Here is a 144,179-nt window from a genome sequence, read left to right on the forward strand (position 1 = left end):
AATTCCTTTGTCTCAAAAAAAATTTTTATTTAGTAAGGATGTACCTTAGATCATAGTTGTTTCTTCTCTATTTCTTAACTCATCAATCTTTTAGAAGTCCTAACTTCTGGACCAAAGGAGAATAAATAACTGCAATGCCAGAAGAGTAGTGGGTGTCAAGATGAAGGATCACCTGTTCTGACTGCAGTGGTGTGGGGATGATGAAGTTCCCTTGTTAAAGTCTTCTGTCCCTGTTCATGTTCATTTCTGCCTTGAATGATCCAGGTACATATATCCACCCTCCATATTGCTGTAAATCTCTTCTCATTTAATATATACCAGTAGAATTCTTTTAGCCTCTAAGGTCACAAAATTGAAAATGAAAGTATCTAAAATTGTGTTTGCTCAGTGGGATTTTGGTGCTAACAATTGTGTGGGCCACTATAAGAATGGACACAAGGAGTGAGATGGTGGCACAGGGGTGAGTATAGCTGTTTTCAAAGAAAGAGCACAGATTACTTGGAGAGGGCTAAATCTCACACTGGGGAGAAGTGGGAGAAAACATGTATATAATATGAAACAGTGCCCTCACAGACATCAAATATTTCAATATGCATCCCCCTGCCCCTGGACCGTGAGCAACCTCAAAGAGCATTGTAGCTTAGCAATGTGTGGTATTCCAGGATCTTTCAGTTCATTTCATTGTACAAGTCTGTCTAGGATATAGCACTGTCTGGAAAATTGTAAGTGATTCTATGATAATGGAAACTTAATACAGGGCTAGGTGCAGTGGCACACATCTGTAGCTCTAACACTTGGGAGGTTGAGGGAGGAAGGGTATCCCAGTTCAAGGTAAGCCTGGGCTACAGATAAAGACAACCTTATAAACAAAGCAGAAAGCCTAAATTATTATGAAAATGCTAGGGTGGGGGGCATGGGGGAGCAGCCTCATAAAAGCAGGGGGAGGGATTAGGAGCGTTGTGGAGGGGAAACTGGAAGGGGGATACATTTAAAATGTAAATAAATAAAATATCCAATAAAAAATTAAATTGAATGTGTTAGGGGAAAAGAGGTCAGAGGTTGGGGGTACAGTACAATCAAAGTTGTAGTGAATCTGGAGAGCTCTATGATATTTTCACACTGATCAAAACCTTTTTTCAAGAGGTTAATAGTGTATCTTTGTGTCTAGTGAAGCCTCTTCTACTCCCCAAATGCAATTCTAGTACTTGGCTACCACCCAGACTATCCCTATAGTAAAGATAGCAGCCCAGTGGAGGGAGGATGGACCTTGCTTCCCTGGGCCCCTCTGCTCACTCCTCCTGACCATCCTTTTTTTCATGCAAGTCTGTCAAAAAAGAATTCACTAACAAGGTATATAGGTGAATGAAGAAAAAAATTAAATCTCCCATTTTTAAAACCTTGCTAATAAAATTGAGTGTATTAGTAATAATATATTAGTAACAAGTATATCACTAACAAAATTAATCTAATAGTTTCACTTCTGTGTCTCAATATTCTGGGTGAAGGTAGGCAAAGTTGACCACGTTAATAATTTATCTTTTACCTGGACAAGTGCCAGTATCTTTCCTATAGTTTAACATGTAAGCATGAAAATGTGGAAAACTAAAAGTCTAAATTTCTTTAGATCCAAAGGCAGTGGAAATATAAACACACCTATCCCCTGTGGTATCAAGGTAACAAATATATACACATGCATACATACATTTATGTAAATAAATAAATACATCTATATCTATCTATCTATCTATCTATCTATCTATCTATCTATCTATCTATCTAATCTATCAACTACCTATAATTTATAATATGTCTCTATCATTTATCACCAGTCTGTATATTAATGTTTCTGTAATCCATTTTCTATGTATTCATATATCTAGGTACATATGTATGTATTTTTGTCTGTCTGTCTGTCTGTCTGTATGTATGTTTGTATGTGTGCATCTATCTATCATCTATCTATCTATCTATCTATCTATCTATCTATCTATCTATCTATTTATTTATCTATCACCTATTAGTCTATATCATCTAACTATCAATTTACCTTTCTACTTATCTATCTGAGTTTTTCTATGATGCCCTGCCCAATCTTAACTGTTCTATATCCCAAGTCAAAATTGATTTTAAAATAAACAATACCATTAAAAAATTTAAAAAAAGAATAGTTTACTAGTATTTGGATTCCTTCTGTCCTTTTCGTTGTTCATACGGCTTAATTTCATCCCTCATCCACTTTTTGTACTGGTTTTAATTGTTTTTTTCTTGTTTTATGGGCTAAATATAAAAGTGTGATTAAAAGTTGCAAAAGTATTTTCACATTTATGACCACATTTTATAACTCCATACCTGCAACCTCAGTCTCATCTCAGATTATCTAAAAAGAACTCTAAGAGAAGTTCTGAACTGTGCTTAATGTGCTTAAATAACCTATAGAAGGTATCTTGTAGTCTGAGTTTGTAACTAAGGGGCTTTCCTTGTGATGTGGGCATTATAAAATCCACCTGTTAATTTTCTATTTCAGTACATCTATTTGTGTCTTTTATGTATAAATCAAATTCCTGCTATGTCCATATTTTGTGACAATTGACCTATCCCCATTAGCTTTTCTTTTACCCACAACACATACAACTTCAACCTAATGAAAAATATTCTTATTATCACTATATTCATCTTTATGATTTTGCACTTACTTATTCCTCATTTTCTGACTAATTTCTTAGAAAATTTCACATTTATTCCTTATGAAGTGTAGTTCCTGATCTCATTGTGAGGTACTTACCCCTCCACCTCATGGAGTCATGAAGTATTCCTGAAAGAATGGAGGGATTTCACATTAAAGACAGGAAGAATTTGGAGTTTTCATCTGGAGGCTCCCATCAAATAGATCTTCTGACTGAAGCATGTGGGTCTGATCAAAGAGCCTAGAGAGAGAAGTATGCTTTATGCCTCACAGAGCTTAAATGTGACTATTATTAGATAAAATGTCTGCATGACATATGATCATTTTATATCTTTCCCTCTCATTCATGCTTCCATTTTCCCCTCCCTCTAACTTCTCTTCACTGCATTGTTAGAATTCCCACTCAACAAATATGGGCTTGTCTACACAGCCTAAGAAGGTAAGCACTCAGAACACATCTGATGTATCTCTTCATCTTTGTCTGCAACTAGAGCTTGCCAGTGACAACATCAAGGCTGATACTAGTTTCCAATGTCTCTGGTTCTAGCTAGAGGCACAGTGCGGAATCCTAGGAAGTTTTAAGTCCAAAACTAAAAAAAAGACCTTGCAGCCAGAGCCTCTCTCTAGGCCGACAAGACCTCACAGATCAGCACTAGAGAAACACTGCTTTAAAATGTGACAGTATTGCACTTTCCCCCTGGCTTCTTGAAGTTCAGACAGGAATTGAAGGAATCTGTTCAGATGTTACTTTAGGCATTATTGAGTAAATAGAATAGGAGGTAGCTCATGGCTTCTTTGGGCACAAGTTTCTAGTTTTAAAGCTATAAATTTTAGCCATTTTAATGTTTGCTAAAACTTGCTGAATTATCTTTCCCTCAATTATCAATAACATCTTTTATTCCTACCTACGATGTTATATCTAACTAAATTATTTCCTATTCAATAATCTACTTAAAATATATTCTTCCCCTAGATCTCTGTATTCATAGCTGAAAACTATCTGGGTTCTATATGACACATGTACTGTTGTACTGTTTAGCTTTTCCATTGCTCACTCCACGAGGAATCTAGCGAGAGAGGGAGAGAGAGAGAGAGAGAGAGAGAGAGAGAGAGAGAGAGATCAGAAGCCAGCTCATCACATTTGCTTCTTTTGCAGAGAGATGATCTCTACTCTTCCAATAGCACTGACTCAGCAAAAGAAATCACAGGTACACAGGTAGGTCTCTGATTTTCTGGTAAGTCCTGGAGTCTAGACACCCTTTGGTACCCTCTCGTTAGAATCACTTACCAAGAACTGGAAGCATGATTTCGGGATCCATGGATGCTAGAGTTCTGTCTAGTTTCAGAAGTAGTTATACAGCCAGAGCTTCAGGGACCTTACCCACTGCAATGCTTTCAATTTATTGTCTTTCTAGCTCAAAAGATCCTCCTGGGAGAGATGAGCAGATAGGCAGGAAAAGAAGTAATACATCCTTACATTGGCTGTCTGTCCTACAGGGATTAAGTCCATCTCCTGGGTGAAGGGCTTGTAACACATCTGTATGTGCTCAGAACCAGGTGTACATGTTCACTTGGGGCCTTCCATGGAGTCTACAAACTCAGTTTGTATGTTATTCCTGCATATGCCTATCATATAGGTAGACTGCCTAAAACTGCATGACTTAAAGTTAAACTACCACAATTCTTTTCATGGACCTGTTATCAAAAAATGTAAGAGAAAAAAAAAAAACAAACAAAAAAACTTCACTGAGGTATCAGTATAAGCTGCTCATTACTCAATGGAAATGTTTTAATTTAATGAAATAAAAGACAATGCTTTCCTTTCTTCGCCGCTTAATATGCCTTGAATTCCATTTGTCATTTCAGATACTATACTTGTCACCTATGGAAGGTATTGTCTATATTTTAATTCTTTTGAATATATAGAATGAAATTCCAGCAATTATCTCAACCTTTGAATCCTCTAATTAGAACACCATTGCTAATTTCAATTAACCAGTTACTTTTGTCATGCTATTTTGGATCATATTTTGTAATTATTCCTATATCTGGTAATTTTTGTTAATTGTTATATTATACTATTTTTGAGACAGAAATTCTCTATACAACCCTGGCTGTGCTAGAATTTGCTCTGTAGACCAGATTAACATCAGAGGTGAGCCTCCCTCTGCCTCCCAATTGCAAGGATTTAACACTTGTGCCATCACTGCCCAGTTAATAGAAATTTTGGAATGTTGCTTTTTGGGGTACCAAATCTTATAAATGTCATTTTTATAAGCATTCTTAGGACTAATTATGAAATGCTAGTGCGTTTTTGAGAATAATTTGCTTTTAGGGTATTAAGGTATAATCATTATTCTTAAGGTTTGTTATGAAAACCCAGAATAATTCTTAACCTATGACTACTTTTGATTTATTATTGGGGAAAGACTCTTTGAATACCTCCCAAGTACCCAGAGAATTGTCTTCCTTTCATATTGTAATGGATAGCTACCAGAACTGCTTAATCTTAGCCATAATGCTTGACTCTTTCCTTATCTTATCTTAGCTCATGAAATTTCATTATATAATATATTCACTGGAGGTAGATTCTCTGTAAACTTTCAAACTTCTTTCTCCATGCACTCCTTTCTCTTCCAAAGCTCTGGTTTCTCAAATGTAGCAGTTTTAATCTTTCTAAACATTTAAGTACCCTCCTCAACTCAGAGACTCCACTGATAAGCTCCTCCTGCATTCCTGTCTTCCTGTGTTTACCGGAATGGGAACTTTTGCATAGTAGCATATCTATCTCTATGGCTTCTCTCATTTGTTATCCACATTTTATATTTTCTGTATTTCACTGGTGTTTTCAAACTCATTGCATAATATATTCCATGCATGGTTGGACATCAGACTTTAGTCTCTTCTGTTTCTTCTTGAATGGACCCTGAAGCCTATGAACACATTAGACTGCAACCTTACCCTCCTTCAGAATTTGATGTAGCTTGCCTTGAGTAATGATCACTAAGGTAGCATGGTATAAAGGATTCAATATGTTTTATGATTTCCTTATCACAAATATAAGGTTTCTCTTGGTTTTATTTGAGACCAGATTGTATTAAAATAAAAGTCTTTGAATCCATGGTCATTAGCTAGTAATAATTTTATGCTTGGTAGTGAAGTAGTTTATATTATTTTAAATATTGTAATCAAGGAGACCCAGTGGAAACAGGGTAAATTATACACTGAGAGAAACAATGAATGGCAAGTCATGGAAGAATAAAATGAAAGAGGAGTTATAGATAGTAGTTGGAGGAGTGGCCAAATAGGTCAGACTGTGTATGGTCCTTCCAGCCATTGTTAGCATTTCTTTCTATTATGAGTGAATTGTGATTCTATGCATAGTAGACATATAACTAGGCTGACATGGTTTGATGTTCTGGTTCCAATATATGTTCCAGAATATGTTCCAATATAGTCATATTAGACTGCACTACAGAAAAAATAAAAGGAGCTAAAGCAGAAAGCTTCATTCGTCTCCCCTTAGGTCACTGCATTCATCCAAATGGAGATGAGGTGGCTTCAGCTTGTACAGAGGTGACAGCAAAACAAAACCAGATGACAGTAAAGGTAGGATTCCAAGGCCAAGAAGATATGCTGGAAGGGCAGCTTTCATTGTAAGGGAACTTGGGAGACACAGGAAATTTAAAATTTGACCTTATGAGATAGCAAGTGTGGAGTTTCATTAGCTAGGATAGGGAAGCCTTTGGGAATCACCCATTTCCAAAAAGGAGCAAAAGGCTTTAACGCTTCTTTGCTATGGTCCATGGTCATATAGTTTTCTGGCATATTCTTCTGCATCATACAATCTATCTATACCACTCTTTGTGGTTAATTTTTGGTAGTTTGTAGAGAATCAATACCCCTTTATCTTAGGGCTTTCAACATCTCTTATGCGTTTTAATTTAATCTTTTTTTAATTGGGTATTTATTTCATTTACATTTCAAATGCTATCCCAAAAGTCCCCCACATGCTCCCTCACCCACTCCCCCACCCACCCACTCCCACTTCTTGGCCCTGTCGTTCCCCTGTACTGAGGCATATAAAGTTTGCCCGACTAATGGGCCTCTCTTTCTACTGATGGCCAACTAGGTCATTTTCTGATTCATATGCAGCTAGAGACACGAGCTCCAGGGGGATACTGGTTAATGCATTGTAATATTCTTGATTTTTTTCAAGTTTCTGCATTAGCCACTAGACTATATTTTCCTTAGAGCTTCATTTTTGACTAATATATTGGTCACAAAATGACCTTCAATAAATATTTTTGAATGCTTGAAGGGATGTGTTGATTTACATGTGAATTAAATATATTAAAAGTTATTTTATTATTATACTTATTCTTACAAATGATCATACTGTTTTCATCGTCCATCAATCTTTGTTTCTTTGTTTTTTTGTTTCCTTCCTTCCTTCCTTCCTTCCTTCCTTCCTTCCTTCCTTCCTTCCTTCCTTCCTTCCTTCCTTCCTTCCTCTCCCTCCCTCCCTTTCTTTCTTTCTTTCTTTCTTTCTTTCTTTCTTTCTTTCTTTCTTTCTTTCTTTCTTTCTTTCTTTCTTTCTTTCTTTCTTTCTCTCTCTCTCTCTCTCTCTCTCTCTCTCTCTCTCTCTCTCTCTCTCTTTCTTTCTTTCATTTTTGTAGACTGTATGTGAGATTTATTACTGAACCCAATTTGATGAAGTATAGGAGAGCACTCTGGGAGTCCTTGGGAGTGCAGGGATGGCCACTTTTCCCACTTGTCCAGGAGACTACATACAATAAGACACATTTTTGACACCACAGCCATCTGGGACCATGTCTTCAAATTCATCTTCATTAAACTTCCTGAAGCCCAACATCTTTGAGATGTATATTGCCTGGCAGGAAGATACTCAAAGTTGGTTCTAACAAGGCTTCAATGGCATGTTCTTATTCTGTAGCTAGTTGAACAAAGGCATGATGACTTGGCGAATGTGCAGACTGGCTGCTGTTACCTGGGGTTTTTCAAAGGCACCACATATCAGTGTCTTGAGCCTGTCATTCCTAGGATAAGACAACATCTTGTCTTATGCATACTTGTATGCACAATGTTTTTGTTCACTGTGTAAAGGTTACCCCCGTGTTATTCAAATACTAATTTCTCTGCCCTCATATTTTGTTTCAAATCTGGACATGGTATTGCAATGTCAAGAATCTCCTGTCTCAAATTTGGGTAAACAATTTTTTCCTGTAGGAAAAATTTTTTTGCAACCTACTTTTAATAAGGTTTAAATCTCTCTCTAGCCCCAAAGCCAGCAGAGGTAGTAGAAGAGAAGTTATTAGGACAGAGATGAAGTGGATCTGTTCAGCAATAGTATTTCCAGTCCAATATCAAACACCAAATATGATTCAGCAGCTGCAGACCAATCTCTAGTCAGGCTGATACAATGCTCAGAACAGCAGCTACATTCTAGTCCTTTCAGCAAACCAGCAACTGTAGTTCAATTATAAGAAACCACTGGGTTCACCAACTGTCCTGAGATGAGGCTGCATAAGAGACAAGCTCCTGCAGGAACCTCAAAGACGTCCTTTGGTGAGTTTCTCTTAACATTGGAGTTATCACACATTGAACTCAACAACACTATATAAGGTGAACCAATACATGCATGCCCTTAACAAAGAATAGTGAGGCAGAGCAAACCAAGGTTCAGTGCTCCTCTCCCACTGTCTGCAGGGTCATCTTTATACTCCTTCATCAAGCATCCTTTCATCTGTGTCTGCTATATCTCAAACATCCTTTCACCTGTGTCTGCTTCAGGAAACAGTCTTTCATGTGTTTTCTTTTGCAAAGACTTCCTTTCAGTTGTGTGCCCCAGAAAAATCATCATTTGGCATAACTAACTTTCCAAAGAACAAGAAGTTTCCACTTCACTTACTGTTTATTCTCTGCTTTGTCAATAAGTGTGGATCACCCAATGGCTGTACAGAAGAGAGAATAGGGCAGGACTTGTGCCAGTGAGGGGAAGGAAAGGAGGAATGAAGGCAGAGTTCATCAAGTCCAGCTGGACAGTGGAAGCGATCATTGAAAGAATTGGTATCTTAGCTGAGAGGCGGCCAGATTATTTTAGGGTATTAAAATAGACAACCTAAGTATTGAATTAAAGCTCTAAAATAAATCTTGGGTTTTTTTTTTCTATGTTGTTATGTTACTGGGAGCTAGCTAGAATAAAGTTATACAGCCATCATATTAATCTACTACTTACATTTATATTACTTACACTTACTCAAATATGAAAGCCATCCTTGCCACAACTGTTCATTATCTATTTCTTTGAGGGGCAGGGGGTGGGCACAAATAATCAACTTCCAGGGCTTTGGAGTAAAGTTGCTCATTTCATCTGACACAATGTGGCCATAAAGTGGGAATTCCTCAATGTTTATCTTCTTCCTTCCCAAGTCATAGATTCAGATCTTGGCAGCAAGCACAAGTATGACTTGTGAAACTGCTCATGCCAGGTGGTATAGTGTCCCATGATAATACTTGAGGCCTACTCTGGCTAGGGAGTGAACTGATGTGGAACACAGAGTCAGTGGAAGACTAAAGATTGATGATCCGTGGCCTTGTATCTTATTATTTGGGATTTAGTAAGCACTGTTTTCTTAGTATTTGAGATTTAATAAGTGCTGGGTTCTTTCTCTTACCATCTTGTGCTAATAAGCATTGATTCCTCTCCCTTTCTCTTTCTCTCTCTCTCTCTCTCTCTCTCTCTCTCTCTCTCTCTCTCTCTCTCTCTCTCTCTCTCTTTGTCTCTCTCTGTCTCTCTCTCTTTCTCTCTCTCTGTCTCTGACATGTCATTGGCTAGGTGAGAAGCTAGGAACCCATTAATGCTTTGTGAGGCATAGAGAAAATAAAGGAGAAGAATTAGTATCCTTTACACAGGCAGCATGGACAGACACATACATTCATATACACACATATTCTGGTCAGGTCTGACTCCCTGTCTAATCAATTCAAGTGTTCATGGATACTTTCACAATAAACTTCACACACACACACACACACACACACACACACACACACACACACACACACACACAAGTTTGGTAGATGGAGCAATAGCCTCCATGAGCAAGTTACATTGAGCAAGCACCAGTGCATAAAGAACACACTCATTCTATTTGAAAAAGGAGCTCCATTTGCTATTGTGCAGAGAAAGAAAAAGTGCCGCAGACCCTCTGGGCCCCTGTGCCTGCGTAGAAAAGAGTCTCTAGCGTAAATGGGCAAAGCTTAGGACGTTACAGACAGACAGACACACACACACAAGAGAGGTGTTGAATCTGAATGTAATTTTCTGGTTGAGCTTAGACTAATTATATTACAGCGAATATCATAAAGTGTAAAACATAACAGATACAGTACATTGAAGTTTTCCAGGTGCATGAGGAGTGACTACAAAAAGAATTTTCAGGAACCAGATAAATGTTTAGGTTAGAGATAAGTATCCCTCCAGATGCAAGAGGAGTGACTTCAAAAGGACTATGTTTACTTAGAGATTAGAGCCTGTTTCGAATCAGCCCTGCCCAGGCAAGAGTTTTACACCCCAGCATTAATTGGGCTAGGGGGATATAAACTCTTGCCTGGCTTCAGGAATAAAGTAGTGTCATGAACCTTGGAATTCTTAGGCCTTGTTAATTCTTATCTATGCCTGGAGAATTCCCATTATTCAGTATAGTATATTAATTTGCTCTTGGCATGGAATGTAGTCTGTAATAAGAATTTTTGTCTCAGTGAGAATTTCAGACTCTTTCTGTAGACAACTGAATTTATGGCTAGTGCTTAATTGTTTTATGGTAGAGCTAAATTAGTTACTGAATAGGTTAAACTCCTTGCTGCTATCTGGAATCTAAGAACACTGGGAAAAGGCTTTAGCTATGTTAGAATACAATCTTAAAAGGCATTACATTAAGGTAATACTAAATAGAGTGCACGTGAATCTATACATTAGGCTAATGTGGGGAGTGGAGAATGGATATTATGGTTTATAAGGATTATGGGAGAAAAATGCCAGACTCTAGGAAGAAAGTTTCTTTGAAACTCATTGCTTAATCGGTCATCTTCCCAGCTTTCGCTATGTCAAACTGACTCAACTAAAGTACATGGCAAAAAAAGCTTCTACCTTTTTATTGCTGAAGTCAGTAAAAAGCTCCTCAGTAAAGAAAATAGACCAAATCTCAATTGGTGAAAGAAAAAAGTACTTTCCTTTTTATTTTTGGAAGAAAAAAAGCCCCTCTCTTATTGTTGTTCTGAGTTCTTATACTTTCTTGGGATAAATGATCATGTGGCTTTCCAAGTATCATTACATTCCAAAAGTTCATAGCAAGTTTGAGACATAAAGTTAAATCAGAAATTGAATAATGAGTTACAGCAGAAATGTTTACATGTGTTTCATTAAGACTAGTATATAACTAAACATTCATTATCATCTTCTATCTTTATATGTTCATTAAAAGTTTAAAGCAATAATTTTTGTTATACGTCAGCACAGATTTGTCAAAAGGCATATCATCTGCCTTGTGTCTCATTAGTTTTGAAGTTTTATATAGGTAAATTAGTCAATATTTTATTTTCTGCCCTTGCATGTACAATAATTTTTCCATTCCCAGTTTATGATGTTCAGTTATCAGATAATGGTTTCACAGCTAGCCTAGAAGGAATGTTTTCCCTGATCATAAATTTGTGTCAAGCTTGCTTTCTTATTCTAGTACAATTAGTCCAAGACACATGTAGGTTTACAGAGACCTAATTGCAGTTTTTCAGGGGACTGGACATTACTTGTATAAATTTAGCAATTGTGTAATTACCGATGTGTCTACATAGCATTACTCCAAGAGAGTACATCTTCATTGATCTGGAGGAAATCTGCCTAATAAAGTGGGCTAATATCCAGGAATCATTAGAATATGTAATAATGACAGGAAAGGTATATCAGCAAACAGAATCACTCCTGAGATGAGATCTCTGAAGGTGCTGCAATTCAGAGTTTACTCATCCCAACCATGTAAAATGATGGGCCATCTCCAAAAATGTCACCTGCATGTCTTTAGCCTTTCCTAGATGGGTTCTGACATTCCTAGATGGTTCTTAATACGAGGGTATTAAGTGGCATTCTGAGGAAAAGACCTAATTCATATTTCTTTATGTGAATATTAATTTTTTCCATTGTCACTGGTTTTCCTTGTGACTTCATCAGTTATAATTGTGTTTTGATGTTTGAGTCTAAAACAAAACAAAACAAAACAAACACCTCACAGTCCCAAATTTTGTGTTTTCTGGAAAAGTACACTAGAAACCATTAGAAAGAAAGTTTATAGCCCATATTGTCAGCCATGTTCAGAAAGAAAATACTGTACTTCTGTCTTTTCAGTCTCTGCCTTTCAAGGTGGTTTTGAGCATTCATCATGGGAACGACAATATGGGGACTGATCCCTGGGAGAGTCTAATTCTCCTCTCCATTAGTTTAGCCATTAGTTTTCTGCAGTTCTTTAGAGGTGGAACCCTGTGAAAAGTTTCCCCTTCCACATAAGCATGGCTATTGTTGTGGTGGTGGTCTTATTTGTGCATACAAAGCCATTAGACCTGGAATTTTAAGAGCTGTGTGTTGGTTACAGGATCCTTGGCCCCTGTTTTGAAGAATAATCTAAAAAAAATCCCCTCATTTGTATTTTTCCCCCAACACCTATATTCATATTGCTTTTCATTCTCTTCTCCAATTGCTACGTTTCTTTCCCCATGTTAATCACCCCTCTCTGCCCATCTCCTTCATGTGAGCATACAGAGTACCTTCTCAGAGCATCAGTAAGATTTTAAAAGAACTTTCACAATGATCTGAAGATCATTGCTCTCACTGTGTAGAGTAGATGCACCAGGCCCAGAGGCTTGATAATAATTCCTCTGAAGTCAAATTAGAATATAAAGGAAGTTATATGAATTTCTTTTAATTTAAAAAAGTATTCAATCTAACATCAAACCTGTTTAGCAGGAACTGGAAAGGAGAAGGGATTTAGAATAATGGATGATGAGGGGAATAGAGAAAGTCGTTCAGTGGATAATGGTGCTGTCATTTTCCTCCACCCTGGGAGCTTGCTGCTTTGAGTTAAGTATTATACACTGGATGGCTCTGGGCTGAGTGATGGGAAGTTAGAGAGAACATAGAGCAAATGGAAAGAACAGAATCATGTGTGTCCCCAAGACAGAAGACAATAAGATGGAAAGAGAAGTTCCTGAAATTAGTAAAAATGGAAATGAAAGTAGAAGATGATCAAGCAGACAATAGTGAGATCAAAGCAATGGGGAGCTTTCTTTCTGTTTCAAATCTACATTCTGCAACATACTCTCACAAGGACTCAAAGACCTTATGAGTATATGAGTACAAGTTACAACAGACTGATCAAAAGGTCCTCTATCTGTTAAGTTTGTTCAGATCCTTGGATCCTTATGTATAATCCAAATCCTCCTCAAAGAGTACATTAGTCTAGTTTAGAGTTGGTACAATCTCCACCTTGCCATTTACTAGCTCTCTTTCACCAGGAATCTGTCTAATTTTCCTTCAAGAGTTTCTTCCGTATGCCATTCTCACAACTTTCCCATGTGTAAGCCTAGCTGTAGTCCCACTGGTATCATGGAGATGGCTTTATCCCTTTATTTTTCCATGAGATTAAATTTAGTGGATGGAGATAGTACCTCTCACAGGCAGGAATAGTTCTGTACTCTGTTTCTTAGAAAGGAAAATTTCTATTACAGTTCAAATTCCTTCTGTTCTCTGGAGAGATACAGCTTGCTTGCCATGAAGAAGTTGGGAAATAGGGAACACAGTATATTTTAAAATTCTTCATGATTCCTCTTAGGTTTTTATATTCTGTGATTTACCAAAGTAGGGTCACTATTGCCATCAAAGTTAGAGTTAATTTCTGCTTTTGACATATCTATTCATTGTTCTATCTTATTCTCCCCTCATCTCATATTATTTCCATCTTATAGACAGTTACATACTTTTAGGTCATATATCTTTATTTACAGATGAATCTCAACTTCATATGAAATAAAACAAATGATATTTGTTTTTCTTAATTTGTTTTATTTCACCTAAACTAATGATCTCCAGGACTGGGGTATAGCTAAGTTGGTAGAGCTTTTGATTGGCAGTGGGTAATGAGTAAGACAGAGACCCATAACTATTCAAAGTGCTGAAAAATAAGTGATTATAAGTACTCAGAAGTAAAAGGAAAAGTATTGGCTCAGGACCCCCCAAACCAAGTTCTCAGCACAAGAGATCTATTTTACCCAGAGGACAGAAGGCAGAGAATAAGCAACAAAGACATGATGAGAGAGAAAGGGAAGGGAACAAAGGAGAAGGAAGAGGGGTATTTGTCCTGATAAGACAAAGACTTGCCTCTGGGTAAGGAGAAGACAGATATGACATATAGGAAAATGACAGTTTATAAAGGTAAAATGAGAAACCCCATGTTAGAATGAATGGTTTAATTTTGATTGGGTATGTTACTTAGGGGAGTCAAAGGTGGGAGATGATTGCTGGACTTCAATACTTTGATAATTGGACCTTGTTAGTCAGCTTTGGGAGGAGGAAATGATCAAACACGGGAATAGACCTTGGTGGCTAACTTTTGGAATGTAATCTAATTTTTTAAAATTACTTTTATTTTCTCACAGTTCAGTTGTTACCTCCTCCCCAGTCACCTCTCCCACAGTTCCTCATCCCATTCCTCCTCCCTCTTGTCTTTAAGAGATCCCCCCCAGCCCCCACTGCCAGGTCTCCCCACTCCCTGAGGCCTCAAGTCTCTCAACGTTTAAGCAATATAATGGTTTTTGCAAGGCAGAGAGAATGGGAGAGAAGGGCAAGGCCTGCCTGAGCTGGCCAGAGTCTCTTCAAGTATGAGTTGGACATCTATATTAATCTGAAATTCTCCCCTGTCTCCAAATATCCCAGAGCATCCCAGAAAGAGTGTAAGAGCTAAAGGATATGGAAGAGTATGATGAAATATCTTCTGGACATGATACAGCTGCTGTGAATATGACCTCACAACAGTTATGGCTGCATGCACAGGACTTTCCCTAGATCAAGCCATTTATAAAACCCCAACAAGGATATGGGAGATGCTGCTGAAGTCCTACCTCTAGCTGAAGTGCTATTTGTCAATTCATGATTGTTTGGGGTGAAACCATTGGTAGATTGCCCACTTCTTAGAAGATGACTCCTTATCAATATGGGTAGCATTAATTGGACTCAATGGGTTAAATTTGAAAAAGGAAAAAAATGAAGTTGGAAAGGAGGCATGTTGGAGGGCAAAGGATGAATATGATTAAGGTATATTGTACATATGCTTAAAAATTTCAAAGAATAAAGAAAATATGATTAAAAGGATAAATCTACATACACCAGGAAAGGCAGACATACTGTGTTAAGTATACAAAATTCCAAATGCTTTGAAGTTCAATAGGATTCAAACATTTTTCCAGTGTTTTTGAGTTCATAGCATCAAATTAATTTTTTGTTGTTTTTTTTTAAACATTTTGTGGGCAGAAATATTGAAGCTCAAAAAGGTTTATCTAGATTTTGTTTGTTTGTAGTCTTCCTTCCTTCCTTCCTTCCTTCCTTCCTTCCTTCCTTCCTTCCTTCCTTCCTTCCTTCCTTCCTTCCTTCTTTCTTTCTTTCTTTCTTTCTTTCTTTCTTTCTTTCTTTCTTTCTTTCTTTCTTTCTTTCTTTCTTTCTTTCTTTCTTTCTTTCTCTCTGAGCCAGGAGCTCATTATTGTAGCCAAGACTGGTCTGGAACATACTGATCTTGTGTAGCTTAAAATCGGCCCAGATGTGATCCAGTCCTCCTGCTTCTGCTTCATGGAACTTGAGTTCCAAGTAGTCACACCTACCTTCAAAGACTTTTATTGTACTTTTGAGGTCAAACTTCCAGAAAGGGCCAGACTTGAGGTTAAATCAATATATGTTTTATGACATTTACTTCACCTTTTACCACTCGATTCTTGGTTTAGATAGTATTCCATGCCATTTTTTACCACTAGAACTTTGGCTATGACATTGGAATATGTGGGAAAATGCCACTCAAGGTAATTAATGGGCACAAACTTTTTTCCAATCCTCTTTTCTCTCCCTGGGGATTTTATGCTGTCATAAAGAGTTTTAAAAAAGAGTTTTGCTGTACCTCCCACAGGTTGGACTAGAGATAGGACTTTGGAATCTTTATGTAATATCTTTGGATGGCATATACTAACTTATGAACCATGGAGGGTCCTGTAATGGGATTGGCTTTTATGGTGATAGTGAGGGGACATGAGCAATTCTTTTCCTCAGAATTTATTGTTCACTTGCTGTCTTGTGGAAATTTAACAGAATGGGTTTCTAATGTTTACTTCTGACTGGACACCATTATTTTATTATTGGACTGTTATGGAAGATCTTGGAACTGAATTTCAGTGCATCTTAGGGTTAAGCATTCTTAGTACTCTTTCCCTTATCTGTTTTGTCCTGACTCCATAGATAACAGGGTTCAGGGCAGGAGGAACAACCACATATAGGTTGGCTAGAAGTATGTGGATGTAGTGAGGGATATTGTGGCCAAAGCGGTGTGTCATGAATGAGAAGAGAGCTGGAAGGTAAAATGCCAACATGACACTGACATGGGAGCCACATGTACTTAGTGCCTTAAGCCGAGCATCCCAGGATGGAAGGCGGAAGACTGCTTGGAGAATCCGGATGTAGGAAAATCCAATCACAGACAGATCAATGTATCCCACTGAGAAAGCGACCAATCCATAAATAACATTGACCTTGATATTGGCACATGCTAGCTTTGCCAAACCCATGTGTTCACAGTAGGTATGTGGGATAATCCGGACACCACAGAAAGGCAACCTCAAGATCAGAAATATAAATGGAGTCACAAATATCAAAGTCCTGACTATGATGATTACACCCAGAATAGCTATCACTTTGTTAGTGAGGATCATACTGTACCTCAGTGGGTAACATATAGCAATATATCGATCTATGGCCATAATTGTCAGCACCACAGACTCCAGGCCAGTGCATGTATGGATTATATACATCTGAGTGATGCAGGCTCCAAATGCAATCTCCCTGAGATTGAACCAGAAAATACCCAGCATCTTGGGGATAGTAGCTGTCGATAGGCCCAAATCAGTGCATGCCAACATTGCCAAGAAGTAGAACATGGGTTGGTGGAGGCTGCGTTCAGTTTGGATCACAAATAAGATGATGATGTTCCCCAATACAGCTATTAGATACACTGCAAAGAAGGGAAAGCCAATCCACAGGTGCAACTCTTCCAGCCCTGGGATCCCTATCAGGAGGAAGGAGGAAGGGTGGTACTGGGTCTTGTTGGAATGAAGCATGTTAGTATGAACTCATCACAGATGTATTTCTTGCAGTTTTCTGGCTTCCACTGAGAGACCCTAACTTCTTTCATAGTATGTTGTGTAATTCTTTCAAAAGCAGGAAACCCATTCTTTAATTCCATAATACAGCACATGAAACCTACAGAGGGAATAGAAGACACTTTAACTTTGAAAAATTTGCCTCATATTTATAGAAAACCATGTAGAAAAATTCAAATTCGCAACAAACATGTACTTCTGTCTTTTATCTCTTCAGTCTTTAAGGAAGGACTTATATACATTAATTTAGCAACTATTTATTTATAATTACTCTTGCTAATCAGAATGTAACGTATATAACCAATATGGAGTTTCTCCGTCCCTCCCTCCATCCCCCCATGTGTGTTTATGTGTGTGTGTGTGTGTGTACATGTACATGTACATGTACAGTGTACAATATATAACTGGACTGAAACTAGGAGATGGTGACTCAACAAGTTGTTGGGAATCATACATTTCTTGCAAAACAGAAGAGAAATTGTTTTTTGTGGGAGTGGAGTAAAGGGCATATATTAGAGAGACAGTGGTTTGGAATTAAACTATGGACTGAAATCAAGGAATTTAGATACAACTGGAGATGATTACATAATTTGGTAAAACAATGCTCCCTCTCAGAAATAGAAAATCCTGCCTTAATATTACAATTATTACACAAATAGCTCTAGATACTCAGAAATTTATTTCAGACCTTTTATGATTCATGGTCTTTTAAAGGTGGAGCAATATGACAAGCAGTTACTGACTTCCATTGTGTTAACACTTTATCTAGTTTTTCAGATACAGTATGTGGTGATATTTAGTTACTAGCTAGCTGACTTCCAAAACTGAATTTATCTGTTGCCTTGTCTTCTGGTCTGAGTCATAACTTGTAACATGATGAGGTAATGTATGTGAACAAATTAGCCTATTACCTAACTATTAACCACAGGGGGTGAATTTTGTGGTAGATGCTGGGTCACAGGTAGTAGCCACACATTGGCTGGACTTGTTGGGTCTAGACAGTGATGTCTCTACAGCAGTGCTGTGGGTTGTGTTGTCTTGATGTTCCTTTGAGTACAATGAATTCTAATTCGGTGGCTATAAAATTGTCTTCAAAAACTGTGTTGGAAACATGGTATGTCTCATTTAGATTGACATGTGCCCATATTATATCCCATTTCCTTTACTAATATACTATGGAATTATCTCCAAATATGTGTTATAATTAGTTATTTTGTGATTTTTTTTTCACATCAAACTCAGTATCGGTAGCTTTCATATTCACTTACCCTTCATTAGATCTCTCTTTGTATTCATCCCTAGCCATAACCTCAGCATATAATAGACCAAAGAGTTCTTTTAATTTTACTTTTAACTGAAAAGAATAATACTTCAGGTTGTTTTTTAGGAAAAGAGGACTAGGTGACATTTAAAGAAATTTCTTAGTGTTTAAAAGTATTATTTAAATATCAAAACATAGCTGAGATTGGTATCTCTGTTCCCATTTACAAAGGTGGTAAATGAAGGTCAGGTTAAGACTGTCTATCTATCCACATACATGCATCTATATTATAAATACTGAATACATGTTATATATGAATCAATAGTTGTAACAATTTTTAAAATACATAGACTAGGGGTAATAATAGCGATTCCATAGTTGGTGAAACATACATGAATATTCTGAAAGCTAGAACCTATAGATTTGTGGTATGCTTACTCAGTCCTGAATATGGTTTTAGTAGCTGTAATAACCACCACCACCACCACCACCACCACCACCACCACCACCAATCATCATCACTGAGATGATAAGGAAGAGGAGAGATATTTCACCAAAATACCTCTTTTCATCCACTCTCCATTTTCTGCATTTAAATTTCTATTATTTTTTATGTAATGCTTTTTAAATCTATATTAATGTGTAGTACATTTTCAGTTTCTAAGATATAATATTGAATGAATTTTCCTTCATCTAAATTATTTTGTCTTGTTTAAATACTATGACATGTTGAATCGGTTTTTAAAATTTTGTATATATTTTATATTTTAATCTATATCTTAATGTCTACTTTTCCTTATTTTTATAGGTTGCTGATTTACATTTTATTGTTAATGGCATTTACTGATCAACATTGTTAGTCTGAACTCTTACAGAATTGTCTGGATTGGAGTTTCATTTTCATGTTTCCATCAGTCTACAGCTTCTAGAAAGACAAACCACAAAGGCCAATGTACTACATGTTTCCTAATGGTAGAACACAACTGTATAAATTCTGATATGTTTAAAACACAGGCTCATATATCATGATAATATTAGTTCTATTAATGAGAAAACTACAGAAAGAATTTTATTGACAGAAAAGTCAAAGAACAGAGCTAACTCATTTACCATGTGTCCAAAGTTGGTGAGATAAATAGCATCATAGGATTAGTGGACTGGTACATACACAAACTTCAACACTTGGGAGGCTTAAGCAGGAGGATCATGAGTCTGAGGATGCCTTTTGCAAAGGCAGCCTAGAATCTCACATCTGGCATAAAACTAAAGAATGTCACATGTCCAGGTCATATAACAAAAACGCAAACATTCTGAAAGACTATGACAGATTTTCTCCCCATAAATCTATCCATCCTAAATAGTCTCTAATGATAATTACTTATATATTCATACAACATATAGCATTTAAAGCAGCAATGATAAACAACATCAAAATTCAAAGCATTTGAAGAAGACAAAAACACCTATCTCAATGAACATAAAAATAAAAACAATAAATATCTGATGTATAAGAAAAAACAAAAACAAAAAAACAAAACCCAAAAAATAAACATTAAATGAACTTATGAAGACAATTTTGGATTTGAAAACTAAATTCAGTAAATGGAAATATTGAAGAGAATTCATGTTGAAATGAAGTTAGGATTGAAAAACCTCGATAAAGTAATTAGAAAGTTCAGAGGAATGTCTTTTAAATAGATTGGATCAAATAGAAAACAGAATATCAGTACTTGAAGGAAACAGAGGAAATGAATCACTACGGGAAAATATATCAAATATTTAAAAAAAACATACAAAAGAAACATGCAAGAACTGTGGGACACTGTGAAAAGACCAAAACTTTGAATCATACACATAGATGAGGAAGAATCCTAGGTCCATGACATAGACCAGTTATTCAACAGGATCATAGAAGAAAATGTCTACATATTAAAGAAAGACAAATCTATACAGATAAAAGAAACACAAAATCCCAAATAGACAAGCCCAAAGAAACTACTCATGGCATATCATACTTAGAACACCAAGTATATAGAACAAAGAAAGAATATTGAAAGAAAAATAAACACACAGACACACACACACACACAAACAAACACAGAAACTTCACAAAAAGAGGAAAAACTATCAGAATAATAGCTGATTTCTTAATGGAAAAATTTAAAAAGCCAGAAGAGCCTGGTGCAAGGTACTTCAAATTCTAAAAGATCACTGATATTAACCTAATTTACTCTACCCAGCAAAACTATCTATCAAGTTGAAGGAAGAAGAAAAACTTTCCATGATATAAGCAGCCTACTTAAAAATCAAAACCAAAATGAACAAACAAAAAAACCAACAACTAAATAGAAAATAAAAAATGTGCATCTGTGAAAAGTAAGTAAAAGAAGTAAGTCTTTGTTTAATTTTACATTGCTGTGGTTTTATGTGACTTTAAATGCCAATTTTCCTTCCCATGTAATTTTCAACTTAATTATTATTCTTTTTAAACTTCAGACTGTACTTCTCATTATATGAATTGTATTTTCTAAAATACTACCTCTGGAGAGTTGTAAAGTTTGTTAAAAATTTAAAGTAATTTGATACAATTTAAAGTAAGTTTGATTTTGATACTAAGATTACTTAGCCCACTAATTTGGCCATCAAATTACTTTCTCCTGCCACCCATGACTAATTGGTAATTTGGCCTCTTCTAAAAGACAAGTGGAAATGTATAAGAAAGAAAAGACGCCATCTACTCTAGCTCACCTCTTTCCATGGATATTTCTCCTATGTATACAATATACTACTCTTTTTTATTGGATATTTTCTTTATTTACCTTTTAAATGTTATCCCCTTTCCTGGTTTTCCTCTCTCCCAGAAACACCCTATCACATCCTCCCTCCCCCTGCTTCTATGAGGGTGTTCCTCCACCCACCCACCCATTCCCATCTCCCAGCCCTCTATTCCCCTATACTGGGGCATCTATCGAGCCTTCATAGGACCAAGGACCTCTCCTCCCATTGATGCATGACAAAGCCATCCTCTGCTACATATGCAGCTGGAACCATATGTACTCCTTTGTTGATGGCTTAGTCCCTGGGAGTTCTGGGGAGGTCTGGTTGATTGATATTGTTGTTCTTCCTATGGGGTTGCAAACCCCTTCAACTCCTTCAGTCCCTTCTCTAACTCCTCTATTAGGGACCCCACGATCAGTGCAATGGTTAACTGTGAACATCTGCCTCTGTATCTGTAAGGCTCTGGCAGGGCCTTTCAGGAGACAGCCATATCAGGATTCTTTCAGCATGCACTTTTTGGCATCCACAATAGTGTCTGGTTTTGATAACTTTAATATATACTACTGTTTGTTCATGTGCTTCTGACTGCACACACACTTCTGAATGTATTAAAACTGCATTTTTTTTCTTGTCACTATGGGTATTGGTGTCTGATTTTGAGTGATGAATCTGAGCAAGTTGTCATATTGATCCCCTTCCCACTGTGCACCGTGTTATCTATCAACAGAGTCTGCAGTCACTGACTCACTCGCTGGAGCTCAGCTAATGCTTGGAGACCCTTCTATCAGCCTTATTGGAACTTACCCACCTCTGACCAACATCTGAGAAGTCATTTGTGAAGAACTGGGTGCCATAGACTGCAACTTGTATGGGATCAAGTTCTCAATAACCAGAGTCAGGAAGTTAAAAGAAGATCTCTAATTCTCAGAGGAGAGCCTCCTCCCAATGAGGACCTAGACACAGCACAGAAAATTCCCACATCTCTGAGAACAGATTTTTTTTTCTGTTTCTGGGTACCAATGGTCAGTTATCTGTATATCACCAGGGAGCACTCTCCCATGAACATGTCTCAGGAGGCTAGTTGCTCAGAGGCATGATGGCTTCACACTAATATTGCAAATCTCACTGTGGTGATAGGTGACGTAACTTTTGGCAGAGAAGTAATGAAGAAGGAAAAGAGCATGGTAGGAAAACCCCAGTAGTTCTACTAACTCATCGCTGAAACTTATAAAATTAATAAGTAGGAGAGATTTATTTCCAAACCTGGATATAGACACAGACATAGACACAGCCGGAAACACACACACACACACACACACACACACTTAGACACATACAACTGCATGTATTTTTGTGAACATTTGGTGCCCCTTAATTTTATATATTAATTAAAAAGCAAAAATAAATACAATAGACATTTATGCCAAGGATAAAGTACAGTTTAAGGACATGACATGATTTTTAATTATAATTTTATCGTATTTGCTTTTTGAAAAATCACATATGTATGAAGTGCATTCTGTTGACACTCATCCTCTACCTTCTCTTATCTTCCTTCCACCTCTGTCAAATTCCTTTCTTCCCTACAAGTATTTTTTCTCTTTCATGTCTTTTTGTTTTGTTTTGTGATCCACTGAGCTGTAACCAAGCCATTTGTGTAACTCTGGGTTCAATGGAGCCTGGTGAAGACAATGTCTGTACTTTCCCAGAATTCATCAGTAGTCAATAGTTCACTGGGGAGTGGTAAGGACCCATACACCTCTTTCTAATCCCAGATTTATAATGACAGGCCAGTGTAGGCAACTTTAGTTGCTGGGGGATCTTATCTGCATGGCTGTGCTATGTCCTTTGCATTCTTTCTGTCCCTTTTATTAGATTCACTGAATGGTACCACCCTCAGAGAGCAGTGTTGGCCTTACCAAAACTGCAAAGTGAATTTGTAGCAAGGGAGGAAAAAAAAACCCAGAAAAACAAAAAATTAAAGTCTCAATTAACCGGGACCCTGAAGATCTCTCAAATACTGGACCACCAACCAGTCAGCCCCCAACACACATACAGCAGAGGACTTCCATGTCTGGGTTCAGTCAGAGAAGATGCATCTAACCCTCAAGAGACTGGAGGCCCCAGGGAGTTTAGAGTCTGGTTGGGTAGTGGGTGGCTGGTGGTGACATCCTCATGGAGACAGGGGTCTAGGGAGGAGGTATGGGATGTGGAATAGTCAGAGGGTGGACAGGGGTGGGGGTGGGGCAATAAAATCTGGAGTATAAAGAAATAAATAAACAAAAGATTAAAACAAACAAATAAACAAAACCAAAATGCATTCCAAGACTTAGTTTTCTAAAAAGTACTTTAAAAGAAAATTTTATTTGTATTTTTATTTAAGTTTTATACTCTGTACATATTGCTAGAGGCAGACCATTTTTTTTTTTTTTTTAGTTTTTATCTTTTATCTTATCAAAAAAAATAAAATCTTTCCTCTTTCACAAAAATAGATCCCCGCAACATGGTCCCTTTTTGCAGCCTAGATTTCAGAATATATTCTGTACCACACTGTGGGGGAATCTCCCACTGTCTTCAGTTCTGAGACACTGCAAAACAGCAGGCCAGCCTGTTTCTCTTGGAGAGTTTTCTGGAGCCAGCAGGGACATTCCAGGTCCTGCTACTCCAGAGAGCCCCGCTGTTTCTCTGGAAGGCAGGTAGTTCCTCAGCCATAAGAAGGGGCCTGGTTTTAGAGGTTTTCCTCAGCAGCCAACTCTATCCTACCCAGGGTGTGGTAGGGTTTTCTGGCATCAGGCTAGAAATCCTTACTCAAAGCATTAATAGTTGTGTCCTGGATAGTGTCTGACAACCTCTGTTTGCATATGCATCTTGGTGTCTCAATCAGCAGGCCCTAGAGTAGAAGTTAAAAACCTTGGAATTTTCAGTTTTAGTTTCCTCCAATGCATATTGAGAGACAGAGACAATATTCTTATGTGACTTCTTGTTCTCATCCTGGCCTCTCGGGATAAAGGCTCTGGAAGGGCAGAAACCTATTTCCCTACCCGTAAGTCAGTGTACAGGGCTCAGCATGGAGGTACTGAGTAATGGCTACTGAATGAGGATTCCAGCCTTTCTGGATAGCAGTGCTTGGAGATCCAAGAAGCATGAAAGTATCAGGAGAGTGGGCTGAGGCAGGTTTTTTTTAGGATGGAAAGGTCTCCATCAGCTACATGATCCTCAGTGTCTTGAGATAGAAGAAAAGACTCTACATTCTCCAATTCAAGTTTCAGTGGCTCCCTAGTCTGGAGGGCTATTTTGTGCTGACCTTCAGTCATGTCAGTAGGTTCTGGGTTGTAGATTGAAGTATCTTGAGTCCAAGTTCCAGATTCAGGGGACCCTGAGGGATCAATCCTAACCCTCAAGAGGCTTACCATTTGTTTTGTTTTCTTTTGTTTTGTTTTGTTTTTGAGACAGGGTTTCTCTCTGTAGCTCTGGCTGTTTGGGAACTCACTCTGTAGACCAGGGTGGCCTTGAACACAGAGATCCAACTTGCCCCTGCCTCCTAAGTGCTGGGATTAAAGGTATGAGCCACCACTGCTCTGCTCAGAGGCTTAATGGATATCAGGCCCTTCTGGAGGCAGAGATGAGTGAATTGACAATTCCTACATATCCTTGTCTGAGCAAATCAGCCCACATGGTGGTAGGTCAGAGGCTTAAGGAACTCAGGGCAAAGCTGCACTGTCTAATCTCCACTCAAATGCCAGGGACTCATGTTGATAGATGATGGTAGTCTAGAAGATTGAGAGGTACAATTTCATATACACACACATTTTGTACACTTGTACACATGGTCAGAGTTGGTTCACAAAGCTATCATTACTCCTATAATGGTTATAGTCTTGTAGTCAACCTCTCCATCTATCTATACATCCATCATCCATCATGCATCCATCTATCCATCCATCATCCAGCATGAGGTCGTACTATGTGTCTAGAAGGACCTGGATCTCTCAGACAAATCCCACAGTCCCCACAGACACCTGCTTACTCAGGTGCAGGCACTCACTATAATTTTCTTGCCATCACTTGAGCCACATCTATATTCCCCAATGTATTTGGGAACCATCATGGTAGGGTGAAAGGGCTAAGTTTCAGAGCAGAAACCTGGTAGTCTACCCTACTCTTGGACTTAATATGAGGGGCTAAATTACTTTTCTTCTGTTGCTCACTTGAAGCCTTCCCTTTTCCATGCATTCTGGTACACAGACTTCTAAGAAGTCCAGAGGTGTTGGGTCTATAGAGGTTTTGTACTCTTCAGTAGGCCTTCAGATTTCTCTACCCACAGGCTCCTAAGGGTCCCCTTTTCCAGCTACACTGTATTCATTCAGATGGTCCATCAAATAGGCAACAACATCCAGATCTGGACTCAGTGACAGATCCGTTCTGTCATCTCCCTCAGTGGTTTTAGTTCCCTCTGGTCTACCAGGCTGAACACCTGGATGAAGTAGTAAAAGTGCTTATAGCAGGTTTTACATTTGCCTCCACCCCCATGCTGAGGATGCTGTTGAAGTGGTAGATGTAGACATGAAAAAAGACTCTGAAGAGCCAGGATCTTGGTGCAGACCTGCTGGAAGTTCTTGGGGAAGAGAACTCCAACACAGTTAGGAAAGACACCCTCATCATTGATGAGACCCTCAATCCCATGAGCAATTCCATATAGCGGGGTGCTGAAAGCTTGTCGGGCATTCAGTATTGATAGTCATCCTACCAGCAGTATTCATAGTGGGGCCCACCAGCCATGAATGCTGCTCAGGTCTCACTGCAGTGCTCAGCCATGGTGCCATAGATAAGGTTGATACAGTTGAAGAAGTCCACCACATGCACAGCGATCCAGTCATCGATGCTCTCACCAGGTGGCAGCCTCACCACACTCTGAAGGTCCAGGCCAGACTTGAGTAAACATTTTGCCTTCTTATATAACTCAAAGCTCTGTGTGCCAGGCTCTAAGTGCTTCTAGGGTCAGAAAGCCTTGTCCTTAGCAAACACCAGCTTCAGACACTGTGCCACGGTCAGGCAGGTAAAGCTGGATGTCTAGGCATAGGGACCTGAAGATGCCCCACTCTGCCTGAGAGGACAGTTTCACGTCTCTGTCACTGCAGAGGCCAACCATTTTTATTGGCCAACAGTAACCCAATTGGCCTTCAGAGTGTTCCTTCTTCCCTTTCTGACTTACAGTGTGTCATGACCACATTCATTGTAATCCCAAAGGAAAAGAGTCACATTAAAACAAACAAGCAAGCAAGCAAACAAACAAACAAACAAACAAGGTGGTGGTGGCACCTTTTAATCCTAACACTCTGGAGGTAGAGGCAGGGAGATCTGTGAGTTCAAGACCAACCTGGTCTACAGATTGTGTTCCAGGACAGCCAGGGCTACAACAGAGAAACATTGTCTTGAAAAAACAAAAAGTAAACAAAACCAACTAACCAAACAGAAGGAAAGGAAAAAAACAACAAAATCTTACTCAAAGCATTTCAGTATGTTTCTGTGCATTTCTGTGTGTGTGCTTAGCTATGCTATAATTATTTGTTTTGTATGAGATAGCTAAAAATGCCAAAGAAAGGGTTCTCTTCTTTTTATCTGTCATCTATCTATCTATCTATCTATCTATCTATCTATCTATCTATCTATCTATCTATCTATCATCTATGACCTGCTTGATGTACATATGAAACAAAGTCCAACAGAAAACTAGTTTTGTTTTGCTTGTCCTGTTCTAACAAAAAGTTGTTTAACAAATAAAGAATAGCAATAATTTTTAATTTTTAAATATCTTATTGCTGGAATTAATACTTTGGAGTCAGGCAATTTAAATCCATTTCCATTAATACAGTAACCAAAGGCCCTTCTCATATTTTTGGGCCTTATCAATTTTACTATAGATTTTTCATGAGTGGTAAAAATGGCAATTATACAGTCCACATGGCTTTTCATAGAATGTAGTGAGTTAATACAATGCATAAATAAGTAAGCTAAATTTACTAAAGATAGCCCATGAAAAGCTCAGTATTTATTTAATCAAGCTACTTACTTCCTTTGACCAGTAGATGTCAGCAATATGCATTTGCCAAGGCAATGATCCAGGATGCAAACTGTCTTCATGAGCTCATGTTATAGGTTCAACAATACAATAATTTGATTCTTGATAAATATAAGACAAACAAATAAAAATTTTGCTTGCCATTTGAAATGTATGGATACGTAATTCTCTAATCAACTACAGTTTTGCAGAAACAGCAAAAGATCCCCAAGCTATCACCCTACCTCTAAATATTTCAATATATTTTAGATATACATTTGCATAGTTGCAGGGTTAAGAAAATGTGTCCAGAGATCCTTGATTTCTTTTGGAATAAAATGTATAGGGAAGGGTTGGCAAGTTTTTAAAAATGATAATCACAGTTTAATAAAAATCTGTCAAATTATAGAGGGAAGGCGTTTGGTTTTTCAGTTTTAATTAGAGTATGTTAATTGTCCACAGGAGTAGGTTTTATTTCATAAATGCACATGACACATTACTAACATTTACACCTCCATTATTCTGTATAGTCCCTGTTGCCTTATCTCCCTTCCTCCTTATAATCACCCTTCTATCTTCATGATGACCACCTCCCTAATTTTATGTATGATATACTTAATACTTGTCTTCCAGAAACTCACATTCCACTTAATGAGAGCTGATTATTTCTGATAAATATAATCTGTCTGAGCTAGCTTCTTTCTTTTGCCACATGCAAATGATGCTAAAGATGGGTCTATTTGGTACATTTTGGACCTAAGTACCTGTGTTTATTTTGACTTTAGTCATTTTACTTGTAAGATTAGCTCATGGATCAAGTTTTGATGCATTTAAAAAAATTTTTTCACTTGCAATTTGTAACAAATAATTTCCAGATGCACAAGTAATAGGCTGTAAAACTCAAGTGCAATTCATGTACACAAACCAGGAAATTCTGCAGGTTGCTACACCAGGCAGGAATGGGATATAGCTGGTGTCATTCAGAACAAAAGTTGCTCAGGTTCCCAGAGATGAATAGATGCTACCTTTTACTATCTTCTTGGGTTTTTATACTGATATTTCCTAGTCATCTGATAATTTGAGTAATTTTGTATTGACATGTAGACTTAGACAACATTTCTGAACAGAAAACATTCAGGACTTATCTGCTGATTTTGAAGCAAAAATTTTCTAGCCAGTCATGAACTTCATCTCAATGGCAATTTAAACAAAACTTCATTATTCATCCATATTGGGAATTTGAGAATGAGAGCAAATATTCGAAATTCATAGCATTGAGAAACTTTACAGAGATTTTTTTAAAGCTTATGCCATAGAATTGACCTTATATTCTGCTCTAAATTTTATGAAGTACTATGTACATGAAGGCAAATGATGTATAGAGTCAAATTGAATTTAGACACATGACACTTAGAATTACTCACACCTACTTGCATTAAAGTGGAAAAGAGTATCACATTTCCTTAACATTCTTATAGTGGTTTGTCAAATCCCTTAAGACCCAGTTTATTGGCAGAAGAATAGAGAGAGGAAGTATGGGGAGAAGGAGTGAGAACTCAGAAGGAGCAATGATAACTATAAGGATAAGATATAGAGAACTTAATCAAAGTGATTTAGTGATTTAGAGATGAAGGGAAAGTCTAGGCTTATTGTAAAGGATAGAATTCTGTGGGACACTAGATGTTCTGATTCAAGTACCACTACTTAAAGATGTGTGGAGAAATGAAGTGATATCCCTCTTTATTGAAAGTGATTCTATTCAAAGGACATTATCTCCATGGCTTTCTAAACTTTGTCCAGACATGTAGAGGGAAGTGGGGAGACTGGGCAGAATTGTGATTTTCTTTTTTTTTTTTAAACTCAACAATATTTTTATTCCATATATCTATCCATTCATACTTCATTCTATGGTATCATATTTTAACAAGCGACACAGTACATTTGGCCGCTGGGGCTTCTAAGAGCAGTGACACCACCACAGATACGGGTGCCATTAGGGAATGAAACAGTGTTCCAGAGGAAGGATGCCACAGAATTGTGATTTTCTTAGCTGTTAATACTTAAAGCATTTGGATCAAAGTGCTAGACATGGAAACCACACCTAAAATTATAAAGAATTTCAAGAGATTATTATATACCTTGAGCCATATGTGGATACATTTATGTAAATCTACATAGAATTATTCTTTTTGTACAACTATTTTTATAATTTTCTCTCTTATCTGCTTAGTTCTGACTCCATAAATGACAGGGTTCAGAGCAGGTGGAATGACTACATATAGATTAGCTAAAAGAATGTGGATGTAGTGGGGAATATTTTGGCCAAAGCGGTGAGTCATGAAAGAAAACAGAGCCGGTGTGTAAAAACACAGCATTATACAGACATGGGAACCACACGTGTTTAGCGCCTTCAATCGGGCATCTTGAGAGGGAATTCGGAAAACAGCTCGAAGGATAAGCACATAGGAAGAGGCAATCAGGATCATGTCCACAAGGATATGAGAAATCACTACGAGTCCATAGATGATGTTGATCTTGATGGGTGCACAAGCTAATCGGGCCAGACCCATGTGCTCACAGTATGTGTGAGGCATGATGTGGTGACCACAGAAGGGCAGTCTTAGAATGAGAAACACAAACGGAGTCACAAGAATTAAATTTCTTCCAATAACAACCGAGAGAAGAAGGCTGATGGTTTTATTGGTGAGGATCGTGGTGTACTGGAGAGGTTTGCAGATGGCAACAAAGCGGTCATAAGCCATGACCACTAGCAAAACAGTTTCCATGCCTGTAAACACGTGGATGAAGAACATCTGAGCAAGGCAGCCCCCGAAACTGATCTCCTGGAGATTGAACCAGAAGATGCCTAACATTTTGGGAATAGTAGATGTGGATAGACACAGATCAATCATAGACAATGTGGCTAGAAAGTAGAACATGGGTTGGTGAAGGCTATGTTCAGTCTTGATCACAAAGAGAATGGTGATGTTTCCCACAAGGGAAGTCAGATACACAAGACAGAATGGGAAAGCAATCCATATATGAAAAACTTCCAATCCTGGAATCCCTACCAGGATAAAGAAAGAGGGATGGAACTGGGTGCTATTGATAGAAGACATTCTCCAAGCAAATGTCTGAGAATTCTTGTTAAGGGAGACTATCTTCTCATTAAGCACTTCCATTATCAAGGACCTGGGAGATAGAAAAACATCCGTCCATGTGCTGATTAAAATAGCATAAATATGGAGATAAGATCTTCTTCAAAAGTAATTTAGCTAGCTGGGCAGTGGTGGCACATGCCTTTAATCCTAGCACTTGGGAGGCAGAGGCAGGTGGATTTCTGAGTTCGAGGCCAGCCTGGTCTACAGAGTGAGTTCCAGGACAGCCAGGACTACACAGAGAAACCCTGCTTGAAAAACAAAAAAAAAAAACAACAACAAAAAAGTAATTTAGCAATTCGCTCAACACCCATCTTACTTCTGAGACCTATTGTAATCAATATTGTTCCCTTTTTGCTAACTCATGAGATCACTGAGAAAACCTGTAATATTCGTTGTTATGCTATTTACTCACGTTCTTTGATGTTCACGTTCATTAATCACTTTGAGTACTGCCACCCATGCCCAGTGTCTCTCAAAGTGTGGTCTACTATTAAAAAACCATAAATCCTATGAGATGCATTATACTTTCGCCAGTGTTTTGATTTGTTATAAATCTAGGGGTTTGTTCATTAGTTCAGTATACTCAACTTGACATAATAAAGCTCAGTGAGATGCTCTGCCCTAGAATTATCCTTATTTTAACTCTGTTGCTCTGAGAAGCCTGTTGCTCTACAACAACATTGCTAATTTTTAGTGCCTTTTCATCTTATGGAGCTGAGTTATTTTCAAAACTGTTTCTAGTCTCCTGGTCCTTTGACAATACTCACATACCTCTTTTAGAGTTTTGATTGCTGTGATAAAATACCATGACTAAAAGCAACTTCGAAAGAAAGGTTTTATTCCAATTTACAACTCTCCGGTCATACTCTGCTATTGAAAGAGGTCAGAGCAGGAACTCAAATCAGGAATCTGGAGACATGAACTGAAGTAAAGGTGTGTGTGTGTGTGGGGGGGGGGGTTGGAGGGGGGTTGGGGGTGTGTGGTTTATTGGCTAGCTCCTCAGGGCTTGCCCAGCCTGGTTTCTTTTACAACTCAGACCACCTGCCCACGGGTGATACCACCTACAGTGAGCTGGGTCCTACCAAATTAACCATTAGTTAACACAATATCCCACAGACTTGCCTACAGGCCAATCCTATAAAGGCAATTTCTCAATATAAATTTGAAAAAGAACAAAAAGTGATTTAAAGAAAGATTTGGAGGGAGGAAGGGGAAGAGGGGATGATTTAATTATATTTACTTATAATCTCAAAAGCAAAAGAAATAATTTCCTCTTCCCAGATATGTCTAGAATTGTGTCAAATTGACAAACAAACAAGCAAACAACAACAAACCAACCACTCTGTATATCTTTCAAAAAATGCCTTTCTCTTATCAGATGAATCATTTATATTTGTTTTATAATATATAGATTAAGTATTATATATCCATAATATTTATAACCTAAAATTGTGTCTAGCTTTAAGTATAAAAAGATTAAATATCTAAAATATAGTTGGACTCTAAAGTTAAATTTTTGTTAGGTTATCTGTTTTTAATCCTTTAACAATAGCAATCACACTTTGCCCCTTCTTAGAATTGGGAACAAAACAGCCATGGAAGGAGTTACAGAGACAAAGTTTGGAGCTGAGATGAAAGGATGGACCATCTAGAAACTGCCATATCCGGGGATCCATCCCATAATCAGCTTACAAACGCTGACACCATTGCATACACTAGCAAGATTTTGCTGAAAGGACCCAGATATAGCTGTCTCTTGTGAGACTATGCTGGGGCCTAGCAAACACATAAGTGGATGCTCACAGTCAGCTATTGGATGGATCACAGGGCCCCCAATGGAGGAGCTAGAGAAAGTAACCAAGGAGCTAAAGGGATCTGCAACCCTATAGGCAGAACAACAATATGAACTAACCAGTACCCCCCCGGAGCTCATGTCTCTAGCTGCATATATATCAGAAGATGGCCTAGTCGGCCATCAGTGGAAAGAGAGGCCCGTTGGTTGTGCAAACTTTATATGCCTCAGTACAGGGGAATGCCAGGGCCAAGAAGTGAGAGTGGGAGGGTGGGGGAGTGGGTGGGGGAACATGTGGGGGACTTTTGGGATAGCATTGGAAATGTAAATGAAATTAATACCTAATTAAAAAAAACAATAGCAATCAAACAAACAAAAAATCCCTTGACAAAAAACAACAAAATCCTTTAATTTTTTTGTGCTCTAAGGGTATTATACAACTCTAATAACTAACATGACCTAACTTCTTTATACTATAGTGGCAGAAGATCTGCTACTGGGACATAGAACAAGAAAATTTTAGTTTCATATTCCTAATATCCAGATAGAAGATTCTGGATTTTGGTTCCATCTGTGAATGTACGAGAGAGAGAGAGAGAGAGAGAGAGAGAGAGAGAGAGAGAGAGAGAGAGAGAGAGAGAGAGAGAGAGAGACAGAGAGAGACAGACAGAGAGAGACAGAGAGAGACAGAGAGAGACAGAGAGAGACAGAGAGAGAGACAGAGACAGAGAGAGAGACAGAGACAGACAGAGACAGAGACAGACAGAGAGACAGAGAGACAGGGACTGAAGACAGAGAGACACATAGAGAGAGACAGAGAGATTTGACAGAGAGAGACCAAGACACAGACAGTCACACACACACACACACACACACACACACACACACACACACACACACACAGAGAGAGAGAGGGGGAGAGAGAGAGAGAGAGAGAGAGAGAGAGAGAGAGAGAGAGAGAGAGAGAGAGAGAGAGAGAGAGAGAAAGTGGGGAGACAGATAGACAGATGTAGAGTCCAGAAAGACAATGGAGTATAATGTTCTGAATACCAGATGTTTTCTCTAGCTTGTTGGGTAGCTATCACAAGTAAATGTCCTGTAGAAGAGTTATTAACAATGCTCTGTTTTGTATTCGAAGAGACAGAGCCATAGAAGACCCCACAGAAGCCTAAGAGAAAGTTAATCATGTAGAAGGAAGAAGACAACGTTCGCCAGTGTTTAAGGGCAGAAGGTAGTCTAAGAAATTGGAAGCTGTTTATGGAATTTGGCTAACTTACAGTTAGTACCATGTTTAGGGTGTTTGTTTACAGCAGGACACTTTACCAGCAAAGGTGAGGTTTCAGGGGAATGAGAGAGGGGGCTAGTCTTGCCCAGTATCATTTACAGCCACCAGGACATTTATTTCTTATAAAAATTTAAGTCAGCTATTGGATGGATCACAGGACCCCCAATGGAGGAGCTAGAGAAAGTACCCAAGGAGCTAAAGGGATCTGCAACCCTATAGGTGGAACAACAATATGAACTAACCAGTACCCCGGAGCTCTTGACTCTAGCTGCATATGTATCAAAAGATGGCCTAGTTGGCCATCACTGGAAAGAGAGGCCCATTGGACTTGCAAACTTTATATGCCCCAGTACAGGGGAATGCCAGGGCCAAAAAGTGGGAGTGGGTGGGTAGGGGAGTTGTGGGGAGGGTATGCGGGACATTTGGGATAGCATTGGAAATGTAAATGAGGAAAATACCTAATAAAAAATATTTTAAAAATTTAGCCAGAATACTTGTTCTTATCTTTCTGCTGGAGCTGTGTGATACCAGCAGTGTCTGATACATGCAGCTAACAAGCTAGTTATTTTTGGAGGCCATCTTGGTTTAGATGGGCTCACTGAAAAACACCTCAGTTCCACAGCACATTGTAAAACTTGAGTTGGTGATAATTAGGGTACTTTCCCTTCTAGCATCCACAAATGCTGTGGCCACTGATAATGTGATTTCCTTTTACAGTATTGTTTCTTTCTTTCTGGCCTTTGCAGAACATTAAGTGGACTATTTTTACACTTGAAACTACTTCTACTTAAAGTGGCTAAATTTTTTTGTTGTGCCCTTTACTTGCTGAGGAACTTTGACTAATCTCTTTACTTTATCAAACATTTTCTTTTCCTATAAAAGAAATTGGGGAATATTCAACTAAAATCCAACTAATATCTTTATTTTCAGAATGAACAAGACTAATGGATCTGAGGGAAGCAGGTCAGAAGGTAGCCAAAAAAATCACAGGTGATTCCTAGTGTTTTATTTTAATCCAAGATTCCAAGGAAAGACCATTGTTTAAAATGAGGTCATTGTTGTCTAGAAGAGTGGGTTGTTACAGAAAGAATGAAGGGCTGCTCTCAGGCTCTCACACTTCTCTAGATATCCATTTATAATACATAATCCAGTACTGCTCAATTTCAAGAGAACTCTGCTCTCTTCTCATTCTTACTCTTCCCTCTTCAGTATTCCTCAGCTACATGAAATCAAACAATTTGAATGTCTGGGAAGGAAAGCAAATTCAGGCCATTTCAAGACTGATGCATGAAGGATACTGGAGAAACAGGCAGGTTTTGGCTGCTCTAGCAGGGATGTTACATCAAATTTTGGATATGGTTCCCCAAAGTATTGGGAAGTAGGTGGTGAAAATAAGTGGAAGGAGCTTTAAATGAGAATGAGCACGAGAGAGGCAGGAACAGACTATAGTGAAGATGAAATTACTGATGGAATTGTATCTGGATACTGACATTAGTCACATCTTTATTCCGACCCAAACATAACAGTGATCTGTAAATTGTCATCTGCCACAGAATGCACAGCAAACCTTACAGATAGATTTGTTGCTCGATTGCTTTTCTAGCCTTCATAATTTTAATTTTACTGAAGTATGTGTGTACCTGTGTTTTTATAAACTATACAGGAATGGGAGAGACTAAGAGGGCTGAGGGGAAGAAGTAAGAGAGGAAAGAGGGAGGAAGAGAAGAGAAAGGCATAGAAACAAGTGTACAAAGCCATCATGAATATCACAGACCTTACCTTATCTGTACCAATCTCACTGTATTGTATTTTGCTGTGTCCGGAATGGTTCTCAAGATAGTCGTTAAAAAAAGGAAGACTTCTGCATATTTGATTGCTTTTTCTCTTCTCTGCTATCTCTTCTGTATCCTACTTGGATTCTGATGTTACTGATATTTTATTTCCCAGTTTTCACATGGAGCTGAATAGCATTGTGGTCTATGCTTTTAAAGATAGCCTTTTCAAGCCTCTGGATTTCCAGCCTCACTAGTCCCATGGAGAGAAACTTTATAGGGAGCCTAAATATGTCCCAGCATCTATGAACATAGTTTCCAGAACCCTCTGTGCATAAACCTGTGCCCAAGGGTCTAACATTTTATTCCTCTCCATGGCATAGTGGAGAAACACTGTACCAGATATAATCCCTTTGCTCAGAGGAGGAGATGCAGAGTGAATGGTGAGGAAGGGAAATACACCAAGGGAAGATGGTAATGAGAGGGCATCCCAAGGGTAAAAGAAGACATTAAATTTATACTAGAGAATTCTCCAAAGTATGACTTTTTTCAGCAAGTTTTCCCTTTTGTTTTATTAAAAAGTGTAAGTTCTAGCTTAGTCTGGACAAGGCCACAGCTAAGGGTTTAAAAATACAAGAAAAGAGTAGTCTATTAAAATACATTCATCTATGTGACAGTGTGCAGAGTTACAGACAAATCCATTAAATTCTTCAACACAGTGAGAGCCCTCATCCCAGCCTGTACCTAGAATTAAAGAGATGGGGGTCTATAGGAAGGTGTATGTTTACTCTTTTTTTAGGTTGTGGCAAAATTCCATTTCTCCTAAGAAAACTTATTCTAATGTCTTCTCCTTGTGAGGCACTGGTAGTATTTCCCCAGTGTCTCTTCCTGTGTGGTGAAGTAGGCTCAATAGTTTTCTAAGGACATGCTATAGGCTCTGATTTCCTGGCTTTAGGAACAAAACATCTAGGGGGTAATGGAATATATCAGTTATCATCTTCTATGTTCTGAGTTTTTTTGATTTGTTATCATAGAGAAAATAAGGTTCCTGATCTAAAAGAGATTAGGGGATTGTTCTGTTCATCTTTCTCTTTTGATAGACAAGATGATTAATTCCTAGTCTCATGTCCTTCCCTTACAGAGTCCAGGTTGATATTTTATGAACACATAATACTCCCACATTAAGCCTAACTCTATCCTGTCTCTGATTAACGTTTTCCTATGACTCCCCTTTCCTTATTTTACAACGTAAAGTTTACATGATAAATCACAAATGCTACTGTTACCAATTGCTTTTATTCAATAACTGATAATTACTTAGTTTTTTGTAACTTGTGATTTTTTTTTACACTATATCACTGTCTTTTGGGATCAAAGGTCTTGCATATAAAATCATCACCAGTCATTTCTGTGTTCCTTCAATTCTTCCCAAGGGACAGTTCTCCATGATAGTCTTCCACATGACCTTTGTGCTTTTTGTATTTTCATGCCACTGTCACAGCATGAATACTCTCCTTCTTCTTCTTTTTTTTTTTTTGTTCATTTAGGGTTGCCTTTGTGTGCTGATATTAATGTAATATTTCATTTAACACTATTCTTCTGTTTACCTAGCACAGTGTCATGGATGGAAAAATTGGTTAGATACTACTGGGTTGTCTAAGTGTCAGAATAAAATGCTAGTTCTGTGAACAGCCCAATGCTCTATAATCTTATATTTGCTATTCCGATCTTATTGTGAAAATTATTACAGGATCTTCTGACAGTTTATCATAAACAGCATTATTACTTTCAGTTTAAACCACTTTACATATTTTGTTCATTTCCCTTTTGAGATAGAAACCCAAATTTTCTTTAAAGACACAGTTCCTATAAAGATTTTAGGAGTTGGGTGTATTTTTATACTGTAGCACCTTAACCCAAAAGCCTAAAGGAGAGGGGATCCTAATTCATACCCAGTGATATGCCTTGAATAGTATTCACCCTCATCCTTTAATGTCTAACATATACCTTGATGCTTGTGATATGTTATGGCCAATGGCTCTAAGTTATTGAAGATTTTCAATTTGCATCAATTTTACTTTTTAAATATTTATCAATGTATCTTTTGTTGTTTCTTTTCTTTAAAATATGGCGGATAGTTTATTTCTGTTATGACTTCTGTTTTACATGGAGAATTATCCACAATACTCATATCTTCAGTTTTGAAGCAGAGAGTATATAATAAGCATGAACAAAAGAATAAGATAGAATATGTATCATGAATACATATCATGCATGTCCTTTTGGGTCTGAGTAAGCTCACTCAGGATGATATTTTCTAGTCCCATCCATTTGCCTGCAAAATTCATGATGTCCTCAGTTTTAAAAATAATCTTTAATCTTTTTTTTTTTTTTACATTCCAGTAGTTATCCCCCTTTTGGTCTGCCCACTGACACTTTATCATCCCATTCTTCCTCCCTTGTCTCCAAGAGAATGTCCTTACCCCCACTCCACCAGGCCTCCCTACTCGCTGGGGCTGCAAGTCTCTTGAGGGTTGGGCACATCTTCTCTCACTGAGGCCAGGCCAGGTAGTCCTCTGCTGTATATGTGTCAGGGACCTCATATCAGCTATGTATGCTTCTTGATTGGTGACTCAGTGTCTGAGAGATTTCAGGGTTCCAGGTGAGTTGAGACTGCTGGTCTTCCTATGTGGTTGCCCTCCTCCTATGCTTGTTCCATCTTTTCCCTAATTCAACCACAGGGGTCCCCAACTTCAGTCCAATAGTTGGGACTAAGAATCTGTCTCAGTCAGATGCTTGTTGGGCCTCTCAGAGGACAGCCATGCTAGGATGCTGTCTGTAAGCACACTATAACATCAGTAACCGTGTCATGCCTTGGAACCTCCCCTTGAGCTGGATCCATGTTGGGCCGGTCACTGGACCTTCTTTTCCTCAGTAGCTTCTCCATTTTTGACCCTGCAGTTCTGGGGAACAATTCTGGGTCAGAGTTTTTGACTTTGGGAAGGCAACCCCATCCCTCTACTTGATGACCTATCTTTCTACTGGAGGTGGACTCTACAAGTTCCCCCTCCTCACTGTTGAGCATTTCATCTAAGATCGTTCCCTGTGAGTCTTGAGAGTCTTTCACCTCCCAGGTCTCTGGTACATCCTACAGGGTCCCCTCCACTTCCTACCTCTTGAGGTTGCCTGTTTCCATTCTTTCTGCTGGCCCTCAGGACTTCATTCCTATTTTCTCCTAATACCTGATCATGTTCTTTTCCTTTATCTGTACCCTTTGTAAATCAATCTGGAGGCTCCTTAGAAAATTGGAAAGAGATCTACCTGAAGATGGACATAGATCTACCTGAAGGAGGACATAAGGAGTTTTGCAGGCAAACGGATGAAACTAGAAAATATCATCCTGAGTGAGGTAACTCCGATCCAAAAGACATGGATAGTATGTGTTCACTAATAAGTGGATATTAGCCAAAAAAAAGTACAGAATACCCGGGATATGATCCACAAAACTCAGGAAGGTTAACAAACCAAAGGACCCAAGTGAGGATCCCTCAATCTCACTTTGGAGGGAGAAGATGTCCTCATTTGTAATAGCTGAATAGTATTCCATTGTGTAAATGAACCACATCTCCTGTATCCATTTTTTTGGTTAAGGCACATCTGGGTTGTTTCCAGCTTCTGATTATTACAAAAAAGGCTGCTGTGAACATGGTGGAGTATGTATCCTTGTGGTATGCTGGGGCATCTTTTGGGTATATGCTCAAGAGTGGTATAGCTGGGTCTTCAGGTAGAACTATTTCCAATTTTCTGAGGAAACTCTAGATTGATTTTCATAGTAGTTGTACTGATTTGCAAGAGGACATTAAGCCAAAAAGTACAGAATACCTAGGACACAACCCACAGATGATAAGTATAACAAGTAGAAAGGCCAAAGTGAGGATGTTTCAATTCCATTTACAAGGGGGAAGGAAATAATCACAGGAGGCAGAGAGAGGAAGGGACCTGGGTGGAAGAGGGGAGTGGAAGGGGCAAAGGGAAACAGGATCAGGTATGGGTGAGGGACAGGAGAGAAGCCCAGCAATCAGGAATATGGTGGGAGGGGAGATTATTTAGAAAGTACCAGAGACCCTGGAGGAGAGGAACTCTAAGGACTCAATCGGGATGACCTTAGCCAAAATGCCCAACATTGGTGAGAGGGAACTCAAACAGCCCATCTCCAGTAGATAGACAGGGCTCAAGCAGAGGGGCAGGGTTACTAACCCACAGTCAAAATTTCTGACCCAGAACTGTTCCTGTCTAAAAGAACTGCAGGGACAAAAATGGAGAAGAGACTGAAGGAAAGGTGGTCCAATGACCTGCCCAACTTGGGATCTATCTTACAGGAAGGCACCAAGGCCTGACACTATTACTGATGCTATGATGTACTTACAGATAGGAGCCTGGCATGGCTGTCCCCTGAGAGGCCCAACCAGATGCTGACTGAGACAGATACAGACACTCACACCCAACCATTGAACTGAAGTCAGGGACCCCTATGGTTGAACTAGGGGAAGGATTGAAGAAACAGAAGGGAAGAGGGATCTCATAGGAAGATCAGCAGTCTCAACTTACCCAGACTTGGGGGAGCTTCCAGAGACTGAGCTATCAACCAGGAGCATCACAGGCCAGACTGAGGCCCCTGGCACAAATATTGCAGAGGTCTTCCTGGTCAGGCCTTAGTGGGAAAGAATGTACCTAATCCTCAAGAGACATGAAGGCCCAGGGAAGGGGGAGGTCTAGTGGAGGAAGCACCCTCTCAGAGGCAAGGGGGAGGAGGAATGTGATGAGGAACTGTAGAAGCAGTAGACAGAGGAGGGGGGAAATAACAGGCATGCAAATAAATAAAATAATAAAAATGGAAAAAAAGAATTCAAAATCAGATTTCTTATTAAAAATATTTATGAAAAGAAAGAATAAGATAGAAAGCAGCAGAAAAACAGTAGAGCATCATATCAGATACTTGCACCATCTAGTAGAAACCAGTAGGAATTGGCTAGGGTGGCCGTGGTAATGAAACATTTGACTGATGAGAGGGTACTGGGCAGAAGGTCTTCTTTTGGCTGATGCTTCCAATTAACTGTTCCTGCCACAGACTTTGTAAGATAAGCATGCTGGGCATGAATTGGGGCAAACTCTGCCTCAGGAGTCTGTTTCTTACTGAGCATAGACAGCACATGATGATTTTCCACTACAATGTATAATATAATTTCTCATATACATGGGTAAGATTTATAATATGCTTATGGAATCACATTCCAAAATGAATTTTACATTGTGTTTTATTGCTTAGCTTTTGAGACATAACCAACTTCTGTGCAGTTTGAGGCTTAAAATATTGGTTTTTCTCTTGCCTCAAAGTTTTTTTCATAGAATCAAGAACTATTTCAGTCTGGGTTACCTTGTTTTATTTTCATAAGCCTTTCTTTTGAGACAAAATACAATTTAGCTGGATGGTTAAAAATAGTTTTACTCAAATTACCACATGATTTAAAACTGTGAAATAATTTCCATTCTTTTCCATATAGACTTTGATCCTTTAGCAAGCCAACTGGACTCACTCATGATGGTCTCAGGTTTTCAAGTGCTGCAGCGATAAGCCTTAATTGTCTCTCTAAGCCTCTGCTTGCACCCCACCAGTTTCATAAAATGTCATATGCTCACTCTAACTCAGAAGGTTGAAAAATAACTCCATTTCTCCTTTTATTATTTTTTGAGAATTTTATAGAATGAGTTATTATGTTCAACTTCCCCACCTGAACACCCAAATCATGCCCTGACTCTCTACCTGATGATGAACTTGTGTCTTTATTATTATAAACTGAAATTCAATTTGAGATGTCCATTTACTCTAGGATTTGTGGGAATCCACAGGAGTGTAATCAGCCTGGTAGGGGTCACACCCTGAAGTAAAACTGATCCTCCCTGTTCCAGAGGCGGGCACTCCTTCAACAGCTTCTTAGATAAATATGGGACTTCATACACTCTTCCCCATTCCACTTGAAAACCAGGGACAGTCAGTTGACTTGCTGTAGGATAAGAGGCTACAAGATAAAATGAAAGTCAGTTTTGAATAATGAGGTACTGTGGGTGAGTCTGTCTTTAATCACTCAGAGAAACTGATGTGTCTCAAAGGAAAGGCTCATGCAATATTGTCTGGCTTGATCTTGGTCAGTCTTGTGCTATCACAACTGCTCTGAGTTTGTATGTGCAACTTACCCGTTGTGTCTCAAAAACATTTTTTTCCTAAATATCACATTAAAAACCAATGCTTCAGGGGCAAATTGCATTTTGTTTTCTGCACACAAATGATATACATTGTTATCCATTTCATTCTGTATCACTTATCAAAAAAATCTACACATTCTCTAACTTCTTGCAATTTTATATCATGAACTATACATTTTTTGGTAAGTCTTTCCTTTCTGTACTTGTTTCTTTTTAATTAAGCTGTCTGCTTGTGTACAAGTTCCCCACATTTTAATTAATGAAACTGCTTGTAAATGTGTGAATTTGCATAAGTATAGCACCATGAATCCTAGAGTGTTGTTCTTTAAGTTTACCAGGTCTCTTACTGTTGTGATGTGGATGCTATATGTATCTGACCTCTTGACCCTTAACTGGTGATACTGTTGGGAAAGGTTGTAGAAGCTTCAGAAAGTACAGCCTTGCTGGAGGAAGTATACCATAGAGTGCAGGCCGAATTTTATACTCAAAACCTATTTATGTTTGCTCTCTGACTCCTGACTACTGGGACATTGTGACCGGCCAACTTCCAGCTCCTGTCTCCATGACTTTTCCTCCATAATGGACATATTTTTCTGGAAATACAAAGCCCAAATTCTTTTTAAAGTTATTTGGTCAGGTATTCTATTGCAGTAATGTATAAGGTAACTAATAAGATTCATATATGTATATATATATATTCTAGCTTGATAAGAACAAATGGACAAATGATGGTAAGAAAACATTCACAATAAAATAGAGAAATAACTTAGAGGGAAATGTAAAAATAATGCATATTTAGGATGTTATTTCCCATACATGCTCATATGAACATCTTAAACTCAATGAAACACATACACACACACACACACACACACACACGCATGGGCATAAATGTGCACACAAGTGGTTCACCCACAAATAACTTGAAATTGGAGGGGATTTCTTGGGATGAATAAATGTTTTAGTAGAAGAGGGAGGTGGCATGAAAGAGGGTTATGAAAATGAAAATGAGTAAAACTTACCACATTCATATATGAAGCTCATTTTGGATTGTTCTGAGTTTCCTTGTAATAATATATACTTAAATACTTTATTCTTAACCTATTCTTCATTTCAATGTATTTTTAAAGGAGGTCAGAAGGAAATCCTGGTCCAAAAACAAAATCTTCACGTTGGATTTTAGAGAGATCTTTGTCTCAAATACTCAGCCATACTCAGCCATCAAGTAGATGTAGTGATAGTTTCAGGGTAAAGAATATTGAAGCAGATAATATATGTACAATCAAGTTGATGACTATGCACTTAATTATCATGTTCATTAATTCTTTCATGTTTATTCTTATCCCTGAAGTTTACTGTATTAATTACAATTTGAAAATATTCATATCTTAAATTAGTAGAAATCATTAGTAGAGTTATACAACTGGGTAAGGTGAATGCTATGGTAACTTTCAAAATTAAATTTGACTTTATCTATGCTTGAACATTATTTTACTTAAGATCTTTATAGCAACTTGTCATCCTGCATTTTTGCCTGCCAGTTGTGAAATTCAGGGATGTATAGCTTATTTACTTGGCTGTTTCTTATATTTATTTTCATACTGCAAGACTTTAAGATTTTTCCACAAAATTATTTCTGCTCTTGTTTCTATTATCTTTTGAAGTTCATGAACATCTTTTTTAAAAGTTTTACACATTTCTCTGGTGAGAGTCATTGAGTTCAATACTCAGAACACAGACATGCATTCTTGTTCTCATGTGACTAAATTGCACCTGACTGCCTAGTCCCCTCATTATTTACATGACCTTACCTAAGTCTAAATCTACTTTCATCATGACTGCAAGTCCTATATTTAACATCACTATGAAAGAAATATTATTATCTGCAAGAGACCTAGAACTTGACAGCTCTAACAATAAGAACTTCTTTCAGCAAATTAAATCACTCTTCCTTAAAACTTGCGGTTGAATGACATATTCTGCCAAGTTTCAATAGAGGATACAACATACCTTTAATAGCTATCACCACCACCAAAGATGGTTTGTATGTGATATATATATATATATATATATATATATATCATACCAGTCACAAGGGAGGCTGAGGCATAAAGATTTCAGGTTAGCAGTCAGTCTGGGCTACACAGTGAGAGCCTGATGCTCAATATTAGCAAAATTAAATAATTCATCTTATTACTTTATTTTATTTTATTATACTTAAACTTTATTATACATGAAAGTTCTGTTAGACATCCATTCATTGAACAAATTATCTCTCATCAATTTTTTTCAGGACAATATTATTTTATTTTTTAAAACACCTGACAAGAGCTGATGTTTGTGGCATGAAATTAGAAGAGGGCCTGTGCATATTCAGAAATCACACTGGAAAATGTACAGACTGGGTTTATCCATGGTATAGCATATTTTGTAAATGTTTTGAAAATCTGAAGAATAGAAGTTTTGGGTGTAGTTAGAAAGTCTGCTGAAGAGCCTGAAGGAACAACCATCCAGAGACTGCCCCACTTGGTGATCCATGCCATAAACAACCACCAAACCTAGTCACTATTGCAGATGCCAACAAGATTTTGCTGACAGGATCCTGATATAGCTGTTTCCTGCAAGGCTCTGCCAGTGCCTGGCAAATACAGAAGTGGATGCTCACAATGATCCATTGGATGGAGCACAAGGTCCCCAGTGAAGGAGCCAGAGAAATACCCAGGGAGCTGAAGGAGACTTAAGCCCCATAGAAGGAACATCAATATGAACTAACCAGTACCCCTAGAGCTCCTTGGAACTATACAACCAATCAAAGAAAACACATGGTGGAACTTGTGGCTCTAGCTATATATGTAGCAGGGGATGGCCTAGTTGGTCATCAATGGGAGGAGAGGCCCTTGGTCCTGTGAAGGCTCTATGCCCTAGTATAGGGGAATGCCAGGACCAGGAATGAGAGTGGGTGGGCTGGGGAGCAGGGGTGGGGAAGAAGATAGGGGATTTTTGGAGGGGAAACTAGGAAAGGGGATAACATTTGAAATGCAAATAAAGAAAATATCTAATAAAATAAAAAATGAAATTACAAGAAAAAGAAAGTCTGCTGTACATTTGTAAGTTAAGTCTTCGTTATGGTTAAGCTTCTTATATACACTATTATTTATTTTTTGGTCATTAGTTTTATTGAAAGCTATAATAACCTACTAAACCTCTAATTTTGCCTTATGTATCTGAAAGTTTCTATAGAGAATATTATTCAATACAGTTATTTGCTGAGTTATTTGGTCATTAGATATTCCTCCTGGATATAATTTTTCTGCCCTTTTTTCTTATCTACCACTATTTCTTGTATATATTTGGCTGGCTTCATATTTATCTGATATCACCACTACTGTTTCTGCTTTGTTTTGCCTCTCTCTGTATATATTTGCCTGTTTTGCACCTTCTCTTTGCTGGTTACCTGGTTTGATAAGGTTCCCTTTTGTGCAGTATTACGTCCTTGTGGACTGAGAGCCTGCCTATTACATGAGTCTGAACTCTAAGCCCATTTATATAATGGAAATAATCTGTCTAGGTTCTTTTTATGCTAACTTTACTTTTTCATCATTGGTGATCACACAGGAAGCAGGGAAGAAGCCAGGAATTTGAAAGCAGAAGGGTCCTCTAGTAGTTGGCAAGAGTGAAGATTTGGACTTTGTCATTGTTTATTCCTCAGAATGTAGTGCTGTTTTCTGATCCACTGTTACATTGTTTTTATTTTGGATTGAATTTTTAGATTTCATGTCATTTATATCTGTGAAGCCTCCTGTATCATAAATATTATAATCGCTATAAGAAGGGCATCAGCTATGATCAATCTCCTTAAACAAAAAGATTCTTTACCCTCTGCTGGATCTGCTTGGTCCTGATTCCATAAATGACTGGGTTGAGGGCAGGAGGAATGACTACATAGAGATTAGCCAGGAGGATATGAATATACTGAGGGATGTTGTGACCGAAGCGATGAGTAAGAAAGGAGAAAAGAGCTGGGCCAAAGAAGGCTAAGATGACACAGATATGGGAGCTACACGTATTAAGAGCCTTTAGGCGAGCATCTTGAGAAGGAAGATGAAAGACAGCATATAAGATCCTAGCATAGGAAACGATAATAAGAAACACATCCAGAAACAAAATTGAAATATTCCCAAGACCAAAGTAGATATTGGCTCTGATGCTGGCACAGGCTAGTCGCGCCACGCCCATGTGCTCACAGTAGGTATGTGGAATAATTCTATGTCCACAGTAAGGCAGTCTCAGGAGGAGAAAAATGATGGGGACAATCATACATAGGCTTCTTATAACCACGAGGACAGCAATCACAACGATGATTCTGTTGGTGAGGATTGTGGTGTACCTGAGAGGGTTGCAAATAGCCACATAGCGATCAAAGCCCATGGCGAGAAGTACGATGCTCTCCATGACTGTGAAAAAATGGATAAAAAAGACTTGAGCAACACAGCATGCAAAGCACAGCTCCTGCAGGCTGAACCAGAAGATGCCCAACATCTTGGGGATGGTAGCAGTAGAGAGACTTAAGTCAATCACAGACAGCATAGCCAAAAAGTAGAACATGGGTTGATGAAGGGTCCTGTCAGTCCATATAACGAACAGAATGATGAGGTTTCCAACAAGAGCGGTCAGATACACGACACAGAAGGGAAAACCAAGCCAGAACTGTGTAGCTTCCAGCCCCGGAATCCCCAGCAACAGGAAAGAAAGAGGGTGAGCCTCAGTGATATTGCTGGGGGCATTCAGAAGAAGGTTGATGGTGGGCATGGTTTAAAGGCGATTGCTAGTGTCTATGCGGCAGTTCATCCAGGCTTTATGAGATCTATAAAAATTTGAAGAGTCTTCAAACAAAGTGTTGATATTAAAAATACATCTTTCCCAACGCCTTTGACTCTTTCCCTTTTCTTTAACTCTGAACAAATTATCCAAGTGCTATTTTTCACCTACACTGAAAATGTGAGAAGCTGAGCTGTGCTGCCTTTAAAACTAGTGTTCACAGTAAGGAAGGAAGTGAACTCCCCTCTTTTCAGGGGCTATATATATGAAGAGGAGATAAAAAACTGATAAGTATTATAATAATAATAGATGTCATTTGATATCTACTACTGAAAAACATTGCATCTCTCCTTATTACCTATGTTGTATCATATAGTTATAATTTGTTGACAAGCAGTCTCCTGCATCTGGTTTCACAGAGAAGTGTTTTAGTAAGTTGCTGCTATTTCTCATGCCAATAAACACAAGGGCCAAGATTTCTGAAAATTTGAAATTAAAGATTTGACATATTTTAAATCTTTCTTTGTAAATTTGTGAATAGAAGCAGTATAAAAAGAGGGGGATGAAATGGGTCTGAAGAAGAATAGATTATACACAATTTCCTCTAAGGAAAAGAAGTGTGCATGATTTAGATTATTATATTCTTTAATAAAGCCATGAGAAGTATAACAGTGTGTTTAGTGCTCAAAAAGTGAATAAATTAAAGAGTAGGAAAAGACAGAGGTGCCAAATAGAGAGTTTCAAGCAGACCCACATGTCTCATTGGATCTGGTTATTTAAAAACAAAGTAGTCTTGGATAAGAATTTAAGATGGGCAGCAAAAGTAAAGGGATGTCCATAAAACATCCTCCCCCTGTGAAGCTTCTTTATAAGAAAGAACCTGCTGACTTTCAGTTTAAAATACATAGCATCAAATCATGGCACTAAAGGGCAGAATTTTAGGTCACAGAACTCATGTCTACCCTCACTTCTAACATCGTCAGACTCAACTCTCCCAAACTGTCTTTACCTCAAGAATGTACTAGATGGACTCATAAAATCACCCAAAGTTACTAGACTCATGCATACAGTTTCTTACAGGGAAAAGCTGTGGACTACACTTAGACACAGGCTGAGGAAAGCCTGTGAGGTTTAGAAACGTGAGGCATCCACTGTCCTCTCATGGAGCTGGGATGCACTATGCTGACATTGTGTGACAGTGAGCATGGAGGCACATTACCCTCTAAGGAAGCTTCCCCAGGCATTTTTATTGTGGCCTCATTCCATGAGCATGACTGCTTGCTTACTCCATGGCAACGTGGCATTATATTTGCTACTCTCCATGTTGATTGGTGCCACTTGATATACAAAATATTCTCCACACAGTTCCTGGACAGTTTTCTTTAAGAAGATCTATTTTGTTAATTCTTTCAGTAGTTCATACAATGTATTTAATTCTGTAGCCTGACTGCACTCTCCAGAATGACATGTCATTTCCAGCTCTTTGAGCAAATGCATGAAGATTGCCTCCTGGAAGCCCAGGGTAATGAAGAAGTGCACTCTCTGCAAATCAAAATTCTTTATGACAGGCTTGCAGATGTAGGTCCCAGAGCACTTCCTGCTGCTGCTGTAGTATCTGGGATTTGACCTTATGTCCCATCTGCTTATCTTGTACTTAATTACAAGTTCCAACAACTAGCTCTAAATTAGCTTAATCCCTCTGAAATATGAAGAATGAAGAGAGACCAAATAGCTCATCCATATTTTGTGCCTCCTCCTATGTCAAAGTATTGTGAACTCTCTTTAAATGTAAAGAGCTAAAATGTACTTCTTTGTCCTTTAACTATTGTGGGTTTTTTCTCAGTATATCACTTATCATGTCACTAAAGATAGAAAATATAAGAAAACTAAGTCAAATTGCAGATATATGGTGATATTAGACTATGTTGCAGATTCAGATCCTGATTCTATTCTCAACTTACTGAACATAGTCATGTTACATTGTGTCCTGAGTTTCTGTTTCTGGTAGATAAATGCACAGTGATGTCTATAATTGATTTAAATCAGTGAAATTATGTATCTTTTAAGTAATGTGGATAATAAATTATTTTCTTTCTAATGTCTTTCTCATTATTCTTGCCTTACACTATTAATACACGACACTATGTTCACCACTTTGCTATAAGCCTTATGTATTTTCATCCATGAATAGATGTTTCTTTGCTTTTTATTCTTTTCTAATTACGCATTTACTCCTTGAAAGTTGCATATATATCCTAAATCTTAACTCATTTCTAAATTCTAATCATATGTTGCAAAAACTTACCAAGATTCCTCTCTTTCTCAGCGAGTCATGTAACAATTGTGTATTCAGTTTTCAAATATAGATATGTGGCTTAAAAGAAGCCTTTAATATCTTAATATACTTGGGTAGATATTAACAAAGTGTGTGTGTGTGTGTGTGTGTGTGTGTGTGTGTACTCAAGTTCTGGAGCAGGTGGTTAGTAATAATGTCTCTAGATGCCAGTGTCTTTCTAATGAAGTGAACAGTAATTCCCTTTAGTCATTCTACCAGGTGAAGAGTCACTCTGTGCTCACTCAGTGAACAGTTTCCCTGTATTTGATTAATTGCCTTTTTTTTGTTATTCCATATATCATTTAGGCAAGTCTCATTTCATCTTTTGTTTTCTCTCTTGCTTCCCAGTCCCCTCTCCTCCAGTCTGTATAGTGCCTGCTTTATCCACTTTGGACTCTTGAAAATTTATACACAGCAGCAGCATTTTCATCTTTATAAAATACATATATCATAAAACTTACCATTTTAAAGTCTGCAGTTCAGTGGCCCATAGAGCAGTCACAATGCTGTGTTATTATAACTGCTATCTGAATCCAACATTTTTTCATCTTTCCAAAAGCAAACACTGGTGTCATTAAGCATCACTTCCGTAGTCATCTCTCCTTTCATCCAGTTCCTAGGAAACATTAGTCTGTTTTCTGTCTTTATGAATTTATTAATTAGTTCATTCTGGATAGCTCGTATAATAGTGAGATGTTACCTAGAGTGCTCTACTGCAAGTTCTGATTCTTGTATGTCTCTTTTCCTTACACCAGCATTACACTCTGTTGAGCACTATAATTTTTGTTTTGATTTTATCTTTCTTGATGTATCTTTATTTTCAATATTTATTATATTTATTGGCTTTCATTAAAATCTCTTTAAAGTGTGCCACGTATTTGATCCGAACTAATCTTTCATAGCTTCTTCATTCTTTCTACGTTTATGCCCACTCCTACTAGTTTGTTTCCTATAGTCTTACTTACGTTTTGATGTCTCTCTCTCTCTCTCTCTCTCTCTCTCTCTCTCTCTCTCTCACACACACACACACACACACACACACACACTCAAACATAAAGTATATAACATCTTAAATTCAGAACTGAGAGGAAAAATCCTATTTTAGTCTTTCTGGGTCTGGTTTGTTTCATGTAATATGATAGTCTCAAGTTGCATATACTTTCCAGAAAATAATGTAACTGTAGTCTTATCACCAAATAACACCTCAAGGTACACACACACACACCACATTTCTTTATCTATTCAGTGGGTTATGAGCACCTAGTCACCATAGCTTCAATATTGTGAATACTGTTGTCTTTTATCTAATGTATGATTCTGTTAGTTGACCAGATTAGTAAGGTATGCCATAGACACACATTCAGTATGTTCCTTTTACCCTATTAATTTTTACAACAACTACTGCAGCAGGGCATGGGAGTGAGGTATGCTTTGGTCAATCATAACTGGGATGTCCACATTCATTTTGTGTTTCTGTTGTAGTTGAGATGCTGTCTAGGAGCATCTTTCTTTACCTTTCTTATTTGGCCTTCTTGGATCCTTATAACTAATTTGGGATTTTTAATAGTCCTCATATTTGTATTAATGAACTTGCTGAGGATTGTATAGATATAGGTTGCATGTATGTCAGAGCTGGGGTTAGGGTGGATGTGAGATGTCATGTGGGTGAGTGGAAGCAAACTCAAGTACTCTATAAGAGCTACAACTGCCCAACAATCTTCCCAAACCCTAAGAAGATTATTGGCATTGTTTCTGGCTATTAGTTTTTTTTTTTAATTGATACCAGAAGCACAGGTGAGAAAGCAAGAACAGATAAAAGGCTTTGTGAAAGGAGTAATCGAGGGCACTACCACATAGATCATAAAGGTTAATATCTAATAGAGGTAGACAATCCTAAGATATAAGATGAAAACTATGCAAAGGACATTGGGCTATTTCTCAAAAGAAGATATTTATTATACCAACAAGTATATAAACTTCCCTGTTCTCATTGTCTATTAGTTCTTTGAGACTCTCATAAAATGCATTTTGATCACATTCAACTCTCTCCCCACTCCTTCAAACTTACTCTTTCCATACCTCAAAATCAAGAGCAGTTGACAATAACTATATAGTAGTGTATCTATGGCCTTCCATTGGAGACAACCCACCAAGAACATATTCAGTCAGGTGTGGGAACATAGATAGACTGAAAGAAGCTATCTTCAGTGAAGTGAGCCAAGCACAGAAAGTCACTCTAAGGTCTCAACTATGTGCTTAAAAGCTATGTAATTCCTATAAGGAATTACAATAATGCTAATTTCAAGAAGCTAGGGTGTGAATAGGGTTTGGAAAATGAAGATAAAAAGATGTAACATGTTGGTTACAGGGAATGGCTATGTTTTGGAGATTATTTGAATAGAGTGATGATTACTACAATGATGTGTATTACTTGCAGAGAGTATATCTTACTACTCTCAAATTGACAAATCTAAGGTAATCTCCTTGTTGATTGCCTTGACTATAATCATTTACTTATAATACACATAGTCATCAAAGTATTGTGTATTATTAATTCATAGAATCTTTAATTATCATTATACTTTTTAAAGTCTGGCAAAAAAGTTAGAGCCATCGATTTTTATTATCACTTGCAATGTTTGATACTTCTAATTTCTTCCATCATTTTTAAAGGATTTATTTTGGGAAGAGTTCAATTTTGTTACCTTTCAGAGCCTTCCCTTAATTTGTTATGTTTGTTATGACTTCCCTTGTGATTTTTGTGCTTCTTCTCCGTGTACAATCACTTTAGATGGCCCTTTAACTCACTCTCAGAGTTTCTTTTTACATCTGTGTTTATGCCAGGCACATATGTAGAGGCACATGGGATGTTGACGTGTCTCTTGCTACAACTGTCGCTGCACCACAGAATGAGCAATTCTTCAATATCTAGTGTGTAGATGTACATCATTGGTGAGATATATTGAGATAAACCAGGTTCTATCACAGAAACACAACGGAGGATAGAGGGGAACCTGATCTGGTATTGGGTTAGGGAAAAGGACTGAAGCTCTGAGGACCAGCAGAAAGAATATAAACAGGCAACTTCAGGAAATAGGAGGTTGGGGGGACCCCCCAGAATGAACAGAGACCTCAGAGGTGAGAGACTCCCAGGACTCATAGGGAGGGACCTTTGATGAAATTCTCTACACTAGGGAGAGGGAGCTTATAGAGCCCACCTCCAGCAGGAAGACAGGACATCAAGTGAGGGATGGGGTTGCCAACCCCTAGTCACACCTCTTTTGCTCAGGAAGCAAGTCAGACCCATAATTGTTTCTGTCTGAAAGAATTACCGGGATGAAAATGGAGAAGAGACTGAGGAAAAGAAGGTCCAGTGATAGCCCCAAGTTGGGATCCAGCTAAACGGGAGGTCCCAAGGCCTCACACTATTACTAAGGCTATGGAATGCTCACAAAAAGGGATCTATCATGACTGCCCTCTGAAAGACCCAACAAGCAGCTGAAAGAGTCAGATGCAGTTATTTGACCCAAGCAATGGTCAGAAGCAGCTGACCCCTGTTGTTGAATTAGGGAAGGCTGAAAGAAGCTGAGGAGAAGGGTGATTCTATAGGAGAACCAGCAGTCTTAATTAATCTGGATCTCTGAGAGCTTTCAAACACTGGACCACCAAACAGACAGCTTACACCAGCTGATATGAGCCCCCCCCCAACACACATACAGTAGAAGACTTCCAGGTCTGTGTTCATTCAGAGATGATGCACCTAACCCTCAAGAGACCAGAGGCCCCAGGGAGTTTAGATTTTAGGAGGGGTTGGGGGTGGGGACCTCCACATGGAGACAGGGTGGGTTGGAGGGGGGAGTGGAGGAGGTGTGGGATCTGAAGCAGTCAGAGGGTTGATGGGAAGGGGCAGGAAGTGGAATATGGAGTGTAAAAAATGAATTACAAATTAAATTAAAAGAAAAATTGATTAATCTATCCATATGCAAACAAACGACAGAAGGAGTGAAAGAGACTCTGTGAAGGGTGGAAACTGAGGATAAATAGAAAGATAGCAGCAAGAATCCCAAAAATGTTCTGGGAGTTTAAAAGTTAATTTTGCAATCATAATTCAAGCATATTGTATCAGTGCAAGTAGAGGCATAGATAATTAAAAGGAAGCAAAGGCGCAACAATAGCCCCTTGCCCTTGTATCTTGTGTGCACAGAGAGCAACTGAGAGGAATAACTCTTTAGAGGCCCCACTCTATGCTCTATCAAGTTTCCCATGATACTGTGTTTGCATTCATAGGGGAATTGGGCCCATGGAAAATGCATAAATCTCTTTTGCTCAGGAAGCAAAGAGTGTGCCACAGGATTATCCTGAATGACATTTCATAGTGATTTAGAAAACAAGGTAAGTCACATTGTGTATAGACTAAGAAAAAATGTTAAGGGAAACGGAGAAAGGGTCCCTGCCCAGATAGAAGGGAGGAGATGGAGGGATTCTGAAATTATAAGTACCAGATGCAGAAAAAAAGTACATACTCATGCAACCTCTAAGGCTGTTCCTTCCCTGCATACACTTTTTGATATGCTCATACAAATTTTCACATGTAAAACTAAGAAAAAATTTCTGAACATGGCTTTGTACCAATGTCTGATTTTTATTTAGCTGCTGTTTCTGATCTTGTGTAACTGATCCTCATAGTCTGACATGCAAGAAGAGACAAACTGTACTTCTATGTTTTCAAGAGGCATCAAGGGGATCCAAACACATGTTTTTGAATTAGTGAATTTATGTTTAAGTGTATCATCGATGACGGCTGTTTAGAAAAAAAACAGTTATGAAATAGGACCCAGAAAGCCGAGGGGAAACTGAGAGAGGGCACAGATTCTATTATATATACTTAGGCACGCAGTTGCTGAACTAGGTGCAGAACACAAAGCCCAGGTGCTTAATCTTCTCCTTGTTTCTAAGTGGACACATGGTTGTGTGAGAACATAATATTTTCCTTAGATGTCCACAGGAAAAAGGTCTTATGGTTTGTAGCTACAATGCTGTTATCAGTTTTTATTCCATAGAGCCTTTGCCATCACCCTGAACGCCAGTCACATAAGACTCATCAGCCTACTAAGTCTCCCTGAGGTCAATGAAAGGGCGATAAATTGCTTTTTTACGTACTGATTAGTCATTGTGCTTCCATTCCCCCTACTTGGATCTTATTCTTTTTCTTTAACAAAATGCCTTTTCTTCTTTACCTGGAGTGCTTTGGTGTGGGGAATACCTTAGAGTAGATAAATCAGTTGGCAAAGAGCTTGACTTCTAAAGCATGAGGAACTGAATTTGATCCACCCCTGCCCACAGAAATAGCTAGACATTGTTTGGCACACCTCTGTAATAGCAGGGCTGTGGAGGTGGAGAAAGTTAGATCCTTGGGGCTTGATGGCCAACTGGCTGATTTTACCAGGTAAGCTCTAGGTCAGTTAGAGAATTTGTACTAAAATAAAAAATGAATACAATATAAAATATTGTGTAGGTGGTACCTGAGGGAAAACATCTGAGGCATATATATGTATATACACACACTTTCATGCCTACCCTCATGTACATTTGTGCATATATGCCTATTGATACTTGTGTGTATCAATAAGCATACATTCCCAGTCCCAAATTTTCAGTTTCTACCTTGGACTTTTTCTTAAGCCCTTCTGTTCTTCACAGTGTTCTGTGTATAACCTACCATACCATTTTCAGTACATGTTAAAAATGGGGGTTTATGGAAGGAAACTTAAAAAAAAATCCCTATTTGGAGTTTTATTTTTCTTGCCCATAAAGAGTATGTCTGGAGGGAGTGTATGGTCAGTTTTATCTAAATTTATCTTCAGATTGCCTGGGTGACATACTTGTGGAATCCCTGTAAACACATGATAGAATGAATTGTCAAAATGTTTCCCCAACTATAATTTTGTGTATGCTCTTATCATATGAAAAATAGAACTACAACTGCATGTCACATGTGATAAATTTAAGAATTTTAGTTTTATTTCCTTAATATCAGCAGCCTAGGTAGTACACACATGTTCACACCTACATACACTCATGCACATACACATGACCACAGTGTTCCTCAAACAACTTCTAAAATTATGAACTATTTTTCATTTCTGCAGGGTTTTATAGACCACACATGAACATCTCTTGAGGTATATGTGTGTCATCATATGTTTAAAGAAAGAGACACTGGAACCCTTAAAATTTTTGTAAGCCCAAAGATAGAACTCTACTTCTTAATTTATTTTTTAAAATTTATAACATATTTGATCACACTTATTCCTTTTTAGAACACCTCCATCACTTTCTCTACCCACACACATAAAAACATTCCAGAGCATGTTACATTTATAAACATATCTGGTAGACACCTTTAAGTTTTTAAGAGTTAAGTCTTGTTAGTTTTGAATATATTCTTTCTGTACAATTATACATAACAGTCAATTACTTCCACATTATTAATACAATAGTTTATTTTATGAATAAGTGCAGCAGTGACCTTCATGCATGTTTTCTTCAAAAGTGTAATATACTACTTGTTCAGAACTTACTGTAATAGCAACATCCATTAAACATGGTACTGGGATAGAATCAGAGAAGGAGCTAAACAGAAATATCTTGAGTACTTCTAACTCTTCCATGGACATAGGTTGAAATCTATTGGAAAATTGTGTAGCTCTCTCTTCCAATAGCTGGTCCATATCTGGAAAGAGTTTTCAGTGGATACATTATTTATTCATTGACCAAATAATTTTTTTATATTAAGACAATCTTTCAATTCATGTTTATCATAGTTAAGAATGAAAAAAATTATCTTTATCAAATATATTTTCCCCTCTCATTGACTTTACTTTCCAAACCTGATGAGATTTTGTAATAGAGTTGTAATGACCATGAATGATTTATTTCTCATGATAAAAATTAAAACACCTACAGCTTCATCTCTTCATCTAAATATGAAAAATAGAGAAATTCTATACGACACAACTTTTTCATGAAATGTAACAAAGGAAGGTAAGTTGTTTATCCTCCCATGAGAACCAGATTAACTCTGTACATAACACCAGACACAAACATTATTGTTTACTCAACATTGGGGGGCAGCCTGTTAGCTTTCCAAATAATGAAAGGTAAAACTAACAGGTGCCTGAATAATTCTTATGCATATTAAGCAAAAGCATATGTAACACAACTTTGTATATCAAACATGAAATTCCATCCTCTCCATGTATTCCTGGCCACTCTGCAGTCTGCATTTCTTCTTGCCCCTCTTCTTTGTATCAGTCTTGTTCTTACATAATTTCAGTGCAGTAATGGTGGCTCTATAGCTGATGCTGTGTGAAATTCAGGAAACTTGCACATGAAATGAAGATTATGTTTTACTTATTCTACAAATATAAACGGGAGATTTCAAGTTTATTTTGGTATGTTATCAGGAATGATGACAAAAGGCTAAGTATACAAATAGAAAGCATACTTATCACACATTAAAACTTATTTGTATTAAGCACAGCATCTATCTATGACTGAGAAAATGTCCCTGTATAACGTCACAGAAGTCCATCCTTCTTCTTTCCTCCTGCTGGGCATCCCAGGGCTAGAATATGCACACATCTGGATTGGATTTCCATTTTGTTTTCTCTATCTCATTGCAATTCTGGGAAATGCTGCTGTTTTATTTGTGATCCAAACTGAACACAGTCTTCATGAGCCCATGTACTACTTCCTAGCCATGTTGGATTCCATTGACCTGGGACTGACCACAGCCACCATCCCCAAAATGCTGGGCATCTTCTGGTTCAATCTCAGGGAAATATCTTTTGGAGGTTGCCTTTCTCAGATGTTCTTCATCCACTTCTTCACGGTCATGGAAAGCATTATGCTGTTGGCTATGGGCTTTGACCGCTACATTGCCATTTGTAAGCCCCTTCAATATACTGTCATTCTCACCAGCAAAGTCATTGGGGTCATTGCAGGTATTGCTGTGCTGCGGAGCCTATACATGGTTCTTCCAGTGGTGTTTCTCCTCTTGAGGCTACCCTACTGTGGCCATCACATCATTCCTCATACTTACTGTGAACACATGGGCATTGCCCGTCTAGCTTGTGCCAGCATCAAAGTCAACATCATGTTTGGTCTTAGCAACATTGCTCTCTTGCTTCTGGATGTGGTTCTTATTATTCTCTCCTATGTCAGGATCCTCTATGCAGTGTTCTGCCTGCCCTCCCGGGAGGCCAGGCTCAAGGCTCTCAATACCTGTGGTTCTCATATAGGTGTTATCTTAACCTTTTTTACTCCAGCATTTTTCTCCTTCTTGACACATCGTTTTGGCCACAATGTGCCCCAATATATCCACATTTTCTTAGCCAATATCTATGTGGTTGTCCCACCTGCCCTTAATCCTGTGATCTATGGGGTAAGGACCAAGCAGATTCGGGAGCGAGTAATGAGGATTTTGTTCCGTAAAGATCACTAGCCAATAGCACTTTGCAAAGTTTGTTCCAGTATTTGTCTCAAATGTTATTGAAAGTAGTTATTTTGTGTGTAGTACATAGAAAACTGGGAAAGAGACAAACTTACTGTGACCAAAAATGTTATTTAACTGTGAATCAAACACTTTATATTTCTAGGAAGTATGGGGAATATAGGAATCCTTATGAAAATCTTTTTCTGTAAGCATTTCATTAATAATACTGGATCTTTCAGATGGTCCTGTATGCAAGACAGTTTCCTCTTTTGTAGAGAATATACTGATAATCAAGAAAGTTATATTATCTATATGAATTTTATTGTTAGAAGAAAGTAGCAATTTATGCCAAAGAAGATTCCCCAAATTTCCTTTTTTTTTTTTTTTTTTTAGAATTGAATACATGCAGAATATTCCTGCATACTGCAAAAGCATTATGGATATATTAAGTGGCTTACAGACTGATGGTAGTGGTGATAATGACCTTAAGAAATTATTGAAATATCATGACATCAGCTTAGTATAAAAACACCATGTACTCAGAGATATTGATAAGAATACTTATTCACTCATTGTACTTACTAGAAACCTACTTAACCATTAATGTGATTTTTCTCATGCACATTGAGAAGCAACCAGAGAAAGGACATTAGAAATCAATGTAATGGAAAGAGGTAATGATATAGCAGCGTGAGATGTATAAGCACAAATAAATTTTTAGTTCTCTTTGTTGGACAAGTAGTACTTTTGACATATTTGATATATATTATATGATACATGATTATAAAACAAATATGTATAATGCATATGTGTACACATATATTGCATGCAAGTGTATGTATTTAAATAGTTCATGTTCCATGTATAATTTTTTGAACAGTAGAATGATAAGGACAGTGTGTAGTTGTATAACCACTTTCATAGGAAAAAATGTAAGTTTAAAAGTGGTGTATATAAATATTTCTGAAGATTTAGAATGTCTTAGTATGGATAGGGGATGGGCACCTAATGTCCCACTCCAAGCTGGACCTACTGGTAAATGAATGCTGCTAGAGGAGGGTGAGTAAGTTTCTTCAGGATATGGGCCCTGAAATACTACCCATGCTCCAGTAGATGGCCCTACATGCACACATTAAAGCAACATGAAGTGAACCCAGTAGTGCATGAGAAAGGGAGAGAGAGAGAGAGAGAGAGAGAGAGAGAGAGAGAGAGAAGAGAAGAGAAGAGAAGAGAAGAGAAGAGAAGAGAAGAGAAGAGAAGAGAAGAGAAGAGAAGAGAAGAGAAGAGAAGAGAAGAGGAGAGGAGAGGAGAGGAGAGAAGAGGAGTGAAGGGGAAGGGAGGAATGGAGGGAGGGAGGAGAATGGAAATGGAGAGAGGGAAAGGGAGAGGGAGAGGAGGAGAACATAAAGTTGGAGCAAAAAGTGGTGGCCCTATACACATGCATATTTAAGCAACATGAAGTGAACACAGTGGTGCACTTAGCAAAGGGAGGTGTCATGGGGGAGAGGGAGAGGACAGAGACAGAAAGAGAGACAGGGAGAGAACATGAAGTCAGGAGCAAGTGTGGTAGGAGGATAAGGGAGGAATTATGCTGGATGCAGTTGGAGTAGGGCATGAATTTGATTAAAACACATTTTATATGCATGTATAAAATTCTCAAATGATAAAAATCAAATTGTATACATCACCAGGAAGGAAATAATTTTAAAATTACTTCTATATTTTGTGTGTATTTCATACACACAAATGTTTTAAAAATTATTATTTAGACATAAATATAAGGATTTAAAATTTTGTGGAGAGAGATTTCAGGAAAAAGGCCTTGAAAAAATGCATTGTTATAATCAAGGCAGAATTACTCAACAAATGCGTTGTAGATCTCAAAATAGTTGTGTTTATGAACACAGGACCTGCACAAAACTAGGCCCATTCATATCCTGACCTGAAGAAATGGCATGAGGTCCCACCTACATCTGAGAACTTAGAGACAGATAATGGTAGCAGCAAGTAGGGCTAGGCTGCTAGGACTCATGAGACCTGCTTCTTACTTTAGTATCAACAAGCATTTAATGGTCACTAGGGGAGGGAGACATATTTTCTACATGATGTAACTACTGGTAATTAGTCCAGGGTCTGGTAAGTTGTTCCTCACTTTAGATCCTGTGACAAACACTAATAAAATGTTGTTGGTCACCAAAGAAAATGGAAAAGAAATGAAGAAAACCATGAAAGCAACAAGAAGACAAGCTGAGAAGGGACTCAGTGTGAATACAAAAGGAAAAAGCAGAGCACTAGGAGGGAACACGGTACAAATTCATTATGTGCATAAATGAAAGCATAGTGAGGAAATCTATTGTTGTTCATAATTAACAACTGCTGGTAAAAGTACATAGCTGTAAAGGAACTCCCCCAAAAGATTCCACAAAGCTCTTCCCCCAAAAGATTCCACAGAGTCCACAATTGATGTGTCAAGGGAAAAATAAAGAACAATTATAGACACCACATTGAACGTACCTCTTGTCCCTTCCCTATTTATTTTTTTCACTACTTTCTTCCTTATTTTTATTTAAAAGTGGTTAGTGCTTATATATATGTAAGTATGTACACAGTGTGTGTGTGTGTGTGCATATGTGTGTGTACATGGTGTGGTATTCTGTGATATGGAATGTGTATGGAGGTCAGAAGCCAACTTAATGGAAGTTGGTTTTCTCTTTCCACCATGTGGATCCCAGATGTTCAGACCTGGTTTGGTGAGTTTGGCTGCATAAATACATAGATAGACACATTAAAAAAGGAAAATGACACTAAAGAGAAAATGAGGCAGAGAGCAGTCGAGGAAGACTCATGACATAAACTTCTGGTCTCTACTTGTATGCACATTCGTGTGCACACATACACATGCATACATATACACACAATATAATACAATTCTATATGCAATTACTGTTCTTGAAATGGAATGCATTGCATGAAATTGACAGTAGATTGAAAACCGAGGAAGAAAATGTTAGTGAACCTGAATAGAGACCACTTAAAATGAAACTTAGAGACAAAGAGGCAGAAAGAACAAAATATACAGAACACCAGAAAAGCTGCAACATGAACTCAATGGACCAATGTCTACACAGTTAAAGTTACTGGAGGAAGGATGAAGGAACAAAATAAATACTTGAATAAATAATGCTTGAAAATTTATGAATCTGGTGAAAACTGTAAACCAAAGAAGCTCAATGATTGCCAGATAAAACAGTCATAAATTAAAGTACACCAAAAATATGGTGACTGATTTCTTAATGACATTTAGATGCTGAGCAGATTAAACACATTAATAATAAATTCCGAATCAAATACTGTAGTGATTGGACATGCTTACCCCAGAAAGTAGCACTATTAGAAGGTGTAGTGTGTTGGAGTAGGTATGGGCTTGTTGAAGGAAGTGTGTCACTGTGATGATGGGCTTTGAGACCCTCCTCCTAGCCTTGAGAGCCAGTCTTCTAGCCGCCTTCTGATGAACATCTAGAACTCTCACCTCTTGCACTATGCCTGCTTGGACACAGCTGTGCTCCCACCTTGATGATAATAGCCTGAACCTTTGAACCTGTAAGCCAGCCCCAATTAAATGTTGTCCTTATTAAAAAGAGTGGTTAGTGCTCAAAGATTATATACAATAAAAGTATGCAGAGTGATCATATGGTACATATGTACATTGTAAATCAATGAGCATATCTATCAAAATTTATTCTGTTCATTGATGTCTAGAATACACTCTTCACATAAAAGAAGGCTTTGTTGTCTGATCATATATTCACATTTAATTTCTTCTCAGCTGTGGGTAAGGACTGCTCTGATTTTTGCTTAGTGAGATCAAAGTCAATAGTCTTACTATCTATAGGTAAATGAGATCATAATACAGTACAATTTAACATGCTAAAAGCTGTATAAATGTTTGTCATCTCAGCATAATATAGCCAATTCTGACTGATTCCATTTGTATAGAATGATACTCTACACACACACTCATAGCTGCCCCTGAATCCCATCCCCTAGTCCCCTCCTTCTGTTCCTCTCTCTCTCTCTCTCTCTCTCTCTCTATATATATATATATATATATATATATACACACACACACACACATATATATATGTGTGTGTGTGTGAGTGCTATATTCAATAACAACTGTAAAGAATAGACCAGTTTTTGTACAGCAGTATTGTTTTGTCTTTGCTTAGATGGGATTATGGAAATACCTATTGTTTTTATTTTACTTTGTCATTGTTGAGATGTCACTGTAGGTCCAATAGCTGACAGCTACTGAAATTGTCTTTATTTTCTCATATGCAAATCAGGCCCAAGTGCAAGAGAGATAGTTCATTTTGTGAAGTACTTGCTTTGCAAGCTTGAAGAATTGAATTAGAGGACCATAGCACATGTCAAAAGCAGGGGTGATGGCACTTGCTTGTAATCCCATTGTTGTCAGGATAACAGACAGGGTCCTAGAAACCCTTGGCTCCTTTTGAGAGATTCTGATTTTACTTTTTTTTTTTTAAAGGGCTTACACACATTTTCACATACATAACAAATACACACTAGAGACGAAAGCCAGACTCCATGACTATATACATCTCCAGTTGAGCACAGTATATATTATTCATGTGATAACTTTAAATAGTGAATTTGTATCTGCATTTATATTTTTGTTGTAAATCTTCCAATTCCCTTCCAAGACAATTTAGGTGGATTCTTAGAAATTGTACTGGTTCTAATAAAAGGATATCAACTTGAGAGTGAAGAGACCATGGGAGGGGTTCGAACGAGGGTAACTGGGGCAAGGAAAGAAAGGAGGGGGTGATGAAATTCTATTACATTGAAAACATGTTTTTCAAAGAAAGTGTACTGGTTCTCTCAATATCTGAAGCTTTAGAGATATTTATTTACATGTTTATAAGTGATTAGTATAATCTAAATAAGATTTGGTTTCATGGAGAAAGAAACACAAACATGAAACATATCTGAATAAATGCATGGCTTTCTAGATTCCAAGTAAGCCAAGTCCTTAGGGCTTGACTTCATCATGGGCAAGAAGATGTCTTGCTTTAAAAATGATCCAATTATGAGAGAATATAACAGACCTAGATAACAAGATAGGGAATTCACACTGGCTCAGATATTCTTGGGGGATGAGTTGGAACAGAGTAATTAGAAATTAAGAAGTTAAAAATTATAGAATTATGCAAGTTGGGGAACTAAAGGGAGACATTCTGAAGTCTCAAGGGCTCCCTTGCTGCTGTACTTTTTATGCCCATAGGTTTGTTTGAGAATTATACATTGTCTTTTTAATCAGATACCACAAAGACCTAGACACTTCTTGGTCACAGAGGAAGATTTTAAACTCTAATATAAACTTGAGCCTTAGTTTGACAACATGGACTAGTTATGACTACAGATTCTGTGAACAGCACTTCTGTCTGAAGTTGGCAAATTCGGTATCAACTTGGCAGCAATGTGAATTTGATCACAAAATTGATAAGTCTTGAGGTAAGATCTATTGATTTAATTCCTTCATTATTTGTATATAATTCAAATATTAATTTGGAAGACATAAAATGTTTATGTGCTTATTTCTAGCTGGTAGAATTTCAGTAGAATCTGCTCAGTTTATTGTTTGTTTGTTTGATTTTTTTTTTTTTTTACTCTCTATATAACTAATTTTAAACGGTGGAAGTCTTTAATAAACTGTAGGCAAGCTCATTGTTGCCTTTGCTGCAGCGTTGTTTCAGTTCTCCTCAACCTCTCTCCTTTTCTTGTTTTCTTTCCTGCCGTTCCTCCTCTGTCTTTGGTACTGCTTCTTTTTCCCCCCTCTATCCCTTTTAGAGCAGTTTTACTGAAGCAGTTACTGGTGATCTGAAAATTATGTAACACTGGAATTGTTATTCTTAATTTTTTCCAAATTATACCTTTTTCCTTTAACTCTTTGTAACTCATGTTGAAGAACAAAATTAATTCAACCCTGCCCAATCCCAAACACACATAGGCAATATCTGAAAAAAATTCACTGTATTTCCCATTCTTATTAGTATCTACATGTGTGTGTTGGCCCTTGTGTCACATTCTTCTAAATTATTCTGCTATTCCAGCATAGTAGCCAGGCAGTGGTGTCACATAGTTTTAATTCCAGCACATGAGAGACAGATGGAGCAAAATCTCTAATTTCAAGTTTAGCCTGATCTACAGGCCAAGATCCAGGATGGCCTTTTCTGGTCCAGTCTATTTGGAGTTCTCTAGGCTTCATGTATGTTCATGGGCATCTCTTTCTTTAGGTTTGAGAAGTTTTCTTCTATAATTTTGTTGAAGATATTTGCTGGCCCTTTAAGTTGAAAATCTTCATTCTCATCTACTCCTATTATTCGTAGGTTTGGTCTTCTCATTGTGTCCTGGATGTTTTGAGTTAGGATCTTTTTGCATTTTGCATTTTCTTTGATTGTTGTGCTGATGTTCTCTATGGAATCTTCTGCACCTGAGATTCTCTCTTCCATTTCTTGTATTCTGTTGCTGATACTCACATCTATGTTTCCAGATTTCTTTCCTAGGATTTCTATCTCCATCGTTGACTCACTTTGGGTTTTCTTTATTGTGTCTATTTTCATTTTTAGGTCTAGTATGGTTTTGTTCGTTTCCATCACCTGTTTGGATGTGTTTTCTTGTTTTTCTTTAAGGACTTCTACCTGTTTGGTTGTGTTTTCCTTTTTTTCTTTAAGGACTTGTAACTCTTTAGCAGTGTTCTCCTGTATTTCTTTAAGTGAGTTATTAAAGTCCTTCTTGATGTTTTCTACCATCATCATGAGATATTCCTTTAAATCCCGGTCTAGCTTTTTGGGTGTGTTGGGGTGCCCAGGACTGGCTGAGGTGGGAGTGGTGGATTCTGATGATGGTGAGTGGTCTTGGTTTCTGTTAGTAAGATTCTTATGTTTGCCTTTCACCATCTGGTAATCTCTAGAGTCAGTTGTTATAGTTGTCTCTGGTTAGAGCTTGTTCCTCAGGTGATTCTGTTAGCCTCTACCAGCAGACCTGGGAGACTAGCTCTCTCCTGAGATTCAGCAGTTAGAGCACTCTCTGCACGCAAGCTCTCCTCTTTCAGAGAATGTGCACAGAGGCGTTCAGACCTGCCTCTTAGCAGAAGATGAAGGCCGGAAACAGGTTCTGTCCCATAAGATGTTAGCTTCTGTAGTCCACACTCTCACCTGTGCAGACTAGTCTTAGCGGAATCCAGGAACCAAGATGGCTCCCTCAGGTGCTCCAGCAAAATCCTCCCAGGCGGGTTGGACACCTCTCCTCTGGCAGAGAAGGTGCCGGGATGTCTGGAGCCCGAAAAGAGGCCTGCCTTAGATGCTCTGTGGCTCCTGCCTGTCCCAGAAGCTGTTAGCTTCTGTAGTCTACACTCTCACCTGTGCAGACTCAATTTATTTTATTCTTCTGTAATAAGTGTTGAGAGATAACCTGATTGATTTATGGATATAAAGATAAGAATATTTCAATGTTCATTTAATATTAGGTTCTTATATAGATAGGGGTTAATACTTGGCTAGCCATGGGGTTTTGTTCCATTAAGTAGCACTAGGCATGAGTTTTGTTTTCTGGAGTGGACATTATTATTAAATATTGCTATTATGATTATTATTATGATTATTTTCTCATTTGTATGTGTGTGTGTATGTGTGTGTGTGTGTGTGTGTGTGTGTGTGTGTGTATGTGCGTGCATGTGAATGCAGTGCTCCTGGAGATTAGAAATTTGGGCACCTTTCCCTGCAGCTGGAGTAATAGGTGATAGTAAGCTGCCTTTGTGAGTTGTGGGAACCTAACTTGGGTCCTTTGGAAGTTCCCTATACACTTTTATTCACTGAGCTAATGTTTGTTGAGTAGGTTTTAAATCCAATGAAAAGAATGTTTGGTTTATTCCAGAACATTCATGTTACTATTGCACTAGTGGGTTTATCTTGCCAGGCTGATTTTTACTGGAAGTCATAAATGGTTGAATTTTTTCTCTTGTAGTGTATATAGCATATCCCAGTATTATGAAAATTATCCAGGACGGATGAAGCTTCCAGGTCAATACTGGCATGATTTCTTCATGTTATATAACTGAAATGTGTGATGTATTTAGCAATAGTGTCTTGTGTTCTAGAAGGTAACCAAAACACTGGCAATAGTCTGTAAGCAACAACTCAAGAAGAGGTAACCCATACATGGCATTGGGCTTTTAGTTGATAGCCTATGTTGTTTGGTTAGCACTGTCCCCTGATTATAGTTATTTACAGTCAAGTTAAGGAGCAGGGAAGAGATACATTCATTATACATGAAAGTAGACCATGGCTTTCTTTTTACTCATATTTTTTACTCATAGTCCTAGTTATATAAGTGACATTTGAAGGAAAAATTTGAAAGCTAAAATATTATCTGCAGTCTGACCTGTAATCATTTATCAGTCAGATAATACTTCTACACAATTCATAAGTCATACTTCAAAATGTTGTAGCCTATATAGAAGTCGGTATGACTTGGCTAGGTTCATCCTCCACACTAAACTTGGTTTATATAAAGACATAACTTCATTTAGTTTAACTGGTGCAGAGTCTAAATATTCATCTACTTGTTAAAACATATTCACATCCATATTCCATTTACACTAGTGAAAAGAGAAAAAGAGAGGAAATATGATGGAAAACACATTTCTATACTTCATGAGAGGTATACTAATGGCATCCTTTCTGTTCTTATTCATTACTAGTGCTGATGAAGTGTTGTCAAGTCTATGTGTAGATTCCTTCAAATGAGTCTGTCCATCAGAGGCTCCTGACAGCATGTCACCAGGCAACAGCTCATGGTTTCATCCTTCTTCTTTCCTGCTCTTGGGAATCCCAGGACTGGAAGAGTTGCAGTTCTGGCTTGGTTTGCCATTTGGAACAACCCATCTTATTGCTGTCCTAGGGAATGTCATCATTCTCTTTGTAATCCATCTAGAGCACAGCCTTCACCAACCTATGTTCTACTTACTGGCCATACTGTCTGCTACTGACTTGGGTCTGTTTACAGCAACTGTACCCAGAACACTTGGCATATACTGGTTTGGCTTCCATAAGATTGCCTTTAGGGACTGTAGCTCAAATGTTCTTCATACATCTGTTTACAGGCATGGAAACATTCATACTTGTGGCTATGGCCTTTGATTGCTACATTGTTATCTGTAACCCTCTTCGATACAACACTCTCCTCACCAACAGAATGATCTGCATTATTGCTGGAGTTTGACTATTCAGAAATTTCATTTTGTTTTTTCCACTTATATTTCTCATTCTAAGGCTTTCATTCTGTGAGCATAATATCATACTGCACACATACTGTGAGCACATGGGTATTGCCCGGCTGGCATGCATCAGCATCAAGGTTAATGTATTATTTGGATTAATACTCATATCTATGATACTTCTGGATGTTATTTTAGTGCTCTGTCCTATGTGAAAATTCTTCAGGCTGTATTCAAATTTCCATCCTGGGAAGCCAGGCTCAAAGCTCTTAATACCTGTGGTTCCCATGTGTGTGTGATCTTGGCTTTCTTCACTCCAGCCCTTTTCTCCTTCTTGACTCATCGATTTGGGCACAATATTCCACGATATATCCACATCCTTCTTGCTAACTTATATGTAATCATTCCCCTGGCTCTTAACCCTATTATTTATGGGATGAGAACCAAGCAGATTCAAGATCGTCCAGTGACGATATTGTTTAGCAAGGAAGTTTTACTGTGAGCCTCTGATTTGTAGTATTATAGTCTTTTTCCTTTCTAAAGAGGAGTACTTATATGTAAGTAAGCATAAATGGAAAAAAAGTACAATGGAGAAATAAGGATACAGCACTAAAGTACAGAGAAATAAAAAGAGGAAAGGAAACTTCTAGGTTAAACACCAGGAAGCCTCTTGTGCACAGAATGAGTCTCTGCATATATCTTGTTTCAGCTAAGACAGTGAAAAAAGTTTATCAAAATCTTTTAGCTTCACTTGCCACACAACAAACACTGTGTCTTCTAGTGTGTGTGTGTGTGTGTGTGTGTGTGTGTGTGTGTATGTGTGTGCCAATTAGACAAGACCCTATAGATAGACAAGAGTTTCGAGCCCTTTTCAAGCATGAAGGATTTCTTCTAGATGGCAAGTATGACTCACATGCATCCTAGACACGGGCTGTAATCAGAGAGTGGGTCCTGTTAAGAGATGACTGAGAAAACTCTTAACTCATCCTCTGACCTTCATAGTTCCTATTCTGGTACTGGTCACATAAAATTATTTAAAATTTGCCTTTTACAATATACTAAGAAATTGAAATCTGCAAATTCAATACTGTAAAAAGATGCTTGTAACTCATATCAGACAACATATTTGGATTGCAACTTTACAGAACATTTTTATACATGTAGTAAGACAACCATCCAACATTTGAAAACTTAGTCAAGTTTCAAATAGATAATCTCTTCATAAAGAGATTAGTCACAAAAAACACATGAAAACTCACCAGGAAATACAAATTAGTTTATAATGAAATGACATTGCACACCTAAAAGATATTTTCATGTTCTTTTTGTTACTATAGCTTTGTAACATATCTTGAAATGTAGAATGGTAATCACTCCAGCATTGATTTCCCCTTTTGTTTTTCTTTTCTTTTATGTGTGTGTGTGTATGTGTGTTCATTGTTTCTTAGGCTATCAAGGGTATTTTGTGTTTCCATAAGAGTTGTAGGATATTTTGGTTTCTGTTTTTTGAAGAATGTCATGGGAATTTTGAGTGAGATTTCACTAAATCTGTAAATTACATTTAGTTGAATTGGATCTGGCCTGTGCCAAGGACCAGCCTCAGCTTAGAGAGGGATTTTGAAGAAGTGGTGTTCAGGAGCAGTGAAAAGAACAACTAGAGTCAAATTGTGTGTACAAGATGATAGCCTGTCTTCTGATAGAGACAGTCTTCTGAAGATAATTAGACAGCCCCACTCTTGAAGACCAAAGTCCAGTCGTTTATTTAAATATCAAATCAATCACCCACCCCAGGTTCCCTCTTGATTATCCCACCACTCAGCATTTTTTTTATCATAACCTCTTGAATCCTAGGAAAAGACAGCAATGAGATTATTCTTAACATTATAAATGAATTCAGAGATCTGCCTGCTTTTGTAAGAATAGACAATAAGCTAGCTAGTGGGATCCAGTTCTGAGATCACCACTCCTATCATGCTTTGGCCTAAATTCTCCCTGACCCAAGCTGACATTGACCTCTGGAATAGGCCTGCCTTTGTATCTTTCTGACAATCTATCTCATGGTGCAGCTGCCTCTGTTCTTTTAGGTCCATGAAACCCCTCATATAATTCATATTGCACCCCAATATTTTACATAGCCAATAAATTCTGTTTATATATTTTTGAGGTCATGTTTTCAGAGTTCTTTCCCACATTCTTAAAAGCTGTGAGCATCATATCCCTCATATTTTTTGTGAGCACATGGGCATTGCCTGTCTAGTTTGTATCACCATCAGAGTCAACATCATGTTTATTCTTATCAATATTGCTCTTTTGCTCCTGGATGTGGTTCTTTTTTTTTTTTTCTTTTATTACATATTTTCCTCAGTTACATTTCCAATGCTATCCCAAAAGTCCCCCATAGCGCCCCCCAATTCCCTACCCACCCATTCCCATTCTTTTGGCCCTGGCATTCCCCTATATTGGGGCATATAAAGTTTGCAAGTCCAATGGGCCTCTCTTTCCAGTGATGGCCGAATAGGCCATCTTTCGATACATATGCAGATAGAGACAAGAGCTCCAGGGTTCTGGTTAGTACATCATGTTGTTCCAACAATAGGGTTGCAGATCCCTTTAGCTCCTTGGGTACTTTCTCTAGCTTCTCCATTGGGAGCCCTGTGATACATCCAATAGCTGACTGTGAACATCCACTCCTGTGTTTGCTAGGCCCCGGCATCGTCTCACAAGAGACAGATATATTTGGGTCCTTTCAGTAAAATCTTGCTAGTGTATGCAATGGTGTCAGCGTTTAGAAGCTGCTTATGGGATGGATCCCTGGATACGGCAGTCTCTAAATGGTCCATCCTTTCATCACAGCTACGAACTTTGTCTCTGTAACTCCTTCCCTGGGTGTTTTGTTCCCAATTCTAAGAAGGGGCACAGTGTCCACATTTTGGTCTTCATTCTTCTTGAGTTTCATGCGTTTAGCAAATTGTATCTTATATCTTGGGTATCCTAAGTTTTGGGCTAATATCCACTTATCAGTGAATACATATTGTGTGAGTTCTTTTGTGATTGTGTTACTTCACTCAAGATGATGCCCTCGAGGTCCATCCATTTGGCTAGGAATTTCATAAATTCATTCTTTTTAATAGCTGAGTAGTACTCTATTGTGTAAATGTACCATAATTTCTGTATCCATTCCTCTGTTGAGGGGCATCTGGGTTCTTTCCAGCTTCTGGCTATTATAAATAGGGCTGCTATGAACATAGTGGAGCATGTGTCCTTCTTACCGGTTGGGACATCTTCTGGATATATGCCTAGAAGTGGTATTGCTGGATCCTCCGGTAGTACTTTGTCCAATTTTCTAAGGAACCGCCAGACTGATTTCCAGAGTGGTTGTACAAGCTTGCAATCCCACCAACAATGGAGGAGTGTTCCTCTTTCTCCACATCCTCGCCAGCATCTGCTGTCACCTGAATTTTTGATCTTAGCCATTCTGACTGGTGTGAGGTGGAATCTCAGGGTTGTTTTGATTTGCATTTCCCTGATGATTAAGGATGTTGAACATTTTTTCAGGTGCTTCTCTGCCATTCGGTATTCCTCAGGTGAGAATTCTTTGTTCAGTTCTGAGCCCCATTTTTTAATGGGGTTATTTGACTTTCTGGAGTCCATCTTCTTGAGTTCTTTATATATATTGGATAGTAGTCCCTTATCTGATTTAGGATAGGTGAAGATCCTTTCCCAATCTGTTGGTGGTTTTTTTGTCTTATTGATGGTGTCTTTAGCCTTGCAGAAGCTTTGCAGTTTCATGAGGACACACTTGTCAGTTCTCGATCTTACAGCACAAGCCATTACTGTTCTATTCAAGAATTTTTCCCTTGTGCCCATATCTTCAAGGCTTTTCCCCACTTTCTCCTCTATAAGTTTCAGTGTCTCTGGTTTTATGTGAAGTTCCTTGATCCACTTAGACTTGACCTTAGTACAAGGAGATAGGAATGGATCGATTCGCATTCTTCTACATGTTAACAACCAGTTGTGCCAGCACCATTTGTTGAAAATGCTGTCTTTCTTCCACTGGATGTTTTTAGCTCCCTTGTCGAAGATCAAGTGACCATAGGTGTGTGGGTTCATTTCTGGGCCTTCAATTCTATTCCTTTGGTCTATTTGTCTGTCACTATACCAGTACCATGCAGTTTTTATCACAATTGCTCTGTAGTAAAGCTTTAGGTCTGGCATGGTGATTCCACCAGAGGTTCTTTTATTCTTGAGAAGAGTTTTTGCTATCCTAGGTTTTTTGTTATTCCAGATGAATTTGCAGATTGCACTTTCTAATTCGTTGAAGAATTGAGTTGGAATTTTGATGGGGATTGCATTGAATCTGTAGATTGCTTTTGGCAAGATAGCCATTTTTACAATGTTGATCCTGCCAATCCATGAGCATGGGAGATCTTTCCATCTTCTGAGATCTTCTATAGTTTCTTTCTTCAGAGACTTGAAGTTTTTATTATACAGATCTTTCACTTCCTTAGTTAGAGTCACGCCAAGATATTTGATATTATTTGTGACTATTGAGAAGGGTGTTGTTTCCCTAATTTCTTTCTCAGCCTGTTTATTCTTTGTGTAGAGAAAGGCCATTGATTTGTTTGAGTTAATTTTATATCCAGCTACTTCACCGAAGCTGTTTATCAGGCTTAGGAGTTCTCTGGTGGAATTTTTAGGGTCACTTATATATACTATCATATCATCTGCAAAAGGTGATATTTTGACTTCATCTTTTCCAATTTGTATCCCTTTGATCTCCTTTTGTTGTCGAATTGCTCTGGCTAGGACTTCAAGTACAATGTTGAATAGGTATGGAGAAAGTGGACAGCCTTGTCTAGTCCCTGATTTTAGAGGGATTGCTTCAAGCTTCTCACCATTTACTTTGATGTTGGCTACTGGTTTGCTGTAGATTGCTTTTATCATGTTTAGGTATGGGCCTTGAATTCCTGATCTTTCCAAGACTTTTATCATAAATGGGTGTTGGATCTTGTCAAATGCTTTTTCCGCATCTAACGAGATGGCCATGTGGTTTTTGTCTTTGAGTTTGTTTATATACTGGATTACGTTGATGGATTTCCGTATATTAAACCATCCCTGCATCCCTGGGATGAAACCTACTTGGTCAGGATGGATGATTGTTTTGATGTGTTCTTGGATTCGGTTAGCAAGAACTTTATTGAGATTTTTGCATTAATATTTATAAGGGATATTGGTCTGAAGTTTTCTATCTTTGTTGGGTCTTTTTGTGGTTTAGGTATCAGAGTAATTGTGGCTTCATAGAATGAGTTGGGTAGAGTACCTTCTGTTTCTATTTTGTGGAATAGTTTGTGAAGAACTGGGATTAGATCTTCTTTGAAGGTCTGATAGAACTCTGCACTAAACCCATCTGGTCCTGGGCTTTTTTTAGTTGGGAGACTATTAATGACTGCTTCTATTTCTTTGGGGGATATAGGGCTGTTTAGATCATTAACCTGATCTTGATTCAACTTTGGTACCTGGTATCTGTCTAGGAACTTCTCCATTTCATCCAGGTTCTCCAGTTTTTTTGAGTATAGCCTTTGGTAGAAGGATCTGATGGTGTTTGGGATGTCTTCAGGATCTGTCGTTATGTCTCCTTTTTCATTTCTGATTTTGTTAATTAGGATGCTTTCCCTTTGCCCTCTAGTGAGTCTGGCTAAGGGTTTATCTATCTTGTTGATTTTCTCAAAGAACCAGCTCCTTGATTGGTTGATTCTTTGAATAGTTCTTCTTGTTTCCACTTGGTTGATTTCCCCCCTGAGTTTGATTATTTCCTGCCGTCTACTCCTCTTGGGTGAATTTGCTTCCTTTTGTTCTAGTGCTTTTAGGTATGTTGTCAAGCTGCTAATGTGTGCTCTCTCTAGTTTCTTTTTGGAGGCACTCAGAGCTATGAGTTTTCCTCTTAGAAATGCTTTCATTGCGTCCCATAAGTTTGGGTATGTTGTGGCTTCATTTTCATTGAACTCTAAAAAGTCCTTAATTTCTTTCTTTATTCCTTCCTTGACCAAGGTATCATTGAGAAGAGTGTTGTTCAGTTTCCACGTGAAGGTTGGCTTTCTATTATTTATTTTGTTATTGAAGATCAGCCTTAGTCCATGGTGATCTGATAGGATGCATGGGACAATTTCAATATTTTTGTATCTGTTGAGGCCTGTTTTGTGACCAATTATGTGGTCAGTTTTGGAGAAGGTACCATGAGGTGCTGAGAAGAAGGTATATCCTTTTGTATTAGGATAGAATGTTCTGTAGATATCTGCCAGATCCATTTGATTCATAATTTCTCTTAGTTTCTCTGTGTCCCTGTTTAGTTTCTGTTTCCATGATCTGTCCATTGGCGAAAGTGGCATGTTGAAGTCTCCCACTATTATTGTATGAGGTGCAATGTGTGCTTTGAGATTTACTAAAGTTTCTTTAATGAATGTGGCTGCCTTTGTATTTGGAGCATAGATATTCAGGATTGATAGTTCCTCTTGGAGGATTTTACCTTTGATGAGTATGAAGTGTCCCTCCCTGTCTTTTTTAATGACTTTGGGTTGGAAGTCAATCTTATCAGATATTAGAATGGTTACTCCAGCTTGTTTCTTCGTACCATTTGCTTGGAAAATTGTTTTCCAGCCTTTCATTCTGAGGAAGTGTCTATCTTTTTCTCTGAGATGAGTTTCCTGTAAGCAGCAAAATGTTGGGATTTGTTTGTGTAGCCAGTTTGTTAGTCTATGTCTTTTTATTGGGGAGTTGAGTTCATTGATATTAAGAGATATTAAGGAAAAGTAATTGTTGTTTCCTGTTATTTTTGTTGTTAAAGCTGGCATTCTGTTCTTGTGGCTGTCTTCTTTTAGGTTTGTTGAGGGATTACCTTCTTGTTGTTTCTAGGGCGTGGTTCCTGTCCTTGTATTGGTTTTTTTCTGTTATTATCCTTTGAAGGGCTGGATTCGTGGAGAGATAATGTGTGAATTTGGTTTTGTCGTGGAATACTTTGGTTTCTCCATCTATGTTAATTGAGAGTTTGGCTGGGTATAGTAGCCTGGGCTGGAGTTTGTGTTCTTTTAGTGTCTGTATAACATCCGTCCAGGATCTTCTGGCTTTCATAGTCTATGGTGAGAAATCTGGTGTAATTCTGATAGGCTTGCCTTTATATGTTACTTGGCCTTTTTCTCTTACTGCTTTTAGTATTCTATCTTTATTTAGAGCATTTGTTGTTCTGATTATTATGTGTCGGGAGGTATTTCTTTTCTGGTCCAGTCTATTTGGAGTTCTGTAGGCTTCTTGTATGTTCATGGGCATCTCTTTCTTTAGATTTGGGAAGTTTTCTTCTATAATTTTGTTGAAGATGTTTGCTGGTCCTTTGAGTTGAAAATCTTCATTCTCATCCACTCCCATTATCCGTAGGTTTGGTCTTCTCATTGTGTCCTGTATTTCTTGCATGTTTTGAGTTAGGATCTTTTTGCATTTTACATTTTCCTTGATTGTTGTGCCGATGTTCTCTATGGAATCTTCTGCACCTGAGATTCTCTCTTCCATCTCTTGTATTATGTTGCTGATGCTTGTATCTATGGTTCCAGATTTCTTTCCTAAGGTTTCTATCTCCAGTGTTGCCTCATTTTGGGTTTTCTTTATTGTGTCTACTTCCCTTTTTAGGTCTAGTATGGTTTTGTTCATTTCCATCATCTGTTTGGATGTGTTTTCCTGTTTTTCTGTAAGGACTTCTACCTGTTTGATTATGTTATCCTGTTTTTCTTTAAGGATTTGTAACTCTTTAGCAGTGTTCTCCTGCAATTCTTTAAGGGATTTTTGTGCTTCCTCTTTACTGTCTTCTACCTGTTTACCAGTGTTCCTTTGTATTTCTTTAACTGTGTTATTAAAGTCCTTCTTGAAGTCCTCTACCATCATCATGAGATATGCTTTTAGATCCGTGTCTAGCTTTTCTGGTGTGTTGGGGTGTCCTGGACTGGGCGAAGTGGGAGTGTTGGGTTCTGATGATGGTGAGTGGTCTTGGTTTCTGTTAGTAAGATTATTACGTTTACCTTTCGCCATCTGGTAATCTCTGGGGTTAGTTGTTGTCGTTGTCACTGTTTAAAGATTGGAGCAGAAGCTGTGTTCCACTCACCAGCAGTCTCAAAATCCTGTGGCGGGGGTCGTGGGTAGCTGGCGGGTGTCAGCCGACCCTGCGCACTAGCTATCCCGGTGCTGGTCCGGCCGGAAGAGGCCTGTGGTCCTACTCAGGCCAGTTTTCTGCTTCCCTAACTAATGCAGTCTCAGGTCCTGCTCGCAATTGGATTGGAGCAGAAGCTGTGTTCCACTCACCAGAAGTCTTAAGCTCCTGTGGCGGGTGTTGTGGGTAGCTGGCGAGTGTCAGCCGACCCTGTGCCTTAGCTACCCCGGCACTTTTCTGACCGGAGAGCATGTGGTTCCTATTATGCCTTCCTATGTCAGGATCCTAGTGTTCTGCAACACTCCTGGGAGGCCAGGCTCAAGGCTTTCAATATCTGTGGTGCTCATATAGGTATTATCTTCACAATTTTTACTCCACCATTTTTCTCATTCTGGACACATTGTTTTGGCCACAATGTATCCCAATATATCCACATTTTATTGGCCAATCTTTATACAGTTGTCCCACTAGCCCTTAATTCTGTGATCTATGGTTAAGGACCAAGCAGTTTTGGTAGCAAGAATTAGAATTTTGTTCCAGAGTGATGACTGAAATTGTCAGCAGATTGCAAACTGAGGAAAAAAATATTAGTGAACCTAAGTAGAGGCCATTTAAAGTGAAACTTAGAGAAAAAGAGGCAGAAAGAACAATATAAACAGAACACCAGAAAAGCTGCAATATGACCTCAATGGACCAATATCTATACAATTAAAATTACTAAATGGGGGCATGAGGGACAAAATAAATACTTGAAAAAATAATGCTTGAAAATTTATGAGTCTGTTGAAAACTGTAAAAGCAACGAATATCCAGTACAAAAGTCATCAGTGAAAGTATACCAAAAAACCATGGTGACTGATTGCTTAATGGAAATGACATGTTGAACAGATTAAGCACATTAATAATAAATTCTGAATAATCCACTGTACTGATTTGAATATTCTTGTTCCAGTGAGTGAAATTATTAGGAGGTGTGACCTTGTTAGAGTAGGTATGGCCTTGTTAGAGGAAGTGTGGTATTGTATGGATGAACTTTGAGACCCTCCTACTAACCACATGGTAGCCAGTCCCCTCCTAGCAGGCTTGATGTTATTGACCTGAACCTCTGAACCTGTAAGCCAGCCCCAATTAAATGATGTCCTTATTTTTAAAAAGTGGTTAGTACTCAATCAAAGATTAGCTACAGAAAATGTATGAAGAGTGATAATTTGCTATATGTATACATTGTTAAGTCAATGAGCATATCTATCAAAATTTGTACTGTTAATTGATTTTTAGAATACATTGTTCTCATTAATGATGGCCTTGTTATCTGATAATATATTAACATTTAATATCTTCTTATCTGTAGGTATAAATTGCAGGAATTTTTGCTTAGTGAGGTTAATAGTTTTACCCTATAAAGTTAAATGATATCATAACATAATACAATTTAACATGTTGTATCGATGTTTATAATCTCAGGATAATCTAGCCAGTTCTGATGGATACCATTTGTATAGACTGGTACCCTACACATAGACTCGTAGCTGTCTGTAAATATCCCCTCCTTCTTTCCTCTTTCACTCCTCTATATGTACGTGTGTGTGTGTATGTATATATATATATATATATATATATATACATATATATATATACATATATGTGTATGTGTGTGTGTGTGTGTCTGTGTGATATATTCAATAACATCTGAAAATAAGAAACCAGTTTTTGACAGCATTATTATGTTGTCTTTGCCTAGATGGGATTATGTAAGTGCCTATTGTTTTTATTTTTACTTTATCACTGTTGAGATGTCACTGTAGGTCCAATAGATTACATGTACTGTAATTGCTTTTTACCCCTCATATGCAAATCAGGCTCAGGTTCAAGAGAGATAGTTCATTTGTGGAGTACTTGTCTTACAAGATTGAATACTTGAGTTAGAGGATCATAGCCTATGTAAAAAAGCAGGGTTGGCCAGATGTCCCTCAACAGAGGAATGGATACAGAAATTATGGTACATTTACACAATGGAGTACTACTCAGCTATTAAAAAGAATGAATTTATGAAATTCCTAGCCAAATGGATGGACCTGGAGGGCATCATCTTGAGTGAGGTAACACAATCACAAAGGAACTCACACAATATGTATTCACTGATAAGTGGATATTAGCCCAAAACTTAGGATACCCAAGATATAAGATACAATTTGCTAAACGCATGAAACTCAAGAAGAATGAAGACCAAAATGTGGACACTGTGCCCCTTCTTAGAATTGGGAACAAAACACCCAGGGAAGGAATTACAGAGACAAAGTTTGGAGCTGTGATGAAAGGATGGACGATCTAGAGACTGCTGTATCCAGGGATCCATCCCATAATCAGCTTCTAAACGCGGACACCATTGCAAACACTAGCAAGATTTTACTGAAAGGACCCAAATATATCTGTCTCTTGTGAGACGATGCCGGGGCCTAGCAAACACAGGAGTGGATGCTCACAGTCAGCTATTGGATGTATCACAGGGCTCCCAATGGAGAAGCTAGAGAAAGTACCCAAGGAGCTAAAGGGATCTGCAACCCCATAGTTGGAACAACATGATGAACTAACCAGTACCCCGGAGCTCTTGTCTCTATCTGCATATGTATAGAAAGATGGCCTAGTCGGCCATCACTGGAAAGAGAGGCCCATTGGACTTGCAAACTTTATATGCCCCAATATAGGGGAATGCCAGGGCCAAAAGAATGGGAATGGGTGGGTAGGGAAGTGGGGGGCGCTATGGGGGACTTTTGGGATAGCATTGAAAATGTAATTGAGGAAAATATGTAATAAAAATATTAAAAATTAAAAAAAAAGCAGGGTTGGAGGTACTTTCATGTAATCACACTGTTGTGGGGGCATCAAACAGACAGGGTCCTAAAAAATCTCGGCAACTTGGTGAGATCTAGTCCAGTGAGAGACTATTATTCTCTCTTCTTTTAATAAAAAGGCTTACAAATATCTTCACACAAATATACAATACAGAAGACATACAGACACCATGACCACATACATCACAGTATATATTATTCATGTGATGACCTAAAATAGTGTATTTTATCTGAATCTGTATTTTTTTTTAAATATTCTAACTACCTTCCAAGATAATTTAGGTGGAATTCTTAGAAATTCTACTGGTTCTAATAAAAGGATATCTATCAACTTGAGAGTGAAGAGAGCATGGGAGGGGTTTGAATGAGGGTAGCTGGGGCAAGGAAAGAAAGGAGGGGGTGATGTAATTTTATTTCATTGAAAACATATTTTCAATGAACAAAAGAAAGGAAAAAACAAAAGAAAGGTTACTGGTTCACTTAATATCTGAGCTTTAGAGATATTTATTTGCATATTTATAAGTGATTAGTATAATCTAAATAAGACTTGGTTTCATGGGGAAAGAAACACAAACATGAAACATAACTGAATAAATGCATGGCTTTTAAATTCCAGGTAAGCTGGAGTCCTTAGGGGTTGACTTAATCATGAGCAAGAAGATGTATTGCTTTAAAAATGGCCCAATCATGAGAGAATATAACAGACCTAGATAACAAGATAGGGAATTCACACTGGCTCAGATATTCTTGGGGGATGAGTTGGAACAGAGTAATTAGAAATTAAGAAGTTAAAAATTATAGAATTATGCAAGTTGGGGAACTAAAGGGAGAAATTCTAAAGTCTCAAGGGGTCCCTTGCCAGTGTACTTTTTATGTCCATAGGTCTGTGTGAGAATTACACATTGTCTTTGTGATCAGATACCACAAAGACCTAGGAGAGTGACACTTCTTGGTCACAGAGGAAGATTTTAAACTCCAGTATAAACTTGAGCCTTAGTTTGACACCATGGAGTAGTTATGACTGCAGGTTCTGTGAACAGCACTTCTGTCTGAAGTTGGTGAATTTGGTATCAACTTTGCTGCAATGTGAATTTGGTAACATAATTAAGTCTTGAAGTAAGATCTATTGATTTAATTCTTACATTATTTGTATATAATTCAAAGATTAATTTGGAGGAGATAAAATGTTTATGGGCTTATTTCTAGCTGGTAGTATTTCAACAGAATCTGCTCAGCTTATTGTTTTCTTTATTTGATTTTTAACAGTAACTAATTTTGTATGATGCGAGTCTTTAAAAAAGTCTAGCTAAGCACAATGTTGCCTTTGCTGCAGTGTTGTTGCATTTCTCCTCAACCTCTATCTCCTTTTTTTGTTTGTTTCCTTTCCTGTCTCTCTACCTCTGTCTTTGTAACTGCTCTTTTTCTTGGCTTTCTGTCTTTTAGAACAGTATTACTGAAATGTATCATGTTACTGGTGATTTGAAAATTATTTAACACTGGAATTGGTATTCTTAATGTTTTTCCAAATCATAACTTTTTTCTTTAACTCTTTGTAACTCATGTTGAAGAACAAAAGTAATTCAATCCTGCCCAATCCCAAACACTTATAGGCAATGTCTGAAAGGCACTCACTGTATTTCCCATTCCGGTTTGTATCTACGTGTGTGTTGGTTCTTGTATCACATTCTTCCAGTTATTCTGCTATTCCAGCAAAGTAGCCAGACAGTAGTGTCACATAGCTTTAATCCAGTACATGTGAGGCAGAGGCAGGCAAATCTCTAATTTCAAGTTCAAAGCAAGATCCAGGATGGCCAGGGCTGTTACATAGACAGGCCCTGCACCCCCCCCCAAAGTCTCCAAAAATTAAAACAAACAAACAAAATCAAAATTATAGCAAGTAAATAAGACTACAGCAATTTAAATTAAGAGTTTTTATTAAAAAAAAAACATTGCTTCTACTCTTCCCACAAATACAGCAATTAACATGACACTAATCCCTTTTTGGTCTGAAGTCTACTATGTCTATATCAGATAATGATATTGTACTTTTTAAATTGTTTTTGTTAAAGTGTTGGGTCCTTGCACATACTGGGTAAAATCTCTACCACTTAAATGCAATACAACCCCTATTCCTCAAAGATGTATTTATAGCTACACTTCTATCGATTTTTGCATGAGTTGGGTAGGAAAATCTTTCCTGCATTGACATAATAGCTTTGAGTATCAAAATATGAGATTTCCCTCAGACAGTCACAGTCTGAGACCTCAGTGGTTGTGCTAACTTATGTCTGCTCATTTATTTTCATGGAGGAACAACTCTGGTTTTAGAGAAAACATTTTCCCCTAACACTGGAGAATACTTGAAAAAAATCTCAAAGTTGCTTTTTTTCTTTTAATTTTGTCTTTGTTGTTTTATTACTCATATTTCTGAAATCTATTTTTTAGAACTTCATGTGTCATGCATGTGTATGCATTTACATGAATTTTTTCCTCTGTCTCCCACTTCCAATCCCTCCACAGACCCCAGTTCTGCCTCTTTCCACAGCTCTTTTCTTTAATTACTATTGTTACATGTATATGTTAAACATCACTATATACAAATAAGTATATAAATACAAGCTGCTGAATCCACTTAGTGTTGCTTTTATGCACACATTTTAACCAGCTTCATGTTTTTGTCGTTAATTTTAAGTATGAATGAAGCTCTTTCAGGAAGAAGTTCTCAACAGGTGACATGCCAAATGAGGCTGTCTGCAGCAATTCTTTCCCTTTTCTTTTCTGAGTCCGTTTCTCTCCTAACCGATGCCTCCTGAATTTTCTAGCAACCATGATTCCCTATTGATAGGTTTTGCAAGGTTCATACCTCATTTCTTTTCTCCTTGTATAATCTTGTTGGTTTTGACACCGTAATGTGGAGAAAAGAATCATGTATGTTAAAAATAAGTCAACATTATAAAAAAAAATGACTTATCTCAGATTTTAGAAAATGCACCAAGTCACATTTTCAGTGGTTTTCAAATGGCTTTTCAAGTTGATACAGCTTGCATAATAGTGTAACTGATCTGATTCTTTATGAAGATGAACTATGATAAAGACCCTCAGTTAATTTTGGCTGTCTAATTCTGATTGTAATGGTCAGCTGCTTCTTAAATTATATTTAGTTTACTTTCAACAAGCTCTCTGTGTTATATCATACTTGTTGACAGCCCCAGTTCACAGAGACTTCTGATAAGACTCATCTCTTCATGTACCTACCAAGTCCTCTCATGAGAATTCATTTACTTTCTTGTTTCTATATTCCCAAACAGCAGATAGATAACATGATTCTGTTTTTATCCGTATGATATATGGACTTTTAATCAAGAATTAAAATGAAGAATTTACTATATATTTAATCTTTAGTCAACAAATGTATTTTGGCTGTCAGCTACGTTCAAGATGTGGTAATGGAGATAGTGGTCAATAAATCCACACTTCCAATTCTGCATGAAGCAAAATTAGATGGAGATTCTGACCTGATTGAATAGTCACAGAGAACATCCTGTAGCGGAATCAGAGAATTCTGTGGCAAGTATTAAATACAAATGCTCTGAGATCAGAAAATGTCTTTTGAGAATGAATTACACAGGACAGGTTAAGGACAGAGAGGAGGCTCATACTGGTTCCTCTTTCTGTTCCTCATACTGATCCTTCTAACAGTGAAATTTCTCTATTTAGAGATTTTAATTTTCTGTTTCCTCTCACCAATCATGCTTCTTATTCTTCTGAATTTTAATTTTGATTTCCTATGCTCTTAAGTTTCTACATGTTGCACAGCATCTTGTTTTCCTTGGCTCATAGAAATGTGTTCTGTTTTTCATTATTAATACTATTTTAGCTAATTCAAGGGTCTACTGTTCATAGATTATTTTCAGCAAGCCTCTCACCTTTGGTCCTTATTTAAAAATGTGACATCGTTATCAAGTCCTGGAGAATAGGATTGGAGGGAATATACCTCAGGTGAATTTAAACTGACTACAATTGTAAGAGACATCAGAAGTAATACAAACCATTTCAGGAATAAATTGGGAGAAATCAAGCAGTGCTTATTATAATGAGAGATGCAGCCCAAGAAACAAATGAAGAATGAAGCACTTGAACTGTAGCATAATCCATGGGGGTTGGGGAGTGGGGGAACTTTGAGAAGAAGACAGAAACCATCAAGATGTCATAAAACAGCTTCATGTTGATGGTAGAGGTATTCCTTTGGCCCAAATGTGAGGGAATTTCGTTAATTCAGGAACTATATTGCTTCTTGCCTTCCTTTTTGAGTAGCAAATTTTTAAATTCTCATGGTAATAATGATGATGACAACAATTGCAATATCATTTACTCTTTCCCTCGTGGGAACCAATAATATGGATTATTTTGAAAAGAAGTAAGCACATAACATAGACTTGAGGGATAGAAGACATGAATGAAAGTCCAAGGGTTAGTGCTTAAAGGCTGAATTAGTCTCTCCAAAAGTAATAACTTCATATCCAAGTTCAATAATGTTGCATTGAATATTTACAAACCATGGCCTCATAAGTTATAATCCTGGTTTCAAAGATCAAAATAATGATCTTTACCCATTGGTGACAAAATAAAAATCAACCCAAATATAGAAAAAGCAAAAGGGTTATTATAGTTTTTAAAAACGTAAGAATTTCACATATGCATATATAATCTGTTTTCTTCTTCTTTAATAAGTGTTGGGAAATAACCAGATCTATGGATATAAAGATAAGAATATTACAATGTTCATTTAGTATTAGGTTCTTCTATAGGGGTATGATTTGACCGATCATGGATTTTGGACCCACTTAATGGCACCAGGCATGAGTTCTGTTTTGTGGAGTTGGCCTTATTATTACTAAAATTCTCTCTCTCTCGTGTGTGTGTGTGTGTGTGTGTGTGTGTTTAAAAGCATGTGAATTCAGTTTTCATGGAGACTAGAGGTTTGGGCACATTCCCCTGAAGCTGGAGTATTAGGTTATAGTAAGCTGCCTTATATGAGTGGTGGAAAACTAACTTGGGTCCTCTGGAAGTTCACTATGCATTCTTAATCACCAAGCCATTTCTTCAGTTTCTGGAACAGACTTTAAATCAAATGAAAAAAAGTTTGGTTATTACCATATTATTGCACTAGTGGGTTTATCTTGCCAGGCCAATTGTTACTAGATGTCAAAGATGCTTGCTTATTTTTTTCTCTTGTAGTGTACATAGGATCTACGAGTTTTTTTGAAAATTATTCAGGAGGGATGGAGCTTCCAGGTCAGTACTGACTTGATTATTTTATGTTACATAATTCCAATGAGTGATGTCTTCAGCAGTAGTATCTTATCATGATATCAAAGTGCCATTTGAAGGATATTTTCGAAAGCTACAATATTATCTGTGGTCTGAGCTTGTAATCATTTATCAGTTGGATAATACCTGCCCACAATTCATAAATATATATTTCAAAATGTTGAGGCCTATACAGAAGCCTGTGTGACCTGGTTAGGCTCATATCCACACAAGACTTGGTCTACATGAAGAAAAAACTTCATTTAGGTCATATGGAACAGAGTCTAAATATTCATCTATTTCTTAAGAAATATTCACATTCATATTCCATTTACATGAGTGAAAAGAAAGAGAGAAAATATGAAGTAAACACACTTGTACACTCAGTGAGAAGGAACACTAATGACCTCCTTTCTGTTCTTGTTCATTATTAGTGCTGATAAAGTGTTGTCAAGTCCTGTGTAGATTCCTTCAAATGAATATACCCATCAGAGGCTCCTGACAGCATGTCACCAGGCAACAGCTCATGGATTCATCCTTCTTCCTTCCTGCTCTTGGGAATCCCAGGACTGGAAGAGTTGCAGTTCTGGCTTGGTTTGCCATTTGGAACAGTCTATCTTATTGCTGTCCTAGGGAATGTCATCATTCTCTTTGTAATCCATCTTGAGCACAGCCTTCACCAGCCTATGTTCTACTTACTGACCATACTGGCTGTTACTGACTTGGGTCTGTCTACAGCAACTGTACCCAGAGCACTTGGTATATTCTGGTTTGGCTTCCATAAAATTGCCTTTAGGGACTGTGTAGCTCAAATGTTTTTCATACATCTGTTTACAGGCATCGAAACATTCATGCTTGTAGCTATGGCCTTTGATCGCTACATTGCCATCTGTAACCCTCTTCGATATAACACTATCCTCACCAACAGAACAATCTGCATTATTGTTGGAGTTGGATTATTTAAAAATTTCATTTTGGTTTTTCCACTTATATTTCTCATTCTAAGGCTTTCATTCTGTGGACACAATATCATACCACACACATATTGTGAGCACATGGGCATTGCTCGACTGGCATGTGTCAGCATCAAGGTTAATGTATTATTTGGATTAATACTCATATCTATGATACTTCTGGATGTTGTTTTGATTGCTCTGTCCTATGCGAAAATTCTTCATGCTGTATTCAAACTCCCATCCTGGGAAGCCAGACTCAAAGCTCTTAATACCTGTGGCTCCCATGTGTGTGTGATCTTGGCTTTCTTCACTCCAGCCTTTTTCTCCTTCTTGACCCATCGATTTGGACACAACATTCCACGGTATATCCACATCCTCCTTGCTAACTTATATGTGATCATTCCCCCTGCTCTTAACCCTCTTATTTATGGGGTGAGAACCAAACAGATTCGAGATCGTGTGGTGATATTTTTTTGCAAGGAAGTTTGACAGTGAGCTTATGACTTGTATTCTTCCAGTTTTTTCCCTTTATTAAGAAAAGAACTTATATGTAAATAAGCTTACATAGAATAACCATATTACAGAATATTATGCTAAGCACACAATGTTTCTGTATTCATGGGCAGTAAATAAGATAAGTATTTTAGCAAATATTTGTTCCAATTTTGAATAAAATATTATTGATTGATAAACAGGTTTCCTTTCTATTATAGGTGTTAGAATCTTATTTCATTATGAAGAAGCTACAGTGCTATTTCATAAGACTTTTATAAAGAACCCACTGATTATTGAGGAGGGGTGTAATGATTTCACTGTTTATCACGGTTGCACTGGGGGTTGAGAAAGCACTATTTAAGATGTGGTTTCCAGGAGTATGGATCAATGAAATCAATCATAATTCCAGTTTCTTTTATGATGAAATTGGCTCCCATCATTATGTAATGATGGGAAAGAAAATATTGAAAGAAATCAATATCACTTCATAATCTCTTCTCACTTTTGAAGATACAACTGCAGCAATTACATAGTGTCAAGCATGAGAGAACCTTCACTTTGAATTCAAGCAAGAAGAAATTCTCCCAGATGGCAAAAAATATACCATGGGGAAATAAGGGTATAATACTAAAGTACAAAGAGGTAAAACGAGGAAAGAAAACTCGTAGTTAAGCCATCAGGAAGCCTCTCGTGCACAGAATGAATCTCATTTTTATATTGAACTGTAGGGTGAAGGGGGTCCCTGTATCCACTCAGCCATAGGGCTCAGGCTGCTCTTGGAGGCAGGACATGGCAAGTTTTGAGTGTGCTTATCCCATGCTGACTTGGGGCAGGTGTTAGGCCATGGGAAGCAGAGGGACACTGCCCTGGGGTGGGGAAGCCTAGTCTGAGGTCCCAGGGACAGCCAGAGCTGAATCCTGGGGCCTGTGGGGAGGCTGGGACCATCTGTTTTTCAGGCTCTTGGGCACCCAGGCACCACTGGATGCTGCAGAAGAGCTGAGGATGGAGTGGGGACCCCCTGAAAATCCAGAGAAAAGGTTGGGAGCTCAGACTGAATTCCACAGGGAGAGAGAGTCCTTGGCTTGTTAGGCAGGTGGCTTGGCTTGGTGGAGGCCATTGCTGGGAACACTGAGAGGCCTTCTGCAGGATATTAGATGGCCAGTTCTTTAGGCAAAAGCCTGCTCCATTGCTCCCCACTGCAGAACCCAATGAAAAGAGGCAGTACATGGTTTTAAAACATTTATTGTCATGGCATAAAGTAGATGAATAAAACCATACCCCACTTTGTCCGGGAGGGCATGAGTTTAAATACCTTTTGCAGGGAGGAATGGCTGGGAAGGGGAGTTCATTGGCTAAGCCTCCAGGCCTTTAGGTACCTCATTAAAATGGACATCTGGCTTGAGGCTACTTGACCTGTGATCACATCCTCTACCTGTGGAGATTTGGGCCATTGGCTTTATGTGACTGAAGGACACAAATCTATGGAGGGCTTTGGCCTCTTGTCAGGAGCCTACTTGACCCTGTTGCATCTCAGAGTCACTAGGGTTTCCAGCCTGTGCTTGACAAGGAACTAGGCTGACTTTCACAGTCCTACAATGAACCACCAAAATTCTACAAAGATATCTTTGTCTCACAGGGCAAAAAGTTTACCAAAATCTTTTAATTTCACTTGCTACACAACAATCACCAGCAGGTTTTCCAGAATGTGTGTGTGTGTGTGTGTGTGTGTGTGTGTGTGTGTGCGCACGCGTGCACACACCAATTAGATGAAGCACCTATAGACAAGAGTTTAGCACTCCTTCCATGTATGCCTCTTTAACATGCATTCTAGAAATGCACAGAAATCAGAGGACTGGTCAGGGATCCACTAAGCCTTGGTGAGAGAAAACTGAGCAAATGCTTAACTCATCCTCCGTGTCCTTCATGGTTCCTATTCTGATAGTGACCACTTAAAAGTATTTAAATTTTTCTTTTCACATTATGCTATGAAAATGAAATCTGCAAATTCAGTACTGTAATTAGATGCTTGTAATTCATATCAGACAATGTATTTGAAATTGAAACTTTACAAAACATTTTTATACATGAGCAATAAAAAGACAACCATGCAACATTTGAAAACCTAGCCAAGTTTCAAATAGATATTTTATAAAGATATTAGTGACAAAAAAAACCACATGAAAACTCATCAGGAAATACAAATTAGTTTATAATGAAATGGCATTGCACATGTAAAGGAGATTTTCATGCTCTTTCTGTTACTATAGCTCCTTAACATATCTTGAAATGTAGAATGACAATCATGCCAGCATTTGTGTGTGTGTGTGTGTGTGTGTGTTCATTGCTTCTTTGGCTATCAAGGGTCTTTTGTCTTTCCATAAGAGTTTTAGAATGTTTTGGTTTCTGTTTCTTGAAGAATGTCATGGGAATTCTGAATGAGATTTCACTAAATCTATAAATTACATTTACTTGGATTGGAACAGGACTGTGCCAAGTACCAGCCTCAGCTTGGAGAGGGGTCTTGAGGAAAGGGTGCTCAGGAGAAGCAAAAATAACAACTCCAGTCAAATTGTGGGTACAAGCTGATATCCTGTCTTCTGATAGAGACAGCTTTCTGAAGATTGCCAGACAGCTCAACTCTGGCAGACCAAAGTCTAGTGGTTTATTTATCTATCAATTCAATCTTCCACCCCAAGTTTCCTATTGATTATCCTATCACTCAGCATTTCCTTTTACCTTAACCCCTTGACTCCTAGGAAAAGACAGCAAGCACATTTTACTTAACATTGTAAATGAATTCAGAGATCTGTTGGCCTTTGTAAGAACAGAAAATAAGCTAGCTAGGTGGGATCCAGCTCTGAGATCACTACTCCTATAGTGCCTGGGCTTAAATTCTCCCTGTCCCAGGCTGACCTTGAACTCTGGAATAGGCCTGCCTTTATATCTTTCTGACAAGCTGTTTCATGGTGCAGCTGCCTCTGTTCTTTTAGGTCCATGAAACCCTTCATATAATTAATATTGCATTTCTATGTTTTGTATAGTGGAGCAATCCTGTTTATGCATTTTTGAACTCATGTTTTTAGAGTTGTTTGCCATACTATGAAGAATAGATTATACACTGTTCCCTCAAAGGAAAAGAAATCTGCATGATTTAGATTACTATATTTTGATTTTTTTAAAAAAAGGTAAAGTCATTATAAGTATAGATGTCGTTTTTTTTTTATATTTACTACTGAAAAACATTACAACTCTCATTATTACCAATGTGGTACGACATAGTTATAATTTGCTGACAAGCAGTATCCTGCATCTGCTTTCCTGGAGAAGAAGTGCTGTAGTAAGTGGATCCACTTCTCGCTATTTCTCAGGCCAATAAACAGAAGGTCAGGATTTCTGAAAATTTTAAATGAAAGATTTGACATAGTTTAAATCTTTCTTTGTAAATTTGTTAACAGAAGCAGTATAAAGAGAGAGGGGGAAAGTGGGTCTGAAGAACAGATTATATACAATTTCCTCAAAGGAAATGTGCATGATTTAGATTACTATATTTTGAAGTTTTTTTTTTAATAAAGCCATGAGAAGTATAACAGTGTGTTAAGTGCTCAAAAAGTGAATAAATTAAAGAGTAGAAAAAGACAGAGGTGCCAAATAGAGAGCTACAAGCAGACCCACATGTCTCATTGGATCTGGTTATTTAAAAACAAAGTAGCCTTGGATAAGAATTTAAGATGGGCAGCAAAAGTAAAGGGATGTCCATAAAACATCCTCCCCCTGTGAAGCTTCTTTATAAGAAAGAATCTGCTGACTTTTAGTTTAAAATACATAGCATCAAATCATGGCACTAAAGGGCAGAGTTTTAGGTCACAGATCTCATGTCTACCCTCACTTCTGACATCGTCAGTCTCAACTCTCTCAAACTGTCTTTACCTCAAGAATGTACTAGATGGACTCATAAAATCACCCAAAGTTAATAGACTCATGCATACAGTTTCTTACAGGGAAAAGCTGTGGATTACACTTAGACACAGGCTGAGGAAAGCCTGTGAGGTTTACAAACATGAGCCATCCACTGTTCTCTCATGGAGCTGGGATGCACTATGCTGACATTGTGTGACAGTGTGTATGAAGGCACATTACCCTCTAAGGAAGCTTCCCCAGGCATTTTTATTGTGGCCTCATTCCATGAGCATGACTGCTTGCTTACTCCATGGCAACGTGGCATTATATTTGCTACTCTACATATTGACTTGTGTCACTTCATCAAAATATTCTTCACACAGTTCCTGGACAGTTTTCTTGAAGTACATAAATTTTATTAATTCTTTCAATAGTTCATACAATTTATTTTGATCCTGTTGCCTGGCTATACTATCCCGTCCCGCGGGATTCAGTTATTCGTGGGTGCGAGGCGGACCTCGAACCTGGAAGGAAATGGGAGGAAAAGAAAGAAGAGCCGGAGGACCAAGTAGGTTGAACCTATTAAGGTCTTGTTTATTATGCTGAGGTGCCTTCCTTTTAAAGCATACATTGAGGGGAATATGGGAGGGGTGGAGGGAGAATTATACAAAGAACAAAGGAGTGGGCATCTGCTGACATGAGGGTTGAAGTCAGGCGCCAAGCAGCAGGTACTTTGCATCTTATCTCCGGAACCTTGATCTTCCTCAGCCTTGAGAGTCAAGCTGGGCTCAGGTGCAGCTCATGTCCTTGGATGTCATGGGAACTCAGGAAGAGATAGGGAAGAGGGGACTGTTATTCAATTTTTACAGCCTTAGGTGTTAGGAAGGGAATAAGGAGGAAGGGGGTGGCAACCAGCTCTTAACACAAGGCCCTTTGACTTGTTAAGGAGATTGTGAAGGGATCACTTTCTCACGGGATAGTCTCTGACACTATACTTTACAGAATTACATGTCATTTCCAATTCTTACTTTGAACAAATACATGAAGATTACGTCCTTGAAGCCCAGAGTAATGAAGCGCTGAGCTCTCTGTGCAAATTGAAGTTCTTTATTACAGGCTTGCAGACTTAGTTCCCAGAGCACCTGCTGCTGCTGCTACTGCTGCTGCTACTGCTGTAGCTGCATTTTTGACCTCATGTCTCATCTTCTCATCTTGTATTTAACTACAAATTCCAACAACTAGCTTTAAATTAGCTTAAGCCCTCTGGAATATGAAGAATGAAGAGAGGCCAAACAGCTCATACATATTTTGTGCCTCTTCCTATATCAAATTATTGTGAAGTCTCTTCAAATGTAAAGAGCTAAAATGTACTGTTTAGTCCTTTAACTACTGTGGATTTTTTCTCAGTATATCACTATGTCACTAAAAGATAGAAAATACAGGAAAACTAAGTCAAATTACAGATGTGCAGTGATATTACACTATGATGCAGATTCAGATCCTGATTCTATTCCCAACTTACTGAACATAGGCATGTTCAATTGTATCCTGCGTTTCTGTTTCTTGTAAATAAATGCACTGTGATAATTGAGCTGAACAAGTGAAATTATGTATGTTTTAAATAATACAGGTGATAAATTTTCTTTCTAATGCCTTCCAATGTCTTCCCCGTATCTCTTGCCCTATACTATTAATAAATGACATTATGTTCACCTCTTTGCTATAAGCCTTATGTATTTTCACCCATGAATGTTTCCTTGCTTTTGTAGTCTGTTCTAATTACACATTTACTCCTTGAAAGTTTTATGTATACCCTTGTCTTAATTAGAGTTTTACTGCTGTGAACAGACACCATGACCAAGGCAAGTCTTATAAAAAAATAAAACATTTTAATTGGGGCTGGCTTACAGGTTCAGTCCATTATCATCAAGGTGGGAGCATGGCAGTATCCAAGCAGGCATGGTACAGGCATAGCTGAGAGTTCTACATCTTCATCCTAGTGGCTGCAAGCAACTAGGATGAGGATCTTAAGCCCACACCCACAGTGACACACCTACCCAACATGGTCACACCTATTCCAACAAGGCAACACCTCTAAATGGTGCCACTCCCTAACCCAAGAATGTAAAACTATCACAACCCTAAATCTTAAATCAATTTTAAATTCCAATTCTATGTTGCAAAACTTACCAAGATTCTGTCTTTCTCAGTGAATCATATAACAATTGTGTTTTCGGTTTTAAAACATATATACCTGGATTAAATGAAGCCTTTAATATACCTTTGGAGATATTAAACTGTTGTTTGTTTGTTTGTTTGTGTGTGTGTGTGTGTGTGTATGCACTCTGTGTGTGTGTGTGTGTCTGTATGTGTGTGTATGCACTCAAGTTCTGGGGCAGGTGGTTAGTAATAATGTCTCTAGATGCCAGTGTCATTCTTTCTTTCTTTTTTTAGATTAGCATAAAATTTAATATATTTATTATAGTATTTTCATACATATGTTCATGTGTAAGGTTGGATTTGTTTTTTTTAATTGGGTATTTTCTTCATTTACATTTCCAATGCTATCCCAAAAGTTCCCCATGCCCTCCCCTCTCTCCTACACACCCATTCCCACTTCTTGGCCCTGGTGTTCCCCTGTACTGAGGCATATAAAGTGTGCAAGACCAATGGGCCTCTCTTTCCACTGATGGCCAACACGAGTTCTGGGGGGTACTCATTAGTTCATATTGTTGTTCCTCCTATGGGGTTGCAGATCCCTTTAGCTCCTTGGGTACTTTCTCAAGCTCCTCCATTGGAGGACATGTGATCCATCCAATAGCTGACTGTGAGCATCCAGTTCTGTGTTTGCTAGGCCCCAGCATATTCTCACAAGAGACAGCTATATCAGGGCAGGTCTCTTGATGGTCCACCCATTCAACTCAGCTCCAAACTTTGTCCCTGTACCTCCTTCCATGGGTGTTTTGTTCCCAATTCTAAGAAGGGGCAAAGTGTCCACATTTTGGTCTTCATTCTTCTTGAGTTTCATGTGTTTTGCAAATTGTATCTTGTATCTGGGGATTTTAAGTTCCTGGGCTAATATCCACTTATAAGTGAGTACATATCATGTGACTTTTTTTGTGATTAGATTACCTTACTCGGGATTATGCCCATGGAAGGAGTTACAGAGACAAAGTTTGGAGCTGAGATGAAAGGATGGACCATCCAGAGACTGCCATATCCGGGGATCCATCCCATAATCAGTTTCCAAATGCTGACACCATTGCACACACTAGCAAGATTTTGCTGGAAGGACCCAGATATAGCTCTCTCTTGTGAGACAATGCCGGGGCCTAGAAAACACAGAAGTGGATACTCACAATCAGCTATTGGATGGATCACAGGGCCCCCAATGGAGGAGCTAGAGAAAGTACCCAAGGAGCTAAAGGGATCTGCAACCCTATAGGTGGAACAACATTATGAACAAACCAGTACACCTGAGCTCTTGACTCTAGCTGCATATGTATCAAAAGATGGCCTAGTCGGCCATCACTGGAAAGAGAGGCCCATTGGACTTGCAAACTTTATATGCCCCAGTACAGGGGAGTACCAGGGCCAAAAAGTGGGAGTGGGTGGGTAGGGGAGGGGGGGGAAGGTATGGGGGACTTTTGGGATAGCATTGGAAATGTAAATGAGAAAAATACCTAATTAAAAAACATATATATAAAAAGTATGTTGAACATTTTTTCAGGTGCTTCTCAGCCATTCAGTATTCCTCAGGAGAGAATTCTTTGTTTAGCTCTGAGCCCCATTTTTAATGGGGTTATTTGATTTTCTGGAGCCTACCTTTTTGAGTTCTTTATATATATTGGATATTAGTCCCCTATCTGATTAAAGATAGGTAAAGATCCTTTCCCAATATGTTGGTAGCCTTTTTGTCTTATTGACGGTGTGTTTTGCCTTACAGAAGGTTTGCAATTTTATGAGGTCCCATTTGTCGATTCTTGATCTTACAGCACAATCCATTGCTATTATATTTAGGAATTTTTCCCCTGTGCCCATATATTCGAGGCTTTTCTCCACTTTCTTCTCTATAAGTTTCACTGCCTCTGGTTTTATGTGGAGTTCCTTGATCCACTTATATTTGACCTTAGTTCAAGGAGATAGGAATGGATCAATTCCCATTCTTGTACATGATAACCTCCAGTTGTGCCACCACTATTTGTTGAAAATGTGTTTTTTCCATATGATGGTTTTAGCTTCCTTTTCAAAGATCAAGTGACCATAGGTGTGTGGGTTCATTTCTGGGTCTTCAATGCTATTCCATTGGTCTACTTGTCTGTCACTATACCAGTACCATGCAGTTTTTATCACAATTGCTCTGTAGTACAGCTTTAGGTCAGGCATGGTGATTCCACCATAGTTTCTATTATCCTTGAGAAGAGTTATTGCTATCCTGGGTTTTTTGTTATTCCAGATGGATTTGCAGATTGCTCTTTCTAATTTGTTGAAGAATTGAGTTGGAAATTTGATGGGGATTGCATTTTATCTGTAGATTGCTTTTGGCAAGATAGCCATTTTTACTATATTGATCCTGCCAATCCATGAGCATGGGAGATCTTTCCATCTTCTGAGGTCTTCTTTAATTTCTTTATTCAGAGACTTGATATTCTTATCATACAGATCTTTCACTTCCTTAGTTTGAGTTACACCAAGGTATTTTATATTATTTGTGCCTATTGAGAAGGGTGTTGTTTCCCTAATTTCTTTCTCAGCCTGTTTATCCTTTGTGTAGAGAAAGGCCATTGACTTATTTGAGTTAATTTTATATGCAGCTACTTCATTGAAGCTGTTTATCAGGTTTAGGAGTTCTGTGCTGGAATTTTTAGGGTCACTTACATATACTATCAAATCATCTGGCAAATGTGATATTTTGACTTCTTCCTTTCCAATTTGTATCGCCTTGATCTCCTTTTGTTGTCTAATTGCTCTGACTAGGACTTCAAATACTATGTTGAATAGGCTGGGAGAAAGTGGGCAGCCTTGTCTAGTCCCTGATTTTAGTGGGATTGCTTCCAGTTTCTCACCAGTTACTTTGATGTTGGCTACTGGTTTGCTGTATATTGCTTTTGTCATGTTTAGGTATGGGCCTTGAATTCCTGATCTTTCCAAAACTTTTATCATTAATGGGTGTTGGATTTTGTCAAATGCTTTCTCAGCATCTAATGAGATGATCATGTGGTTTTTGTCTTTGAGTTTATTTATATAATGAAATAAATTGATGGATTTCCATATATTAAACTGTCCCTGGATCCCTGGAATGAAACCTACTTGGTCAGGATGGATGGTTGTTTTGTTGTGTTCTTGGATTTGGTTAGCGAGAAGTATATTGAGTATTTTTCCATTGATATTCACAAAGAAAATTGGTTTGAAGTTCTTTATCTTTGTTGGGTCTTTCTGTTGTTTAGGTATCATAGTAATTGTGGCTTCATAGAATGAATTGGGTAAAGTACCTTCTGCTTCTATTTTGTGGAATAGTTTGTGAAGAACTAGAATTAGATCTTCTTTGAAGGTCTGATAGAACTCTGCACTAAACCCATCTGGACCTGGGGTATGTTTTGGTTGGGAAAGTATTAACAACTGCTTCTATTTCTTTAGGGGATATCAGACTGTTTAGATCATTAACCTGATCTTGATTTAACTTTGGTACCTGGTATCTGTCTAGAAATTTGTCCATTTCATCCAGGTTTTCCAGTTTTGTTGAGTATAGCCTTTATTAGAAGGATCTGATGGTGTTTTGGATTTCTTCAGGATCTGTTGTTATTTCTCCTTTTCATTTCTGATTTTGTTAATTAGGATGCTGTCCTTGTGCCCTCTAGTGAGTCTGGCTAAGGGTTGATCTATCTTGTTGATTTTTTCAAAGAACCATCTCCTCGGTTGGTTGGTTTTTGAATAGTTCTTCTTGTTTCCACTTGGTTGATTTCGCTCCTGAGTTTGATTATTTCCTGCTGTCGAATCCTCTTGGGTGAATTTGCTTCCTTTTTTTCTAGTGCTTTTAGGTATGTTGTCAACCTGTTAGTGTGTGCTCTCTTTATTTTCTTTTTGGAGACACTCAGAGCTATGAGTTTTCCTCTTAGAAATGCTTTCATTGTGTCCCAGAAGTTTGGGTATATTGTGGCTTCATTTTTATTAAATTCCAAAAAGTCTTTTATTTCTTTCATTATTCCTTCTTTGACCAAGGTATCATTGAGAAGAGTGTTGTTTAGTTTCCACGTGTGTGTTGGCTTTCTATTATTTATTTTGTTATTGAAGATCAGCCTTAGTCCATGGTGATCTGATAGGATGCATGGGATAATTTCAATATTTTTGTATATGTTGAGGCTTGTTTTGTGACTAATTATGTGGTCAGTTTTGGAGAAGGTACTGTGAGGTGCTGAGAAGAAGGTATATCCTTTTGTTTTAGGATAAAATGTTCTGTAGATATATGTTAAGTCCATTTGTTTTATAACTTCTCTTAGTTTCACTGTGTCCCTGTTTAGTTTTTGTTTCCATGATCTGTCCATTGATGAAAGTGGTGTGTTGAAGTCTCCCACTATTATTGTGTGAGGTGCAATGTGTGCTTTGAGCTTTACTAAAGTGTCTTTAACGAATGCGGCTGCCCTTACATTTGGGGCATTGATATTCAGAATTGAGAGTTCCTCTTGGAGGATTTTACTTTGATGAGTATGAAGTGTCCCTCCTTGTCTTTCTTGATAACTTTATGTTGGAAGTCGATTTTATTCGATATCAGAATGGCTACTCCAGCTTGTTTCTTCAGACCATTTTCTTGGAAAATTGTTTTCCAGCCTTTCACTCTGAGGTAGTGTCTGTCTTTTTCCCTGAGATGGGTTTTCTGTAAGCAGCAGAATGTTGGGTCCTGTTTGTGTAGACAGTCTGTTAGTCTATGTCTTTTTATTGGGGAGTTGAGTCCATTGATTTTAAGAGATATTAAGGAAAAGTAATTGTTGCTTCCTTTTATTTTTGTTGTTAGAGTTGGCATTCTGTTCTTGTAGCTGTCTCCTTTTAGGTTTGTTGAGGGATTACCTTCTTGCCTTTTCTAGGACATGGTTTCTGTCCTTGTATTGGTTTTTTTCTTTTTTTTCTGTTATTATCCTTTGAAGGGCTGGATTCGTGGAAAGATAATGTATGAATTTGGTTTTGTCGTGGATTACTTTGGTTTCTCCATCTATGGTAATTGAGAGTTTGGCTGGGTATAGTAGCCTGGGCTGGAATTTCTGTTCTCTTAGTTTCTGTATAACATCTGTCCAGGATCTTCTGGCTTTCATAGTCTCTGGTGAAAAGTCTGGTGTAATTCTGATAGGCTTGCCTTTATATGTTACTTGACCTTTTTCCCTTACTGCTTTTAGTATTCTATCTTTATTTAGTGAATTTGTTGTTCTGATTATTATTATGTCGGGAGGAATTTCTTTTCTGGTCCAGTCTATTTGGAGTTCTGTAGGCTTCTTGTATGTTCATGGGCATCTCTTTCTTTAGGTTTGGGAAGTTTTCTTGTATAATTTTGTTGAAGATATTTGCCGGTCCTTTGAGTTGAAAATCTTCATTCTCATCTACTCCTATTATCCGTAGGTTTGGTCTTCTCATTGTGTCCTGTATTTCCTGGATGTTTTGAGTTAGGATCTTTTTGGATTTTGTATTTTCTTTGATTGTTGTGCCGTTCTTCTCTATGAAGTCTTCTGCACCTGAGATTCTCTCTTCCATCTCTTGTATTCTGTTGCTGATGTTCGCATCTATGGTTCCAGATTTCTTTCCTAGGGTTTCTATCTCCAGCATTTCCTCAATTTGGGTTTTCTTTATTGTGTCTACTTCCCTTTTTAGGTCTTGGATGGTTTTATTCAATTCCATCACCTCTTTGGTCTGGTTTTCCTGCAATTCTTTAAGGGATTTTTGTGCTTCCTCTTTAATGTCTTCTACTTGTTTAGCAGTGCTCTCCTGCAATTCTTTAAGGGATTTTTGTGCTTCTTCTTTGTCTTCTACCTGTTTAACAGTGTTCTCCTGTATTTCTTTAAGTGTGTTATTAAAGTCCTTCTTGATGTCCTCTACCATCATCATGAGATATGCTTTTAGATCCGGGTCTAGCTTTTCCGGTGTGTTGGGATGCCGTGGACTGGGCGAAGTGGGAGTGCTGGTTCTGATGATGGTGAGTGGTCTTCGTTTTTGTTACTAAGATTATTATGTTTACCTTTCGACATCTGGTAATCTCTGGAGTTAGTTGTTATAGTTGTCTCTGTTTAGAGATTGTTCTTCTGGTGATTCTGTTAGCCTCTGTCAGCAGACCTGGGAGACAGGCTCTCTCCTCTGAGTTTCAGTGGTCAGAGCACTCTCTGCAGGCAAGCTCTCCTCTTACAGGGAAGGTGCACAGATATCTGGTGTTTGGACCTCCTCCTGGCCGAAGATGAAGGCCAAAACAGGACCTTTCCCAGAAGCTGTGTTGCTTTGGCGGGTCATAGAAACTGTCAGCTTGTGTGGTGCACACTCTCACCTGTGCAGACTATGTTCGGTGGAGTCATGGAACCCAGATGGCTACCGCCAATCTAGAGGCAAAAGCCTCCTGGGCCGGGTGGACAACTGTCCTCTGCCCAGGAAGGTGGCCGGATGTCTGGAGCCCGAAAAGGGTGCTGCCTCAGTAGCTCTGTGGCTCCCGCCTGTCCCAGAAGCTGTCAGCTTCTGTGGTGCACACTCTCACCTGTGTAGACTAAGTTCAGCGGAGTCCCGGAACCAAGATGGCTTCCGCTGATCCTGATGCAAAGGGGTTCTGGGACGGGTGGAGACCTGTCCTCTGGCCAGGAGGGTGGCCGGATCCCTTGAAGTCTTAAGATCCCATGGCTGGTGTTGTGAGTAGCTGGCGGGTGTTAGCCGACTCTGTGCCCTAGCTACCCCAGTGCTTGTAGGACCGCAAGGGGCTTGTGCCCCTACTCAGGCCAGGTTTTCTGCTTCCCTAACTAATGCAGTCTCAGGTCCTGAGCCATTGGATTGGAGCAGATGCTGTGTTCCACTCACCAGAAGTCTTAAGATCCCGTGGCTGGTGTTGTGGGTAGCTGGCGGGTGTCAGCCGACTCTGCATCCTAGCTACCCCGGTGCTGGTTGGACCAGAAGGGGCTTGTGCCCCTACTCAGGCCGGGTTTTCTCTGTTAGTAAGATTCTTATGTTTGCCTTTCGCCATCATGCATCCTGCAAAGCCCTCCCAGGCCGGGCGGACACCTCTCCTCTGGCAAGGACAGTGCCCGAATGTCTGGAGCCTGAAATGGTGTCTGCCTCAGAAGCTCTGTGCCTCCTGCCTGTCCCAGAAGCTGTTAGATTCTGTAGTCCACACGTTCACATGCACAGACTAGTCTCAGTGGGTACGGGAACCAAGATGGCTCCCCCAGGTGCTCAGGCAAAGCCCTCCCGGGTGGGGCAAACACCTCTACTCTGGCAGGGAAGGTGCCCGGATGTCTGGAGTCTGAAATGGAGTCTGCCTCAGAATCTCTGTGGCTTCTGCCTGTCCCAGAAGCTGTTAGCTTCTGTAGTCCACACTCTCACCTGCACAGACTAGTCTTGGTGTGATCTGGCAACTAAGATGGCTCTCCCCGGTGCTCAGGCTGCCAGTGTCTTTCTAATGAGTGAAAAGTAATTCCCTTTACTCATTTCCACCAGTTGAAGAGCTACTCCGTCCCTACTCAGTGAACAATTCACCTTTATTTGATTAATTGCCCTTTTAGTTATTTCATACATCATTTAGGCAAGTCTCATTTCCTCTTTTGTTTTCTCTCTTCTTTTCCAGCCCCCCTCCTCCAACCCGTGAGAATTTGTACATGCTGTAGCATTTTCATCCTTATAAAATCCATACATCGTAAAACTTACCATTTTAAATTTTGTAGTTCAGTGGCCCATAGAGCAGTCACAATGCTGTGTTACTATAACTGCTATCTGGATCCAACATTTTTTCATCTTTCCAAAAGCAAACACAAAGTGATACCGTTAAACATCACTTTCCTATTCATCTCTCCTTCCATCCAGTTCCTTGAAAACATTACTTTGTTTTCCGTCTTTATGAATTTTATTTATTAATTCATTCTGGATAGCTCATATAATGGAGACATGTTACCTAGTGTGCTTTGTTTCTTTGTATGCCTTTTTTTTTCATTAGCATTGCACTTTGTTGGACACTATAATTTTTGTTTTGATTTAATCTTTCTTGATGTATCTTTATCTTCAATATTTATTATATTTATTGGATTTTATAAAAATCTCATTAAAGTGTGTCATGTATTTGACCCATACCAATCTTTCATAGCTTCTTCACTTTTTCTACTTCTTTGCCCACCACTTCTAGTTTACTTCCAAAAGTCTTATTTATATATTTATTCTCTCTCTCTCTCTCTCTCTTCCCCCCCTCTCTTTCACACACACACACACACACACACACACACACACACACACACACACACACACACATTATATATATATATATATCATCTTAAATTCACAACTGAGAGGGAAATGCCATTTTAGTCTTTCTGGTTCTGGTGTGCTTCATGTAATTTGAGGATCTCAAGTTACATACATTTTCCAGGAAATAGTATAATTGTATTCTTATTGCTGAATAACACTCCAAAGTAAACACATACCACGTTTTCTTTACCTATTCAGTGTATTATGGGCTGCTAGTCACTATGTGAATACTGTTGTCTTTTCTCCAATGTATGATTGTATTAGTTGACTACATTAGTAAGATGTGTCACAGAGACATGGTCAGTTTGTTCCTTTTACCCTATTATTTTTTACAACAAATACTTCAGCATGGAATGGGTGTGAAGTATGCTGTAGTCCACTGTAGCTGATATGTCCACATTTATTTTATGTAGTCGAGATGCTATTTAGGAGCATCTTTCTATACCTTTCTTATTTGGCCTTCTTGGATCCTTATAACTAACTTAGGATTTTTAATAATCCCCATTCTTTGTGTTAATGAACTTGTTGAGAACTGTACAGATATGGTTGTATATTCCAGAGCTGGAGTTATAATGATTTTGAGATGCCATGTGGGTGTGTGGAAACTCAAGTACTCTCTAAGAGCTACAACTGCCCAGCAATCTTAGCATACTGTAAGATTATTGGCACTGGTTTTGGCAATGAGCTCTTTAAATTGACACCAGAAGCAAAGACAAGAAAACAAAATCAGATGAAAGGCTTTGTGAAAGAAGTAATCGGGGGCACTGCCACATAGATCATAAAGCTTAATATCTAATAGAGGTAAGACAATACTAAGATATAAGATGAAAACTATGCAAAGGACAGTGAGGTATTTCTCAAAGAAAGATGTTTATTATACCAACAAGTATATAAACTCCCCTTTTCTCATTTTCTATTAGTTCTTTGAGACTCTCATAAAATACATTTTGATCAGATTCACCCCTCTCAAGACCCACCCCTTCCATACTGCAAGTTCAAGAACAGTTGATGCTAACTATATATTTATGTATCTGTGGCCTTCCATTGGAGCATTGCCAACCCACCAAGGGCATATTCTGTCACATATGAGAACATACATGAACTGTAAGAAGCCATCTTCAGTAAAATGAGCCAAAAACAAAAGTCACTCTAAGGTCTCAACTGTGTGCTTAAAAACTATGTAATTCCTAAAGAGAGACAACATAATGTTAACTACAAGAGCCCAGGTTATGAGTGAGGTTTGGGAAATGAAGACAAAAGATGAAAAGCTTTGTTCACAGGGAATGGGTATCTTTTAGAGATCATCTGTATAGAGCAATGATTGTTATAAACAATGATGGGATTTACTTGCAAAGGGTATATCTTACTACTCTCATATTGACAAATCTAAGGTAAGTGACTTGTTCATTACCTTGACTATAATCATTTACTTATGCATAGACATCAAGATATTGTATATTATAAGTACATAGAATCTTTAACTGTCATTATCTTCATTAAACCTGGCAAAAAAGTTAGAGCAATCAATCTTTATTATCAATTGTAATATTTGATACTTCTATTTTCTTCCATCATTTTAAAGGATTTATCTTGCTAAGAGGTCAATTTGGTTACCTTTCAGACTCTCCTCTTAATTTGCTGTTTGGGGAAATCGTATGTTTATGTTATAATTCACTACCTTATACTTTCTTTGTTATGACTTCCCTTTTGATTGTTGTGTTTCTTTTTGCCTGTTTATGATCACTTTAGGCAGCCCTTTAACTCACTGTCCAAGTTTCTTTTTACATCTGTGTTTATGTCAGGCACATATATAAAGGCACATGTGCATGTTTACATGTCTCTTGCACAACTGTTGTTACATCACAGCAGTTTTCACAGAACAATGAATTTTCAGTGTCTATGTGTAGATGTCTATCATTGATGAGAACATTGAGATAAACCAGGTTCTATCACAGAATCGCAATGCTGGAAAATTGGCTAATCTATCCATAAGCAAAACAAACCACATAAGGAGTGAGAGGGACTCTGTGAAGGGCAGAAACTGGGGATGAATAGGAAAATAGCAGCAAAAATCCCCAAAAATGTTCTAGGAGTTTAAAAGTTAATTTTGCAAGCATAATTCAAGCACATTGTATTAGTCCAAGTAAAGGCATAGATAATTAAAAAGAAGCAAAGGAGCAGCAATAGTCCTCACCCTTGTATCTTATGTGCACAAAGAGTGACTGACAGGAGGAACTCTCCAGAGGCCACACACTGCCCTCTATCAAGGTTCCCATGATACTGTGATTGCATTCTTAAGGGACTTGGGACCATGGAAAAAAGCATAAATTACTTCTGCTCAGCAAGCAAAGAGTGTGCCACAGGATTATCCTGAATGACATTTTATAGTGATTTAGAAAGGTAAGGCATATTGTGTATAGACTAAGAAAAAATGTTAAGGGAAATGGAGAAAGGGTCCCTGCCCAGATAGAAGGGAGGAGATGGAGGGATTCTGAAATTATAAGTACCAGATGCAGAAAAAAAGTACATACTCATGCAACCTCTAAGGCTGTTCCTTCCCTGCATACACTTTTTGATATGGTCATACACATTTTCACATGTAAAACTAAGAAAAAAATCTGAGTATGTCTTTGCACCAATGTCTGATTTTTATTTAGCTGCTGTTTCTAATCTTGTATAACTCATACCTGCTGTCTGAACTACAAGAAACATCAGACTGTACTTCTCTGCTTACAAAGAGGCATCAAGGGCATCCAAAAGCATGTTTTTGAATTAATGAGTTTATGTCTAAGTGTATCATGGATGATGGCTGTTTAGCATAGGCATTTATGAAATAGGACACAGAAAGCAGAGGAGAAACTCTGAGAGAGGGCACAGATTCTATAATCCATAGTTGGTTGCAGTATTAGGTGCAGAAAACAAAGCCCAGGTACCTATCTTGTCTGAGCTTCTAACTGGACACATGATGGTGTGAGAACATGATGTTCTCCTCAGAGGTCCACAGGCAAAATTTGTATGGCCTGAAGCTACAATGTTGCTCTCAGTTTCTGCTCTATGAAGCCTCTGCCATTGTCCTGGGCATCAGTCACATAAGACTCATCAGCCTACTAAGTCTTCCTGAGGTTAGTGAAAGGGCCATAGATTGCTTTTTTACATACTAATTAGTCATTGTGCTTCCATTTCCTCAACTTTGATCTTATTCTTTTTCTTTAACAAAATGCCTTTTCCTCTTTACCTGGAGTGCTTTGGTGTGGGGAATACCTAAGAGTAGCTCAGTCTGGAAAGAGCTTGGCTTCTAAGCTCTACATAAATAGGTGGACATTTTTTGGCACAGCTGTAATAGGGCTGTGGAGGTGGAGAAAATTAGATTCCTGGGGCTTGATGGCCAACCAGCTTAGTTTACTAGGTGAGCTCTAGGTCCATTAGAAAATTTGTGGTAAAATAAAAAATAAACATAAAATAAAATAAAAATATAGTGTATGTGGTACTAGAGAAAAACCATCTGAGGCTTATATTTGCATATGCACACACTTTCATGCCTACCCTCATGCACGTTTGTGTATACTTGCACATATCCATAGGCATGCATTCCCACCTCCAAAGTTCCAGTCTTCTACTTGGACTTTGTCTTAAGCCCTTCTTTGTAGCAATCTGTGCACAATCTACCATACCATTTTCAGTACAAGTTTAAAATGGGGGTTTGTGGCAGAAAACTTTAAACAATGGCCTATTTTGAATTGTATTGCTTTTTTGCCCCAAAAAGGTATGTCTGGAGGGAGTATATGATCAGTTTTATCTAAATTTGTCTTCAGATTGCCTGGTTGACACCAATACTTGTAGAATTCCTGTAAACATGTGAAAGGATGGGTTGTCAAAATGTTTCCCAACTATAAAACTGTGCATGCTCTCAGCAAAAGAAAAATAGAACTACAACTGTATGTCACATAGGTTCATGTAACAAATTTAAGAATTTTAGTTTCGCGGGGCGTGGTGGCGCACGCCTTTAATCCCAGTACTTGGGAGGCAGAGGCAGGCGGATTTCTGAGTTCGAGGCCAGCCTGGTCTACAAAGTGAGTTCCAGAACAGCCAGGGTTACACAGAGCAACCCTGTCTCGAAGAAAAAAAAAAAAAAAAAGAATTTTAGTTTCATTTTCCTTAATATCAGCAGTGTAAGAGATACTCACATGTCCATACCTACATACTCCCATGCACATACATATGAACACAGTGTTCCTCAAACAACTTGTAAAATTATCAAATTATTTTTCATTTTGCAGTGTTGTATAGGCCTTAAATGGTTATGTCTAGGAATATGTGTGTGTCATCATATGTTAAAGAAAGAAACACTGGTATCCTTAATTTTTTAAAGTCCAAAGATAGAACTCTATTTCTTAATTTATTTTAAAATTTTTCATGTAACATATTTGATCACATTTGCTCCTTTCTCCCACCCCTCCATGTTTTCCTCTACCCATGCACATAAAAACATCCCAAGGCTTCTTACATTTATAAACATATCTGGGAGACACCTTGAGTTTTTTCAAGAGTTAAGCATGTTTATTGTGAATATATTCTTTCTGTACAATTATACATGTCATTCAATTACTTCCACATTATTAATACAATAGGGTTTTGGGGGGGTAAATAAGTGAAGGAATGAGCTTCATGCCTGTATTCTTCAGGAGTTTAATTTACTACTCATTCAGAATTTACTATAATAGCAACATTCATTGAACATGGTACTGGGATAGAATCAGAAAAGGAATTAAACAGAAATATCTTGAGTACTTCTGTCTATTTCATATACATAGGTTGAAGTATATTGGAAAATTATGTAGCTCTTTTTTCCAGTATCTGGTCCATATCTCAAGAGTTTTCATACTGGATGCATTATTTATACATTGACCAAATGAAAGTTTTGTCTGTATTAAAACTATCTTTCAATTCATGTATTTATCTTAGCCAAAAATGAGCAAAATGATATTTATCAAATATATTTTCCCTCTCATTATCTTTACTTTCCAAACCTGGTGAGATTTTGTAATACAACTATAATGGACATGAATGATTTCTTTCCTATGATAAAAATTAAAACACCTACAGCTTCATCTCTTCATCTAAATATGAAAATGTAGAAATTCTACATGACAAAACTTTTACATGAAAAGGAGCAAAAGAAGGTAAGTTGTTTATCCTGCTTTGTGAACCAACTCAGTGCATAACACCACAAACAAACAATATTCTATATACAATTGGGGGATTAGCTCCCCAAATAGGGAAAGGTTAAAAATAACAGGTGCCTGAGTTATTTTTTATATTGAGCATAAGCATATGTAACATGACTTTGTATACCAACCCTGAAATTCCATCCTCTCCATGTATTCCTGGCCACTTTGCAGTCTGTATTTCTTCTTGCTCCTCTTCTTTGTATCAGTCTTGTTCTTACATGATTTCAGTGCACTAATAATGGCTCTATAGCTGATGCCATGGGAAATTCTGGACACTTACACATGAAATGAAGAGAGTGTTTTACTTATTCTACAAATATAAACAGGAAAATATAAAGGTTATTTTTGTATGTTATCAGGAATGAAGATAAAAGGCTAAGTATACAAATAGAAAGCATACTTATCACACATTAAAACTTATTTGTATTAAGCACAGCATCTATCTATGACTGAGAAAATGTCCCTGTATAACAACACACAAGTCCATCCTTCTTCGTTCCTCCTGCTGGGCATCCCAGGGCTTGAAGATGCACACATCTGGATTGGATTTCCCTTTTGTTTTCTCTATCTCATTGCAATTCTGGGAAATGCTGCTGTTTTATTTGTGATCCAAACTGAACACAGTCTTCATGAGCCCATGTACTACTTCCTAGCCATGTTGGATTCCATTGACCTGGGACTGACCACAGCCACCATCCCCAAAATGCTGGGCATCTTCTGGTTCAATCTCAGGGAGATATCTTTTGGAGGTTGCCTTTCTCAGATGTTCTTCATCCACTTCTTCACGGTCATGGAAAGCATTATGCTGTTGGCCATGGGCTTTGACCGCTATATTGCCATTTGTAAGCCTCTTCAATATACTGTCATTCTCACCAACAAAGTCATTGGGGTCATTGCAGGTATTGCAGTGCTGCGGAGCCTATACATGGTTCTTCCACTGGTGTTTCTCCTCCTGAGGCTACCCTACTGTGGCCATCACATCATTCCACATACTTACTGTGAGCACATGGGCATTGCCCGTCTAGCTTGTGCCAGCATCAAAGTCAACATCATATTTGGTCTTAGCAACATTGCTCTCTTACTCCTGGATGTAGTTCTTATTATTCTCTCCTATGTCAGGATCCTCTATGCAGTGTTCTGCCTGCCCTCCCGGGAGGCCAGGCTCAAGGCTCTCAATACCTGTGGTTCTCATATAGGTGTTATCTTAACCTTTTTTACTCCAGCATTTTTCTCCTTCTTGACACATCGTTTTGGCCACAATGTGCCCCAATGTGTCCATATTTTCTTGGCCAATCTCTATGTGGTTGTCCCACCTGCCCTTAATCCTGTGATCTATGGGGTAAGGACCAAGCAGATTCGGGAGCGAGTAATGAGGATTTTGTTCCATAAAGATCACTAGCCAATAGCCGTTTGGAGAATTTGTTCCAGTATTTGTCTCATATGTTATTGAAAGTAGTTGTTTTGTGTCTAGTCCATAGACAACTGGGAAAGAGACAAACTTACTGTGACCAAAAATGTTATTTAACTGTGAATAAAACACCTTCTATTTCAAGGTAGTATGGGGAATATCGGAATCCTTATGAAAATCTTTTTCTGTAAGCATTTCATTAATATTACTGGATCTTTCAGATGGTCCTGTATGTAAGACAGTTTCCTCTTTTCTAGAGAATGTATTGATATTCAAGAAAGTTACATTATCTTTATGAATTTTATTGTTAGCAGAAAGTCATAATTTAGGCCAAAGAAGATTCCTCCAAATTGTGACCTTTCCCTCTCTATTTTTCTTTCTTTTTTTTTTTTTTAGAATTGAATACGTGCAGAATAATCCTGCTTACTGCAAAAGCATTATGGATAGATTAAGTGGCTTACAGAATGATGGTAGTGGTGATAATGACCTTAAGAAATTATTGTAATATATTATGACATCAGCTTAGTATAAAAACACCATGTACTCAGAGATATTGATAAGAATATTCATTCATTCATTTCACTTACTAGGAACCTACTTAACTAATAATGTGATTTTCTCATGCACATTGAGAAGCAACTAGTGAAGGGACATTAAGAGTCAATGTAATGAGAGGAGGTGACAATATAGCTTTGATAAATCCTGGAATATATAAGTAAAAATAAATATTTAGTTCTATTTGTTGAACAAGTAGTACTTTTGATATATTTGATACATATTATATGTTACATGATTATAATACAAATTATTTTTATGTAGAATACATACAGGTACACATATATTGCATGTAAGTATATGTGTTTAGATAGTTTTCATGCTCCATGTATAATTTTTTAGAACAGTAGAATGATAAAGACAGTGTAGTGTATAACCACTTTCATAGGAAATAAAATGTAAGTTTAAAAGTGGCGTATATAAATATTTCTGAAGATTTAGAATGTCTCAGTATGGATAGGGGAAGGGCACATAAAGTCCCACCCAAGCTGGACCTATTGGTAAATGATTACTCCTAGAGGAGCGTGAGTAAATTTCTTCAGTATGTGGGCCCTGAAATATGACCCATGCTCCAGTAGATGGCCCTATGCAATGCACATTTAAGCAACATGAAGTGTACACAGTGATGTATGAGGGAGAGAGAGAGAGAGAGAGAGAGAGAGAGAGAGAGAGAAGAGAGAGGAGGGGAGAGGAGGAAGGAATAGAAGAAGGGAGAGAGGGAGAGGCAAAGGAAGAGAACATGAAGTTGGAGAAAAAAGTTGTGGGGGGATAACAGAGGAATTGGGTGGGATGTAGTTGGAGTGGGGCATGGATTTGATTAAAACACATTATATGCATGTATAAAGTTCTCAAATGATAAAAATCAAATTGTATAAAAACACCAGGAAGGAAATAATTTAAAAATAATTTAAAAATTTATTTCTATACTTTATACACACAAATGTTTTAAAAATTATTATTTAGAAATAAGGATTTAAAATTATTTTGGAGAAAGATGATTTAAGAAAAAGGCTTTGAAAAAATATGCATTGTCATATTCAAGGCAGAATTACCCAGCAGATGTGTTCTTGATCTCACATTAGTTGTGTTTATTGACACAGTATCTACACAAAGACTAGGCTCGTTCATATCCTGCCATGCAGAAATGGCATGAGGTCTCACCTCCCTGTGAGAACTTAGAAACAAATAATGGTAGCAGGTAGTAGGAACTAGGTTGCATTGACTCATGAAACCTGATTCTTACTTTAGTATCAACAAGCATTTATTGATCACAAGGGGAGGGAGACGTATTTTCTACATGATGTAACTACTGGTAATTAGTCCAGGGTCTGGTGAGTTATCCCTCACCATAGATCCTGTGACAATAACACTAGTAAAATGTTGTTGGTCAGCAAAGAAAATGGAAAAGAAATGAAGAAAACCATGAAAGCACCAAGAAGAAAAGTTGAGAAGGGACTTACTGTAAATGCAAAGGGAAAAAGCAGGTCACTAGGAGGGGAGTGTGATACAAATTCATTATATGCATAAATAAAAGCATAATGAGGAAATCTATTGTTATTCATAATTAACAACTGCTGGTAAAAGTATATGACTGTAAAAGCCCTCTTCCAAAAGATTCCACAAAGCCCTCCCCCAAAAAAATTCCACAGAGGGGCTGGTGAGATGGCTCAGTGGGTAAGAGCACCCGACTGCTCTTCCGAAGGTCCAGAGTTCAAATCCCAGCAACCACATGGTGGCTCACAACCATCCGTAATGAGCCTTTAATCCCAGCACTCGGGAGGCAGAGGCAGGCGGATTTCTGAGTTCGAGGCCAGCCTGGTCTACAAAGTGAGTTCCAGGACAGCCAGGGCTACACAGAGAAACCCTGTCTCGAAAAACAAAAAAAAAAAAAAAAAAAAAAAAAAATTCCACAGAGTTCACAAATGACATGTCAAGGAAAAAAAAATAAAGCTATACTTCTAGACACCACATTGAACTTACCTCTTGTCCTCTCCCTATTTAATTTATTCACTTATTTCCTCATTATTTTTATTTATAACTGGTTTGTGTTTATGTATAAATGTATGTATATAACTGTGGGTGTGGACATCTGGGCACCATTCCTGTCAGAGGAGAGGTGTCTGCCCAGCCTAGGAGACCATTGGCGGAGCATCTGCCGGAGACATCTTGGCTCCCGGATCCTGCCAAGACTAGTCTGCACAGGTGAGAGTGTGGATGACAGAAGCTAAAAGCTTCTGGAACAGGCCTTGTTTCAGGCCTTCACCTTCTGCCAGGAGGCAAGTCCAAACAACAGATATCTGTGCACCTTCTCTGCAAGAGGAGAGCTTGCCTGCAGAGAGTCTTCTAACCAATGAAACTCAGGAGAAAGATAGTCTCCCAGGTCTGCTGGTAGAGGCTAAAAGAGTCACGAAAGGAACAAGCACTAACCAGAGACAACTATAACAATTGACTCCAGAGATTACCAGATGGCGAAAGGCAGATGTAAGAATCTTACTAACAGAAACCAAGAACACTCACTATCATCAGAACCCAGCACTCCCAACTCATCCAGTCCTGGGTACCCCAACACACCCAAAAAGCATGACCCGGATTTAAAGAGATATCTCATGATGATGGTAGAGGACATCAAGAAGGACTTTAATAACTCACTTAAAGAAATACAGGAGAAAACTGCTAAAGAGTTACAAGTCCTTAAAGAAAAACAGGAAAACACGTCCAAACAGGTAATGGAAATGAACAAAACCATACTAGACCTAAAGAGGGAAGAGGACACAATAAAGAAAACACAAAGTGAGGCAACGCTGGAGATAGAAATCCTAGGAAAGAAATCTGGAACAATAGATGCGAGCATCAGCAACAGAATACAAGAGATGGAAGAGAGAACCTCAGGTGCAGAAGATTCCATAGAGAACATTGGCACAACAATCAAAGAAAATACAAAATCCAAAAAGATCCTAACTCAAAACATCCAGGAAATCCAGGACACAATGAGAAGACCAAACCTACGGATAATAGGAGTAGATGAGAATGAAGATTATCAAATTAAAGGGCCAGCAAATATCTTCAAAAAATTATAGAAGAAAACGTCCCAAACCTAAAGAAAGAGATGCCCATGAACATGCAAGAAGCCTACAGAACTCCAAATAGACTGGAACAGAAAAGAAATTCCTCCCATAATAATAATAAAATAATAATAATAACAATAATAATAATAATAATCAAAACAACAAATGCACTAAACTAAAAGCAGTAAGGGAAAATGTTCAAGTAACATATTAATCAGAATTACACCAGACTTTTCACCAGAGACTATGAAAGCCAGAAGATCCTGGACAGATGTTATACAGACACTAAGAGAACACAAATGCCAGCCCAGGCTACTATACCCAGCCAAACTTTCAATTACCATAGATGGAGAAAACAAAGTATTTCACGACCAAACCAAATTCACGCATTATCTTTCCATGAATCCAGCACTTCAAAGGATAATAACAGAAAAAAAAACAATATAAACATGGAAAAGACACCCTAGAAAAAGCAAGAAAATAATCCTTCAACAAACCTAAAAATGACAGCCACAAGAACAGAATGCCAACTCTAACAACAAAAATAAAAGGAAGCAACAATTACTTTTCCTTAATATCTCTTAATATCAATGGACTCAACTCCCCAATAAAAAGACATAGACTACACTGGCTACACAAAGAGGACCCAAAATTCTGCTGCTTACAGAAAACCCATCTCAGGGAAAAAGACAGACACTACCTCAGAATGAAAGGCTGGAAAACAATTTTCCAAGCAAATGGTAGGAAGAAACAAGCTGGAGTAGCCATTCTAATAGCTAATAAAATCGACTTCCAACCAAAAGTCATCAAAAAAGACAGAGAGGGGCACTTCTTACTCATCAAAGGTTAAATCTTCCAAGAGAAACTGTCAATGCTGAATATCTATGCTCCAAATGCAAGGGCAGCCACACACATTAAAGAAACTTTAGTAAAGCTCAAAGCACACATCGCACCTCACTCAATAATAGTGGGAGACTTCAAACACCACTTTCATCAATGTACAGATCATGGAAACAGAAACTAAACAGGGACACAGTGAAACTAACAGAGTGATGAAACAAATGGATCTAACAGATATATACAGAACATTTTATCCTAAAACAAAAGGATATAGCTTCTTCTCAGCAACTCATGGTACCTTCTCCAAAATTGACCATATAATTGCTCATAAAACAGGCCTCAACAGATACAAAAATATTGAAACTGTCCCATGCATCCTATCAGATCACCATGGACTAAGGCTGATCTTCAATAACAACATAAATAATAGAAAGCCAACATTCCCGTGGAAACTGAACAATACTCTTCTCAATGGTACCTTGGTAAAGGAAAGAATAAAGAAAGAAATTACAGCCATTTAGAGTTTAATGAAAATGAAGCCACAACATACCCAAACTTATAGGACACAATTAAAGCATTTCTAAGAGGAAAACTCATAGTTCTGATTGCCTCCAAAAAGAAACTGAAGAGAGCACACACTACCAGCTTGACAACACACCTGAAAGCTCTAGAACAAAAGGAAGCAAATACACCCAAGAGGAGTAGAAGGCAGGAAATAATCAAACTCAGGGGCAAAATCAACCAAGTGGAAACAAGAAGAACTATTCAAAGAATCAACCAAATGAGCAGCTGGTACTTTGAGAAAATCAACAAGATAGATAAATTTTTAGCCAGACTCACTAGAGGGCACAGGGACAGGATCTAATTAACAAAATCAGGAATGAAAATGGAGACATAACAACAGATCCTGAAGAAATATAAAACACCATCAGATCCTTCTACAAAATGCTATATTCAACAAACTGGAGAACCTGAGTGAAATGGACAAATTTCTAGACAAATACCAGGTACCAAAGTTAAATCGGGATCACATTAATGATCTAAAGAGTCCTATATCCCCTAATAAAATAGCAGCATTCATTAATAGTCTCCCAATGAAAAAAAGCCCAGGACCAGATGGGTTTAGTGCAGAGTTCTGTCAGACATTCAAAGAAGATATAATTCCAGTTCTTCACAAACTATTTCACAAAATTTAAGCAGAAGTTACTCTACCCAACTCATTCTATGAAGCCAAAATTACTCTGATACCTAAACCACAGAAAGACCCTATAAAGATAGAGAACTTCAGACCAATTTCCCTTATGAATATCAATGCAAAAATACTCAATAAAATTCTCGCTAAACAATTCTAAGAACACATCAAAACAATCATCCATCATAACCAAGTAGGTTTCATTTCAGGGATACAGGGATGGTTTAATATACAGAAATCCATCAACGTAATCCATTATATAAACAAACTCAAAGACAAAAACCACATGATCATCTCGTTAGATGCTGAGAAAGCATTTGACAAAATCCAACACCCATTCATGATAAAAGTCTTGGAAAGATCAGGAATTCAAGGTCTATACCTAAACATGATAAAAGCAATCTACAGCAAACCAGTAGCCAACATCAAAGTAAATGGTGAGAAGCTTGAAGTAATCCCACTAAAATCAGGGACTAGACAAGGCTGCCCACTTTCTCCCTACCTATTCAACATTGTACTTGAAGTCCTAGCCAGAGCAATTCAACAACAAAAGGAGATCAAAGGGATACAAATTGGAAAGGAAGAAGTCAAAATATCACTTTATGCAAATGATGTGATAATATATATATAAGTCACCCTAAAAATTCCACCAGAGAACTCCTAAGCCTGATAAACAGCTTTAATGATGTACCTGGATATAAAATTAACTCAAACAAGTCAATGGCCTTTCTGAACACAAAGGATAAATAGGCTGAGAAAGAAATTAGAAAAACAACACCCTTCTAAATAGTCACAAATAATATAAAATACTTTTGTGTGACTCTAGCAAAGGAAGCAAAAGATCTGTATGATAAGAACTTCACATCTCTGAAGAAAGAAATTAAAGAAGATCTCAGAAAATGGAAAGATCTCCCATGCTCATTGATTGGCAGGGTCAATATAGTAAAAATGGCTATCTTGCCAAAAGCAATCTACAGATTTAATGCAATGCCCATCAAAATTCATCTCAATTCTTCAATGAATTGGAAAGGGCAATCTCCAAATTCATCCGAAATAAAAACAAAAACAAAAACAAAAACAAACTAGGATAGCAAAAACACTTTTTTTTTATTTTTAATATTTTTATTACATATTTTCCTCAATTACATTTCCAATGCTATCCCAAAAGTCCCCCATAGCGCCCCCCACTTCCCTACCCACCCATTCCCATTCTTTTGGCCCTGGCATTCCCCTATATTGGGGCATATAAAGTTTGCAAGTCCAATGGGCCTCTCTTTCCATTGATGGCCGACTAGGCCATCTTTCGATACATATGCAGCTAGAGACAAGAGCTCCGGGGTTCTGGTTAGTACATCATGTTGTTCCAACAATAGGGTTGCAGATCCCTTTAGCTCCTTGGGTACTTTCTCTAGCTTCTCCATTGGGAGCCCTGTGATACATCCAATAGCTGACTGTGAACATCCACTCCTGTGTTTGCTAGGCCCCGGCATGGTCTCACAAGAGACAGCTATATTTGGGTCCTTTCAGCAAAATCTTGCTAGTGTATGCAATGGTGTCAGCGTTTAGAAGCTGCTTATGGGATGGATCCCTGGATACGGCAGTCTCTAAATGGTCCATCCTTTCATCACAGCTACGAACTTTGTCTCTGTAACTCCTTCCCTGGGTATTTTGTTCCCAATTCTAAGAAGGTGCACAGTGTCCACACTTTGGTCTTCATTCTTCTTGAGTTTCATGCGTTTAGCAAATTGTATCTTATATCTTGGGTATCCTAAGTTTTGGGCTAATATCCACTTATCAGTGAATACATATTGTGTGAGTTCTTTTGTGATTGTGTTATTTCACTCAAGATGATGCCCTCCAGGTCCATCCATTTGGCTAGGAATTTCATAAATTCATTCTTTTTAATAGCTGAGTAGTACTCCATTGTGTAAATGTACCATAATTTCTGTATCCATTCCTCTGTTGAGGGACATCTGGGTTCTTTCCAGCTTCTGGCTATTATAAATAGGGCTGCTATGAACATAGTGGAGCATGTGTCCTTTTTACCGGTTGGGACATCTTCTGGATATATGCCCAGGAGAGGTATTGCTGGATCCTCCGGTAGTACTATGTCCAATTTTCTGAGGAACCGCCAGACTGATTTCCAGAGTGGTTGTACAAGCTTGCAATCCCACCAACAATGGAGGAGTGTTCCTCTTTCTCCACATCCTCGCCAGCATCTGCTGTCACCTGAATTTTTGATCTTAGCCATTCTGACTGGTGTGAGGTGGAATCTCAGGGTTGTTTTGATTTGCATTTCCCTGATGATTAAGGATGTTGAACATTTTTTCAGGTGTTTCTCTGCCATTCGGTATTCCTCAGGTGAGAATTCTTTGTTCAGTTCTGAGCCCCATTTTTTAATGGGGTTATTTGACTTTCTTGAGTCCACCTTCTTTTTTTTTTTTTTTAATTTATTTTTTTTATTACATATTTTCCTCAATTACATTTCCAATACTATTCCAAAAGTCCCCCATAGCGCCCCCCACTTCCCTACCCACCCATTCCCGTTCTTTTGGCCCTGGCTTTCCCCTATATTGGGGCATATAAAGTTTGCAAGTCCAATGGGCCTCTCTTTCCATTGATGGCCGACTAGGCCATCTTTCGATACATATGCAGCTAGAGACAAGAGCTCCAGGGTTCTGGTTAGTACATTATGTTGTTCCAACAATAGGGTTGCAGATCCCTTTAGCTCCTTGGGTACTTTCTCTAGCTTCTCCATTGGGAGCCCTGTGATACATCCAATAGCTGACTGTGAACATCCACTCCTGTGTTTGCTGGGCCCCGGCATCATCTCACAAGAGACAGCTATATTTGGGTCCTTTCAGCAAAATCTTGCTAGTGTATGCAATGGTGTCAGCGTTTAGAAGCTGATTATGGGACGGATCCCTGGATACAGCAGTCTCTAAATGGTCCATCCTTTCATCACAGCTACGAACTTTGTCTCTGTAACTCCTTCCCTGGGTGTTTTGTTCCCAATTCTAAGAAGGTGCACAGTGTCCACACTTTGGTCTTCATTCTTCTTGAGTTTCATGCGTTTATCAAATTGTATCTTATATCTTGGGTGTCCTAAGTTTTGGGCTAATATCCACTTATCAATGAATACATATTGTGTGAGTTCTTTTGTGATTGTGTTATTTCACTCAAGATGATGCCCTCCAGGTCCATCCATTTGGCTAGGAATTTCATAAATTCATTCTTTTTAATAGCTGAGTAGTACTCCATTGTGTAAATGTACCATAATTTCTGTATCCATTCCTCTGTTGAGGGACATCTGGGTTCTTTCCAGCTTCTGGCTATTATAAATAGGGCTGCTATGAACATAGTGGAGCATGTGTCCTTTTTACCGGTTGGGACATCTTCTGGATATATGCCCAGGAGAGGTATTGCTGGATCCTCCGGTAGTACTATGTCCAATTTTCTGAGGAACCGCCAGACTGATTTCCAGAGTGGTTGTACAAGCTTGCAATCCCACCAACAATGGAGGAGTGTTCCTCTTTCTCCACATCCTCGCCAGCATCTGCTGTTGAGTCCACCTTCTTGAGTTCTTTATATATATTGGATATTAGTCCCTTATCTGATTTAGAGTAGGTGAAGATCCTTTCCCAATCTGTTGGTGGTTTTTTTGTCTTATTGATGGTGTCTTTAGCCTTGCAGAAGCTTTGTAGTTTCATGAGGTCCCACTTGTCAATTCTCGATCTTACAGCACAAGCCATTACTGTTCTATTCAGGAATTTTTCCCCTGTGCCCATATCTTCAAGGCTTTTCCCCACTTTCTCCTCTATAAGTTTCAGTGTCTCTGGTTTTATGTGAAGTTCCTTGATCCACTTAGACTTGACCTTAGTACAAGGAGATAGGAATGGATCGATTCGCATTCTTCTACATGTTAACAACCAGTTGTGCCAGCACCATTTGTTGAAAATGCTGTCTTTCTTCCACTGGATGTTTTTAGCTCCCTTGTCGAAGATCAAGTGACCATAGGTGTGTGGGTTCATTTCTGGGTGTTCAATTCTATTCCATTGGTCTATTTGTCTGTCACTATACCAGTAACATGCAGTTTTTATCACAATTGCTCTGTAGTAGAGCTTTAGGTCCGGCATGGTGATTCCACCAGAGGTTCTTTTATCCTTGAGAAGAGTTTTTGCTATCCTAGGTTTTTTGTTATTCCAGATGAATTTGCAGATTGCACTTTCTAATTCGTTGAAGAATTGATTTGGAATTTTGATGGGGATTGCATTGAATCTGTAGATTGCTTTTGGCAAGATAGCCATTTTTACAATGTTGATCCTGCCAATCTATGAGCATGGGAGATCTTTCCATCTTCTGAGATCTTCTATAATTTCTTTCTTCAGAGACTTGAAGTTTTTATTATACAGATCTTTCACTTCCTTAGTTAGAGTCACGCCAAGATATTTTATATTATTTGTGACTATTGAGAAGGGTGTTGTTTCCCTAATTTCTTTCTCAGCCTGTTTATTCTTTGTGTAGAGAAAGACCATTGATTTGTTTGAGTTAATTTTATATCCAGCTACTTCACTGAAGCTGTTTATCAGGCTTAGGAGTTCTCTGGTGGAATTTTTAGGGTCACTTATATATACTATCATATCATCTGCAAAAAGTGATATTTTGACTTCATCTTTTCCAATTTGTATCCCTTTGATCTCCTTTTGTTGTCGAATTGCTCTGGCTAGGACTTCAAGTACAATGTTGAATAGGTATGGAGAAAGTGGACAGCCTTGTCTAGTCCCTGATTTTAGAGGGATTGCTTCAAGCTTCTCACCATTTACTTTGATGTTGGCTACTGGTTTGCTGTAGATTGCTTTTATCATGTTTAGGTATGGGCCTTGAATTCCTGATCTTTCCAAGACTTTTATCATGAATGGGTGTTGGATCTTGTCAAATGCTTTTTCCGCATCTAACGAGATGACCATGTGGTTTTTGTCTTTGAGTTTGTTTATATACTGGATTACGTTGATGGATTTCCGTATATTGAACCATCCCTGCATCCCTGGGATGAAACCTACTTGGTCAGGATGGATGATTGTTTTGATGTGTTGTTGGATTCGGTTAGCAAGAACTTTATTGAGGATTTTTGCATCAATATTCATAAGGGATATTGGTCTGAAGTTTTCTATCTTTGTTGGGTCTTTTTGTGGTTTAGGTATCAGAGTAATTGTGGCTTCATAGAATGAGTTGGGTAGAGTACCTTCTGTTTCTATTTTGTGGAATAGTTTGTGAAGAACTGGGGTTAGATCTTCTTTGAAGGTCTGATAGAACTCTGCACTAAACCCATCTGGTCCTGGGCTTTTTTTAGTTGGGAGACTATTAATGACTGCTTCTATTTCTTTGGGGGATATAGGGCTGTTTAGATCATTAACCTGATCTTGATTCAACTTTGGTTCCTGGTATCTGTCTAGGAACTTCTCCATTTCATCCAGGTTCTCCAGTTTTGTTGAGTATAGCCTTTGGTAGAAGGATCTGATGGTGTTTTGGATGTCTTCAGGATCTGTTGCTATGTCTCCTTTTTCATTTCTGATTTTGTTAATTAGGATGCTTTCCCTGTGCCCTCTAGTGAGTCTGGCTAAGGGTTTATCTATCTTGTTGATTTTCTCAAAGAACCAGCTCCTTGATTGGTTGATTCTTTGAATAGTTTTTCTTGTTTCCACTTGGTTGATTTCCCCCCTGAGTTTGATTATTTCCTGCCGTCTACTCCTCTTGGGTGAATTTGCTTCCTTTTGTTCCAGATGCTTTTAGGTGTGTTGTCAAGCTGCTAATGTGTGCTCTCTCTAGTTTCCTTTTGGAAGCACTCAGAGCTATGAGTTTTCCTCTTAGAAATGCTTTCATTGCGTCCCATAAGTTTGGGTATGTTGTGGCTTCATTTTCATTGAACTCTAAAAAGTCCTTAATTTCTTTCTTTATTCCTTCCTTGACCAAGGTATCATTGAGAAGAGTGTTGTTCAGTTTCCACGTGAAGGTTGGCTTTCTATTATTTATTTTGTTATTGAAGATCAGCCTTAGGCCATGGTGATCTGATAGGATGCATGGGACAATTTCAATATTTTTGTATCTGTTGAGGCCTGTTTTGTGACCAATTATGTGGTCAATTTTGGAGAAGGTACCATGAGGTGCTGAGAAGAAGGTATATCCTTTTGTTTTAGGATAGAATGTTCTGTAGATATCTGCCAGATCCATTTGATTCATAATTTCTCTTAGTTTCTCTGTGTCCCTGTTTAGTTTCTGTTTCCATGATCTGTCCATTGGTGAAAGTGGTGTGTTGAAGTCTCCCACTCTTATTGTATGAGGTGCAATGTGTGCTTTGAAATTTACTAAAGTTTCTTTAATGAATGTGGCTGCCTTTGTATTTGGAGCATAGATATTCAGGATTGATAGTTCCTCTTGGAGGATTTTACCTTTGATGAGTATGAAGTGTCCCTCCCTGTCTTTTTTAATGACTTTGGGTTGGAAGTCAATCTTATCAGATATTAGAATGGCTACTCCAGCTTGTTTCTTCATGCCATTTGCTTGGAAAATTGTTTTCCAGCCTTTCATTCTGAGGTAGTGTCTATCCTTTTCTCTGATATGAGTTTCCTGTAAGCAGCAAAATGTTGGGTCTTGTTTGTGTAGCCAGTTTGTTAGTCTATGTCTTTATATCGGGGAGTTGAGTCCATTGATATTAAGAGATATTAAGGAAAAGTAATTGTTGTTTCTTGTTATTTTTGTTGTTAAAGTTGGCATTTTGTTCTTGTGGCTGTCTTCTTTTAGGTTTGTTGAGGGATTACCTTCTTGTTGTTTCTAGGGCGTGGTTCCTGTCCTTGTATTGGTTTTTTTCTGTTATTATCCTTTGAAGGGCTGGATTCGTGGAGAGATAATGTGTGAATTTGGTTTTGTAGTGGAATACTTTGGTTTCTCCATCTATGTTAATTGAGAGTTTGGCTGGGTATAGTAGCCTGGGCTGGAATTTGTGTTCTTTTAGTGTCTGTATAACATCTGTCCAGGATCTTCTGGCTTTCATAGTCTCTGGTGAAAAATCTGGTGTAATTCTGATAGGCTTGCCTTTATATGTTACTTGGCCTTTTTCTCTTACTGCTTTTAGTATTCTATCTTTATTTAGAGCATTTGTTGTTCTGATTATTATGTGTCGGGAGGTATTTCTTTTCTGGTCCAGTCTATTTGGAGTTCTGTAGGCTTCTTGTATGTTCATGGGCATCTCTTTCTTTAGATTTGGGAAGTTTTCTTCTATAATTTTGTTGAAGATGTTTGCTGGTCCTTTGAGTTGAAAATCTTCATTCTCATCCACTCCTATTATCCGTAGGTTTGGTCTTCTCATTGTGTCCTGTATTTCTTGGATGTTTTGAGTTAGGATCTTTTTGCATTTTACATTTTCCTTGATTGTTGTGCCAATGTTCTCTATGGAATCTTCTGCACCTGAGATTCTCTCTTCCATCTCTTGTATTCTGTTCTGATGCTGGTATCTATGGTTCCAGATTTCTTTCCTAGGGTTTCTATCTCCAGTGTTGCCTCATTTTGGGTTTTCTTTATTGTGTCTATTTCCCTTTTTAGGTCTAGTATGGTTTTGTTCATTTCCATCATCTGTTTGGATGTGTTTTCCTGTTTTTCATTAAGGACTTCTACCTGTTTGATTAGGTTATCCTGTTTTTCTTTAAGGATTTGTAACTCTTTAGCAGTGTTCTCCTGCAATTCTTTAAGGGATTTTTGTGTTTCCTCTTTATTGTCTTCTACCTGTTTACCAGTGTTCCTTTTTATTTCTTTAAGTGTGTTATTAAAGTCCTTCTTGAAGTCCTCTACCATCATCAGGAGATATGCTTTTAGATCCGTGTCTAGCTTTTCCGGTGTGTTGGGGTGCCCTGGACTGGGCGACGTGGGAGTGCTGGATTCTGATGATGGTGAGTGGTCTTGGTTTCTGTTAGTAAGATTATTACGTTTACCTTTCGCCATCTGGTAATCTCTGGGGTTAGTTGTTGTCGTTGTCACTGTTTAAAGATTGGAGCAGAAGCTGTGTTCCACTCACCAGCAGTCTCAAAATCCTGTGGCGTGGGGTCATCCGTAGCTGGCAGTACCCAGGTGCTGGTCCAGCCGGAAGAGGCCTGTGGTCCTACTCAGGCCGGTTTTCTGCTTCCCTAACTAATGCAGTCTCTGGTCCAGCGTGCAATTGGATTGGAGCAGAAGCTGTGTTCCACTCACCAGCAGTCCCAAAATCCTGCGGCGGGGGTCGTGGGTAGCTGGCGGGTGTCAGGCAACCCTGTGCTCCAGCTACCCCGGTGCTGATCCGGCCGGATGAGGCCTGTGGCCCTACTCAGGCTGGTTTCTGCTTCCCTAACTAATGCAGTCTCAGGTCCCGCGCGCAATTGGATTGGAGCAGAAGCTGTGCTCCACTCACCAGAAGTCTTAAGATCCTGTGGCGGGTGTTGTGGGTAGCTGGCGAGTGTCAGCCGACCCTGCGCCCCAGCTGCCCTGGTGCTTTTCTGACCGGAAGAGGCTTGTGGCCCTATGTAGGCCGGATTTCTCTCTCCTCAACCAGAGCAGTCTCAGGTCCCGCGTGATTGGACTGGAGCAGAAGCTGTGTTCCACTCTCCAGCAGTCCCAAAATCCTGCGGCGGGGGTCGTGGGTAGCTGGCGGGTGTCAGGCAACCCTGTGCTCCAGCTACCCCGGCGCTGATCCGACCGGATGAGGCCTGTGGCCCTACTCAGGCTGGTTTCTGCTTCTCTAACTAATGCAGTCTCAGGTCCCGCGCGCAATTGGATTGGAGCAGAAGCTGTGCTCCACTCACCAGAAGTCTTAAGATCCTGTGGCGGGTGTTGTGGGTAGCTGGCGAGTGTCAGCCGACCCTGCGCCCCAGCTGCCCTGGTGCTTTTCTGACCGGAAGAGCAAAAACTCTTCTCAAGGATAAAAGAACCTCTGGTGGAGTCACCATGCCTGACCTAAATCTGTACTACGGAGCAATTGTGATAAAAACTGCATGGTACCGGTATAGTGACAGAAAAGTAGAACAATGGAATAGAATTGAAGACCCCGAAATGAACCCACACACCTATGGTCACTTGATCCTTGACAAGGGAGCTAAAACCATCCTGTGGAAAAAAAGACAGCATTTTCAACCAATGGTGCTGGCACAACTGGCAGTGATCATGCAGAAGAATGTGAATTGATACATTCCTATCTCCTTGTACTAGGTCAAATCTAAGTGGATTAAGGAGCTTAACATAAAACCAGAGACATGTAAACTTATAGAGGAGAAAGTGGGGAAAAGCCTCGAAGATATGGGAACAGGGGAACAATTCCTGATTAGAACAGCAATGACTTGTGCTGTAAGATCGAGAATTGACAAATGGGACCTCATAAAATTGCAAAGCTTTTGTAAGGCAAAAGACATTGTCAATTAGACAAAAAGGCCACCAAGTGTTTGGGAAAGTATCTTTACCTATCCTAAATCAGATAGGGGACTAATATCCAATATATATATGTAAAGAACTCAAGAAGGTGAACTCCAGAAAATCAAATAACCCCATTAAAACATGGGGATCAGAGCTAAACAAAGAATTCTCACCTGAGGAATACCAAATGGCTGAGAAGCACCTGAAAAAATGTTCATCATCCTAATCATCAGGGAAATGCAAATCAAAGCAACACTGTGATTCCACCTCACACCAGTCAGAATGGCTAAGATAAAAAATACAGGTGACAGCAGATGCTGGCAAGGATGTGAGAAAGAGGAACACTCCTCCATTGTTGGTGGGATTGCAAGCTTGTTCATCCACTCTGGAAATCAGTCTGGCAGTTTCTCAGAAAACTGGACATAGTACTACTAGAGGATCCCGCAATACCTCTCCTGGGCATATACCTAGATGATGTTCCAACTGGTAAGAATGACACATGCTCCACTATGTTCATAGCAGCCTTTTTATAATATCCAGAAGCTGGAAAGAACCCAGATGCCCTTCAACAGAGGAATGGATACAAAAAATGTGGTACATTTGCACAATGGAGTACTACTCAGCTATTAAAAAGAATGAATTTATGAAATTCCTAGGCCAATGGATGGACCTGGAGGGCAACTTCCTGAGAGAGGTAACTCAATCACAAAAGAACTCACATTATATGTACTCACTGATAAGTGGATATTAGCCCAGAAACTTAGAATACCCAAGATATAATATACAATTTGTGAAACACATGAAGCTCAGGAAGAACGAAGACCAAGGTGTGGATACTTTGCCCCTTCTTGGAATTGGGAGCAAGGCACCTATTGAAGGAACTACAGAGACAGAGTTTGGAGCTGAAATGAAAGATGGACCATCTAGAGACTGCCATACCTGGGGATCCATCCCATACTCACCCTCCAAAAATTGACACCATTTCATACACTATCAAGATTTTGCTGAAAGGACCCTGATATAGCTGTCTCCTGTGAGACTATGCAGGGGCCTAGCAAACACAGAAGTGGATGCTCACAGTCAACTATTGTATGGATCACAGGGCCCCCAATGGAGGAATTGGAGGAAGTACCCAGGGAGCTGGGGGGATTTGCAACCCTATAGGTGGAACAACAATATGAACTAACCCGTACCCCTTGGAGCTTGTGTCTCTAGCTTCGTATCTATCAGAAGATGACCTAGTAGGCCATCAGTGGAAAGAGAGTCCCATTGGTCATGCAGACCTTATACCTCAGTACAGGGGAACGCCAGGGCCAAGAGGTGGGAGAGTGTGGTTGGGGGAGTGGGTGTGGGAGGGTGTGGGGGACATTTAGGATAGCATTGGAAATGTAAATGAAATAAATACCTAATAGTAAAAAAAATGTGTGGGTGTGTGAGCAAATGTGTGTGTATATGGCGTGGTATTGTTGTGGTGTGGAAAGTTTTTGTAGGTCAGGAGCACAATTATAGAAGTTGTTTCTCTCTTTCCACCATGTGGATCCCAGATAGTTTGTAGGGATTGGCAGCATAAATACATAGATATATACATTAAAAAAGGAAAATGGCACTAAAGAGGAATTAAGGCAAAAAGCCATTGAGGAAGACTAATGACATGAATTTCTTGTCTCTACTTGTATACACATTCATGTGCACACATACACATGCATACCTATACACACAATATAACACAGTTTTAGACACAATTACTGTGCTAGAGATGGAATAACATGAAATCAACAGCAGATTGAAAACTGGGGAAGAAAATATTATTGAACCTGAATAGAGGCTATTAAAAGGAAACTTAGAGAGAAAGAGGCAGAAAGAACAAAATGAGCAGAACACCAGAAAAGCTGCAACAAGAACTCAATGGACCAATAGCTATACAATTAAAGTTACTGTAGGACAGTGTGAAGGGACAAAATAAATACCTGAATAAATAATGCTTGAAAATTAATGAATCCGTTGAAAACTCTATGAATGTCCAGTACAAAAGTGATCAATGAAAGTACACACAAAAAACATCATGACTAATTGTTTGATGGCAGTGAGATGCTGAGCAGATTAAACACATTAATAATATATTCTAAATCACCCACTGTAGTGATGCGAATATGCTTGTCCAAGTGTCTGGGACTATTAGGAGTTGTGACCCTGTTGGAGTAGGTATGGCCTTGTTGGAGTAAGTGTGTCATTGTGGGGGTGGACTTTAAGACCCTCCTCCTAACCACATGGGAGCCAGTTCCAGAGGCCTTCAGATGAAGATATAGAAGTCTCAGCTCTTCACTGTGCCTGAGTGGAAGCTGCTGTGCTCCCACCTTTATGATAATGACCTAGACCTCTGTAGCTGTAAGCCAGCCCCCCAAAGTGTTCTCCTTATTTTAAAAAAGTGGTTATTGCTCAATCAAAGATTATACACAGTAAAAGTATGCAGTAATTATTTGGTATATGTGTACATTGTTAAAAGTCAATGAGCATATCTATCAAAATTTATACTGTTCATTAATTTCTAAAATATACTCCTCTCCTAAATGAAAGCTTTGTTATCTGATCATATATTCACATTTAATTTGTTCTCAGCTTGGGTAAACACTGCTCTGATTTTGGCTTAGTGATGTCAATATTCTTACCCTTTACAGGAAAATGAGGTAATAATACTACAATTAACATGCTAAATCTGTATCAATGTTTGTCATCTCAGAATAATCTAACCAGTTCTGACTGATTCCATTTGTATAGACTGATAGCCTACACATAGACTCATCACTGTCCCTGAATCCCCTCCTTTTGTTCTCTCTATGTATGTATGTATGTATGTATATATATGTATATATATATATATATTGTGTGTGTGTATGTATGTATGTATGTGTGTGTGTGTGTATCATTCTCTTTTTATTAGTATAGCTCAGTAACATGTCTTGAAGTGTAGACTGGGAATCACTCCAGCACTGGAATTTTTGTTCATTGTTTCTTTGGCTATCAAGGGTCTTCTGTGTTTCCATAAGAGTTATAGAATGTTTTGCTTCCTATTTCTGTGAAAAATGTCAAGTGACTATTGAATGAGATTGCACTAAATTTGTAAATCACTTTTTATAGGATTGTTACAGACTTGTGACAAGGACAAGCCCCAGCTTGGAGAGGGGTTTTGAAGAAGGTGTGTTTGGGACCGACAAAAAGATCATCTAGAAGTCATAGCCTATGATCTGCTAGAGACAGTTTTCTGCACATCACTGCACAGCTCAGCTCTCAGACTAAAGTCCAGTCTTTTATTTACATAACAATTCAACCATCCACCCAAGGGTCCCTCTTGATTATCTTACCAATCAGAATATTTTTACTTTAACCCCTTGACTTCTAAGAAAAATCCACAAGCACATTTTTCTTAACATTTGTACTGGCTATTTTTGTGTCAACTTGACACAGCTGAGTTATCACAGAGAAAGGAGCTTCAGTTGAGGAAATGCCTCCATGAGATCCAACTGTAAGGCATTTTCTCAATTAGTAATCAAGGGGGAAAGGCCCTTGTGGGTGGGACCATCCCTGGGCTGGCAGTCTTGGGTTCTATAAGAGAGTAGGCTGAGCAAGCCAGGGGAGGCAAGCCAGTAAAGAACATCCCTCCATGGCCTCTGCATCAACTCCTGCTTTCTGACCTGCTTGAGTTCCAGTCCTGACTTCCTTTGGTGATGAACAGCAGTATGGAAGTGTAATAAACTTCCTTTCCTCCCCAACTTGCTTCTTGGTCATGATGTTTGTGCAGGAATAGAAACCCTGACTAAAACAACATTGTAAATGAATTTAGAGATCTGCCTGCCTTTGTAAGCACAGACAATAAGCTAGCTGGGTGGGATCCAGTTTTTGAGATCATCCTTCCCACCATGCCTGGGCCTAAATTCTCCCTGTTCCAGGCTGGCCTTGAAGTGTGCCTGCCTGTGTATTTGCCTGCCTTTGTATCTTTCTGACAAGCTCTGTCATAGTGCAGCTGCCTCTGTTCATTTAGGTCCAGAAAGCCCCTCATACAATTCATATTGCATTTGTACATTACAGATAGTTCAGAAATCCTGCTTATATATATATTTTGAACTCATTTTTTCAGAGTTCTTTCCCACAGTCTTAAAGGCTTTCCTTAAAGTCTCAGCATTTACCATTTTTGCTAAGTATGTAGACACACCTTTCTCTCCCAGATTCATGTTGTCGCTAATTATCATGGAGTCATTAACCTTGGCAGAGAGGACATACACCAATAGCATTGGCAGGGAGAATATTTCCCCAAGGAGGAACATGAAGTTACACACACACACACACACACACACGTCTGTCATGCTGTCCCTTCCATGACCATGTAGGACTCAGCAGGTCTGAATAAAAAAACTCTCAAAAGAAGAAATAAAAATGGCTAATAAATACATTTTAAAGGGTTCAACATCCTTAGCAATTAGGGAAAGTCAAATTAAAATTATTTCTTTGAGATTTCATCTTACTCAGGTCATTATGGTCAAGGTTTAAACAATAATTAAATACACAACAAATGCTGGTGATGATGCAGAGAAAGGGAACCTTTATTTGCTTTGGTGAAATTATAAACTGGTCCATTTGCTACAACATGAAGAATTTTCAAAACACCTAAAAGTAGATCTACCATGTAAATTAGCTATATCAGTTCTTGCTATAAACCCTAAGACTCCATCACCCCCTCTAATGCCCTACTTGTTGCCCACACTTCCTCTCAAATTCATTATTCCTTTCTCTTTAATTATAATTGTTTCACACAAATGCACATATATACATATATCATATATTAAATTTATTTAGTTTTGCTCATGTGTATATATGTTTAGGGCTGACCACTTGAGATTGGATAATTTATCAGGGAACTTGTACTTAGAGAAAACTGATTCTCCCTTTCTCTACAGCCACATCTTTCATGTAGCTCTTAATTTGTCGTCAAATATCACCTGAGTTCTACTGTGCAGAACTAAAGGGGTGCATATACAACACCTCAAATCACCCCCAGATTATCAGGGACAAAATTATCTAGAATTTCTTTTTAAAACAGAGTAATAGCAATATGTGTTCATACCAAATAGTGTCTGAGGTGTTAGCTGGGCAAACAGGTGTTTCCCATTGGAATGCCTGACAAGATGGTATCCTGTATGATTGTTTCATTAAAATTAGTATTTATTAAAGGAGAAATGTATTCTGATTCTGAAGCATTAATTATCATTACGGTATCTGAACAAACCACCATACAAATGGGAGAAGAATCAGAAAACCAGACCACATGATTTATAGCACTAGTAGTCTATTCATTACAAAAGACATTTGCAGGGATTTTTTTTTCTCTAGAAATGGCCATACCATTGTTGCTTTGAGAACAAGAAATGTCATCTATTTTTGGAATAGCTATAGCTACCAAATGGATCTCAGTACTTCAAATGCTGACAATGAAAATAAGAATTCTGTGTTAAAATGATGGCTTTTGTCAAACTTCTGGAAAAGATTGTACATTGAAGTGGAAGTTTCATCAATTTTTTTGTCAAGGTTGAAGAATTGGCTTTGTAGTGGGAAACCTATTATTGTTGAGGGAAGTTAGTTTTGGTAAGATGATAAGATGATGAATACAGTCACTGATGTATTATGGCCTGTAAATTAAATATGAAGTATTTGGAGCCCAATAGGGAAATGGGTAAGTCTCTTCCAACTCTGAGAGCTGTGACTGTAGACCAGAACTGGGAACTAAGTTTCTAGTTGCAGAACAGAGAGTTTAGGAATCAGGTCAAGACCAGACAGTTAGGCTTTTAAGTCTCTGATTTTTTTTATTTCTCAATTTTCTGTCTCATCCCCACTTAATGAAACTTCAATAGCTCTCATAACTTATGGAGAAAAGAAAAACACCTAAAAACTTCCTAGCACTCACACTTTGTTTCTATCTTTGATTGACTTAGTTTGCTCTGTATCTTACAATCTTCACTTTCCATCATTTTCATTTGAACTAGATAAGGTATTTGAGCCTTATCAGAAAGCATCATTCATTACCATCTGAGTATAGTCTTTAGAAGAGTGAGATATTGACACTGGGATAGAAAACTAACAAGTGGTAGAGGAACCAACTATCCTATATGGTAATATTTGGTCTGTAACAAAAGTATCACACACTGTGCAGAGATGGACTTACAAAAGAAAAATGTTTTTTGACTCAACTGAGAAACTCATAAGAAAAATTGGTAATCATTTTAATACTGTATGTATAAATCAATTCTGGGTGGAACATTAGCCCAAAGGTAAGATTACAAAGAATATTTCCATGGCATTGGTTTAGGAAAAACTTATTTAATAGGAAACCAAGAGTGTTAAATTTCATAAGAAACACTTCACAGCTAGTAAAAATTTGAATTCCTTGAATTTACCATTAAATTAATGAAAAGATAGTCTGTATATATAGTGAAATTAAAACAAATTCCTGAGAAAGATAACAATCCATAAAAATAGCTTTATAAATTTGTAAGACTGATGACTGTATTCTAAAAATTAGACACAAAATTTAAAAGGTATCTTACTAACAAGGAAAGGCTAATGAGCAATAGACAGTGGATTTATATTAGTAATTAGGAGATTATGTATCACAACCACAGTGCATTGTATTTGACTCAGTATAATGGTACCAAGCAAATGAACATCCATCCTCTGAGCTCCCAACAAAACTAATGATGTTTCTAAGGATGTATAGAAATTGTTATTATGATACACAATTGACAAACCTGTAATTAGGATGCAATATTAGAAAACTGGTACTTTCCATTTATGCTAAAATTATATTTATCACACATCAATCATGCTCTGGGGAGTTCTAAATTGAGCCTAAATATATCTAAAGCAACATGTACAGAAATATTAAAAACAATTTTATTCATAACAGTAAATATTAGATAAAAGTCAAATGTCTATCTAGATTGGATAATTTAGTGTATTTATTTGATGTAATACAAGCAATAAATTACTGGTATTTTAAATCATATGAATAAATCACACAAAGTTATGTGTGAATATAAATATATCTCAGTATATATGGATAATATATCTAATATAAAAGTAATAAGGTTATCTCAAACATTGGATAAAAATTATGTTGGGAGCAATTAACTGGTCAGAGCATGAAGACCTATGCTGTAATGACAGTAGCTCAACATACTTTGGGCTGAGTTGTGGTCAAAATTTTATGTCTCTGTAAAGTATGCACATGTACATATGACTATTCTTTGTGAGATGCTATAAAATAGAAATCTCAAAAAGTACTTGAGTCATACCAAATTAGCATGTGGATGTTACTTTGTAGGTCCAAATCTAGGAATTCCATTAAAAAAAAATACTGTGTAATTCGTCAGGTGTTACCTGATATCTAACTTGCAATCCCCAATAACTAGGTAGTAGTAGACCCAGAACAGCCACAAAGTCACAATTCTGGAGCTCCTTGGAGGATCTGCTCAGTTATACAAATGTAGGCAGAGGGCTGGGGAGTGTTGTGATTAGAAAGAGCTCTAAAAGAGAGAGAAACCAGGGAGGAAGTACATTAGGCTTGAGGATGTCTGGAAAGTTCAAGTCACTAAAGAGAAACAGAACATTTCAAGAATGATATTTGAAAGTTCATTGTTTATGTGTTTATAAAAGTATATTAAGCTAACTATACTGTGTGTATGCTGTCCTTAAGATTTGGAAAACAAAAATGTGCATTGCTAAGCAATTATTCTGTGAGTTAAAAGACATGGTGAGGTATACACAAATTAGAATTGTGCAAAGTGAGTTTATTACTGTGGTAGCTCTCAATTCACAAAAAGAAACATAGGTAGAAATGGTTGGGCATTATGAGATGTTTAATATAAGGTCAATGAATGGATAGCTAAATTGATGGGTTTGAGTGTAACTGGTTTAGGGAGATTTAAATTGATTTTTTGATTTTTCTTTTGAGAATATTATTTACCTGTATGGGGATCCATCCATTCCTGACAACCTTAAGTTTTCTACTATATTAATGTTTCATGAAGTTGTCATTCTTCTTTACCCTTCTGCTCTCCCTCTGTCATTTCTCCCACTCTCCCTCATTCTCCCTCTTTATCTCTCCCTTCCTCTCTGCCCTCTACATTTCTACATTTATGAATTTATCTATCAATACTAAACATACACACACACACTCACACACACACACACACACACACACACACACACACACACACACACATACACACACACACACATGCACACTCTTCTACAGAGAGTGAACTAGTTATTTTGAAAATTAGCTAAAGTATGGGAAGATCTCATAGATGGAATAGGCACAGAAAATGAAAAGAAACCCTTAGAAATGTTAAATACCTTGTTGGTTTTCTATTTTCATGACTGAGTGTTTGGTATGTGATAAAATATCAATAAAATTATAGAATAAAAACAAGAAATTAAGAAATAATAAAAGAATATAAAACTATTAAAAGCTCATAATACATAAGTATATAATGTATTTACATACATATGATACAGTCTATTCTGTTGACATTATGTATATATAATATACATGTTATGCATATATGTATACATACACATTATGTATATATGCATATAATATATATACATGTAATATCAACAGAATGGGCTACATCCTGTTCACCACTCAGAGATAAACTAGAAAGTAATGAAACTCTGCAAATCAATTGTGTCAGTCCTTAGGAATTCCACACACTCTTCTTTAGTTAATTGTGTGTGTTTGCTTGTATGCATTGTGCCACGGTATATGCATCTGTGGACATTAAAAGACAGCTTGTAGGAGTTGCTTCTTTTCTTCCACAAAGCAGGTCCCTGTCATTGAACTCAGGTTATCATACTTAGTGGCAAGTGTCTCTATTCTTTGACCCATTCTGTTGGTGAGTATGCCATACATTTTCATAGTGATTGTTTTTATATTCATCATACCATATGTTCTGTATTAGGTATGTAGTGAAATAAAAATACAATACTAATGTCACAAAGTTATTTTTTCTTGTTACAATATTCTGTAGTAGACAAATACAATCCTTTCTCCCCCAAAGGAAGATGCATCTCTCTGAAATGGCTTATGTCAAGTTTTCTTCCAAAAGATACTTAAAACCTGCTCTCGAATCTGCTTAGTCCTCACCCCATAGATGACAGGATTCAGGGCTGGGGGAACAACGACATATAGATTAGCCAGGAGAATATGAATGTATGCAGGAACATTCCTGCCAAACCTATGTGTCATGAATGAGAAAAAAGCTGGAGTGAAGAAGGCCAGGATGACACAGATGTGCGAGCCACATGTGTTAAGTGCTTTGAGCCTGGCATCCCGGGATGGAAGGCAGAAGACAGCCCAGAGTATTCGCATATAGGAGATGGCAATTAGAAGCACATCGGCAAGCACCATTGATATAAGAATCAACCCAAATATCATGTTTACCTTTATGTTGGCACAGGCCAGGCGAGCAATCCCCATGTGTTCACAGTACGTGTGAGGAATTATATGGTGACCACAGAAAGGAAGCCTCAATATGAGAAATACCAGAGGAATGACCAAAATGAAATTTACTCCAAACACCACCACCAGGATGAGTCCTATTGTTCTGTTGGTGAGAATCTGGCTGTACCTCAGAGGATTGCAGATGGCAACATAGCGGTCAAAGGCCATGGCAACCAGCACTACAGTCTCCATTGCAGTGAATATGTGGATGAAGAACATCTGGGTCACACATCCCCCAAAGCTGATCTCCTGTAAATTAAACCAGAAGATGCCCAGCATCTTGGGAATCGTGGAAGTGGATAGGCCTAGATCAATGGAGCCCAGCATTGCTAAGAAGTAAAACATGGGCTGATGAAGACTGTGTTCACTCTTGATCACAAACAAAATAATGATGTTCCCAACCAGGGCAATCAAATACACAAAGCAAAAAGGAAAACCAATCCACACATGCAACTTTTCAAGGCCTGGAACTCCGAGCAAGAGGAAAAAGGAGGGGTGGAATTCAGTTCCATTTGAACTGGACATTCCCTCTCTGTCCTTGAATTCTGAAAGAAAAAAAAATAACCCACAACCATTTGAAATGTGCATATACATGTATCAACCATATATGTTAACACATACACATGCACACAAACACACCTATTATGATAAAGGCCCTTTCTTTAAAAAGTGATATTTAAGTACATGAACATGATTGCTTAAATTATTAATTAACATTAAACATCTAAGACATGCGATGACAATGATTTGCATTCTTTAAAGAATGTTTGTTTACACTGAGAATTAAACTCAGGGCTTGCATGTGCTAGACAAATGCTCTACCACTGAGCTACTGGCCCAGGCTACATAAAGAAGGTGTTTTTGTGAACACTAGATAAGCTGCAGATCCTTAGAACCAGTGTTCTACTCCTTTCCAGAAATATTGTGGCTGATGCTAGCAATCAAATGCCATGAACAGTAAGGCTTTATGGTGATATCACCACTTCAAATAGTCAAATTAGCTCAGAAATCTTCATACAGTTCTCCACATGCCTCCAAAAGTAGTCAATATTGAAACCTCTACCCTCATTGTTTTTGAATATTTATTTAGTTTACAGTGTTGGGCATCAAACCCAGGATGTGATGCATGTGGGGTAGCTGATTGAGCTTTAAATAAATGGAATAATACTTATGAAAAAAGACAGGAATAAGGCAAAGATTAAAGTGGAAGGAAGAAAGAAAGGAAGGAATGGAGCGAGGAAGGAAGAGACTTCTATAGACGTATGAAATATGGAATGAGAGTGATGGCAATCGCTTTTGGAGAAAGGGATTAAGGACACTCAGCACCCTTCTCTTTGTGGGTCTCAGAATCAGGTTTATGAAGAAGAGTAAAAGAGATATTTGTTTTCTTCTTCCTTGTGGAGCTGGAATGATATGAGAGGTTTTTTCTTTCTTTTTGTCTTTCTCTTCTCTTTCTTCTCTCTCCTTTTCTCTTTTTCTTTATCTCTTGTTCTCTCTTTTTCTCTTTATTTCTCTTCCATTCCTTCTTTCATCCTTCCTTTCTTCTGTCCTTTCTTTCTTTTGCTCTTTCTTTCATCCTTTCTTTTGTTTTTTCTTTCATCCTTTTTTTTTCTCTTTTGATAAGCCTCAGTTTCAAATATACAGGTAAAGGAAATATGTATATTTGCAAGGAATTTTTCAAACTATTTAAATGTCTATAGATATTTAACTCTTTTAAAAATCTACTTTGACCTTTTTTTTCCTCTCAAAGAAGAAACAATATTGGGTGGGTAGGTAGTGCATGGTGTTTCTAAGAAGAGCTGGAGTAGGGTCCAAATGATCAAAATGCATTGTATGAAATTCTTAAAGAACTAATAAAAATCTATATTGACATAAAACAATGATCCTTATATTAAAACTTTGTTTAATATATGTTTTTAGATAATTTGAAATGGAGACGAAACAGCATAAAAGACATTGCCCCTCCTCTAACATCTCTAACATTTAAACATCAACAATGTCTGTGCTACATAGTCTGAAACAATCCTGTTTCACACAGGTTCAACAGCATCTCAGACGTGTCATTGATCTCTGTCTGACACACTTCATCTCTGTTGTTTCAGTACCTTACTCCAGAGCCTAGACCTCAGCAGCAGTTGCTGCCTTGGCCATGATCTGTGACCTGTGGCCTTTCAGGGCAGACAGAGAGGAACCTCCCAGTCTGGATGCATTCTGGTGTTGTCCCTGAAAAGCAAGATTTATCTTTCTGCTGCAGTAGACTTTTTACTGCCAACTCATTACCCACAGGATCACAATTCCCTAAGGATTAAAACTTTCCTCTTCCTGAAAAAAAAAGTTAATCCTCCTGTGACTGCTTTTTTTGAACCCTGGAATTTATGACAACCACCTTCGGTTATTGGATTGCACTCTGATTACCTCTAGAGAGTCTCTCAATAAGCTGTTTTTAGTGAGCAGCATGAACCATGAAAGATGATTTGGATTTAAAATCACAGAGCAGGATTATGTCGTTGAAGATGTGTAATATACTGTGGACAAACATAAAATATAAAACAATGCTTAGTCTACAGAATGGAGCATGGATCTTAACACAGGGAGTGAGAATGCAGGCTCCAAGTTTTCCTGTCATTTTCCTACTGAGAGTTGACTAAGGAGAAATGGTCACACAGTACACACCCAGAACAATATTTACTGATGGAATTGCAAAAATAAAACAAGCCAAAAACCTGGAGAAGAAGTTAGGGTTTTACTCCCTGGTGAATTAACAACTTTAGGGTCACTTATATGAGCATTGGTGACAGGTTATTTACCAGACCACGGACAACATTCAAATAACATATTTTCATCTTCTTCCATTCATAAAGGATTCATTCAAATGAATCTAACACCCCTCCCCTGGCATGCAAAACCTGTATGTAACAGAATTAGAATCCTTAGTCTGCTATGTCAGAATTCAGAGAACAGACATTGTTTATTGTGGTATCAAAGCTTTTTATCCTTTTAATTTATAGCAACATGAATTAGGTCCCCAGCATCCAGCATATGTCATTGATAAATGTGTAAACAGCATGAGAGAATGATTTCTGTGACGAGTTTAGAAATTTTTCCGTGTACAAATGGTACAGGTTAGAAAACACAATATAGGAAGCTGAGAAATGAGAGAGTAAGAATGCTAAGATATTCACAACTATGTATGGTGGCAAGCAACACAACCCACTTTCAACATTTCCATCATCTAATGAGACACATTATAGTACCAGCTTATGTACCATTTCCTGGGAATCTAGGCTGTGGTTGACGTGGACCTGTTTGTCATCATCATCCCTAAAATCAATACACAAGGATACAGTGGTAACATTTCCAGTAGCATACAAATGTAAGTGCAATAACAAAACTTTAAAAAAAAAGTTGGATTTCATATTTGTAATCACTGGATGTCAAATGGCAAAATAGTTGTCATAAGAACTAATATATAGAAAAACATAAACTGGCAGAAACAGGGGACAAGGAGCATGGTAACAGGAAAAAAATTAATTTCAAGTCTTGCCATCAGAAATTCATACAATATTTTTCTGTAGCCACCAGCGGCCATTGGTTACTAGGTTCCTGAAAGGAAAGCTGGGATTTGATGGGAAGGAGAGTGAGAGAAATAATGAGTCAAGACAAAGTTCTCTGATCAAGTCTTAATCTTTAATGGTAGGGTCTTGAATTTAAAGGAGGGAGAGCCATCCCTCACGTTGCCAGGATCTCATTGTTTTGTCAGGATCTCATCAGGAAAGCAAGTTCAGGCTGTTCAGCAGGCTGTGGCTTCTTGGAGGAAGCTGCAGATATGGTATACAATAGACGTTACCAAGGTCTGAAAACTCCACCCTTAGGTAAGCTAGTCAACTGTGGCAGAAACAAAGTCTGATTCAGCCTGCTCAACGCTGGGTGGAAGGGTACATTTTTCTTTAAAAATGTTTCAAATAGATTGCTTTTGGCAAGATAGCCATTTTTACAATGTTGATGCTGCCAAGCCATGAGCATGGGAGATCTTTCCATCTTCTGAGATCTTCTATAATTTCTTTCTTCAGAGACTTGAAGTTTTTATTATACAGATCTTTCACTACCTTAGTTAGAGTCACGCCAAGATATTTTATATTATTTGTGACTATTGAGAAGGGTGTTGTTTCCCTAATTTCTTTCTCAGCCTGTTTATTCTTTGTGTAGAGAAAGGCCATTGATTTGTTTGAGTTAATTTTATATCCAGCTACTTCACCGAAGCTGTTTATCAGGCTTAGGAGTTCTCTGGTGGAATTTTTAGGGTCACTTATATATACTATCATATCATCTGCAAAAAGTGATATTTTGACTTCATCTTTTCCAATTTGTATCCCTTTGATCTCCTTTTGTTGTCGAATTGCTCTGGCTAGGACTTCAAGTACAATGTTGAATAGGTATGGAGAAAGTGGACAGCCTTGTCTAGTCCCTGATTTTAGAGGGATTGCTTCAAGCTTCTCACCATTTACTTTGATGTTGGCTACTGGTTTGCTGTAGATTGCTTTTATCATGTTTAGGTATGGGCCTTGAATTCCTGATCTTTCCAAGACTTTTATCATGAATGGGTGTTGGATCTTGTCAAATGCTTTTTCCGCATCTAACGAGATGACCATGTGGTTTTTGTCTTTGAGTTTGTTTATATACTGGATTACGTTGATGGATTTCCGTATATTGAACCATCCCTGCATCCCTGGGATGAAACCTACTTGGTCAGGATGGATGATTGTTTTGATGTGTTGTTGGATTCGGTTAGCAAGAACTTTATTGAGGATTTTTGCATCAATATTCATAAGGGATATTGGTCTGAAGTTTTCTATCTTTGTTGGGTCTTTTTGTGGTTTAGGTATCAGAGTAATTGTGGCTTCATAGAATGAGTTGGGTAGAGTACCTTCTGTTTCTATTTTGTGGAATAGTTTGTGAAGAACTGGGATTAGATCTTCTTTGAAGGTCTGATAGAACTCTGCACTAAACCCATACAGATTCAATGCAATCCCCATCAAAATTCCAAATCAATTCTTCAACGAATTAGAAAGTGCAATCTGCAAATTCATCTGGAATAACAAAAAACCTAGGATAGCAAAAACTCTTCTCAAGGATAAAAGAACCTCTGGTGGAATCACCATGCCGGACCTAAAGCTCTACTACAGAGCAATTGTGATAAAAACTGCATGTTACTGGTATAGTGACAGACAAATAGACCAATGGAATAGAATTGAAGACCCAGAAATGAACCCACACACCTATGGTCACTTGATCTTCGACAAGGGAGCTAAAAACATCCAGTGGAAGAAAGACAGCATTTTCAACAAATGGTGCTGGCACAACTGGTTGTTAACATGTAGAAGAATGTGAATCGATCCATTCCTATCTCCTTGTACTAAGGTCAAGTCTAAGTGGATCAAGGAACTTCACATAAAACCAGAGACACTGAAACTTATAGAGGAGAAAGTGGGGAAAAGCCTTGAAGATATGGGCACAGGGGAAAAATTCCTGAATAGAACAGTAATGGCTTGTGCTGTAAGATCGAGAATTGACAAGTGGGACCTCATGAAACTACAAAGCTTCTGCAAGGCAAAAGACACCATCAATAAGACAAAAAAACCACCAACAGATTGGGAAAGGATCTTCACCTACCCTAAATCAGATAAGGGACTAATATCCAATATATATAAAGAACTCAAGAAGGTGGACTCCAGAAAGTCAAATAACCCCATTAAAAAATGGGGCTCAGAACTGAACAAAGAATTCTCACCTGAGGAATACCGAATGGCAGAGAAACACCTGAAAAAATGTTCAACATCCTTAATCATCAGGGAAATGCAAATCAAAACAACCCTGAGATTCCACCTCACACCAGTCAGAATGGCTAAGATCAAAAATTCAGGTGACAGCAGATGCTGGCAAGGATGTGGAGAAAGAGGAACACTCCTCCATTGTTGGTGGGATTGCAAGCTTGTACAACCACTCTGGAAATCAGTGTGGCGGTTCCTCAGAAAATTGGACATAGTACTACCGGAGGATCCAGCAATACCTCTCCTGGGCATATATCCAGAAGATGTCCCAACCGGTAAAAAGGACACATGCTCCACTATGTTCATAGCAGCCCTATTTATAATAGCTAGAAGCTGGAAAGAACCCAGATGTCCCTCAACAGAGGAATGGATACAGAAATTATGGTACATTTACACAATGGAGTACTACTCAGCTATTAAAAAGAATGAATTTATGAAATTCCTAGCCAAATGGATGGACCTGGAGGGCATCATCTTGAGTGAAGTAACACAATCACAAAAGAACTCACACAATATGTATTCACTGATAAGTGGATATTAGCCCAAAACTTAGGATACCCAAGATATAAGATACAATTTGCTAAACGCATGAAACTCAAGAAGAATGAAGACCAAAGTGTGGACACTGTGCACCTTCTTAGAATTGGGAACAAAACACCCAGGGAAGGAATTACAGAGACAAAGTTCGTAGCTGTGATGAAAGGATGGACCATTTAGAGACTGCCGTATCCAGGGATCCATCCCATAAGCAGCTTCTAAACGCTGACACCATTGCATACACTAGCAAGATTTTGCTGAAAGGACCCAAATATAGCTGTCTCTTGTGAGACGATGCCGGGGCCTAGCAAACACAGGAGTGGATGTTCACAGTCAGCTATTGGATGTATCACAGGGCTCCCAATGGAGAAGCTAGAGAAAGTACCCAAGGAGCTAAAGGGATCTGCAACCCTATTGTTGGAACAACATGATGTACTAACCAGAACCCCGGAGCTCTTGTCTCTAGCTGCATATGTATCGAAAGATGGCCTAGTCGGCCATCAATGGAAAGAGAGGCCCATTGGACTTGCAAACTTTACATGCCCCAATATAGGGGAATGCCAGGGCCAAAAGAATGGGAATGGGTGGGTAGGGAAGTGGGGGGCGCTATGGGGGACTTTTGGGATAGCATTGGAAATGTAATTGAGGAAAACATGTAATAAAAATATTAAAAATCAAAAAAAAAATCAACCTAAAAAAATGTTTCAAATAGAATTCAATTTTTAAATTAATCTTATCTATAAAAAGAAAATGGTGATAGAGTAAAATTTTATGAAAGCTTAATTTAATTGTTGTGACAAAGCTCAAGACAGCAGATATCAAGATATAAAAGGTGTTTTTGTATTGGTATTAATACAGCATTGCTATAATTACAACGAATAGGCTTTCAAGAAAAAGAATATATAAAATGCCAAATAGTATCAATCTATATGAACAAGCTAAAGGAAGCATAATACCAAAGACACAGAATATTTAAAATAAAAAGAGCTAAATACCAATTCTTGGAAGTTTGTAGAATGAGTAAAACCTTCATATATTTTTGGTAGTTTAAAGTTGGAAAAAATATTTTGTAAACTTGTCAGCACTAATTAATGCTAAAGATGCAAATTTAAAATTTCTTGAAATTGAAATATAATTATATCATTTCTCCCTTCCATTTCTTTCCTCAACCTCTTCCATGATCTGCCTTGTTTCCTCTCTAATTCAAACCTTTTCATATATGTATAATTATATAAATATAACCTGCTTAGTCTGATCAGTGTTACTGGTACATGTTAATCACATCAGGATTAACCCTTGTCATTGGATAACAGATTAGGGCTCTCATTTCTGGAAGAACATTACTTCTTTCACTCTTGGCATTCTTTGTTGCCTATAATTCTTTGTTTGAGGTGGTGTCTAAAAAAAAAAAGAAAAAAGTGGTCACCTTTGAATGCCATGTGAACACCATTGGGGATGTTCCAATGGTATGGACACACACGCATATATATATATTATTAGTAACATATATATATATATATATATATATATATACACAAAATAATATTATGTATTTAAAATTATACATTTTAATCCCTATAATATCTACCCTAATTTAAAGAGGAAGAAAAATTCAAAATGTAGCTCAGTGGTTCAGGGTTCACTCAGTACATATAAGGCCTTAGGTTAGTTCCCTAGCACTTTAGTGATGATACACCTAGCTAAATAAGTGAATATCTAATAAACGTGAAGAATTGCTTTTAATATATTTAACCAGCAAGTCTCAGGATTGTTGGCTTTTGCTTCCACTTAACTCTATTAAATTTTATTGAAGCTCTAGAAAGCTGTACATTATATGACATATCTTTATATGATTATATTAAAAATCAACCCTGAAAAATATTTGTTTACTATACCATGTCTATTAAATACTCCCATAAAATATTTGTATGAAAATATGCTAAATTTTAAAAGCAAAAACCAGAACAAATAAGATGGTATATATCCCAACATATTTTAATACATGCTTCAAAATATAGTGACTTGCTTTTCATATCTATCCCTGTAATTTTTGAAATATATTGCTTTGAAGAAAATATGGTCCTATACAGATACATAATTAAAAGAAGAAAGGCATGAGGTTTTTTTTGTTTTTTGGTTTTTTTTGACAAAGCTCTTTTTTTTTTTTTCCACAAAGCTCTTTTTTATAATTAACATTCCTTAGCCTTTTTCTCAGTGAGTACAGAGAGGTTTGATGGTTCCTAGGCTCTGATCCTACATAGTAAGAAAGAACGATAAAGCGGGATACAAAGAGGATGCTAAGCCAACAGCTTCAAAAGGCTAAATGAGGTCTCCTTCATACAGTCGTCTGTCCCATCACATTTCACGTCTGTGCTAACAACAAGATCTAAGGGGATCACTTTGTGTGAAGTAACATGATGGACAGAGGCAGCAAGATTGGAAGCATGGACTGCAGCCTGTCCACAGGACTGCAGCTAATAATGGATTTAAGGATGGAGCTGAAGTCCAAGGGTAGCCACAAACACAAGTTTCCCAAGCTGTTTTATGAATGGGGTGTTGGGACCAGTGGTGTAGGTACCAGAAGATGGTGAGACTAGTCTTCCAAAGGTGTTGCAAATAAATGAGGCTGGTGCTAAAAGTTCTTAGTACACAGTGTTCCAACGAAGGAGGATTAATTGGTGCAACAGCTCCTGGGATGGGAGCCACCTTGTTTGGTGATCAGGATCCTGGTGAACTTGTTAGTAAGTGTCAGGGGCCTATTGGACATTGACCCGGGGACCCACTGGAGAAAGCTGCACCCACTCAGCAAACAGCTGCCAACATGACTTGAGAGCACATGTGGATAAAGACAGGAGTGGAGTCAGAGCTAAACAGAAAAGCAGCTGGAAGGTTCTTTGGGGACAGGCTCTGTGTGCTGTGGAGGGCAGAGATATCCTTACGAGGATGGGTGTCATAATAGCTTCTGAAGCAGCAGGGATTTCTTTTAAGAACAGGAGTCAAATCTGGGTGAGTGTAGAGACAGGGCTACTTTTTTCCCTCTTCAATGTATCCAGTGGGCTGAGTGTCAGGGACTCTTGCTGGGCCAGCACCCCATTCCTCTCCACGTTTCCTTAATTATTGTCACGTCTTAATCCTCTGCTTCAATATCTTGTGTTCTTGATCTTGAAGGCTGAGAAGAAACATTCATTTGGCGATTCTCCTCTTCTTCTTCCTCAGCTGATGGATTAAGTCTACCACAGCATAAACAGCAGCAGCAAAAACAACAACCAGTGAGCAGGCAACAAAAGATAACAAATGTCTGTATGCTTTTTTGATGTCTTTAGTCTCAGCACCCTTCTTCAGTTCCAGCACTGCATAGAGGCTTTTCCCAGTCCTGGATAGTCGCTGGGTTGTGTCATATGCAAGAGGCAAGCTCTCAGAATTGTTCTATAAAACCAGGTAGGCCTGACACAAGCTTCCTTCTTTCCAGTAGACGTGAACTTTCATATTGCCTCTAAGGCACGAGTTTTGATAAATTTTTCAAATAATAGTAAATATTTTTCTTTGATATTACACTCACAATGAATAAAAACACCATTTCAAAGGTCAGCTGAAATACAAAATGTTAAGTTTATAGATGAGCTTAAAGTATGTATGTATGTATGTATGTATGTATGTATGTATGTATCTATTTAATCTGTGTGTGTTTGCACGTTTGTATATCACATGAACATCTGGTTCTTACAGAGGCCAAAAGAGGGCATCAGATCTCTTAGAGATGAAGTTTGTGAGTCATGATAATGGTGCTAAGAATTGAACCTGGGTGCTCTACCTTGGGTTTAAATACATTTTAATTATGCAACATTTGTAGCATCGAGTCTCTTGTTCTGTTTTCGGTTTTGTTTTTTCCTTCTTCACTTGGTGAGTCCAGGTGCTGTTGCCAGAAAGGATGAAGGAGAGCCAAGTTCTGAGTTCCATGTCTTCCTATGGGGTGTCTGGACCCCAGTGTACACTGGGCAGAAAGTGTGAGGTGAAGTCTGAACTAGTTGGTCAGCTGAATCCTGGTCTGGCAATGAGTGCTGGGAGGAGATGTTCTTTGGAGATTTCAGTGTTACAGCTCTTATTTTTTTTTTTTTTTGTTACAGCACTTTTAGATAAGGCTCAATGACATAGCTCTCTTAGATGATATTCAATGAAACAGAGTAATACATATTATTCATGGTGAACAGGTTCTATAAAACCCTTGGAAAGTGGGAAGGGGTTCTTCTTAGGGTGGAGTTTCATTGGCTGAGGTTTAAGGTTCTGGGGATACCTCATTTTCATGGAGAGATATTGCCAGAAGTTGAGCCTATAATTTCACCAAGAGTTACATTCTGACATTCCTCAGGTAGAGTGTGGTTTGGGCTCCTCAGATTAGGTAGAGAAGAGGGACTCCCCCACCCTCCAGCTAAGAAAAGGGAATCCTCCATTTTCCACTGACATGGGGAGGGGGTTCTGAAGAAGGGGGATTTGGAAGCACCAGAAGAAACCGTCAAAGCCAATGATGGGGTACAAGCTGATAGCTCTGTAGTCTGCTTGAGACAGCTCTCCAGATAGGTCTCTAGATAACTGTTGGGTTTCAGAAAACCTGCTAGAAAAATTCTAAAAGAGCTGCAATAGCTCTCTGGATGACTCTTGGGTTTTCCAACCAAAGTCAGAAAACCTGTTAGAAAATTTCTCAAAGAACTTTAGCAGCTCTGTATGTAGCTCTCTCCTAGTACCTTTCTCTTACAGACTAAAGCCCCAGTCTTTTATTTACTCATTAATTCAGTCATTTACCCGACATTCATATTGCATCTTACCCAATTTAAATCTACCCAAGATAATAATGATTCGCTCAGATTTCCAATTAGAATCTTAACTAAAGTTTTGATTTACCTTTGACACATTTTTTAAAAGAGGAAATATATGGCATTTACATCCTGGAGATGTATTTATTATATGTGAAATTTAAGTTTTTTTGTAAGAAAAACATTGCATAAAGAAGACTTTATGATTCTCAACTGTGGAACTGATGTGCGAGTTGAACAGGAATAACAGTGAAAAAAGTAACATGACTTCATAGATGATAATACAAATTCTCTCTAGGTCCTGAGCAGTCCTTATATAATACCCCACTAAATACTGCAACTGATATTCTAAAGTGGAGGGAACCAAAGTTGCAAATGGCATATGGTTCTTGAATGAGATATGACTGAACTATAAAATTACATTGTAGCAAAACATTTAAGCTGCTGCCACACACCTGGAAATATTGGGCATTGTTGACACATTATGACAGAAATATTCAGTAGAATAGAAGTTCTACTGTAGAAAAGAGGGTGTATATAACTGTTCAGAAAGAGATACTCAGATTTCATTAAGTATAGTCACTCCTACTTTAAGTAAATTTGTTCTGCAGACCTTTTGAACTATGTTTAGTAAATGGCATTTTTAAGATCAGTAACTACTATTTTTACTTGTAGCTTGTTATCTGCATAATTCTTTAGGCATCAATATCCCTCATGTCAAATCTGTAGAGACAACAATTTTAAAGAATAGAAGAGCTCACAGAGACTAAAGGAGAAATTACAGAGCCTGCATGGGTCTGGTTCAGGCCCTCTGCTCTGGTTGTATAACTTGAGGTTTTTGTAAGACTCCTAAAAGTGAGAGAGGGGATTTCTTTGACTCTTTTGTCTGCTCTTGAAATCCTTTTCCTCCTACTGGATTGCCTCATTCAACCTTGATATGAGGGCTTGTTCCCAGTCCTATTGCATCCTGTTATGTTGTATTATCACTGGGAAGCCTATTCTATTCTGAAAGGAAATTGAGGAAGAATAGATCAGGGGAGGGGACATAGGATACTAGGAGAAGTGGAGGAAGGGAGGGCTGCAGTTGGAATATATTGTATGAGGTAATAAGAATAAGAATAGGCACACAAATCACCAGTTAAGAGGGTATTTATACATGGAATGCCCTTGACCTGAAGTAATTAGGTTACTAGGTAAAGCATAGTCTTAGGAAAAAATCCAGAAGATAAAATTCATTATATGAATTATTTGAAGAAATATGTGATTTCTCCCTATATAAAGTTCAAAAAGCATATCATGGCCCTATAGTTTTTAGAATGGACACATGTTCCTTACTCCAAAGAATAAATCTTTCAGGACTCACAGAGATGGAGCAATTTGGTATAGGGTATGGGTCTCCAAGTTTCAGGCCAATCAACTAAATTTGTTCATTTGGTAGATTTGTTCATTTATTTATACTTACTTTTTTAATTTCCAAATTAACTATTTTTGTATATACAACTGAAAATTGTAATTGAGTCTTCCATTTCTCTTTCTGGTCACCTTTGCTTTCATCAGAAAGTTTTAATGGAGGCAATCATAAATTAAAATATTTTCAGTTGTGTAGTTAAGATACTGGCCTTTACAAAGTCAGAGAAGAAATAAGCAGTCTATTCCCATTAAAAAGAATGGAGGCCAATTATAGTTACTTGGGCATCTTAGCAGAAGATAAATGGAAGTTTATCATTTAAGTATACTCTACAAACTTTAGACATCAGTTTATGGAAGGTATGCAACAGCTTTTAACAAACACTAAAGCAGCATATAAGGTGATCATCTACCCCATGAGAATTAAAAAGTCACAGGTAGATGGTATTTAACTTAAAATGTAATCCCGTACCACTGAATTAACTGAAGCTGGAGGTGAAAAGCACCATTCTACTCTCTGTGTATGTGAAGTTAACTAGACTTTACAACAAAATGTATCTTTACCTTAATGTACTATGTTGTATATAATAAATACAATCTTATCAGACAAGTGAAGATAATTTATTTTTTAAAATTAGCAATAGAGGAATATGGGAAAAGCATTGAGATATAAATGCAGACATAAATTTTCCTCAACATTCTTGGGCATCTTTAAAATGGATATTCTTGAAGAGGTAATGGAAAACACTCCTGGTTATAGTTTTATTTCTCAGTCCTCTGCTTACTTTCCAAAGGCCAAGGAATTTTTCTTGGGTCACCTTGAACCTTTTTCATCGTGAAAGAATTTAATGATACTATCTCTGATCTGCTTAGTCTTCATCCCATAAACAATGGGATTTAGAGTTGGAGGGAGAAGAAGATAAAGATTAGCCACAATGATATGAAGAGAAGGAGGGATGGTGTGACCTCCAAAACGATGAGTAAAGAAGGTGAAGAAGGCTGGAACATAAGTAATGATGGTGGCAGATATGTGGGCTGTGCAGGTGCTGAAGGCCTTCTGCCGAGCGTCTGCAGAGGACAGGCTGACCACTGCCCGGAGGATCATAGTGTAGGACACAGATATACAACAAATGTCAAACACTCCAATCAGAAGTGCAACCATGAGACCATAGATGACATTGATTTTGATGCTGGCACAGGATAACTTTACCACAGACATGTGGTCACAATATGTATGGGAGATGACATTGCTTCGGCAGAAGGGCAAACGTTTAACCAAGAATGGAAAAGGAATCATCAGTAACACACCTCTCAAGAAGGTGGCAAGCCCAGCTTTGGCAATGACAGGGTTGGTAAGTATGGTTGCATAGCGTAGTGGGTAGCAAATGGCCACATAGCGGTCCAAGGCCATGAGCATGAGCACCCCAGACTCCACACCTGTGAATCCGTGCACAAAGAACATCTGAACTAGGCAAGCAGTGAAGTTAATTTCCTTAAGTTTGAACCAGAAAATGAAGAGGGCATTGGGGAGAGTGGTTGTGCAGGTAAACAGGTCTATGAGAGAAAGCATGGCCAGAAAGAAATACATTGGGCGATGTAAGGATTCCTCATAGTAAATGAGATATACAAGGCCAAGGTTGCCTACTAGGGAGATGATGTACATTGTACAGAGTGGAAGAGA

At 38.2% G+C, this 144,179-nt stretch overlaps 8 protein-coding genes, 1 non-coding gene and 3 pseudogenes across 9 annotated transcripts in view; 4 read left to right on the forward strand and 8 right to left on the reverse strand.

The window, feature by feature from the left end:
* Positions 1–16,180: 16,180 nt before the first annotated feature.
* LOC110298771 (olfactory receptor 52E5) lies at positions 16,181–17,122 on the reverse strand. The gene has a single exon (XM_021168208.3). It carries the CDS (start codon positions 17,120–17,122, stop codon positions 16,181–16,183), a length of 942 nt encoding a protein of 313 aa, XP_021023867.1.
* Positions 17,123–25,608: 8,486 nt separating this feature from the next.
* LOC110298023 (MOB kinase activator 3C pseudogene) lies at positions 25,609–27,306 on the reverse strand (annotated as a pseudogene).
* Positions 27,307–29,441: 2,135 nt separating this feature from the next.
* LOC110298755 (olfactory receptor 52E4) lies at positions 29,442–30,443 on the reverse strand. Its single transcript, XM_021168184.2, has one exon. It carries the CDS (start codon positions 30,441–30,443, stop codon positions 29,442–29,444), a length of 1,002 nt encoding a protein of 333 aa, XP_021023843.2.
* A 14,944-nt stretch (positions 30,444–45,387) lies between these two features.
* On the reverse strand, positions 45,388–46,341 carry LOC110298636 (olfactory receptor 52E8-like). Its single transcript, XM_021167998.1, has one exon. The coding sequence runs from the start codon at positions 46,339–46,341 to the stop codon at positions 45,388–45,390; it is 954 nt and encodes a 317-aa protein (XP_021023657.1).
* Positions 46,342–56,237: 9,896 nt separating this feature from the next.
* Positions 56,238–57,191, forward strand: LOC110298552 (olfactory receptor 52E8). Its single transcript, XM_021167873.2, has one exon. The coding sequence runs from the start codon at positions 56,238–56,240 to the stop codon at positions 57,189–57,191; it is 954 nt and encodes a 317-aa protein (XP_021023532.2).
* An 8,846-nt stretch (positions 57,192–66,037) lies between these two features.
* LOC110298022 (olfactory receptor 52E8-like) lies at positions 66,038–66,982 on the forward strand (annotated as a pseudogene).
* A 16,354-nt stretch (positions 66,983–83,336) lies between these two features.
* On the forward strand, positions 83,337–84,275 carry LOC110287915 (olfactory receptor 52E8-like). The gene has a single exon (XM_021154408.1). It carries the CDS (start codon positions 83,337–83,339, stop codon positions 84,273–84,275), a length of 939 nt encoding a protein of 312 aa, XP_021010067.1.
* A 20,046-nt stretch (positions 84,276–104,321) lies between these two features.
* On the forward strand, positions 104,322–105,275 carry LOC110289205 (olfactory receptor 52E8). Its single transcript, XM_021155360.2, has one exon. The coding sequence runs from the start codon at positions 104,322–104,324 to the stop codon at positions 105,273–105,275; it is 954 nt and encodes a 317-aa protein (XP_021011019.2).
* Positions 105,276–129,504: 24,229 nt separating this feature from the next.
* LOC110298770 (olfactory receptor 52E4-like) lies at positions 129,505–130,443 on the reverse strand. The gene has a single exon (XM_021168207.1). The coding sequence runs from the start codon at positions 130,441–130,443 to the stop codon at positions 129,505–129,507; it is 939 nt and encodes a 312-aa protein (XP_021023866.1).
* A 10,430-nt stretch (positions 130,444–140,873) lies between these two features.
* On the reverse strand, positions 140,874–140,923 carry LOC115031581 (U7 small nuclear RNA; annotated as a pseudogene).
* Positions 140,924–140,936: 13 nt separating this feature from the next.
* On the reverse strand, positions 140,937–140,998 carry LOC115031580 (U7 small nuclear RNA). The gene has a single exon (XR_003837260.1). It is a non-coding gene; the product is annotated as a U7 small nuclear RNA (small nuclear RNA).
* Positions 140,999–143,312: 2,314 nt separating this feature from the next.
* The window catches only part of LOC110298971 (olfactory receptor 52N5), a 954-nt gene continuing 87 nt past the window's right edge, over positions 143,313–144,179 (reverse strand). The window contains exon 1 of the mRNA XM_021168521.1: positions 143,313–144,179. This exon is cut by the window's right edge and continues 87 nt beyond it. Coding sequence (XP_021024180.1) covers positions 143,313–144,179 — 867 coding nt within the window.

Source organism: Mus caroli, unplaced genomic scaffold, assembly GCF_978045245.1.
Source record: "Mus caroli unplaced genomic scaffold, Mus_caroli_1 scaffold_8, whole genome shotgun sequence".
NCBI lineage: Eukaryota > Metazoa > Chordata > Mammalia > Rodentia > Muridae > Mus > Mus caroli.

Excerpts from the sequence above, each read along its gene's own strand:
- LOC110298771 (XM_021168208.3), bottom strand. The coding sequence starts at position 17,122 with ATGCTTCATTCCAACAAGACCCAGTACCACCCTTCCTCCTTCCTCCTG.
- LOC110298755 (XM_021168184.2), bottom strand. The coding sequence starts at position 30,443 with ATGGAAGTGCTTAATGAGAAGATAGTCTCCCTTAACAAGAATTCTCAG.
- LOC110298636 (XM_021167998.1), bottom strand. The coding sequence starts at position 46,341 with ATGCCCACCATCAACCTTCTTCTGAATGCCCCCAGCAATATCACTGAG.
- LOC110298552 (XM_021167873.2), top strand. The coding sequence starts at position 56,238 with ATGACTGAGAAAATGTCCCTGTATAACGTCACAGAAGTCCATCCTTCT.
- LOC110287915 (XM_021154408.1), top strand. The coding sequence starts at position 83,337 with ATGTCACCAGGCAACAGCTCATGGATTCATCCTTCTTCCTTCCTGCTC.
- LOC110289205 (XM_021155360.2), top strand. The coding sequence starts at position 104,322 with ATGACTGAGAAAATGTCCCTGTATAACAACACACAAGTCCATCCTTCT.
- LOC110298770 (XM_021168207.1), bottom strand. The coding sequence starts at position 130,443 with ATGTCCAGTTCAAATGGAACTGAATTCCACCCCTCCTTTTTCCTCTTG.